Source organism: Epargyreus clarus, unplaced genomic scaffold (assembly GCF_041222505.1).
Source record: "Epargyreus clarus isolate Ecla_fem2 unplaced genomic scaffold, WU_Ecla_fem_2.2 ptg000025l, whole genome shotgun sequence".
Taxonomy (NCBI): domain Eukaryota; kingdom Metazoa; phylum Arthropoda; class Insecta; order Lepidoptera; family Hesperiidae; genus Epargyreus; species Epargyreus clarus.
Window position 1 is genome coordinate 2,748,816 of NW_027332232.1, and position 113,166 is coordinate 2,861,981.

Consider the following 113,166-nt stretch of genomic DNA (forward strand, 5'->3'; position numbering starts at 1 on the left):
AACCACAAAGGGTTCAACCACCTTTTATTCTTTTCATATCTCGTGGCGCCCTCTACGTTATGACGTCATAAGATTTGTATGTTTGTACCAATTGCAAAAAAATGGACTCCATTCTTTTAATAAATATGTATTTTACAAACTGAAGCAAGTTCCATTTCCATCATTTTAATATTTTAAAAGGAAAAATGAACTAAAGTTAGTTACTCCCTCTATCAACTTTTTAGTTCAAAATTATATTTTGAAAAGTAACTAAGTTTAGTCATTTTTTTTATTTCTAGCTATTCAAATCTTATACAGACCCCAAATAAAAACCCAACCGAGTGGACATAGAGAAAAAAATATATTAACTTTTAAAATTAGACAAAAATTCACAAAGTACCCACAAAAATCGATCCCTACACGCACACATACATACATACACACGTACAGACAAATTTTAATTAATATATATTACAATTAAACAATTCCAACGACTTAACTAAAGAGAACCAGTCCATAAACTAAACTATTTTGGAAACTATAATCTACGGTGTAATTTGGTTTTGATGTTTTTTGAAAAATATAATAAAATTATAACATATTTCAGTAGAAATAAGATTCATATACATATTGGTGTGTGATACTGTGATCAAATCTCGGATAGGATTAGAATCCTATCTGAGGTCGGCCACAGCGTTTCTAACCTTGAGGACTAAGCTGGAACGCCTCGGTTAAGTATGTCAACCTTCGACAAAGGGAATTCTCCCTTCGCCAAATACATACATATATATAAAGTGAATTATGCTGTCTTTGTGTACAAAATATCGAATATACGGTCGTACCGTACGACCAACTTGCGACAAGCTTCACAGTCACAATACCACAGAGTTAGTAAGAGAATAGACTCCAACTATGGAACAGACAATTTTAAACTACTATTGTGGTATTCACACATAATACACCCTCTCACGAATGATTCAAATTAAAATGTGTCAAAAGAAAGTAAAATTTTGAACACCAATATTCAATGACCAGTAAAGAGTAATTCTTTTTTTATTATATATTTTTTATAAAGGAGTAGCAGACAAGCATGCAGTCCACCTGATGGTAAGTGACTACTGCCATATGGACATCTGTGATCAACCCCAGATAGGATTAGGTTCCTACCCGAGGTCGGCCACAGATGCGCCGCTACCGCTGAAGACTAAGCTGGAACGCCTCGGAAAAATATCCCTTACAACCTTCAAATATTAAATTTAAAAAGTAAAAAAGAGTTATGACTAAAATCTATCCTGCTAAGGACCTAGGAGTCTATTCAAATACTACATCGGCGTAAAAACACAGTCAATTACACAACTTCTTCATCTTCTAGCGTGTGCTTCCATCTTCTTAATTCTTCTTCTCCTCTTGCTTCTCCTGCTTCTCCTCTTGCGACTGCTCGGTGGACTGCTGCGTTTGTTGTCCCTCTCTCTCGGCCGCCATCTGTGAAGGAGGGGAAATATTTGAGTTTTCAAACGACTGATTATTATTATACAGTGGAAAAACCCAAATATAGTAACAGAACAGTAATATATTTATAGCTTTATACAGAGCTAGTTGAAACTTTGTGGCTCGACTCCAGTCCGCCACATCTATTTCTGTTATAACAGCAGTGTTAAGCGCTGCTGTGTTCTGGTTTGAAGGGAGTGGTAAGGTAGACATGTGGGAGAATGCTTAATTTTATATATAAATATTCAGTTTTTAAAAACCCATGATATTAATTTCCAACTACCACTCCGTATTTAATAATTGGCTAACCTGAACCATGGTATAAAAAAATGGGCATGCAACTGTTAACAGATCAGATGTTGTCCAATAGTAAGCACGGTACGGTGGTGCTCTGAACTGTTTGGTATTTTGCTTAGGTGTTATTCTTACTATGGTGGTATATTTTTATAAATATTGGTTAAATTAGTTGAATCGAAGTACCATTGTAGCCTACCTTTGTACCTACATAAATATTAATATCGTAAAATAATGCTCCAACGTAACGGTATCCGTTGCAAAAATCGTTAGCATACACCTCTTATGGTATATTTAAAAATGTAGGAGATTTAAATCGTCCCCAAGCACATAAGCGCTAGGGGCTGATAACGTACCTCCGTTCATATCGCACAAAACTTGACCACTGCACTACGATAATGCATTGGCTCAAAGATGTGCACAACAAACTACACTGTCCCTTGCTGGGCAAGGGACTCTCCATACCACGGGATAGTTAGAACATTTGCGTATTCAATTACAGTTTTAGTGTAAGACATAGGGATAAATTAGTCTTGTGTTGTCACCATCATCATCATCAACCCATTACTGTCCCACTGCTGGGCACGGGTCTCCTCTCAGAATGAGAAAGATTAGACCATAGTCCACCGCGCTGGACAAGTGAGTATAGAGACTTCGCATACCTTTAAGATTTTTTTTAATATAAATCTCTCAGGTATGCAGTATACTCTTAGTATGAGTTTTTACAAAAATGACAGCTTTTGTATTTTGTTTACGTATTTGCCCATACATTTCCACTCAGCGCCCCCAAGTGGACTGTATCAGATCTTATTGTAAATGTACGGAAAATACGTAAACAAATACAAAAGCTGTAATTTTTGTAAAAACGTAAAAACTCATATTAAGGGTGCAGGTATCCTCACTATACATACATACGACCCAACACATCACTCTCCGCGGTTAATAAACAACATGAGGATTTTTTTATAATATAGGAATAGCAGACGAGCAAGCAGTCCACCTGATGGTAAGTGGCTACTGCCACCCATGGACATCTGTAATCAACCCCAGATAAAATTAGATATTCCTACCTGATGTCGGCCACAGATGCGCTACCCCTGATGTCTAAGCTGGAACGCCTCGGAAAAGTATGTCTCCCTTACCACACCCTTCAAATCGGAACACAACAGCGCCTAACGCTGCTGTTATGAGGTAGAAATAGGTGTGGCGGTGGTGCCGCCGGAGTCGAACCACAAATGGTTCTACCACCATCTACCAGGATATTCAAGTCAAACTCACCTTCTTGTACGCCTGCTCGAACAGCTTCAAGCTCGCCTGTTGCAGTTGTCCGGTGGCGGTGCGGATCGCCTCGGGGTCCGCGGTCTCCTTCTGTGCGAGCAACTCGCGGAGTTTCGCCATCTCTTCACGGAGTTTGTCACACTGAGGAATATAATATTATATGTTGTTATGTACTTTTTTATTAGAAACAGTGATACTAATAATTTTAACTAGACATCGGATTATATATATGCACCATCAAAATGCCGTAATATGCACTAAAAATGGCGAAATATGGCCAAGATATGCGTAAGTGGTAGGTATATAAACGTAACTGGTAGGATAATACTGACATATGATCTATATGCGTTTGTATAAGCATTTACCAGGTACACTAGGCAATCACCACAAATTCATGTATATTTTAGAAATTCAATAATAAAACTGTAGCGCGGTATCTAGGAAAGCCTCGGACAAGTGTGTCGGGACTAGCTGGTGCCGCGCGGCTTCTCTCGCGTCGCTGCAAAGGCGGACCACACATGGGTATGGACACCGATCGACGACGCATACTATTTACTATAAGTATATCTTCACACTGCACACCTTCTCACCCATCCCAAAATTCTCCTGATTAAAATGAACCCTACGTGAGGTCAATTATAGATTCATTGCTACCCTTGAGGGCTGTCGCTGATCTCTGTCGTGCAGCACGCCCTCCGCCCGCTCACTTCACTCTACGCTTTTAGACAATACTCTACACCAATCTACTCACACCTCTCTTAAAACACTATATAATATACTTTTGACTCGCCTCTTCCATACTGTTCTACTTTCCTCCTTCCATTTTTCACTCTACATCATACTACTTCCTTCCCACCTACATTTCTAGTTTCTGACGTCATCAATTTAAACACTCCTTCCCCAACTACCACATCAAACACACACATCCCTCCCATCGAGCAGGCACGACCCGCCCGCATCCGTCGTCAGCAGCGGACTGGTGGCTCACGCGTCGCGTCCCCGCCTATATACCCCCGCTCCCCATGCTATTTGATCCGCACGCGACCACCATCCGTGGCGGACTGAAACTCCCGCTCACGTCCGCTGTCGGCAGCGGACTAGCGTCCACCCGCCGCGTCCCCTCTTATATACACTTCCCCTCTACCTCGTCCTGCGGCACCTGCGCGCGGTACTCGTCCATCTTCGTCTCGGTGTCGTGCAACACGCCCTCCACACGCTCCCGGCGGGAATTGTCCGCGGCGGCGAATTGTTCGGCCGCCTTCACCATGTTCTCGAACATACGTCACTTCCCCCCACAAATGTAGCTCTATCCCTCCCCTCGCTTACTTCCTTCTACGCTTTCGTATAATATTCTAGTACATCAATCTGCTTACACTTCCCCAAAAACACTATGTATCATACATTAATTTCCTCTTTCTTACTACTATAGCTTCCTCCTTTCATATTTCACTCCACATCATACTAGTTCCCCCACCTGTATTTCCGGCTTCTGACGTCATCAATGTAACACACATCCCCTAACTACCATATCACACACACACCGCGCAGGTGCGACCACCGTCTGCGGCGGACTCAAACTGCCGCCGCGTCCGCTGTCCGCAGCAGACTGACACTCCCGCCACGCTCCCTCCTATATACCCCCCCTGCCTCTCTCGCCCCTCCCCTTACCTCGTCCTGCGGCAGCTGCGCACGGTACTCGTCCATCTTCGTCTCGGTGTCGTGCAACACGCCCTCCGCCTGGTTTGCGGCCTCTACACGCTCGCGGCGGGACTTGTCCGCGGCGGCGAACTGCTCGGCCGCCTTCACCATGTTCTCGATCTCGTCCTTGGACAGACCGCCCGAGGATTGGATCACGACTGCAAGGAGAAAATGATTGATTAATAAACATGTACGGTGCAAGCGTTCATTGGCTGTAGTTAGCATTTCCCAGGCCACATCGTCATTCATTTAATTTTTATATTTTCAAATCAGTAAAAAACAATTAATCAACAAGGGCGCTGCGTACCATTTAAATCAAGTAATTTTAGCTCTTCATTCTTTACAATTAAATATAGTTTTTGGACAATATAATCATTCTCTGAACGTGGTAGGATAATACTGACATACGATTTATTTGCGTTTGTATAAGCATTTACTAGACAAACTAGGTCAATTACCACAGAATGTCGTATATTTTAGAAATATAATAAAACTGTAGCGCGGTATCTAGGAAAGCCTCGGACAAGTGTGTCTGGACTAGCTGGTGCCGCGCGGCTTCTCTCGCGTCGCTGCAAAGGCGGACACACATGGGCGTGGACACCGATCGACGACGCATATTAATTATTTAACTAGTGTGTAAAATAAAGTATGGTAACCAACACATCTATGTTTCCAATATAAAAAGACTCCAAGAAATCACCAATAAGGTCCTACATGAGGTTGGCCATACAAGTAATTCTTAGCCCCCATATAATCATTCTTAATATATAATCATTCTTACTTAATTCGGTATGGTATTTAGCGCTAATAGTGTATATAGCAAGATATCATACAAAACAATTCAATTATCATCACATAAATGGATGCCAGATATAAATATCTTGCGAATCGAATAGCGTGGAATGAAGCTGATCTTTGAAAATGTGTCGATGATAACAAAAACCTTCTTTTTACTTCATAAAACATGACGTCCCAAATAATACAAAATAGGTAGAAAAAAACGACCCCCTCCCACTAAAAGTTCTAAAGGACCGGATCCTAAAACGTGACGTCATACCTGATAACATACGCAGAAGAAAAACACCCTTCCCACTCCTCCCAAAATCGTTCCACAGGCCGTATCCCAATCAGAATCGGGGTGCATTTGGACCACGGATCAACTTCTCTCATACATCATACTATAAACACTCACTCTGCTGCTCCTTGCCGGTGCCCTTGTCCCTGGCGGACACGTGCACGATGCCGTCAGCGTCGATAATACGCAGGTAGTACAAAGTAGGTACTAGCGAGTCGCGGGTTGTAGGTAGTCGTGAGGTGTAGTTAGTGAAAACTAGGTAGGCAAGGTTGTAAGTAGTACAAAGTAGGTACTAAGTAGTCGCGAGTCGTAGGTAGTACAATGTAGTTACTAGGAAGTCGCGGGTCGTACTACACACAAAAAAAGAGTAGCGTGGATTCGAGCGGACCATTGAAAAAGGGTCGACAAAAACAAAAAACGATTTCGCTCAAACGTGACGTCACACACACACACAAACACGTGATGTGACACGTGACACAAAATGGCCGAAAAAATGTCCCCCCTTTCTAAAACATTCCACGAAAACAAGAGACATTTTTCTCGCTCCCTAAAACGTGACGTCACACACACACACGTGACGTCACACTCCCTCTAAATCATTCCATGGTCCGTATCCCAAGCGAAGTCCGTCACTCACTCTGCTGCTCCTTGCCGGTGCCCTTGTCCCGGGCGGACACGTGCACGATGCCGTTCGCGTCGATGTCGAAGGTGACCTCTATCTGCGGCACGCCGCGCGGCGCCGGCGGGATGCCCACCAGCGAGAACTGCCCGAGCAGCTTGTTGTCCGTCGCCATCTCGCGCTCGCCCTGGTGCACCTTGATCTCCACTTGGGTCTGGCCGTCGGCCGCTGGAAACGTAATTAGGAATGGGATAGTAAAATCACTGAATAAATATTAGTAATAAAACAGAAAATATTTCAAGTTTAATAAGCATTTAATAAGCATTTAATAAGATTAATTAATTAATGTTCAAACAAACGTACTGAAATGGTGAACTGCTTTACATTATGTATTCCTTACATCAATTGCATATATGTCGTCCGTGTAGTGTGGGCTTTCGGAACCCTAGGTGTTCCCGAATTTTTTTTTTATAATATAGGAGGTAGCAGACGAACATGCAGTTCACTTGATGGTCAATTGCTACTGCCGCCCATAGTCAACTGTTATCGGTTGATAACAGTAAATTCCTACCAGACTTTACCAACTTTACCAGAATTTACCAACTAAGAGTAAATTCCTACCAGAGGCCCCCACAGATCGTATCGTACTGGATGTACCGTATTTCAAATTGATATAATGTAAACAGCAGGGAACTCCTTATTCGAAAGTGGTAGGATAATACTGATATGATTTATATGAGTTTGTATAAGCATTTACCAGGTACACTAGGGCAATCACCACAAATTTATGTATATTTAAGAAATTCAATAAAAACTGTAGCGCGGTATCTAGGAAAGCCTCGGACAAGTGTGTCGGGACTAGCTGGTGCCGCGCGGCTTCTCTCGCGTCGCTGCAAAGGCGGACACACATGGGTGTGGACACCGATCGACGACGCATACTATTTATTTTTAGGATAATTAGTAAGTACAATAATATTTCATAATAAGTGGTTATTGCTGCCCATGGACAACTGTTTTCAACCCTAGATAAGATTAGAGTCCTACCTGAAGTCGGCCACAGATGAGTTGCTAACTTTAAAGATTAAGTTAGAACGCTGGAAATAAAACCAGAACACAGCAGCGCTTAACGCCGCTTTTTTTACCAAAATAAGTGTTGCGGTGGTGTATTTGGGTATAACATGCTACTCAGGGTCTCGACGCAGCGTGACGTCACCGGCCAGCACCCAGACCCAGACACTCACCTGTGGAGAACACCTGGCTCTTCTTCGTCGGTATGGTGGTGTTCCTGGTGATCAGCTTCGTGAACACTCCGCCCAGGGTCTCGATGCCCAGGGAGAGGGGAGTCACGTCCAGCAGGAGGATGTCAGTGACGTCACCAGCTAGCACCCAGACTCAGACACTCACCCGTGGAGAACACCTGGCTCTTCTTCGTCGGTATGGTGGTGTTCCTGGTGATCAGCTTCGTGAACACTCCGCCCAGGGTCTCGATGCCCAGGGAGAGGGGAGTCACGTCCAGCAGGAGGATGTCAGTGACGTCACCAGCTAGCACCCAGACTCAGACACTCACCCGTGGAGAACACCTGGCTCTTCTTCGTCGGTATGGTGGTGTTCCTGGTGATCAGCTTCGTGAACACTCCGCCCAGGGTCTCGATACCCAGGGAGAGGGGAGTCACGTCCAGGAGGAGGATGTCGGTGACGTCACCGGCCAGTACACCGCCCTGGACGGCGGCTCCCACGGCAACAGCCTCATCGGGGTTCACCGCTCGAGAGGGCGCTCGACCGAATATCTCTTGTACCGTCGATTGGACCTGAGGATAAGTTGTTCTTTAATAATATGAATAGTGAATAAAAGAAAAAAGCAGTGATAGCCTAGTGTAGATCGAGGGGTCCGGGGTTCAAATCCCATGCAAACAACTCTGATTTTTTCAAAGTTATGTGCGTATTAGAAAATTAATTTTCGCTTGCTTAAACGGTGAAGAAAACATCATGAGGAAACCTACATACCTGAGAAATCTAAAAAATAAGGTTTTAAAGGTATGTGAAGTCTTTCAATTCGTACTTAGCCAGCTCGGTGGACTATTCCTAACACTCCTGTCACTCTGAAAAGAGTCCCATGCACAGGAGTGGAATGAAATAGTGTGATTCGTCTGTAATTGTTATCTATATAAGAATTAATTCTCAGGAATAACAAGCAATTTATTAACAACCCTTAAAAGGGTTCCAATCTATTTTGGGATACATTATAATTTATAAGTGTAATTGAACGACCCGCGTGACGGAGCGGTCACCATGCCGGTCTGACGCGCAGAGGATCCCGGGTTCCATCCCCGGCCAGACAGATTTCTAAATGATGAATTTAGATTTCTGTTTCCGGGTCTGGGTGTTTGTGTATTTGTCTCCGTGTGTGTCCATAGCAGCCACGATACAGGGCATCCTAGTGTGGGGCTGTGAGTGTAGAAAGCGGTAAAAAAAAAACTGAATTCGCCATCATGACATATTCATCTAAAAAGCCCAAAATTATTCTTGTTTCATATCACACATACCCAGCAGTGGGACAATAGTGGGCAGTGTCCGTGGGAGGATATGTCCGTGGGGGAATATGTCCCCGTGTTGCTCTCGCACCGGTCTGAAAGACTGCCTAGCCAGCCATTTGTGGCTGACATCGGCTTGTGCTAACAGTGCTTATTGAGTTCTTGGGTATGTTCTAGAATAGACCATTAATAAAATGGAGCTAAGCTATGACAGGTGATAGGCCTAATATAGATTGAGAGGGAAGGCACAACACACACTACTGTTTTTAACCTATAACATTTTTAAAAAATTTCACTGATAATGTGAATACGAGGTTAAGTTATTATTTCTTGTATTAAAAAACATTAGAAATTAATTATCACTTGCTAAACGGTGAAGGAAAACATCGTGAGGAAACCTGCGTACCTGAGAGATTTATAAAAAAAACATCTCAAAGGTATGTGAAGTCTACCAATACGTACTTGTCCAGCGCGGTGGATTGTGGCCAAATCCTTCTCATTCTGAGAGGAGACCCGTGCCCAGCAGTGGGACAGTAATAGGTTGTTGATGATGACGATTAAAAAACATAAAAAAATAAATGAATTTTGATTTTATTGAGCTATTATCATAGTCAAATTGTATTTTTTCTGATATTGATTATTCGCAAAACATTCGCAAAAATTTAAGCGAATATCCCCAAATGCGAATTTTCGTTACGTCCATAGATAAGTATATATATCTCACCGCCTTGTAATTGAAGGAAGCCATTAAATGGCTGTCATGGTGTTATTTACGCGGAAGAATGCCGACATGTGCAGTGAAGTGGTGCAAAAACACGAAACCGAAAAAAAGTGCGGAGAAATATCGTTTCATTCGTGTGTGGACAGTGACAATTTCAATTGTCAAAACTGGTTAGATTTTCTTGTTAGGAGTGAGTAATCTTTACTAATCTATGGTCACATCACTAATATTCATATATGGAACATACCTTGGGCATCCTAGTCATCCCGCCAACCAACAGGACCTCTCCGACATCGGTTCGGGACACCTCGGCGTCCTGTAGGGCACGCTGGCACGGTGCTACGGTACGCTTGATCAGATCGCCCACTAACGACTCCAGCTTCGAACGGGACATCTGGGGATTGGAGAAAACAATGTTAAAGTTTGAAATAATAATCAGACTTACATATATACGACTAGTTGAATTACTACAAAATACAGTAGTGTGGTAACTTGCACACAAACAAGACAGAATGAGAGACGATTTGTACTTTTACACCTTTAGTTAATCAAATTCTATGCAAATAAGGAGTTATGATTATAATTTGCCAAAAACTTTCTAAGGCGCTCGTAAAACTCCTCCTGATGGAAAATCGCTCATACTGATGACGACAACGGGATAAAGTTATTAAAATCGTATACTGTCATCGGTTCTTCAATAATAATAGTTGAATCTATTTGAAAAGTCTTTGGACTACAGCTTAAACCCGCGTTTCCCAACCTGTGGTCCGCGGACCCCTGGGGGTCCGCGAGTATATGTATAGGGGTCCGCGCTGTCATCTCCGGACCATACATAAATTGCTCATTAAATGCAAAACAGTCGCTAAACGAAAATCAGCAAAAAAAAATATACATAAATCAGTCTTTCAAAGTATGTTGTGGCGGGGATTGTTATTTTTTTTCCTCTTCATTTTTATTAAGGGGGTTCGTGAAAAATGTGCTTGATTTCCTAAGGGTCCGTGGACTGAAAAAGGTTGGGAAACGCTGGCTTAAACCATTCTCATTTTGTACAACATCGTGCCCAACATAAAAAGGGTGGCCACCCATTCTATAACGAAAATAGTGTCACAATACCCTTTGCCCTGTCCTCCAAATCTTAAGGGAGACTGGTGCATTTGTAAGTTTTTCATTAAGTATTTTGATATCAATATAAACATTAGTATGTCATCACTGAAAAGGGTGAAAAAAAATTAACAAAAAATACAACCGACTTCTATGTCACTACAAAGTAAAAAAAAATTGTTGGTTTAGTACATATTTCTGAATTCGGTGCTCATATTGGACACGCTGTTTACATCGTTATCCAACGAGATATATTGTGTAATTTTTTTGATGTGAAACATAGCCGCACGTAAAACCGATTTCTGTCGTGGCGACGCATGCCGTGGCGACGCGTCGCCACGCTATACGATGGTATATACAGTCTATATGCAGTAGTGTGTACGGTATGGCGACGCGTCGCCATGCGCAATCGATTTGAAATAAATTCGTAAATTTTTGTATTTAATGAAAATAAATGTTTATTCAATAAATAGTCATCGTTATCTGGAAAAAAATCGTAATATTTTATTTTATCATTATGAAAAAATTAGTTCCTATCACAATATGTTCTTTTCTGCATATTACTTTTACAAAATAATGTCGATGTTTCACATCTGCCAGGCGTCCCGTGACGGCTCACATGTTTTTTTGTTATTTCTTTTATATCGAAAATACTGTCACAATACACTTTGCCCCGTCCTCCAATGCATTTAGGAAAACAGGGGGTTTATATTGTTACACTGTAAGCACTATTAAATAATTCAGGTGATAACGCACATCACCCAAACATGGTATTAGTGCCCTTAGAAAATATAGAACCCATTGTTCGTAGTGGCACCAGTGTCACACTTGTTTTTGCCTTATAAACTGAAAAATAATTAAAGAAACACTGGTGTAATACTGAGTTATGGTTGAAAGGGTAAAGCACATTAATGTCTCTGCCTAATAACAGGTTTAAACGCTGCTGTGTTCTGGTTTGAAGAGTGTGGTAGCGGACACTTTTTCGAGGCGTTCCAACTTAATCCTTAGAGGAAAGCAAGTAGGAAAGCATCACCTCAGGCAGGACTCTGACCTTTATCTGATATGATCAGATGTATACCCATGAAGACCCATGTGCTACTCATGAAGACCCATGAGCTACCCATGAAGACCCATGTGCTACCCATGAAGACCCATGTGCTACTCATGAAGACCCATGTGCTACCCATGAAGACTAAGTTGGAATACATCACATAATTATGTATTTCTTACGATATCCTTCAAACCAGAACACAGCAGCGCTTAAAATAGCTCTTATGCCAGATATCGATGTGACAGTGGTGCCTCTGTATAATTTCCTTCGCTCATATTTACAATTTGCTGTTGCGACGCGGCTCTCTTCTATATTCGGAGCGGACTAGAAGTTTGGCGCGGTGTCTACATACCTTCAAGTTCATGTGCTTAGGGCCAGACGCGTCCATAGTCAGGTAGGGCAGATTGATGTCAGTCTGAAGGGAGCCGGAGAGTTCAATCTTCGCCTTCTCCGCAGCCTCCTTGAGCCGCTGCATCGCCATCGCGTCCTTTCGGATGTCGATACCTTGCTGTTGAGATGAACAATTAAGTGATGATTTCGGTTTCATTAAGTGTCCAGGCACACCTCAGATTTTTCAAATTATTATTTGTTTGAATGGACAAAAATGGTAGGGAAATTCACATACCCAAGAGATATAAAAAAAATCTCAAAGATTTTGGTTCGAAGTCCGAATCCCAGGCTCGTACCTCTTATTTTTTAAGTTATGTGCGTATTAGAAATAAATTGTCACTTGCTGTAACGGTGAAGGAAAACAGTGAGGAGACCTGAAGAATACCTAAGGAATTTTAAATAAGTTTCCTGAGGTATGTGAAGTCTACCAATACGCACTTGTCCAGCGTGGTGGACATAGGGTATTCCTTCTCATTCTGAGAGGAGACTCGTGCCCAGCAGTGGCACAGTAATGAGTTGATGAGGATAAATACTAAACTATGTATATAATAAAAGTGTAGCGCGGTATCTAGGAAAGCCTCGGACAAGTGTGTCGGGACTAGCTGGTGCCGCGCGGCTTCTCTCGCGTCGCTGCAAAGGCGGACACACACGAGTGTGGACACCGATCGACGACGCATAAGGGTGAAAACACACGAGTTTTTTTTATAATATACGAGTAGTAGACGAGCATACAGTTTACGTGAGTATAAGTGGCTACTGCCGTAGGGACATCTGTAATCAACCCCAGATAAGAGTAGCCCTACCTGAGGTCTGTCACAGAAGCGCCGCTACCTCTGAGGACTAAGCTGGAACGCCTCGTAAAAGTATGTCTCCCTTACCACACCCTTCAAACCATAACACAGCAGCGCCTAACACTGCTGTTATAATAGAAATAGGTGTGGCAGTGGTGCAGCAGGAGTCGAACCGCAAAGGGTTCTACCACCTTCAAGGTGTGTTAAGACGGACATACTTATACGAGGCGTTCCAGCTTAGTCCTCAGAAGTAGCGGCGCAACCATAACCGACCTGTGGAAGGAATATCTAATCCTATCAGGGATTGATTACAGATGCCCATATTCAGCAGTAGCCACTTACCATCAGATGGACTGCATGCTCGTCTGCTACTCCTATATTATAAAAAAAAAGATATTCTTACAGCCTAATCACCCCCCCCCCTCCTCCCCCTACTTACGTCACGTTTAAACTCGTCGACCAGAAAGTTGACGATGACGTTGTCGAAGTCCTCCCCGCCTAGGAGGGTGTCGCCGTTCGTTGATTTCACCTCGAAAACTCCCTTCTGTATCTCCAGCACCGAGATATCGAAAGTACCGCCGCCCAGATCGTAGACCGCGATGCTGGAAGGGTGAATAATGGTAAATAAATGACATCGAGAAGTACGCACGTTAATAAAACATTTTTTTTTTATAATATAGGAGTAGCAGACGAGCATGCAGTCCACCTGATGGTAAGTGGCTGCTGTCGCCCCTGGAGTCGAATAAATAGGGGTCCCGCCATGTCTCAAATGCTACACCTTCGATCACAGGGTTTCATCTACCTCCCTGACTATTATGTACCCCTTTTATGTGGTAATGGATGCATATTTATTCTAGGTGTTACAGCTTAGTCCTCAGGGGTAGCGGTGGATCTGTGGGTGAACGCAGCTAGGAATTTAATCTTATCGAGGATTGATTACAGATGTATATGGGCGGCAGTAGCCACTTACTATCAGGTGGAATGCATGTGAATCTGTCTCGGATAAATATGTCTCCTTTACCACACTTCAAACCACGACACAGCAGCGCTTAACACTGCTGTTACAACAGAAATAGTTGAGTCGGTGGTGTCGCCGGAGTCGAACCACAGCCCTCTTTGGTACCCGTGGTACTGTGGTAGAACCCCTTCAACCATCTTTAAATCAAGCAAGAATTAAAGTTAGCTACATTATAAACTCACATTTTATCCTCGGCCTTGTCCATGCCGTACGCGAGGGCGGCAGCGGTGGGTTCGTTGATCACACGCAACACGTTCAAACCGGCGATTTGACCTGAACAAGATAGTTAGATTAACTTTTGTACTGGGAAACTTGTCAAAACATTATTTTCTTGTATGTATGTATGTATGTATGTTACAAGTGGTATATTGTCACACGTGTTACAAGTCCCATATTGTGCGATTGTCACAATTATACATTTATTTATGCTTACAAAGAAGCTTCTTCTTCTAATTGTAGACTGGTTATCATTATTAAATAAACATATTTTTTTTTACTTTTATTTTCATTTGTATTATAGTATTTTGATGTTGAAGGTGGTAGAACTCTTTGTGGTTCTACTGCTAAGGCAGTACCGTCACACCGTCACATATCTGTCTAATAATAGCAGTGTTAAGCGCTGCTGTGTTCTTGTTTGGAGGGTGTGGTAAGGGAGACATATTTTTCCCAAGCGTTCCATCCAGCTTAAGTCCTCAGGGGTAGTGATGCTACCCTAATGTGTATATATAATTATATTGTGTAACTATAGCTGACCCAGCAAACATGTTGCCATATAAATGTGTTGCCATATAAATAAAAAAATGTTAATGGTGAACAACTCTTATCACTTAGGGGGATGAAAAATAGATAGTAACCGATTCTCAGACCTACTGAATATGCATATAAAATTGGATGAAAATCGTTAAAGCCGTTTCGGAGAAGTACGGTAACTAACATTGTGACACGAGAATTTTATATATAAGATATAATCAAATGTGGCGCGGTACATAGTCGCCGGCGACAATGGTGTCGCGGCGGGTCGTCGCCGCGCGGTCGCTGTCGCGTCGTCCCAAGCGACCACCGCGTGTGCTCAGCGCGTACGCCGATCAACGACGCCATAGTCGGGCCATTACGAACGTGCGATCCGAGTTATAAAATAAAAGATGACGTCAAAGCAATGTGACAATGCCGCGCAACTCGATATCGATAAAGATGCCAAATATATAAATGCAAAAATATAAATATGGATGTTATTAAAGTACGCGGGTTTGATGACTAATGTAATAATGCAAAAATATAAATATGGATGTTATTAAAAGAAGTTTTAAAATACATCCTAAAAATATTTTGCATTATTTCCTTAAACTTTCCTTGATTACCTGCTATTGACTATCGACAACTCTTTGTTGTTACGCACAACACTAGAAGTGCGAGCTAGTGTTCCGATATGCCCATAAGTGTGAACGAGAGATCTGATAAAAATGATTTATGACTCACTTCGCACGTTCGTAATGGCCCGACTATAAACACAGGGTACCGGATTCGATTCCGGACAAAAATATTTTTTTGAGGTAATGATGCGACATGTTGTGTCGTATCATTTTTTTATGTGAAGACTGTGATTTAGATATAAGAATTTGAATATGGGTACATTGCAGAAGGTTCTGGATTCAATGCCCGGTCGGACATGTTTAAGTTATACATACTTATTTTGGAGCGTTTGGAAAACATGATATTTTTTTATACAAATTAACCGTTGGTAAGTAAACGTAAAATATTTTTTTACAAAACTTCCACGTTCCAATAGTTAACTAATCAATTTTATAGTTTTTTATTCGTATACATTGACGACCCGCGTGGCGAAGCAGTCACAATACCGGTCTGACGTTCCCGGGTTCGATTCCCGGTTTGACAGACATCTAAATGCTGAATTTAGATTTCTGGGTCTGGGTGTTTGCGTATTTGTCTCTGTGTGTGTCCATAGCACCAACGACACAGGCAATCCTAGTCTAGGGGAATGAGTATATATCTTATATGTTAGTTTTCTGAAAAATTATTCATAGTTTTTGTCAAACGCACCACAACAAGTATAGCAGCAAATACAGTTACTCAATATCACTTTACATAATAACTTGAAACAGTAAACATACCAGCATCCTTAGTGGCCTGTCGTTGTGAGTCGTTGAAGTAAGCGGGCACTGTGATCACTGCATTCTTGACTGATGTGTTCAGATAGGCCTCGGCAGTTTCCTTCATCTTTATAAGGACGAAGGCACCGATCTGGCTCGGTGAGTAGACCTTGCCGTCGCTGCCTGTGGACGAGTTGTTGGCGTGGTCGTTTAGTTTCGTTGTTAAGTTATTACTATTCTACAACTGGGAGGGATGAGAGGGAATTTACGGGGCTCCTCTCAGAATTAGAGGAGTTTAAGGCTATAGTCCACTACGCTGGCTATGTATGAACTGGTAAACTGTTTTTTTTTTATAATATAGCAGTAGAAGACGAGCTTACAGTCCACATGATGGTAAGTACCTACCGCCCATGAACACCTGCAATCAACCCCGGATAGGATTAGATATTCCTACCTGAGGTGGGCCACAGGTGCGCCGCCTCCCTGAGAACTAAGTTGGTATATCTAGTCCTATCTGAGGTTGATTACAGATGCCCTTTGGCAGCAGTAGCCACTTACTATCAGGTGGAATGCATGGTCATTTTCTATGCTATATTATAAAAGTAGAAAGGTTCCATACATAGGGAGAGTTAATTTCTACTATTTGATTTGTCGGTTGATCATACAAGATATAGTAATACAATAAGTACCATGTCTGTAATCACCAATCTTTGTTCTAGCACCGCCGCAAAGGTGATTCCACACATAGGTATGGTCACCGCTCAAGGGTGCTTCATAAATATATGATCAAACGTTTATATATTATCAAACTTTTATATATATACAGTGGAAACTCGATTAACCGGACTAATAGTTGTCGTAAGGTATTCGGATAATCGAATGTATAAAGAAAAGCGGATTTTGTGTACATACATAATGTTATGTTTATTAAAAGCAACAAATATCAACGAAAATCAACGTTTATTAAGAAATTACAATGAGTAACAGTTTCCTAGAGTAGGTACATACATGGTGTATATACTCTAGGAAATATCATTTAATAAAATATTTAGGTACATATTTACATTGTACAATACGTATAATTTGTTTAATATAAGGTAACATGGATTTGATAATCATGAAATAGATAAAATACTAAGTTTAGTTTGATTTAAAATATTTGGTAATTGTCATTCGACGTAAAGTTTTCTCAACGTGCATATACAAGCTCCGAACTGAGACTTACAGATCACGGCCGCTGTCCGGGCTGCATCACCTAGCTCGGCGGAGATCTCCATTTCCCAAAAGGTATTCATCAAGATTTAATAACTATACAACACAAAAAATTTCGACTGACCACTAAACATCGGGAAAACTTTTCCACTACATTTCCTTTAGCACCTAAAACTTAGCTAAACATTACTCAAACCCACCTTGAACCCAAGCGTCACCGTTCGACGCCTTCACCACCTTGTATGAGAGATTCTTCATGTCCTTCTGCACCTCTGGATCTTCAAACCTTCGTCCAATCAGCCGTTTGGTCGCATAGAACGTGTTCCCACTATTCGTGACCGCTTGTCGCTTAGCGGGCATACCGACTAGACGCTCGCCGTCCTTCGAGAAGGCCACGTGGGAGGGTGTGGTGCGGGATCCCTCGCTGTTTTCAACCACCTGGGGGAGGAAGTGGCTCTGTTAGTTTGTGTCATAGTTACAGGTAGGTGATACCACTGAAGTTATATTGCAAAGTATGTCTTAAAAATCTAGTGTTTTGGTGTAAGACTATCAATAAAAATTATGTTATCACTGGAAAAGCTAATTCTTAGCCTTTCTAGCCTTTTAACATTTTTAGAAGCCCATGGGAGGGGAGCTAATGCAGTGTGACATTGTGTAAGGGATGAGAAGCGAGATTTTAATTGCCAACAAAATAATATAATTTTGAAATTTATGTTATAATTTATGGATGGTCACTTCATATCAAGTTTCTCTTGCTGTATATAAAAGTCCAACTAATTTTAAATATTGGATTTGGATAAAAAATGTTAATACAATATAATAATTCAATAATAAAAACTGTAGCGCGGTAGCGCGGCGACAAGTGTGTCGGGACTAGCTGGTGCCGCGCGGCTTCTCTCGTGTCGCTGCAAAGGCGGACACACATGTGTTTGGACACCGATCGACGACGCAACATTTTATATACACATCCCTACACCATTTTATAAAGTTAAAGATGGAAATTATGAAGGTGAACTATTTGTGGTTAGACTCCGAAGCCGCCACCATTACAGCGGTGTGAAGCACTGCTGTCTTTTTCTTTGAAGGGAGACATAGTTATCAGAGGTGTTCCACTTCAGTCCTCAGGTGTAGCGAAACATCAGTGGCCAACCTCAGGTTACCATACCTTATCTGGGCTTCATTACAGATGCCTATAAGCAGCAGTAGCCACTTACCATCAGGTCAGTAAATTCAAGAAGGCTTGTTTTACTTTCTTCTTGAAGTTTAAAGCATTTAGTATCAAAATATCAATAATGTAATATTAATTTTTACTACTAAATCAGTACCTTAGGTGTCTTCCCTTCCATGACTGCAACACATGAGTTGGTGGTACCCAAATCAATACCAATGACAGCTCCTCTGACTCCCTCTGACCTGAAAGAACCAGATGATTGTAGTACATCTCTATCTATGCATTTCATAGGTATCACATACTGCCGTAATATAGGAGTATCAGACGAGTATCATGCGGCCACCTGATGGTAAGTGACTACTACCGCCTATGGATATCTGTAATCAACTCCAGATAGGATTAGATATTCCTTCTTGCGGTAAAAGCCACAGATGCGCCGCTACCCCTGACGACTAAGCCCGAATGCCTTGTAAAAGTATGTCTTCCTTATCACACCCTACAAATCAGAACACAGTAGCGCTTAATACTGCTGTTGTTAGGCAGAAATAGGTGTGGCGGTCGTGCCGAGAGTTCTACCACCTTCATACAATTGAAGCTGGTTGAACCCTCTGTGGTTCGACTTTGGTTGCACCACTGCCAAACCGATTTCTGCCTAATAACAACAGTTTTTTTTAGCGCTGCTGTATTCTGGTTGGAAGGATGTAGTAGGAAAGCCATACTTATCAGAAGCATTCGAAGTTCATCCTTAAGGGAAGCAACATATCTGTGGGCGACCTCAGATAGTTATCTTATCTGGATCACAGAATCCATAGGCACCAGTAGCCACTTATCATCGGTGGACTGTATGCTCGGTCAATACTTCTAAATGTCATTATAGTCTACCACTAGTGGTCATGTGTCATGTAAGGCAGTGATAGCCTAGTGGTTAAGAAATTCGGCCTCTCTATCGAGGGGTCCGGTTCAAATCCCAGGCACCTCTGATTTTTCAAAGTTATGTGCATATTAGAAATTAATTATCACTCGCTAAACAGTGAAGGAAAACATCGTGAGGGAACGTGCATACCTATACCTGGGAGATTTATATAAAAAAAAAAGATATCTCTAAGGTATGTGAAGCCTACCAATACGCACTTGGCCAGAGCGGTGGACTATGACCTGATCCTTCCCACTCTGAAAGGAGACCCGTGCCCAGCAGTGGGACAGTAATGGGTTGATGAAGATGACTAGTGGTCATTGCCACCCATGGACATTTGTAACCATTGTTAAATAGAAATAGATACTTTTCTAATGAATTGCAGATGTCACCCCTAATTTTGAACACTATTTTATCTGCACTGATCATTAAAATTTGTTACATGTATTATTAAGGTAATATGTCAAGAGATTATAGCACCAGTAAAGATATTAATTAAATTCTTTATAATGATTAAGTATGATGCAATAGTTATTTTTTGTTAGAAGCAAAAATGGTATTTTAAGGTTAGTTCTAATCGAAATATTAACTGTAATGTTAATATTGTGTAATTATTAGGTAATCATTCTTTTAAATGTTTTACAAATTTGCATACTGCCTCGAATGTAAAGATTAACTTTATTTTGTTAAAATTTGTTTAGTAAAAGGTTTTAAATTCATTTTAATGGTTAAATATAAAATGTATAGATACTTCTCAGTTTTGTAATAGTTATGAAATAGAACAAATTATGGTCATTTGAACCGTTTACTAATGATAATATTTAAGAATATGAATAAATTAATGTAATTGTTCTTTTTATGCAGTAACTCAAAGGTCGAGACAAAGTTAGGTTATAGAAAGATAACATAAAAATGTTTAAATTTTGCTTACTTTTGTCTGTATTGCATGGCATGGCGTTGGTAGATAGGTACCGTGGGGGCTGCGGTCTGAAATAAAACAAATTTGAACGTAGATTTAAAAAAAACTATCCCACACGTGCGTAAGAACGCAGCCGGTGGTATTTTAAATCTATTGCGTTTTATTCGATACAAATTTTAATCGAAAACACGTAAAATATCCTTCTTAAAACATTTCAGCAAAATGACACTCGATTTTCTTTCGTTTTGAAAATTAAATGCGACTTACATTTTTCAGGATGGTGGAAAAATTTCTCTGTGTGTGGAATTCGGTAGTAATTCCGGAGCACTCTAGGGCTTTGCGCCCGATCACCCGCGTGGCCGTCAACATTTTTAAACGTCTTTTAATCCACAAATAAGTTTATTTCCCGTTTTATTTCACTTCGGACAGGACATGTGGATGACGCAACTTCGCGAAAGAACGATTTTTCACTTTTTTCTACCACCCCTCAAATTGCCACACTGAAAATGGCGCGCTTGGCAAGCGTGAACAGATTTTGTAGAATGAAGGAATAGAATGTTCTCGTTTTTAAGAGTAAATTGTAGTATGTTCTTATTGGGACAGATTATACATCTCTGTCACATGATTGGTGTTTTAAATAAAGTACCATTATTTTAACCAATCACATTCCAGTATTTTACTGAGGGTTCAAGAGTTCAGCAATGAGATCAAATAGTTTGTTATGTAACAATGTATGTGCATATACATTGTGTTTAAGATATTTTTGCGATTTAATAACAAAGTATTAAAATTATAATTAAAAACTATTTAAAAGAAATTAAAATAATATACACAAATTTAAATTAAAATTTATCTGTATTTATTTAATGGAAGTAGCGCCATCTGTTGAGAATATAAATGTAATTTTATTCCATTGCCATTCGTAAAGTTTTGCGTTATTTCTCCTTGACCCTTGTCGTGTCGTTAATATCCTTGTTGTTTGACAATTAAATAGGTTTTTACATATTTTCCGACACTTAGTTATTATTGTTTTCTATAGTTCGTTCATAGGCACATAGATTGAATTTGATTCTATCTATGCCAGTCCAGGTTGGTTGCAGCAAAGAGTATAGAAACCTATATCTAAGTTATTTTTAAAATTTAGATTGTCCTTAAGGTCTCCAACCGTTGTAAGATGTTTTTAATGACATCTTTAGTTATTTTTAATATTTTTATTCATCTTCAGTCATTAACGTATCAACATCAATAACTAAACGAAGATACAGCTAAAATAACATGACAAAGATTGGTCTTTGCTGTTGCTTCTAGTCCACACATAGATGGCGTTAGTAGTCTTATAATCGTATTAAGCTTTACTAAAACTTGAAACTGACTGCAAGGTACATATAATACTACTATGTTAGTAACTATCTAAACAATGTCTGATAATAATGCGGAAATAGCATAAATAATTTGTTCTCTATATGTATATAATGATAATTAGCCAGGTAAACGGTAGTAGAGCCGCAACAGTCTAAATAAAAAGCCTTGAAGCCTGTATTTGTTTTCTTGAAACCTTTTAGATGTTACATACAGTTTATTTATTAAACTTTTAATTTTTATTTCGGTTACATAAAGGATAGTGTCTATAATGCAGTTAGTTTGCTATTCGTTTTTCTGATAAGCTAAGTATGTATTATTCGTAGAAATGTAAATTGCTTCCGTGTAAAAAATCTACATTTTACTAATCTATTAGTAAAGATTACTCACTCTTAACAAGAAAATGTAACCAGTTTTGACAATTGAGATTGTCACTCTCATCTATTTTCTGTTTGAAAAATATTTAAAAATGTAGTTTTGAGATCATTTACGATGGTAACGATATTTCTCCGCACTTTTTCTTCGGTTACATTTTATTCCACCACTTAACTGCACATATCGGCATTGTTCCGCATAAATTACACCATGGCAGCCCTTAAATGGCTCAAACATTGTCAGCCGTTTAAGCCATTTAATGGCTTCCTTCAATTACAACGCGATGAGATATCTATACTTATCTATGATTTTAAGATACATATTCTTTTTTCTATTTTCTGTCTAATAATAGGTATTATTTATATTTTTAAGTAACCTAAATCTGCAAAATATAATTTATACCCAATCAGTGGGAAAAAATTAGCTCCTTTATAATTAAAAGGTAAATAATATCCTGTAATATATATATATATATATAAATACAAATAAATCAAATATTTAACAGTAATTTTATTTACATTAACATTACAATAATTATTTCTAATAATACTTATTGCTTCATTTTGTACCTTAAAATATTGACTAGTAAGATATATTTTATCTACGTGTACATTTTACTTATTAACTAATGTTTTTACAGTGCATATAATTAATAATCTACAACAACATGGACGGATTAATTAATTATTATCACAATTTATCTACATTCTGTCACCAAAGGATACAAAATTAGGATTTTGTATCCTTTGTACAAAATTAGGATTTTGTATCCTTTGTATTTCGGCTAGGGCCGAAAGATATAACTCAAATAAAATTAATGTTAGTCCGTTGAATTCTTACAAATTTTGTCCTGCGTTGAAAAGTTAGAGGACTTCATTTTATTTTTTGCATGTCAAAGGTTTTGTGTGACGTTAAATCTAAGTTTGCGAGCAACTCTTGTCCCGCGGCCGCCATTTTGTAAAAGGGGTGTAATTCGTTTTCACGCTTTATTATGCAAACTATTCGTCGCACAGAACATTTTAAGAACAATTATGGTCTTAAATTAAATTAATTATTTACAACTTTAGTCCTATAACTTTTTTTGTAAAACCAACATAAACAAAGTTAATAACAAAAATAATAGATGAAATTTGGTAACACACTTTTTTATAAGATTTTTTCTAGTGATTTTACAGAAATAACATCATCATTATCATTAAACAAATAATCATTATGGTCAACAGCAATTATAAATTTCGTTTTCCTAGAACGTTTTCTTATCTAGATGCACGGCTATGTTTCCACCAAATTCAGGGTTGTAATTCACTTTGAAATGTCAATTGACGTATCGCGAAGTATTTCATTTCCAACTTAACCGAACCTAAACTATATTTAAAAGTGGTAGAACCCTCTGTGGTTCGCCTCTGGCGGCTCCACCGCCACGATTATTTTTCTCTTATAACAGCAGTGTTAAGCGCTGTGTTCTGGTTTGAAGGCTATGGTAGGGAGACATACTTTTCCGAGACATTCTAGCTTATTCCTCCGGGATAGTAGCGCATCTATGGCCGACCTCAGATGGGGCTGTATACAGATGTCCATGGACGGCAGCAGCTTACCATCAGGTTGACTGCTCATCTGCTAATTCTGTTACATCTTGGAAACCTAATCAGCGGTAGTGGACGAGGGTACGGGTGGTTCATCTCTAGACGCCAGCAGAGCTCGTAGCGTCAACGCCTCCTGACGTAACGCTGTGATGTGTGCGCGGAGTGATGCGTTCTCCTGTTCTAGGATGCAGGCTCGCCAGGCTATCTGAAATGATGGAAAATCTTTGAGGGTTCGATGGTAATATAGTCAGTTAAGATGTGGGTATTGAAGGTGGTAGAAGCCTTTGTGGTTCGACTCCGGCGGCATCACCGCCACACCTATTTCTGCCTCACAACAGCAGTGTTAAGCACTGCTGTGTTCAGGTTTGAAGGGTGTGGTAAGTGAGACATACTTTTCCGAGGCGTACCAACTTAGTCCTCAGGGGTAGCAGCGCATCTGTGGCTGACTTCAGGTAGGAATATCCAATCCTATCTGGGGTTGATTACAGATGTCCATGGACGGCAGTAGCCACTTACCATCAGGTGAAATGCACTCCCATATTATAAAAAAATATATATTGAAAAGCTATGTTAAAGTCCGCGCCAAACTTCTAGTCGCTCTAAAGTTGTTGCGCGCAGGTGTAGTCAGAGAGCCAATGCGGTCGAACACAACTACAAGCATATACTCCGTAGCAATGTGCGGGCACACTAACTGTGTGGTGTCCCCGCGGGCGAGTGCGGCGGGGGGTGCGGGGGGTGCGCTGTCTTCGTCCCGCTAATATCTACAAATTGCTGTTGCGACGCGACTCGCTTCTATATTCAGAGCGACTAGAAGTTTGGCGCGGACTCTTCTAGAAAATTACTAGAAAACAACAGACTGCTTAAACATGTGCTTTTTACATGCTTTTTATTAGCTTCACCTGTATGTTTGTTTGTATGTTTGTAACCGACTTCTTTGGGCGCGATTTTGACCCACTTTAAACGGCCAGATTTCGTTCAAACTTTGTAGATTTATTTCACAATTATACTATTTACTGTTCCTTAATTGATTCCTAGATTCATTTAGATTTTCTACTTTTTAGTTAATTTTATCATAAAAGCGTGTTTTTTAGTTTTTTGAACTATATTTATTTCACGCCTCTTTGACGAATCTTTCAATACCTCGTATGTAAAGTTGTATGTTGAAAGAATGTGAGTTGTGACACACACACATATACTCAAAAACAGTAATTCCAAAGGTAGTAGAGCCCTTTGTGGTTAAACACCAGCCCCACGCCTATTTCTGCCTAATAGCAGTGTTAAGCGCTGTTGTGTTCTGGTTTGAAGGATGTTGTAAAATACTTATCCGAGGCATTCCAGTTTAGTCCTCAGAGATCCTCCTCAGAGATTGAAGGTGGTAGAACCCTTTGTGGTTCGACTCCGGCGGCACCACCGCCACACCTATTTCTACCTAATAACAGCAGTGTTAAGCGCTGCTGTGTTCCGGTTTGAAGGGTGTGGTAAGGGAGACAGACTTTTCCGAGGCGTTCCAGCTTAGTCCTCAGGGGTAGCGGCGCATCTGTGGCCGACCTCAGGTAGGAATATCTAATCCTATCTGGGGTTGATTACAGATGTCCATGGGCGGCAGTAGCCACTTACCATCAGGTGGACTGCATGCTCGTCTGCTACTCTTATATTATAAAAAAAAAGATCGGCGCGTCGGTAGCCGACATCAGGTAGGAATCTAATCTTATCCTGGGGTGATTACAGCCCATACGGCAGTAGACACTTACTCTCATGTGGGCTGCATGGTCGTCTGCAACTCCTATACATAGATTAGTATAGATTGCTCACTCCTAAGAAGAATATGGAACCAGTTTTGACAATTGTCACTGTCATCTATTTTCGTGTTTGAAAAATATTAAAAAAATGTAGTTTTTAGAGCATTTACGAATAAAACGATATTTCTCCACACTTTTCTTCCATTTCGTGTTTTTGCACCACTTAACCTTTAACATCAGCCATTTTACTTGGCTTCCTTCAATTACAAGGCGGTGAGATATCTATATTTATCTATGCTCTATGCCTATATTATAAATCATCCATCTTACCTGATCCTCTCGTATACGTCTCGCGTCCCTGGACTTCTTAGCAGCTTGGTTATTCCGTCGTCTCCTCTCGAAGTACTTCTCATCCTTCAGCTCAGCTGGTATCGGTCGCTTTTCCCCACGTCGACGGGCCTCGTCACAGATAAGGGATGGAGGGGTGGTAGGTGGCGGAACTGTTGAGAATAATAGCAAACAAGTAGTCCACCTGATGGTAAGTTCATTGCCGTATGGGCAACTATAATCAGCCCCACAAAAAACCCTTTCTGGGTTGACTCTGGACGCACCAGCGCCACGGCTATTTCTGCTTAATAACAGCAGTGTAGCGCTGTTGTGTTCTGATGCCACAGATGTGTTTCTACCCGTAAGGAATGAGTTGGAGCGCTTTAGGTAAGTAAGATAAGGGATATACCTTACAACATCCTTCAAACCAGTAAACAGCAGCGTGACACTGCTGTTATAAGACCGAAACAAGAGTGTACGGGAGTGGCGGTGATGACGCCGGAGTCGAGAGAGTTCTGCCCTACAAAACCTGGATACTCACTTGGTGGCCGTATGGGTAGGTGCTGGCAATACGCTGGTATGCATTGAGGAGGTGGTAGAGCTGCTAATAGTGGTACTACACCACGAACATCTGAAAATAATAAAAACTAGAGAATTATTATCTAAATACTAAAACCCACTTGCTAACAATAGGTATAGGTATACTCCCACATTTCATTATTTTTATTATATTTAGCGGCTACCGTATGTGTACAACATTCTGTAAAAGTTTCAAGTGTCTAGATTAGGGAATGCAATCCCGATCGCGCGGGATCCCGATCTCGCGAGATCCCGTGTAATTTTTCGGGATCAATCCCGAAGCATAATATGACGAGATCTCGTTCGAGATTGACAGGATTAGGCGGCAATGGTCAGCAATGTTACATACGTGTTACGTTACATGTTACGTGCGCACTTTGTTTTTAAGAAGTTATTTTCAAAATCACCCATCACAATAACTACTTTTTAATCTTTAACTATTCTATACTTTGTTTTGATTATTTTAGTAAAACTGTTAATTATTTCGTCACTTTAGTTAAATTAAAGGTTAAAGGCTTTTGTTTCCAACAATATTTTGTTTTATTTAACCTCACTATAACCAACAAGCAGTTTTCATCGTTTACAGTGATGTGATTTTTTTAACTAGACGAGATCCCGAAAATCTCGGGATCCCGCGGGATTGATATTTCTAATCCGACTTTACGATCTCGAGTCGAGATTGCATTCACTAGTCTAGATAGACAAGAGTCAATAGTGCCTAGTTATGGCTCAAGAGATAGAGCCCTGTGACACACGGACAGACAGCAGAGGCTTAGTAAAGGGTTCCGTTTTTACCGGAACGGAAACCTAAAAAGGCATCCTAGATATTCTACACCAATTGACATAAGCCTTATAGTTTCAACGTTGTTTTTTTTTTTATTAAAACAATATTTTTAATAAACTAGTTCTTTACGCTACGCTCTTTAAGCATGCATTTCTCTAAACAAAGAATGAAGTGTTGTATTTAAAACTAATTGTATCGAACGTTTATCGTTAACATTACGTGGCAGTGGCACAGGTGGTGGATCCCACGGTGTGAACGTAATGGCGGGTGAGAGGTTAATATCGAGTTATGTTTGGTCATAGGTGAAATTGGTTTTTCGGATCAAAGCTACACGTCATGTTTGCTTTGTGTAATGTGTAATAAAAAAGAAAATAAAATGACAGTTGACGTTTTTATGCTATGGTATTTTTTTTTATTTGAAAAAATAGTGTTGTTTTGCGGTTTAAAGAAACACGTATTTTTTGCCTGGTGTTAACAAAAAAAGAAAAAAGATGTAAATAATTGACAGTTGACGTTTATAAGCTATGGTAGATTTTTATATCTGGAAAAATGTGTATAATATGATTTTACTTTTTGGATTAAAGACACACATATTTTTTGCCTTGTAACAAAAAAAGAAAAAAAATATAAATAAATGACAGTTGACGTTTATAAGCTAGGGTAGATTTTTATATCTGGAAAATTGTGTATAATATGATTTTTTTTTGGTTTAAAGACACATATTTTTGCCTAGTGTTAACGAAAAAAAGAAAGAGAATATAAATAAATGACAGTTGACGTTTATAAGCTATGGTAGATGGTAGATTTTTTTTATCTCGAAAAAATAGTGTTCTTTTTGCGGGTTAAAGAGACATAATTTTTGCGTTGTGATAAAAAAAAAGAAAATTGAATGACCTTTGTATTAAACCTTTGTATTTATTTATTGTAAAAAGATAGAAAATAATTAGGTGGTATATTCTTTTGTGGTTCGACTTCAGGAGCCGACAGCCAAACCTATTTCTGCCCGATAACGGCAGAGTTACCGTCGACCTGACAATAAGTGGCTAGTGCCACCTATCTGTAATCAACCTCAGATAAGTTTATATGCGTATCTGAGGTCGGTCACAGATGCCTTGTTACCCCAAAGGATTAAGTTTCAACGTCTCATAGTCTGTCTTCCCTACCACACCCCTCAAATCAGAACATGGCAGCGTTTAACATTGCTGTTATAACAGCAAATTTATATAGTTTAAATATGTCTTTCAAATAATTTTACCACCTAGTTAAAACACGTATTTGTTTCCCAATTTCAAATCAAATCAAATCATTTAATTATTCATAATAGGTTCTTTACAGAGCTCTTTTTAAATATCAATACCAACACTACCACCGCTTCACAAGGTATTTCATTAATGGTTTCGTTAATTAATATCTAAATCAATACATAATCTTCATTATAGTCCGCGTAAAACTGCTAGTCCGCTCTGAATATAGAAATGAATCGCGTCGCCATAGCAAATTGTATGATTACACCTGCTCGCAACAGAGCGGACTAGCAGTTTGGCGCGGGCTGTACCTACATATCTTAGTAATAAAACTTCACAAAACTTAGTTTTAATAAACATTTGATACATCTTTTCTTAAGTACTCAAGCTGCTGATTTAAAATACGACTCTCGCTACATCATACTCATGTACACTAATACCCTGGATCTCTTTTATATAATACTAGCTGACCCGGCAAACTTTGTACCGCCCCAAGAAAATATTTATCAAATATATTTCACATAAAATTTAGCCTATGTTACTCGTGGATAATGTAGCTTACGAATGGTGAAAGAATTTTAAAAATCGGTCCAGTAGTTTTTGAGCCTATTCATTACAATCAAACAAACAAACAAAGTTATCCTCTTTATAATATTAGTATAGAGTACTTTCTTGCAATAAGTAAATGGTTGCCTGGAAGAGATCGCTTTTTAGTGATAAGGCCGCCAGTTATACCTTTGATTATTGTTAAAGATTTTGTATTTGTTACTATTAATTTGGTGTACAATAAAAAGTTTTGTATTGTATTGTATTGTATTGTATTGATAATAATATTCACCATCAAGTACCTACACTCTACGCTAATTTCCTTCCGACAAACAAATCTGATGGTACAATCACTTATAAAAATAAATATATAATCACCCTTCGAAAGGGGAGAGTGCACCTGCTTACCCTGATGGCACAAATAATTACCCTCTAATAAGGGTTGTGACGTGTAATTTTGTTAGCCCTGTTTGTAATGCTAAAATGTTTGTAACCGAAAATAAATATAGATTTTTGGTATAATATTGACATAGTAAACGAATGGTGGTAAGCTACTGCTGAATGGACATCTGTAATTTATCTATCTAATATATAAAATTCTCGTGTCACAGTTTTCGTTGCCATACTCCTCCGAAACGGCTTGACCGATTTTGATGAATTTTTTTGTGCTTATCCGGTATCTATGAGAATCGGCCAACATCTAATTTTCATCCCCCTAAGTGATAAGGGCTGTTCACCCTTAACATTTTTTTATTAATATGGCAACACAACGTTTGCCGGGTCAGCTAGTAAATATATATAACTCTAAGGTGACTGACTGACGTATCTATCAACGCACAGCCCAAACCACTGGACGGATCGGGCTGAAATTTGGCATGCAGGTAGATGTTATATGCGCTAAGAAAGGATTTTGATCAATTCTACCCCCAAGGGGTTAAAATAGGGGATGAAAGAATTACTTCGATACGCGACCGAAGCCGCGGGCAAAAGCTCGTCCCAGATAAGATTAGATTCTTGAGGTTGCTAATAGATGCGTTGTTATAGTCCGCGCCAAACTTCTAGTCCGCTCTGAAGTTGCGCAGAATTACAAGCATATATTCCGTAGCAACGTAAGGGCATACTAACGCAGCTATGTACCCGTGGCCGTGGGCAGCGGAAGGTGCCGGGAGGTGTCCCGTGCTGTCTTCGTCCCGCTAATATCTACAATTTGCTATTCGAAGTAACTCCTTTCTATATTCAGAGCGGACTAGCAGTTTGGCGTTATGCCCCTGAGGTTAGTGGATAAGTATGTGTCTGTACCATACCTTGTAAATCAGAACACAGCAGCGCTTAACTGCTGTTATTAGGTAGAAATAGGTGCGGCAGTGGTGCCGGATGAGTCGAACCACAGAGGGTTCTACCACCTTTACTAAATATGTCTCCTTTACCACTCCTTTCAAATCAGAACATAGCAGCGCTTAACACTGCTGTTATAACAGAAATCTCCCTTCAAATCAGAACACAATATCGCGTAACACTGCTGTTATTGGACAGAAATTGGGCAGAAATACGAGTAGGTGTGGCGGTGGTGCCACCCGTGACGAACCACAGAGGCTTCTACTTTCTTTACTAAATATATCTCCTTTACCACTCCTTTCAAATATGAACACAATATCACTTAACACTGCTGTTATTGGACAAAAGTAGTGCAGCGGTGGTGCGGTAGTTGTACCACAAAAGGGTCGAGCACCTTCAGGTATTTCGGCGATTTGTTGCCGAGTATCCCATAAAATGATAAATAGGGATTGAAAAGTATAGAATCTACTTCTTCATCACCAACCCATCACTGTCCCACTGCTGGGCACGGGTCTCCTCTCAGAATGAGAAGGATTAGGCCATAGTCCACCGCGCTGGCCAAGTGCGTATTGGTAGACTTTACATACCTTTGAGATTTTTTCTTATATAAATCTCTCAGGTATGCAGGTTTCCTCACGATGTTTTCCTTTACCGTTTAGCAAGTGATAATTAATTTCTAATACGCACATAACTTTGAAAAATCAGAGGTGCGTGATTTGAACCTCGGACCCCTCGATCGAGAGGCCGAGTTTCTTAACCAATGCTACTATCTACTGCGAATCAACTTCATAATGTTACACAAGGTGCTAAATTATGGTTGTAAAGTATAGTTCTAAGCTACGAAGTAATCATGAAGTTGGTATGAATAAATAACACGCCATAATGACGGATAATCGTCGGTACCATCCTAGCGGTGTTGTAATTAAGTGCAATCACCTCCCCCACCCCTGTACGAGGGTTGATCGTGTTTTATAACTAGCTTGTTTCATGAGGATTTGATCGTAAGTGTCTATAAATGTGTACAAATAAAAACAAAAACCTTTTTTATAATATAAGAGTCGCAGACGAGTATGCAGTCCACATGATGATAAGTGGCTACTGTCGTCCATGGACATCTGTAATCAGCTCGAAATAGGATTAAATATTCCTATCTGAGGTCGGCCACAGATGCGCCGCTACTCCTGAGGACTAAGCTGGAACGCCACGGAAATCTGTCTCCCTTACCACACTTCAAACCAGAACACAGCAGCGCTTAACACTGCTGTTATGACAGAAATAGGTGTGGCGGTGGTGCCGCCGAGTCGAATCACAAAAGGTTCTCCCTTCAAGCTTTTATAAAAGTCTTCAAGGAAGATTTTTATGGAAAACCGATACAAATAATTAAATAATATTGTCCTCACCTGGTGGTACCAGAAAGTGGTTGTAATTCCTTAATAACCTCAACGCAGCTAATGCACTGCTGCTGTGTTGAGTACACGACACGTCCAGGTCGTAGAGAGGGAGACTCTGGTCCATGCTGCCCACTTTGCCCACTGCTGGGTCTAGGTAGGGCACCAGCTCGAGTTGTACCTGTAAGGATGTAAATGTTGTACAGGGTCTTCTAAATATATATAACTCAAAGGTGACTGACTGACATAGTGATCTATCAACGGCCAGCCCACACCACTGGACGGATCGGGTTGAAATTTGGCATGTAAGTAGATGTTATGACGTAGGCTTCCGCTAAGAAAGGATTTCAGATTATGTTATGACGTAGGCTTCCGCTAAGAAAGGATTTCAGATTTTACAAATGCTTATTCTTTTTTTTTCTTGATTGATGAAAACAATGTAACGTCGGTGGCTTGGATTTAAACCCGGACCTCCTGTGTGAGACTGGTCGAAATTAAAATTTGTCTATCACTTGCATTTCTTAATTTTTAGGGTATCCTAAGGGTCAAAACAGGATCCTATTAAGAAGCCTCTGCTATCTGTTTGTCTGTGACAGGGCTCTAACTCTGTTACATCTTTTACAATTACACACATCTTAAATTATTACTGAGCGTGTATTACGATGGCCGCTATGATAACAAATACTAAGTAAACTTAAAAAAGTTGAAAAACAGGGACCCACTGTACAAAAATAATTATTTTTGGTTTATTTGCGCTTACCTCGGGCAAAGCTTAGCTTAGCTATTCAACGAGGTAATGTCGCCAGCGTTTTGGGGACTCTACCAAAGGACAGCAATTTGGATGAAGCTTATTACATATATTTAATTTATTTTTTATAACTATTTTAAAACCTGTTTTATTAATATTTTTTTTGTATTTCTATTAGATTAATATTGTAAATAATTTACTATGTAATTGACAATAAATAACAATAAGCAGTGATAGCCTAGTGGTTAAGAAACTCGGCCTCTCGATCGAGAGGTCCGAGGTCCAAATCCCAGGCACGCACGTCTGATTTTTCAGTGATGTGCGTATTAGAAATTAATTATCACTTGCTAAACGGTGAAGTAAAACATCGTGAGGAAACCTGCATACCTGAGAGATTTATAAAAAAAAATCTCAAATGTATGTGAAGTCTACCAATACGCACTTGGCCAGCGCGGTGGACTATGGCCTAATCCTTCTCATTCTGAGAGGAGACCCGTGCCCAGCAGTGGGACAGTAATGGGTAGACGACGACGAGGATATGGAGATGTAAAGTAAAATCATCTTATTTGATATCTTCGTCTATGAGAAGAGAAGTGTTTGTGGAGGAATAAGAACAATAAAAAATAATAGTATTGTACTAATATTGTCAAGTACGAGTCGAACTCGCATACTGATGGTTCCGTACCACCAATTAGTCATTTTATTTACATAGCAGACCTAGTACTAGTACTATTGGTACCTTTTATTTTATTATTTTTTTTTGTTCACAAGGGGGAATCCTTCAAAAAGTACCCGATGCCGTGGGAGCGACACAGGGTTATGTGAGACTCTTACCGCACTAAAACCCCCCCGGTGGTCGTCCTCGGCGCTGCGTAGAGGACTCCGGGATCTCCAAAGGAACGCAACCGGAGTCCTCTTAGCGCGTTGCCCCGTCGGGCTCCGCCCAGGTGAGCTTAACGCTCGCCGCACCGTCTGGTGCGTACGACGGTATGCGACCACACATACTGCCGTCCTTCCCGGGGTCGCTGGGCGGGCGGTTCGAGCTCCCACTCTTGCCACCCACGACCCCAGAAGCCCCCTTTTTGTCGCCTCTTACGACAGGCAGGGGATACCGTAGCCCTATTCTTGTCCCGGAACTACAGGGACAAGTACCATTGGTACCTACGTACCAAGCCGACTGTGACGAAATTTTGTACAAACGTTGTCAGGGGTCCAAAGAAGGACATATCATACCTTTATCCTGAATAAGTACTGTTCCCGAGGAAAAGCGAGCCCCGATTTCGAGCAGAGCCGCGGGTAAAGCTAGTAGTGGTAGCTAAGTGGCAACGTGGCCAAGCGCGCGTCACCACGCTCTAAGTATCACTGAATAACTAACGGGAAATCTTCGATAATCAGCTGAAACGTCCCCTGATTGGTTGATTTGTTGGTGTTATGTAATTTCCAGGCCGCTGATTGGTCGATGGTGCCACGCCTACGCTTTTCACATTGCCCGGCCTTATGACACTCCGTGTAATCGAGGTTTGAATAATTAAAGCCTTTTAAGCAGCTTTAGTCTGTCCGATACTAATATAAACTACTCGTAAGTTTCATATTATTTTGCTCTGTTATTTTTTTAGACTGCGTAGGGGTTATTCGTGCGTATGTTTGTTTGTATGTATGCAAGCAGTGATAGCCTAGTGGTTAAGAAACGCGACCTCTTGATCGAGGGGTTCGATGTTCAAATCCTCGACACACACCTCTGATTTTTCAAAGTATGTGCGTATTAAAAATTAATTGTCACTTGCTTAAACGGTGAAGGAAAACAACGTCGTGAGGAAATCTGCATACTTGAGAGACTTATATAAAATCTCAAAGGTATGTGAAGTCTACCAATACGCACTTGGCCAGCGCGGTGGACTATGGCCTAATCCCTCATTCTGAGAGGAGATCCGTGCCCAGTGCCCAGTGGGACAGTAATGTGTTGATGATGATGAAAGCATGTATGTATAAGTATGTATGATTTTTCTGATGGGCAAAATACAATTACGTACCATAGGGTCAAGATGTTTAGGACCCCGTATGTCAGACTTGGCCTAGTAGCGACCTGTACCCTTACCATGAGTTTTCAAAACATCCCACAATTTTACGTTACGTTTCCTCAATCCATTATTCTGTTCCGTTTGCTTCAGTAGACTGAGTAAACGTAACAAGAAGTAAGTGCTCATGTCTTTTTGTCTGCCTCACATGTTCGCAAAAAAGAGAGATAAAACATAAAGCGCCACTTTGTCAATTTAGACATTTAATGTTACGTTACTGACACTATAGTTCTGTTACAATCCGGCAGGGGCGCTGATTGGAAATTGTATGAGCAATATGTAAACAAATACCAAAACAGTTATATTTGTCAAAACGTAAAAACTCATGGTAAGGTTACTGTACAGATAAAAAAACCGCTCTTGTCTACCTTCGTTGCTTCCCGTGGGATCACTTCAAGTATTTCTTCACGGGGAAAGACTTAGCTATTTTTTTTTTATTATATAAGTGTAGCAGACGAGCATGCAGTCCACCTGATGCTAAGTGGCTACTGCCGCCCATGGACATCTGTAATCAACCCCAGATGGGATTAGATATTCCTACCTGAGGTCGATCACAGATGCGCCGCTACCCCTGAGGTCTAAGCTGGAACGCCTCGGAAAAGTCTGTCTCCCTTACCACAAACCCTTCAAACCGGAACACAGCAGCGCCTAACTCTGCTGTTATTAGGTAGAAATAGGTGTGGCGGTGGTGCCGCCGGAGTCGAACCACAAAGGGTTCTACCACCTTTAAATTATTTATCAGCTATTTCCACCTACTACTTGGCTACCAATCGTTCGAGCTCTTTCTCTTTCTTGGATGTATGTAGGTATGTATGTATGTCTCATTCTTTAGTCGGCCCAGCCCAAATGGCTTGACGGATTTTAACATATGAAGTGTCGTTGGATTCGTTTAAGTAAATTGTGGGAATGACATAGGATATATTTTTAAAGATTTTGTTTGGTTTGTTTTTTGGAATACTTAATATATACAAGTAGCAAAGGAGTGTGCAGTCAAGCTTATTGTAAATGGTCACTGTCGTATGGACATCTGTAATCTATCCTAGATAAGAGTATTTTCTAAGGTAAGCTACAGATACGTTGCAATCCCTGAAGTAAGTTGTAATGCTATAAGTATGTCTCCCTTACCGCACCCTTCAAACCAGAACACAGCAGGGCTGAACACTGCCGTTATTAGGCACAATTGGGGCGGTGTTGCCACCGCCCCCCTATTTCTGCCTTAACAGCAGTTTTAAGCGTTGCTGTGTTTTGGTTTGGAGGGTGTGGTAACATACTTTTATCGAGGCCTTCCAGCTTAGTCCTTAGGGGTAGTGGCGCATCTGTGGTCGACTTTTCTCTTTTTATACTGATGTCCATGGGAGGCAGTAGCCACTTACTATCAGGTGGATGGCATGCTCTTCTGCTACTCCCATATGAAAAAAATACCATTATCCTCACGACTAACACGGAATGCCTCACGTCCTAACGTCGTGTAAGCTAAGGAAGCCTACAAGATGGCGTCGTGTTATAATTGCCGCTTACCATACCGGCGTGTTACGATCAGAACAGGGAAAGTAGTGGAGAGGCCATTATTGTAATATATTTGAAATATCTATTGTTAAGAGATTCCAAAAATACAGTATATTCTTCCATAACCACAACATTTACAATTAAACATCTTTATCCACTAATTTATCACACTTCCATTCAAAACATTGCAAAAGCCAGATGGCATTTTATAACTCAAAGCAAGACTGAATATTCCAAAAATAAAAATAGAAATGTATTCAAATGTGAATAACCAGCAAATAAATAAAATGGAAGTGTTTGAATGTTGTCATCGTCAATTCATTGCTGCCCCACTGCTGGGCACGGCTGTCACTTAGATTGAGGGCTAAGTGCGAATTGGTTTATTTTTAATCATTTAACATCAGAATTTATTTTTAACTCTCAGGTATGCAGGCCTGCAGGAGCGATCACAGGGTTCCGGGTACGATCTTGGGGAAGATAAGCATCTGAATTATGAATTTCGATATCTGTTCTGAGTGTAGAAAGCGTCCTTTTGAAGTGAAAACTTCTTCAACGGCGTTGTGCACTGTTTGTGATGGATAAAAAATGTTAAACTCGCGTCAGATCACGTGGCCTGAGCGAAAATTCGTAAGACAACAAAGCTGCAAAAGTCAAGATGTCATCCGGTGTCAGCATAGAAAAAATATGTCAATGGGTGTTAGTTTCATTTTTTATTTACTATATTTTATTATTCAGGTTAGGTTTCGAAAGTTTTCACTTTTGCCGGCATTCCCGGAGTGCAACCCGTGATTTTTTTTTAATTGAGTGACACATGCTATATTTTTTAAGTAGATTTATTGTATTTTTTTTAATAATTCTCCATTTAAAGTAATAATTTAGTTTAAGTCTATTCTCTGTAGTTCTATGTCCGAACTTTTCTATTCCAAATGTCTGTCTAATGATTGGTGTGGTGCTGTATAACTCGTTTGCTTGAGAATGACTCCACTTTTACAATATTTTATTAAAGTATGAGAACTATATTGATATATTGATATATTTGAGTTTGCGGCGCTTGCAACTGAGACGTTGGGTCCGTGGTCGGCTGACATGAAACTTTTCATGAATGAGTTGTCCCATCGGCTTATCCTCGCTTCGGGTGACCAGAGGGCTGGCAGCTATTTTGCCCAAAAAATTAGCCTCGCCATACAGCGAGGAAACGCTGCCAGCGTTCTGGGCACTATGCCACAAGTTGGAGTTTTGGACATCTTTATCTTATAAGTTTAATTTATTGTTTAATATTAGTTAATTTTTAATTTAATTAGTATCATATTTTTTTTAATATTATTATATAGATTATTTAGTATAGTAAATATTGTTAGTAGAATGAGAACTATTAGGATTTTTAGACATTCCACCTGATGGTAAGTGGCTACTGCCGCCCATAGACATCTGTAAACAACCCGACATAACATTCTATCTGACGTAGGTTTCTGAACGCCTCGGAAAAGTACGTCTCTCATACCACACCCTTCACACCAAAACACATCAGCGCTTAACACTGATGTTATAACAGAAATAGGTGTGGCGGTGGTGCCGTCGGAGTCGAACCACAAAGGGTTCTACCACCTTCAAAAGAAGTTTTACTTCGAAAAAATCTGACAGCTTTCAAATGAAATAAATAGGGATCGTTTTGAAGGGATCATTTAATACCAAAGGGTTGTGTGGGAACATGCGCGTGGCCGTCAACATTTAACCCTTCGAGCTTTACATAAACGGTCATGGTGACCTACCACCGGTGATCATTATTGTTTTATATGTATTACTATGGCAATATCGTATTTGCTATCGATTACAAACTAATTAGTTAGCTAATCTACCTAGATAACTTTAAGTTACGTACTGAAATAGTTATTTAACTAAAGAACTAATAACTAACTACTTAGTTAGTTAGTTACTTATATAACTGGCTAAAAAGCTACGTAATAGACTAACAAACGAGCATGCAGTCCACCTGATTGTAAATGGTTACTACCGATCATGAAAATCTGTAATCAACCAAAGATAATATTAGATATTCCTGCCTTAGGTCGGCCACTGATCCGCCCGGCCAGCGACCCCGGGAATGACGGCGGTATGTGTGGTCGCATACCGTCGTATACACTAGACGGTGTGGAGAGCGTAAAGCTCACCTGGGCGGAGCCCGACGGGGCACCGCGCTAAGAGGACTCCGGTTGCGTTCCGTTGGAGACCCCGGAGTCCTCTACGCAGCGCCGAGGACCGCACCGGGGGGGCTTTAGTGCGGTAAGAGCCTTACATAACCCTGTGTCGCTCCCACGGCACCGGGTACCTTTTGAAGGTTTCCCTCTCGTTAACAAAAAAAAGGTCGGCAAATGATGCGCCGCTACCCCTGACGACTAAGCTAGAACACCTCGGCAAAGTATGTCTCCCTTACCACACCCTTCGAACCAGAACATAGGCAGAACACAGGGCAGAACACTACTGTTAATAGGCAAACATAGTAGTGCCGCCGGAGTCAAGCCACAAAGGTTGCTATCACCTTCAATAATGAATGAACAAAAGATTTAACAATCTAACTGGCTAACTTTATACTTAAGCTAAAAATATTGATTTTACGACTGACCATTTTTAAAAAGTCATATCAAAAAACCATAAATAAAAAAATACAAAAAAATATTCTCTGTCACCTGTCTTACTTGACTGTTTAACAAAATAACATTTTCGATTTGTGTTTAAACTAATTCAAGATGAAGATATTTAATAGAATACTTTTGTGTAATGTCCGGAGAAATATGATTCGTTAGTATTACTTTTATAAGATGAGTCCTAGTCCTTTTTGAAGGTGGTAAAACCCTTTGTGATTCGACTACGGCGGCACCACCGCCACACCTATTTCTGACTCATAACAGCAGTGTTAGGCGCTGCTGTGTTCCGGTTTGAAGGGTGTGGTAAGGGAGACAGACTTTTGCGAGGCGTTCCAGCTTAGTCCTCAGGGGTAGCGGCGCATCTGTGGTTGACCTTAGCTAGGGATATCTTATCCTATCTGGGGGTGATTACATATGTCCATGGGCGACAGTACTTACACTTACTGTGTATTGCATCTGTGTATTGCATCAGCATGCTGCATGATCATCTAACTTCATTAATACTTCCTTCTTTCAAAGACGCATCTATTTTCCCTTAATCCTCAGACAAATCATTCCCATTGAAGACACTTCGTTCTACCATCCGTTTTAGTTCCTATCAACCAAAAAACCCTGATACGTCTACATACCCAGAGAACTCCTCAGAAATCGAGAGCCAGAAGGAACAAAATCCAAAAGAAGGTACTCAAGATATACCAAAAGATAAAACAGATTGGCCATCAGATAAACCTTTAGAATCTAAAGAGGAAGGAACCAAATATAAATGTACAGCAAATGCAGGAGCAGATGGGTCTAATAATAAATATAAAGCGGTTATCATGCAAAAAGGTGCATGGCACGAGATGAAGATGAGGAATGTGTTGCAAAGGATGAGAGCAGATCCACAATTTGGAGCATGTGTCAATATCAAAGTACCCACAGTTAATGTAAGTTTTAAATGTAGTTATTATATCATCATCATCAACCCATTACTGTCCCGCTGGGCACGGGTTTCCTCTGAATAAGAAGGATTAGGCCGTAGTCCACCGCGCTGGACAAGTGCGTATTGGTAGACTTCACATGCCTTTGAGATTTTGTTTTATTTTTTTATAAATCTCTTAGGTATGCAGGTTTCCTCACGATGTTTTCCTTCACCGTTTAGGCAAGTGATAATTAATTTCTATTACACACGTAATTTTTAAAAATCAGAGGTGCGTGCGTGCCTGGGATTTGAACCTCAGACCCCTCGATCGAGAGGCTGAGTTTCTTAACCACTAGGCTATCACTATTTTTATATAGTTATTATTTATTATCAGTTATATTTGAGGAATATTATTTATTATTTATTAACCCCTGTTACTAAGACCCTATTACTAAGACTCCGCTCTCTGTCCGTCTGTCCGTCTGTCACAGGGCTCTATCTCCTGAACCGTGATAGATAGACACTTCAAATTTTTACAGAGTATGCAGAAGGGTAGCCGCTATAACAACAAATACTAAAAATAAAAAAGTTGAAAATAAATGGGGGTCGCCATACAAGAAACTGCTATTTTTCGACGTTTTTCGTTTTATCTATTGAACGCTAATAAGTAGACAGTTCAAGTTCTCACAATGCGCTTACTTCAATGGCTGCTAATAAACTAATAATCATAAACGCTTTCTACACTCACAGCCCCACACTAGGATTCCCTGTGTCGTGGGTGCATGTACACACACAGAGACAACACAAACACCCAGACCCAGAAACAGAACATTTAGATATCTGTCTGGCCGGGGATAAAACCCGGGACCCTTTGCGCGTCAGACCGGTATGGTGACCGCTCCGCCACGCGGGTCGTCTATAATAACAAATATTAAAAATATGAAAATGTTGAAAGTACGGAATCCTCCGTATAATATTTCGATTTGCAATTGGCCAATTTTTTAACGGTGCTTGCTTTAACGGTAAGGAAAACATCGTCAGGAAAGCTGCAAATCTGGTACATCATTGAAAAACATCTCAAAAGTATGTGAAGTCTACCAAAACACACTTGGCCAGCGCGGTGGACTATGGCCTAATCCTTCTCATTCTGAGAGGAGACCCGTGCCCAGCAGTGGGACAGTAATGAGTTGATGATGATTAAACACACTTGAGACCTTATTTTTCGTACTCTCAGGCGTGCAGGTTTTCTCACGTTATTTTCTTCAGTATTTAAGCAAGTGATAATTAATTTGTAATACGCACATTGCTTTGAAAAATCGAATGATGAATTTGCACATCTGTTCTGGGTCTGGGTGTTATTTTTCATCTTTCTGAATGTCCATAACACCCACGATATAGGAAATCCTAGTGTGTCCCTGTGAATGTAGAAAGCATTATTCTTAACTATTATAGTTTTCAACGTCGAGCGTAACACTAAAAGCTGAGGAGAAGAAGGAACCACCTAAAGAGGGCACTGGTCAGCCTCCCAAATCTGCCTCCGCTGGAGCTCAAGGGAAGATTATTGCAGGTTTTTCTTTCATTTTTTTAAATATAGGAGAAGCAGACGAGCATGCAGTCCACCTGATGGTAAGGCTACTTCCGCCCATGGACATCTGTAATCACCCTTGGATAAGATTAGTTAAAAATAGGTGTGACGGTGGTGTTTCTGGAGTCGAACTACAGAGGGTTCTACCACCTGCAAGTGATTAAAATATGGTTCAGCGCCATCTGTTATGAACAATAGATTTATGCTGATGATAATTTTATTGTATTAAAATAATGCGTTAATAATATCGAGTTACGCCATCTATTATCAACACAGTAAAATAATGCGTGTCTATGGTACAATACCATTTGTTATCACTATAGTGAAACAATGCAAGTGTTAATAATATGGTACAACGCCATTTATTTTATCAGCATGATGAAACAACGCAAGTGGTCATAATGTGGTACAACGCCATCTATTATGACCATGATGAAACAACGCAAGTGATCATAATGTGGTACCACGCCATCTGTTATCACTATAGTGAAATAATGCAAGTGTTCATAATGTGGTTCAACGCCATCTGTTATCACCATTGTGAAACTGTGCAAGTGTTTAAAACATGATAAAGTGACATCTATTATCAACCTAGTAAAATAGTATGATTTAAATATTAAATTTAAAATAGCTAATTATTATTTTACAGTAATTGGTGCAGTGGTTGATGTTCAGTTTGACAAGGGTTTGCCGCCAATTCTGAACGCCCTAGAAGTGCCTGGTCGAAGTAAGTTTATTTTGCTTTTAACTTATGTGTGTAATTAATTATATATTTATATTATTTATACCTGTATTTATATATATTAATACATATTCGTGCTGTTATAAGTTCTTTAGTTAAAAAATTGTAAATCCGTAATTGGCTGTAAGAAATACTATATAAGAAATGTATTTATATGATTTTATGAGCTGTGGATTTTGTAATAAATAAATAAACTTTAAAAATATAGTCCTCCTTGTTTATAAAACCTGACATTTCAAATCTACACTAATATTATAAAGAGGAAAACTTCGTATGTTTGTTTGGTTGTAATGAATAGGCTCAAAAACTACTGAACCGATTTTAAAAATTCTTTTACCATTTGAAAGCATAGATAAGTAAAGATTACTCACTCCTAACAAGAAAATGTACCCAGTTTTGAGAATTGAAATAGTTTCGTAAAAAAGTTTTGCCACGTCTCCGTGCTAAAATGTCCCTAAAATATTTAAAATAATTATTTATTTATTACGTAAATTAGGTAATTATTACGTAAATTAGTTATTTATTCGTAAATTTTCTCTAAAAATGTTTTTATTTGTCAAGGATTCAAAACAAGAACTTACTAAAATAAGGCGAAGTATCTTTACTAATCTATGTTTGAAAGCTACATTATCCACGAGTAACATAGGCTATATTTTATATGAAATATATTTTGAGGCGGTACTTAGTTTGCCGGGTCAGCTAGTAATTTATATAGTACGTGCTACGTAAATGTTTCGCTACTTGATAATAGATGGCAGCACTTAACCATTATTCTGCATATAGATTTTTATTTAAATTGTAATAAAAAATGAAAACAGCATCATTAAATTTTTAAAAATCTTTTTCCTTAGCCTGTATCCTCTAATACTCATTATCAATCAAATCAATCTATCCGTTCATGCTTACCAAAGATCGAAATTTAATAATTACTTCATCAATTTTGTATCTTTGGTAAGAAAAACTTTGGATAGAATATTAATAAGGAAAATTAGTCTACTGTAGTCCTCTTCAGGGCCCGGGTTATGTCTTCCGTAACTACTAAATTACCGGAAAAAAACTCAAAGGTATGTGAAGTCTACCAATAAGCACTTGGCCTATGGCCTAATCCTTCTCATTCTGAGAGGAGACCCGTGTCCAGCAGTGCGACAGTAAAGGGTTGACGACGACTTCTAAAGTCAAACATTTTTGATGTGAAACATCTATAGCCACACGTAAAACCGATTTCTGGCGTGGCGACGCATTCCGTGGCGACGGTATATATATACGATGGTATATATATACAGTCTATATGCAGTAGTGTGTACGGTGTGGCGACGCGTCGCCATGCGCAAACTATTACCGAAGTCACTGATTAAACGAATTAAGTAGTCACGATTTGAAATAAATTCGTAAATTTTTGTATTTAATGAAAATAAATGTTTATTCAATAAATAGTCATCGTTATCGGGAAAAAAATCGTAATATTTTATTTTATCATTATGACATATTTAGTTCCTATCACAATATGTTCTTTTCTGCATATTACTTTAACAAAATAATGTCGATGTTTCACATCTGCCAGGCGTCCCGTGACGGCTCACATTTTTTTATAATATAGGAGTAGCAGACGAGCATGTAGTCCACGGGATGTTAAGTGGTTACTGTCGCTTATTGATATCAGTAATCAACCCCAGATAGGATTAGACATTTCTACCTGAGGTCGGCCACAAGCGCCGTTACCTCAAAGGACTAAGCTGGAACGCCTCGGAAAAGTATGTCTCCCTTACCACACTTCAAACCAGAACACAGCAGCGCTTAACACTGCTGTTATAAGAAACAGGTGTGGTGGTGGTGCCACGGTTGAACCACAAAGAGTTCTATAGTCCGCGTAAAACTGCTAGTCCGCTCTGAATATATAAATGAATCGCGTCGCTATAGCAAATTGTGTGACTACACCTGCTCGCAACAACTTCAGAGCGGACTAGCAGTTTGGCGCGGACTGTACCACCTAACACCGCGTTTCCCAACCTGTGGTCCGCGGACCCCTGGGGGTTCGCGAGTATATGTATGGGGGTCCGCGGTGTCATCTTTGGACCATACATAAATCGCTCATTAAATGCAAAAGGGCCGCTTTACTGCCTTTTCCAACCACATACCTATGTGAAAAGGCATTCTCTGCTCTTGTTTATATTACAGAAACAGATTACAAGTAGAATCTGATTTGAGATTACAGCTTAGTAGCAACATCAAGCCGAATATCCCTTATTTAGTTGCAAAAAAGCAACACCAACCTATACGTTTTTTGATGTTAAACATCTATAGCCGCACGTAAAACCGATTTCTGGCATGGCGACACATGCGTCGCCACGCTATACGATGGTATATATATACAGTCTACATGCAGTATTGTGTACGGTGTGGTGACGCGTCGCCATGCGCAAAAATCGTAATATTTTATTTTATCATTATGACATATTTAGTTCCTATCACAATATGTTCTTTTCTGCATATTACTTTTACAAAATAATGTCGATGTTTCACATTTGACAGGCGTCCCGTGACGGCTCACATTGTTTTTTTTTTGTCATATTTTTCATAATAAACAGTTATACATAATAAACAACTAAAATAAATACCTCATCCGTTTTTTTTTTGCTGCTTATTTTATTAAGGTGGTCCGTGAAAACTGTGCTTGATTTCCAAAGGGTCCGTGGACTGAAAAAGAATGTGAGCCGTCACGGGACGCCTGGCAGATGTGAAACATCGACTTTATTTTGTAAAAGTAATATGCAGAAAAGAACACATTGTGATAGGAACTAAATATGTCATAATGATAAAATAAAATATTACGATTTTTTTTCCAGATAACGATGAGTATTTATTGAATAAACATTTATTTTCATTAAATACAAAAATTTACGAATTTATTTCAAATCGTGACTACTTAATTCGTTTAATCAGTGACTTCGGTTATTGCGCATGGCGCACGCGTCGCCACACCGTACACACTACTGCATATAGACTGTATATATATACCATCGTATAGCGTGCGTGCGGCATGCGTCGCCACGCCAGAAATTGGTTTTACGTGCGGCTATAGATGTTTCACATCAAAAGGCTGGGAAACGTTGACCTAACACATTTGTTTCCATCAACCAGAACCGCGGCTAATTCTCGAAGTGGCACAGCATCTCGGGGATAATACCTGCAGGACGATCGCCATGGACGGTACTGAAGGCTTGGTCCGCGGGCAGGTGATAGTGGATACCGGTGCTCCCATCACCATACCGGTTGGTGAGCCGACCCTCGGCAGGATCATCAATGTGATTGGAGAGCCGATTGGTAAGTTAGCTGGTATGATATCGACGGTTCAGAGCCAATCTCTAACTATAATTCTGTGTCTAACTGCTGCAGTCGAGGGTGAAACTTTCACGTATTTTTGGGAATTCCTAATAATTGGCAAAGGTGTGAAGTCTGTTTCATTTTTTTTTGTTTTAATAGTACGAGTATAATTGTGAAAAAAACGTGGGGTGCTCCATTTATCTGTTTTCGAAGAGCGCCCCACACTTTTTTTACAATTATACTATTTACTGTTCCTTAATAGATTGAAAATTATTTTCTAGTTGTTACTTGATTTTATCATGAAAGCGTATTTTTTAGTTATTTTTGAAATATTTATTTATTAATTTCTTCATATCTTTAACACATATAAGATATGTGTTAACAATAAAAGTTACTTAAATATATTTATATAGTCCCCATAATATGTCAAAGGAAACTCTGCTGAGAGTAAGGGGAAGCTTAATTTAATATTAAATGTATTATATTGCCAGACGAACGCGGTCCAATCGAAACGGACAAGTTCGCGCCCATCCACGCGGACGCTCCACCCTTCGTCGAGATGTCCGTGGAGCAGGAGATCCTGGCGACCGGCATCAAGGTCGTGGACCTGCTGGCGCCGTATGTGAAGGGTAAGTATACAATCATATCTGTAATCTTGAAGGTGGTAGAACCCTTTGTGGTTCGACTCTGGCGGCACAACCGCCACACCTATTTCTACCTAATGACAGCAGTGTTAGGCGCTGCTGTGTTCCGGTTTGAAGGGTGTGGTAAGGATGACAGACGTTTCCGAGGCGTTCCAGCTTAGTCCTCAGGGGTAGCGGCGCATCTGTGGTCGACCTCAGGTAGGAATATCTAATCCTATCTGAGGTTGATTACAGATGTCCATGGGCGGCAGTAGCCACTTACCATCAGGTGGACTGTATGCTTGTCTGCTACTCCTATATTATAAAAAAAATATATATGAGGTAGTGAGCAGTGGCCTCTTACATTACTCTAGTGTGCTCATAATTAAAATTAAAACTCATAATTAAAAAAACCGTACAAATTATTTTTTCCAACTTGTTTGTTATTCTCCGTATATTACATACATTTTGACGTTTCACTGGAATGATATTAGAATGTATTTTTAATATTTTAATAGAACAACGTCATCGTTTTGATTTCAGGCGGTAAAATCGGTCTGTTTGGCGGCGCTGGCGTCGGCAAGACGGTGTTGATTATGGAGTTGATCAACAATGTCGCGAAAGCACATGGTGGATTTTCGGTAAAAAAAATTGGCTTTAAAAGTTGGATGGACGTTGGAGCAGTAGCAGTTACTGTTGAGAATGTAGTCCATCTGATGGTAAGTGGCTACTGTCGCCAAATAAGATTAGAATCCTACCATAGGTCAGCAACAGATGCGTCGCTACCTCTGAGGACTGCTTGAATCCCTTTGCAAATACTTTAAGGTTCATAGTTTGTAAGGGAGATGTTTTCAAACCAGAACACATAACAGAAATAGGTGTGACGGTGGTGCGCCGGAGTCGAACCACAGAGGGTTCTACCACCAATTTACAATGGTGCGTCATAAGCTATGTAACGTAATGTATTATCGTTCTTAGGTTTTCGCCGGAGTTGGTGAGCGTACGAGAGAAGGGAATGATCTCTACAATGAAATGAAAGTGGGCGGTGTCATAAAGGAAGACTATAAGACCTCTAAGGTAAGAAATGAAATGAGATTAGAGAGGATGTTACGAGATGAGATGGCTCGGGACGGGACGGGCCGGGATGGGACGGAACGGAACGGGGCGAGACAAGATGAAACAAGACGAGACGGGATAGGATGATTTATTGATCAATTACGTTTTTCAGTGTAACCTTGCTAAGGTTACACTGAAAAACATGATTATGTGATAAGGCAATGGTAAATTTCATGCGTGCCAGCTCATTCCTATAATACAGTGGTTTATCTGACCTTAGATAAAACTTCAGTGCTATTTTGAGGCTACATAAGCGAGTGATTTACCCGAGGGTAAGGTTTAAGGTTTTAGAAACTTTATTTCCCATTAAGAATTATACAATTCACTTACATGAGAAACTTAAATATTACATATTAGTTTACGCGTACATGAGCGTGTTTAGGTAGGTACAATTACATTACAATTACATAAGAAGTGGGTAGTAAGAAAAACGTATACGACTCGTCGAGTCAAGAGATAAGGAAGTGTATCGACATAAAGCTACTAGATACGGCTCGAGCGTACCTAAATGGTAAGTTAGTTTATTTATGGTATATTTATGTAAGGTTTTTTTTTTTTTTTTTTTTTGTTTGTTTTTTGGTTTTATTTATTTATTATTTATTTATTTTTAGTATTATTATTATATATATATATATATATATATATTTTTTTTATTTAAAGTGTGTGTGTGTGTGTGTGTGTGTGGGTGGGTGATTGATTTACTGAGTAATTTTGTATGTAATACTATAACCTATTATATATAATATATTGATTGATTATTTGATGTACATGTTCATGTAAGTAGTAGACATATTAATTTATTGTTGTTGTATATTTTTAATAATATGTGTTTTTTTTTTTTTTTTCTTTTTTTTTTTTTTTTTTTCTTATTTCAATTTTATTATTATTTTGTATTTGCTTTTATACAAAGTTTTATCACTTGTTATGAGTAATCAAGTAATGTTTTAATAACTTTTTAAAGGTTTTAATGGATTGCGAGTTTTTGATGTCTTTCGGGAGCTTGTTATATAATTGAGCTCCTTCATACATAAGGTTCTTTTTGCCGTAATTTTTTGTTCTAGGTGTTTGTAGTACTAAATTATTAGCATTTCTTAGTAGTTTTTTCTGTACTTGTGCTTTTCTTGTAAATATGATTTGTGTATGTATGTGTTTTGTAAGAATTTTGCGTATTAGTACGCAGGTGCTATATATATATGTTTGGGTAATGTTTAGTAATTTGGTTTTGTTGTAGAGTGTATCGGTGGGAGTTAAGTAATCATAGTGGAAGAGAACTTTTACCAGCTTATTTTGAGCTCTTTGTATTAGATGTAAGTTTGTTTTAGCTGCTAAGCCCCATACTTCAATCAGATAGTCAATGTGGGGTTTAACGAGACAGTTGTAAATATAGTACCTAATTTTCGGAGGGAAACATCGAGCGTTACCTCGTATTATACCAGTGAGGGAGGCTAATTTATTTTTAACATGTTCAATGTGTGGCTTCCACGTCAGATTACTGTCAAGGATAAGGCCTAGATATTTTTCATGGTCTGTCCTTTTTATTTTGACATTATTTATCGTAAGAGGTTCATAGTTAGCTATTTTCTTATTTTTAGCCTTAAATATTATGTAGTTAGTTTTAGCAGTATTGATAGTTAATAAGTTGTATTTGAACCATTTGTGAAGTAAATCTAAGTCGTTTTGTGCATCCGTTACAATTGTCTGTATTGAGTGACCAAAATAAAATAAACTAGTGTCATCTGCGTATAGTGTTATATCTCCCTTCAAGCCAATGTCATGGATATTATTAATATAAATCAAAAACAGCATAGGTCCGAGTATCGAGCCTTGCGGAACACCGTATGTAATAGGTTTAGATTGGCTCTGATAATCACCAATTTTTACTATTTGATTTCGGCCTGACAGATATGATTTAATTATATTATATGCTTTTCCAGTTATACCTATGTTTTCTAGATTTTTAAGGAGTATTGCGTGGCTTACTGTATCGAAAGCTTTTTTCAGATCTATAAATACCCCTAAACCTATGTGCTTTTGATCTATATTAGTTTTTAGTTTAGTTGTGAGATCTATTGTTGCTGATAAGGTGTTTGATTTTTTTCTGAAGCCATACTGGTTATTTGATAAGATATTATTTGAATTTAGATATACTTCGAGCCGGTTATATATAATCTTTTCAAAAACTTTTGATAATACTGAAAGTACAGATATTGGCCGATAATTGCCCGGGTTTGCCTTACTACCTGACTTAAAGATCGGTGTGACCTTAGCCAGCTTTAAACTTTCGGGAAAGGTACCCAATTCTAAACATTTGTTAATACAGTTTGTTAGATCTACAATAATCAAATTTTTAACGCACTTGATGACTTTAGTACTAATTCTATCCATACCAGATGCCGTATTGCAATTTAAAGTATCTATAATTTTACTAATTTCAATTGTATTCGTTGGTGTTAGCTGAGATAGTCCTGAAGAAATAGATTTGGTAGCAGCAAAAATATTATATTCGTAGCGATTCGAAGTTATTGCGTTGGCTAAGGTCTCCCCGATAGTTGAGAAGAACTCGTTAAAGTATTCACATATTTCCTGTTCACCACTAATCACACCCATATTAGTCTGCAGATTAGCTGGAGCACTAACTGTCTTAACTTTATTATAACATAGGGTATTTATAAGAGACCACATTTTAGCAGGTTTGCTTAGACATTTTTTAAATGATTTGTAGTAGTATTCATTTTTACTTCTCTGTATTAGTTGCGCTACATATTGTCTTTCTTGTAAAAAATCTTCTTCTAGCTTCTTGTCGTTAGGGTTTTTCTTGTACTCAGTCCACAACATATTTCTTTTGTCTATTTTAGTTAAAATTTCTTTATTAATCCAGTCTTGATTCACTGGGTTGCACTTTTTTATTTTTGTTACTTTGCTCTTTTTAATGCTTGTTATTAGATTTTCTTCAAATATAGAATATTCATAGTTTTTATTATTAGTGCTGCAGCTTTCCAAAGTTTTGTAAAGTTTTCCATAGTGTATAGCCTCATATTTGATTGATTTCAGAGGTTGCGGGTTGTAGTGTTTGATTTCGAGGTATATTTGTTTATGATCAGACATGCTTGATTCAACTATAGCAAGGTGGAAATGATTTTGTTTTATGTTTGAGCATATATGGTCTAAAATGGTCTTAGTTTGGTTGGTTTCTCGAGTACAGTGGTTTTCATCTATTTTATTAAGTATATCAAAGCCATTTTCTTTAACCACATATTTGTAGTTTAGAACAGGTTTGCCGCAGCTGAGTAGGTCGTAATTGAAGTCACCAAACACTATTGCCCTTTTTCTTTTTTCTAGTTGAGTTGAATAATAGTCCAAGAAGTTCTTATGGTTCGTACGTCCAGGTTTGTATATTAGGCCAATGTCTAAACAAAACTTGTCAATGTGGACCCAGAGGTAGTGGTTTTCATCTAAAGAGTGTTCTTCTATTATGTTGTGTTTGAGGCTATTGTGGACAAAAATTGAGACACCACCCCCCTTAGTATACTGTCTATAATTATAATAGTGAGTATAATCGATGAGTTGTGTCCTTTTGGCTTCATCTTCGGAATTTATCCATGTTTCAGTGAGGACTATTAGATGGAGAATGGTATTTCCGAAAGATTGAATAATGCATCTAAGTTCGTCTAACTTTCCATGTTTCTTTATGCTGCGAGCGTTGGCGTATAGGCATTTTAATGATTTTTTGCTTATTGATATATCAGAACATCTATTCACGACTTGGTAGGAGATCGTGTCACCATTTTCATTATTATTATTATAGTTGTTGGTCATATTTAGCGAGTGTTTAAGTTTTTTGGCTGTGCGGAAATAATTTTGGGGACACCTTTTACATATTTTATAATAAGATTTGTCTCACCTCTTTCTGAACGAGCTTCGAGTTCCTCTTTAAGGTGTTTCATATAGGCTTGTTGTTTAGGCGTCTGGTCTGAAAAAACTTTGTTGTCAAGATTTTTTAGTTTCGATTGGTTTCGCAGTAAATACATAGCTGTCTCTTGATTTTCAAAACAAACTTTGACTGGTCGTTTTTGTTAGGGTGGTATTTACCTACACGAAAAACTTTTACAGGTTCAGGACAATCTGGGTTTATATTCCTCAAGATTTTCCACGAAGAATTTTTGTCTTCCGTTTGCCTCTCTATTTGGTCTGTTGACGTTGGTTCGGCTATTCCAGATATTAATAAATTTTTCGATCTTAGATTTCGTTCGTTGACTTCGGAAATTATGTTTTCATATGTTTCCATTTTAGTTCCAGTTTCTATGCTTGATGTGTTATTATCATAATCTCGGATACTGGATTCTAGTAGTTCAATTCGATTTTGCAAAGTACTGTTCGATTTCTGTATGCTTAAAATGTCGGTCTTCAGTTTATTTTGTTCCTCCGTTAAGTATTCAGTGGTTGATTTTATGTCCCTCAATTGTTCTTTAATCACTGTCATGTCTTCATTAATTTTTGTAAAGTTATCATTTTGTACAGTATTTGTGGATGTTAAGTACGTCATCATTTCTGTCATTTGACTTTGAATTGCCGTCATTTGTGTTCGCATTTCTGTGAAATCTTTCCTAAGATCATAAATTTCTTCAGATTCATTCAAAAATTTTCTTTTATTTCTAATAGTGATTTGTGATGTATCACTTGAATCGGATGGATTGCTTTTCTTTGCTAAATTTGGAAAAGAATCACTTCGCGAAACATTCGGGCCACTTCTAGTCGGAGACCTTTGTACGCTCATATTAATCTGCGTTGTACTTACTAATATAGAACTTAGTAAAGTGCAGCGAGCAGCGGCGTGGGAGCGAGTTGAAAAATAAAGAGCCCGTCTCGTTTCCTCCAGGAGCCCCCCGCGTCGTTCTTGCAGAAGTGATGAGTCGTTTCTCACTTGGATTGTGCAGATAAATCACTGACGTACGACTGTCGTATTTATGGCGATAGTTATTTGTCAACACTTTATAATTATTTGTAATTATTTAGCAACACGTCCGCTCTGTACGCTCTCTCTCAGCAACTCCTGTAGAACCAATACCAATAGAGGGTACCTGTAACAAACTCCATGTAGAATAGGGTTTTTGCCTGAAGGTAATCAAAGATGCTCAGCTACTCGTGACAACTAACATGGTCATTTCATGGTTACGGTAAAATAGGTGGTCACAGGTCACACCTCCGGTTGAACCATACTGATTCATCAAAACTCCCCTTAGTTCCACGGACTTGAAACTGGTATGTCCTGCCACACCAATGGACATATCAGGACATGTGAAGCATCACACTAAAACAAGTGGTGGTAATAATTCCCCAGTCAAATCATACTAGTTCATCAAAAACTCCTTAGTTATTCCACTTTACCTGATCCTGTCACCAGGTGGCGCTTGTGTACGGTCAGATGAATGAGCCCCCGGGGGCCAGAGCCAGGGTTGCTCTCACTGGACTCACTCTCGCTGAACACTTCCGGGACAAGGAAGGCCAGGACGTGCTGCTTTTCGTGGACAACATCTTCCGCTTCACCCAAGCTGGGTCGGAGGTGATATACCCAGATATTATTAATGTCTGCTTAATTGATTTAAAATTCTGTTGCAAGATATCTTCAGGTGAAACCCTCTGTGAACGCTCTGTGGTTCTCACCTATTTTTGCCTATTTTCAGCAGTGTTAAGTGCTGCTGTGGTCTGGTTTGAAAATTATAGTATGGGTGACATAATTTTCTGAGGCATTACAACTTAGTGTGACGGACCTCAGATAAGTATCTCATCTGACCTGAGATTGATTATAGATGTCCATGGGTGACAGTAGCCACTTACCTTTAGGTGAACTACATGCTCGTCTGCTACTCCTATATTATAAAAAAAATCCTAAGACAGTTCCTCTGGATACAGGTATCAGCTTTGCTGGGGCGTATACCGTCAGCGGTGGGCTACCAACCGACCCTGGCCACCGACATGGGAACCATGCAGGAGCGGATCACCACCACCAAGACTGGATCCATCACTAGCGTGCAGGTATGTGGTAGAACCCTTCATAGTTTGATACAAAACTCATAGTGGTTCGACTCTGATAATTAATATATTAGTGTATAACATAGGAGTAGCAAACGAGCATGCTGTCCACCTGATTATAAGTGGCTACCGCCGCCCATGGACATCTGTTATCAACCACTGATAGGATTAGGTTCTTGCCAGAGGTCGGTCAAAGATGCGCTACCCCTGAGGACAAAGTTTGAACGCCTCGGAAAAGTATGTCTCCCTTATCACACCCTTCAAAAGCAGCGACTAACACTGCTGTTATTAGACAGAAATAAAATGACCTGATGGTGTATACCAAACGTATACTATGAAATAAAGGGTTGTCACTTCTCTAATATAACATATATTTTTTGTTTATAATATAGGAGTAGCAGACAAGCTTACAGTCCACCTGATGGTAAATGGCTACTGCCGCCCATGAACGTCTGTAACCATTCCAATAGTGTCCTACCTGAGGTCGGCTACAGATGCGCCGCTACCCCTAAGGATTATGCTGGAACACCTCGGATAAGTATGTCCCCCCTACCACCCTTCAAACTAGAACACAGTAACGCTTAATACACTATGCATGAACGAATATGCACCCAAGAGTAGTTTTAAAAGCTGTGGGTCAATAAACTTTTGGTAAAGGGAGACCTTCGCTGGGCTAAGTGATCAGGCTCTCAGTTCGAACTTTGTTTGGCAAAGGAAGATTTCCCTGAGTGCTGGGTGATGCAGTCCGGACAGCGGGCGTGCTCTGACAGTCTCAGTTCGGAGCTTGTATATATGCAAGATGTTGAGAAAACTTCGATAGGATGATTCAGAATACGTGTAGCGCTATCTCTTGACGACTAGCGGAAAGTTGCCACACTTTTTTATAAAGAAAATGTTTAGAAAACTTTCATAGCGCGATTCAGGAACACTAATATCAGCATCTATTGATGAGTAGCGAAAAGAGTTTGAAGGTGGTAGAACCCTTTGTGATTCAACTCCGGCGGCATCGGCGGCATCGCCACACCTATTTCTACTTAATAACAGCAATGTTAGGCGCGGCTGTGTTCCGTTTTGAAGGGAGTGGTAAGGGAAACATACTTATCCGAGGTGTTCCAGCTTAGTCCTCAGGGGTAGCGGCGCATCTGTGGCCGACCTCAAGTAGGAATATCTAATCCTATCTGGGGTTGATTACAGATGTCCATGGGCGGCAGTAGCCACTTACCATCAGGTGGATTGCATGCTCGTCTGCTACTCCTATATTATAAAAAAAACGAGTAGTGGAAAGTTGTCACAAATTGTTTCAGGCAGTGTATGTACCAGCGGACGACTTGACAGATCCAGCTCCTGCCACAACCTTCGCTCATTTAGACGCCACCACGGTGCTGTCGAGAGCCATCGCGGAGCTCGGCGTCTACCCCGCCGTGGACCCCCTGGACTCCACCTCCAGGGTCATGGACCCGAATATCATTGGGCCAGAGCACTACGGCGTGGCGAGAGGTGTACAGAAGATCTTGCAGGTTTCTAGCTTTTAGTAGTAGTTAGCAGTGATAGCCTAGTGGTTATGAAACTCTGCTTCTTGATCGAGGGGTCCGAGGTTCAAATCCCAGATACACCTCTGATTTTTCAAAGTTATGTACGTTTTAGAAATATTTATCACATGCTTGAAGGGTGAAGGAAAACATCGTGAGGAAACCTGCATCTCTGAGATATCTTGAAAAAAGGAGTTTTCAAAGGTATGTGATGTCCACCAATACACACTTGGACAGCGCGGTGGACTATGGCCTAATCCTTCTCATTCTGAGAGGAGACCCGTGCCCAGCAGTGGGACAGTAATGGGTTGATGATGATGATGATGAATAGTAACTAACTTAGTACTATAGTAATTAGTTAGTCTAATTGTTGGGCGGAATGAGATGGGACTTATTAGGAGAAAGGTTAAGCGTGATTTAATTGTGGATAACTGAATTTATCGTGATTCGACTCCGGCGGCATCACCGCCACACCTATTTCTGTTATTTATGTATTTATTTAACTTAATTAAATCACCAACGCAGAAAACACAATAACAATTCACAAAGATAACAAGTAGAGAATAAAAGGTCGTGTCCCCACAATTATAGGTGAGCACGGCATATGTAATAAATAGACGCCTTAAAAGATTATACAATACTATAGTCTGATTCATAATTAGGTGTCCAAAATGTAAACAAAGAAATGTCACTGTCAAAATTAACAAGAAACACAAACTTTAACAAACTCAACAAAAAACGAAAATTTAACAAATATACACAATTTAACAAAAACATTATGTAAACGAGAAAGCATTAGAGTTTGATCACAATCACGAAAATGAATAATATCAGTTACGAAACTTAAAAATGACAGCACAAGAAATGTCTTGGATTCCGATTGTGTTACCATTATCACATTTTAATTTTCTACCATAATTTTGTTTTTTATTATTATGACTGTATGGAACGAAATTGAGGTGATATAAATATTAGAAAATGTGAATTAATCTTAATTTATTTAGTTTATTATTTTATTATTGTTGTATTACTTAAATATCGACAAAAATAAAAACTACCATTTCTAACGTATTTTCTTGATAGGTCAACACCTTTGTTTACATTTTGGACACCTAATTATGAATCATAGTATAGATCAATTTACAAATAATTAGAATAATTCCATTTAAGTTTAAATTTACTGTTGTAACAGTAGTGTTAAGTGCTGCTATGTTCTGGTTTGAAGGGTGTGGTAAGGAAGACACATTTCTGAGGCGTTCCAGCTTAGTGCTTAGAGATAGCGGCGCATCTGTGCGACCTCATGTAGGAATCTAATCTTATCTGGGGTTGTACAGAATTACAGATGTCCATGGGCGCAGTAGCCTTACCATTAGGTGGACTGCATGCTCGTCTGCTACTCCTATTATTATTAATTATAATGGAAATAATGACACATGTTTAGAACTACTTTTTAATGATGATAATGATGATGGAAATAATGACACATGTTTCTCAGGACTACTTTTTAATAATGATATTTATGGTGGAGATAATGACACATGTTCAGGACTGCTTTTTAATGATGATGATGATGATGGAAATAGTGATGGATATGTTTCAGGACTACAAGTCCCTGCAGGACATCATCGCCATTTTGGGAATGGACGAGCTGTCTGAAGATGACAAGTTGACAGTTGCAAGGGCGAGGAAAATACAACGGTTTCTCTCACAGCCCTTCCAGGTGTGCATGTTTTATATCTATTATGTTACTAGGCTCTAGGCTCATGGTGACGACCCGCGTGGCGGAGCGGTCACCATGCCGGTCTGACGCGCAGAGGGTCCCGTGTTCGATCCCCGGCCACACAGATTTCTAAATGATGAATTTAGATTTCTGTTTCTGGGTCTGGGTGTTTGTGTATTTGTCTCCGTGTGTGTCCATGGCAACCACGATACAGGGATCCTAGTGTTGGGCTGTGAGTGTAGAAAGCGTTTTAGTTTTTTTTAGTTTAGCGGACTAAATTGGAAAGGGCGTTCCACCCTAGGCCCCCGCTCCTCGGGGGACCCCAAGCACAATTGCTAAAAAAAGGTCGTCAGAACCAAACAATCTGTGAAATGTGAATAAAGCGAAAAAAGATCTCACTGGAATCATACGTATTTGTCAGCGATCAAGTCTATGAGACATTTCTAATTTTGTAAAATCAAATGAACTTCTTAGACCGGAGGTCTACGTTCACCCTTTGGCCCCCTTTTTTTTATTTCACGAGGGGGAAACCTTAAAAAGGTACCCGTGGCAGCGACACAGGGTTATGTGGGACTCTTACCGCACTAAAACCCCCCCGGTGGCCGTCCTCGGCGCTGCGTAGAGGACTCCGGGATCTCCAAAGGAACGTGTAGTGAAGGAGCAGGCTCGTGCATTATTGAGAGACGTGTTACTTGTATGATGTCGTTATTGTAACTGTTTAATATGGAACTTAACCTTTATAAGTATGAGTCTTACGCACACTACAAACGCGACCCGAGTCCTCTCAGCGCACTGCCCCGTCAGGCTCCGCCCAGGTGAGTTTCTATCACCACACCGTCTGGTGTATACGACGGTATGCGACCACACATACCGTCGTCCTTCCCGGGGTCGCTTGCTGGACGGTTCGAGCTCCCACTCTTACCGCAACCCCGGAAGCCCCTTTCAGTCGCCTCTTACGACAGGCAGGGGATTACGTAGCCCTATTCTGGTCCCGGAACTACAGGGACAACCCTTTTGCCCCTGGCCTCTATTCAACTTGCCGTCCCGAGCTATTTTAACGTTTCCCCTCGGGCCCTCGACGACTTTAGTCCGCTATTGAAAATTAGACCAGCTTCTTACACTGTTGGCCTCAAGCAACATTTCCGATCTTCAGTCTTCGATATCCACTCAGTGACGTAATCTCTCTTATTTGAAAACAACGCCATCTGTTGGTAGAATTTATTTTTGTTATATTACTAGCTGACCCGGCAAACTTTGTACCGCCTCAAGATCTATTCATCAAATATATTTCATATAAAATATAGCCTATGTTACTCGTGGATAATGGCTTTCGAATGGTGAAAGAATTTTTAAAATCGGTCCAGTAGTATTTGAGCCTATTCATTACTAACAAACAAACAAAGTTTTCCTCTTAATAATATTAGTGTAGATGACGTTTCCTCCTAGTTATATTTGGTAAGCAACGCCATCTATTGGTGGACACTAACATTTTAGTTTTATAGACTTGTTAGCGCATTATGCTGTAAATAATGTTTATTTTTCGGTCACCAGGTGGCGGAAGTGTTCACGGGGCATGTCGGTAAACTGGTGAAGCTGGAGGAGACTATTAAAGGGTTCAAAAGGGTAAATAAACTATTATATTGTTGCTACTAGTTAGGAGTAACAGACGAACATGCAGTCCACCTGATGGTAAGTGGCTACTGCCGCTCATGGACATCTGTAATCAACCCCAGATAGGATTAGATATTCCTACTTGAGGTCGGCCACAGATGCGCCGCTTCCCCTGAGGACTAAGCTGGAACGCTTCGGAAAAGTATGTCTCCCTTACCACACCCTTCAAACCAGAACACAGCACCGCCTATCACTGCTGTTATTAGGCAGAATTAGGTGTGGCGGTGGTGCCGCCGGAGTCGAACCACAAAGGGTTCTACCACCTTCAAAATGTTTATGTTTGTAGATCTTGGCGGGGGAGTTAGACCACATCCCCGAAGCAGCCTTCTACATGGTAGGAACTATAGAGGACGTGATAGCCAAGTCCCAAGAACTGGCCAAGAGCGTCTAGAAGATCCCATCTTTTATAATTGTTGAACAAATTAAGGTTTTAGAAATATTACTCAATAAAATTTTAATTTGTGAATGTGTTTTTATTTATATATCAGATTTTACCGGCGTCATTCGCGGTCAGAGGTTTTTATCCATCCCTCGGGAACGGAATAGCCCGCGTAAAACTGCTAGTCAGCTCAGAATATAAAGACGGTACAAATATATAGATCCTTATACCGTGATATAGATATGAATTGCGACGTTATAGCTAATGCCATAGATTAGTAAAGATACTTCGCCGCCTTGAAATTGAATGAAGCCACAAATGGCTTATTATCGTAAGTTCTTTTTTTGAATTCTTGACAAATAAAAACATTTTTAGAGAAAATGTTACGAATAAATAACTAATACTGCGTAATTTACATGAATTTACGTAATAAATAAATAATTATCTCAAATATTTTAGGGATATTTTAGTACGGAGACGTGGCAAAACTTTTTTACGCAAGTATTTCAATTCTCAAAACTGGGTACATTTTCTAGTTAGGAGTGAGTAATCTTTACTAATCTATGGCTAATGCATCATAATCGTAGAACAAAGTCAAAACTTTACAGGGCAGCCATTTCAAGTTATTCACAAACGTCATTTACTATAAGCGCTTTTAAAATCCGTCGTTATACCGACTGATGAATTTGAAAACTAAAATACATAGATTTTTGTTCTGTAATGCAGTAATAATATTTAGACGATATGTTATCCAAATATGATAAAAAGTGAATTTCGCATTTCTGTCAAATCCGTCTTTGTTCTACGATTATGACAATTGACATTTTGCGTGTTGTGTTCATTTTGCGTTTGTACATTTTGCATTTTGCACATTTTGCGATTTGTACTTTTTGAGAGCGGTGCTCATTTCGCGTTTTGTTCATTATGGTCCGAAGCGGAATTGTATAACTACACCTGCTCGGTGCTAGGTAGACAACGTTTAGATAGATTTTTGGAGTTTACTCCTTAAGAAACGATTTGAGTTATAAGGCCCGGTACGGAAATTTTATGAGGAGTAAAATCAAGTGTAACACTAAAAGTTGAGGCGTAACGTAGAAAGAGACAAACATATATATCTGTAGGATTGAACGTGTAAAAGAATGAGATGGAATACATTACACAGCGTATCTCATTCTCGGGGTCTCCTCTTTGCGCGATACTTCGTAGTCTCACTGTATAGTTCACTACCTCCAGTCTGAGAGTTGAATGTGTGCGTATGTTTGTACGTGTGTGTTGCGCGCCTGCGTATATGTTTGTTTCTCTTATCATTTTAGCAGATGCGTTCATTTACCCTTTTTTCTATTCGATATATATCATAATTATCGTTCGTAAGGAGTAAACTCCAATCGTGCGTCGTAGCTGACACACACACACTTTTTTTTTTTGCATGTATAAAATACCAAATGAGTAATAAGGTACTTTATATTAATTACAATCTAGCCTACTATAAGACTAATGAGTAATTTTACGCTAACTTAAACTGCTAAATAATCATATAATGAAGGCGGCGTCTTCTGACACTGCACTTCTTTGTCTTATCACATAAAGGAGTAGACACATTGTTCTTATGTTCTATAATGTTCACTTATCACTATTTCACTAACACTACACTGTGTCATGTCACTAACTCAAATGGTTTAATCCTTTTGAGTCTTCTCACTAGGTCCGTCCGTTTAGATAGAATGAGGATAAATAATGGTTACTGTGACTTATATTTACGAGGGGGATATCTTCAAAAGGTATCCGGTGCCGTGGGAGCGACACGGGGTTATGTGGGATTCTTACCGCACTAAAACCCCCCCGGTGGCCGTCCTTTGCCTGCATTCAAAAATCATACTAGTAGTTAATCATAAAACACTCTAGAATCCCTCCCTTCTCCATTCCATGCAACATTCACGCAGAGACGCGCACTGAATTACGTATTTTTCCCTTAATACTAATACCATATTAAATTATATCATATACGAATTTATTTTCTCTATACCAAGCACATTATAGGTAACTCTTCAATTAATTCATATAGACGGATCTGACTTAAACTCGTCTTTGACGAATAGTCATCATGACTGCCCTGCATCAGGAGGCACGGCAGTGTCTCCGCCAAGTCGAGCCAAAGAAAAAAAAAAAAACGGCACGGCCGTAGCATTCTTTTCTTGAAGCAATTCGGCCCATTTTTGACCCCCTGTAACTTCGTTGCATATGAAGCTAGAAACCTGAATTTTCAGGAGCCAAGCAAGCATTGTATAGACACGGTATATTTCAAATTTCATTCAATTTGAACCAGTAGTTTAAGAATTACAAGTAGTCAAAGTTCGTAATTTTGTCACTCACTCATTCACTGACTGACCGATCATCAAAATGTTAAGGCACTTCTAGCAGACATAGAAGGTTAAAATTGAGAATACAATTAGTGTTTAGTATATAACTCATGGAAAAACTAAAATATTTTGTAATTTCTGTCCAGTTATCTAGATACACCAACTACATTAAATAACTTTGTATCCTATATAAGTTATATAGAATTACAAAGTTACATTTGCAGTTAATGAATCTGTGTTTCTGTCCGCGAAATGTACGAGTAGTAGGGGAGCCCATGATGTTAAATGGGTAGAAACTCGAGCGTCGATAGGACCTATACGATTGGGTAGATTACACGTTAGAGTGAAGAAAAGGTTGTGTGATATTTTTCGATTCACCGTGGGGATAGTTTCTAGATGATTCGAAAGATGTAAAAATCAGAGACATACTCAAGGCGCGACAGGTTAGTGATAGAGTATATATCTCTGATGCCGGAAATATGTTTATCTGCTGGTTTGGGACAGTCATACGACAGGTAAAAATGGAAAAAAATTGATTAGATTTTCAAAGGGGATATGAAGCTACCTCAGATGAGTTGCCCATTCGAAAGACTGACGATTCGATTCGAAAGACTGTCAGTGACTCTTCGAAGATTATTATACAGGAAATTCTAGCTGATGTTTTACTTATCATAACCCTTCATCTGACGATTTAGTGGAGGGGTTTTTTATACTGACGATTTGAAAAAAAAATAGAATGAGAATGTATGAAGAATAATGTATTTTCCATAAAATTAGTTTTTTTCTTTAGTTTGTTATACACCATTACATTCCAGGGGTCCAAGCTAATAAATGGCGCTATCAGATAGTGCATATTTTCTAGCATTATTTCCTTTATATAAAAAAAAATACCGCACTCGAGTATGTCCAGGTATAGATTTTTTTGCAACCTTATTACTCCCTAACGCCGCCCTCAATCATCAGATTATAAATTTATTGTTTTCAGCATGTAATTAAGCTACTACAGATAATACGATTTTTTATTAATAGTCTGATGGACTTCCCTGGTTGAACCCCCCAAATGGATAGTTTAAGATACTCTATCGGATGTAAGGTATCTCCCACATCTTAATCTGCCGCATTCGAGTCACTCTCGAAATCCCGTCTTGGGCTCCCCTACTATTATAGGCGACGTCAATTGTTTTTATTCTCGAGACAAAAGACGTTTTCAATTCCAACTTCAATTTAAATTCAATTCAAATAATGGGTGAAGTGCGAATCGAACTCGTACACTGAGGGTTCCGTACCACAAAAACATTTATTTTATTTTTATTTTTACTAATTGATATTATAGCAGCCATATAATGCATTGCGAACATTTCAACTGTAACATCTATTACGGTTCAATAGATAAAATGAAAAACGCCAAAAAATAGCAGGTCTTTATATGTTTGTCCCTGTAGTTCCTGGACTAAAAAAGGGCTACGATATCCCCTGCCTGTCGTAAGAGGCGACTAAAAGGGGGCTTCCGGAGTTGGGAGTGGCAAGAGGAGCTCGAACCGTCCAATAAGTGTCCCCGGGAAGGACGGCGGTATGTGTAGTCGCATACCGTCGTGAACACCGGATAGTTTAGGAGGAGCGAAAACTGTTCTCCCAGGGCAGAGCTCGATCGGGGCATCGCGCTTAGAGGACTTCGGTTGCGTTCAGTCGGAGATCCCGGATTTCTCCAACAAACGTTGAGGACGGCCACCAAATGATTTTAGTGCGGCTGAAGTCCCACATAACCCGGCTTCACTGCCACGTCGTCGAGTACCTTTTGAAGATTTCCTCCTCTTCATAAAGAAAAAGAAGGTCCTTGTATGGCAACTCTCCTTTATTTGAACCGACACAACTCAATTATTTCCATCGGTTGAGGAGTTACAAATTTTGTCTCCGAGCCACATTATCAGACCCTTAAATAGTCAATGATGAACTGGCTTCGCAATTTCATTTGAACCTACACCAAATATCTTCAAACACAACTTAATTATTCCCATCGGTTGAGGTGTTACATATTTTGTCTCCGAGCCACATTATCAGACCCTTAAATAGTCAATGATGAACTGGCTTCGCAATTTCATTAGAACCTACACCAAATATCTTCAAACACAACTCAAATATTCCCATCGGTTGAGGAGTTACATATTTTGTCTCCGAGCCACATTATCAGACCCTTAAATAGTCAATGATGAACTGACTTTGTAATTTCATTAGAACCTACACCAAATATCTTCAAACAGCACTCAATTATACCCATCGGTTGAGGAGTTATATATTTTGTCTCCACAACCCACTCTGATCCTCATCATATTTAAATGGGACCAACTTGTAGCAATTGTCCACACACGAAATTAAAGGCATTAAAATAGGTTCATAAACGGCGAAGTTATGGCTGTTATATTTACATGGGTAGGAGTTCCCCTCATTTTCTCCAGAACCCATCGATGGATCCTAACCATATTTAAATGGGACCAATTTCCAGCTCGTCTCTACACAATAAAAAAATAATTATTAAAATCGGTCCACTAACGGCGGAGTAATTCGTGTACATACATAGAAAATACAAAAAAAAGATACCGGCCGAATTGATAACCACCTCCTTTTGAAGTCGGTTAAAAACAGCTAGTTCGCCGCCCCCAACCAGTAATCGGCCTCTGTACCCTCTACCCACACTTTTTATGAGTGAAAAGAGCGAAATTGCAGAAAATGTATTTTATATATTTTTCTTTTCTTACTATCAAAATGCGAAATGAATGAAATGAATGGTAATTTTGTGATATAAATTCGAATATAGTAAATAATTTAGCGAACAATTTGACCGATTTCAATCTTATGTATCAACTATTATGTGTTGAACATGTAGTAACTTTAAAAAAATCAATTAGAATTAAAAAAAAACATTGAACAATTATAGAGGGATAGTCAGATAGTCTTAAGTAAAAAAATATTTTTTTCTCTGAATGCGGTGTTTTTATAACTCTACAATGTTATCACCATATTCTCAAATCCAGTAACAGTACCCAGGTTACCCGGGTTACCCGAACAAATCGAGGCGAAAAACGAAAACAATGTAACATTACCCTGCTCATACATGATTGAGTTTTGATTAGCTCAAAAATATACCTAAATAATATTTTATGTGGAATTTCAACGAAGTTTTTGAATTAAAAAAAATGTAAGACATGACAATTGTAGAAGCAGTGGCGGCAAAAACTATACAGCCTAGACCTTAATTTTTTTTAAATCCGCCACTGCATCAAGGACCGATGACAATGCAATAATTTGATAACAGTTTCCCATTATCCTTATTAGATTAAATAATTCGCCAATTTATGAATTTGTCACAGACTAAAAAATGATAAATAAATAAAAATTAAAAAAATCTAAATAAAACACGCTTTTATTGCGTAATCGAACTAAAAACTAGAAAATCATTTTTAATAACAATGGGGTGCATTTTACTGCGGTTCATAACTATTCTCTTCATTCATTCATTCATGGGCGATACCATCGTAGCGACGTTCCTGAAAAGATAAATTTACGTTACTCTATTTTTTATATTTAAGCCTAACGATAAAGCAGACGTGCTACCTGTTGGAAAGTAGTCGACGTCGCCTATGGACATTTGCAACACCAGAAGAGTCTTGCATTGCCGGCTTGATAGGAGAGATTTTTTGCACCTTTTTTGAAGAGTCCCATGTCATGCTCTCTATAATGTGACCCAATCGACACAGGTCGATACATTCGTGAGAATATTTTCTTTTTTTATAATATAGAAGTAGCAGACGAGTCCACCTGATAACCACCCATGGACATCTATAATCAACCCCAGATAGGATTAGATATTCCTACCGGAGGTCGGCCACAGGTGCCCCGCTAACCCTGAGGACTAAGCTAGGACGCCTCGGAAAAGTATGCCTTCCTTACCCGTTAAACCAGAACACAGCAGCGTTTAACACTACTGTTAATAGGCAAAAATAGGTGTGGCGGTGGTGCCGCCGGAGTCGAACCACAAAGGTTTCTACCATCTTCTTTCAACGTTATAATACTGTTGTAAGGCAGAAATAGATGTCGTGGTGGTGCCTCCGTTTAACGACAGGGTTCATCAATCATCAAGAATCTTACCAAATTATTGTTCGTTATAACTCCATTTGTAGTCCCCAAGAAATCTCTGCTCAAGACACCAGGTTCGTGCAAAAAATTATTCTCTGGACAACACACGACTAGTGTACGACCTTTGTAAGAACATGTCTGAAAAAGTTTTTGAGATTATTCGTATTTAAGCAGAATCTGTTATTATTTAAAAATGTAATAAATTATAGTTAAGAAAACTTAAAACTACACTTGTATAGTTAATCAAAGTAAAATGTAATCTCGTATTAACTTTGAAATGCGCTTTATCTCAATAATTAACGCCATCTAGCAATGCCGTTTCTCATCAAGAACCGATGACAATACATGGTTTTAATATTTTTTTCCCATTGACCTTATAAGGAATATCACGATCATCAGGACCCTTACCATGAGTTTTTACGTTTTGACAAATACGACTGTTTTGGTATTTGTTTACGTATTTGCCCATAAAATTTCCAATTAGCGCCCCTAGCGGATTGTATCAGAACTATAGTGACAGTAACGTAACATTAAATGTCTAAATTGACAAAATGGCGCTTTATGTTTTGTCTCTCTTTTTTGCGAACATGTGAGGCAGACAAAAATACTTGAGCACTTACTTATTGTTACGTTTACTCAGTCTGCTGAAGCAAACAGAACAGAATAATGGATTAAGTAAACGTAACGTAAAATTGTGGGATGTTTTGAAAACTCATGGTAAGGGTACAGGTACAAAAATGTTAAATTTGAATTTGAAATATTACCGGAACATGCTTCCGGTCCACCTGTAATCTTTTCACTGCGTAGTCGCAAGCTTGTAGAATTTTGCAAGTACCCATTAGTCCCCTTTCATCGTCGTAGTCACAAATGTCTCCTGTAAGTGAAAATAAAAAAGTATATACAAACTTACACATAAAACTCTCGTGTCACAATATTAGTTACCGTACTCCTCCGAAACGGCTTTATCGATTTTCACCAAATTTTATATGCATATTCAGTAGGTCTGAGAATCGGCTTCTATCTATTTTTCATACCCCTAAGTGATAAGGCTTGTTCAACCTTAACGTTTTTTTTATTTATATGACAACACAACGTTTGCCGGGTCAGCTAGTATTAAATAAAAATTTTTAGTAGTACTCATTATCATCAACCCATTACTTTTCCACTGCTGGGCACGGGTCTCTCAGAATGAGGATTAGGCCATAGTCCACCGCGCTGGACCAGTGCGAATTGGTAGACTTCATATACCTTTGTTAACGTTTTTTTTTAAATATCTAAGGTATGCAGGTTTCCTTCACCGTTTAAGCAAGTGATAATACGCACATATTTGAAAAATCAGAGATGCGCGCCTGGAATTTTAATCTCTGACCCTTCGATGGGGAGTCAGTCAGTCAACAGGGTCATACCCTCCGGGTCTCTTGGGTACCCTCTTTGCCCAGGCAGATTCTCAGGTGGTAAATAACCCCCGGATTTTTTATATTTATTCATAATAATATAATATTATTTAAAACACAATATAATAAAGAAAAAATATAAAAAATATATCATCCCACTGTTGAGTGGGTGATTCGGTACTTATGCGTCGTTACCGAGCGGACGGTCGGCCTCCTGATGGTCGGAGGTCGCCAGTCCAGGGAGTTCCCGCGGGAGCAAATTAGATCGAGAGGCCGAGTTTCTTAACCGCTAGGCTGTCACTGCTTTTAGTTTTAATAAGACTTGACGATATTTTTTTTTTTTTATAATATAGGAGTAGCAGACGAGCATGCAGTCCACCTGATGGTAAGTGGCTACTGCCGCCCATGGACATCTGTAATCAACCCCAGATAGGATTAGATATTCCTACCTGAGGTCGGCCACAGATGCGCCGCTACCCCTGAGGACTAAGCTGGAACGCCTCGGCAAAGTCTGTCTCCCTTACCACACCCTTCAAACCGGAACACAGCAGCGCCTAACACTGCTGTTATTAGGTAGAAATAGGTGTGTTATGGGGCATTTCACGCCAAGCGGACAGGAAAAAAAAAGTGAGGCTCTGAATTTTGTTCATATTGGGGTCAGTTATACTCTTAGTGGATAGGAATGTGAATATACAACAATATTTTTATATAATAATTATTTGTCGAGTTATGAGCTTCTAAAGAATGGTGAAAATTGAAAACATGATTTTTTAAAAGTATTTTTTCGTACATTAAAAATCTAATTAAAGTATTTAATTAAGCAGTTTTTATAGAAACTTAATTAAACTTTTTAATAGAAAAATATATTTTGAAAAACAAATAAAAATACACGTCCAAAACCGGAAGAGAAATTTTCAAAATATTTTTTCAAAAACTTCAACCATTTTTTTTTACTTTTTTATCCTAAAATATAGCCAAAAGTATATTTAAACTACACTAGAAGTTTTATCGTGGGATCTCCAGTAGTTAGGGAGATAGGTAGACACATAGGTAGGTACATGCATGTCGCACTGAGTGTGAGGTAACGTATTGGTTTATTGTCAGCAGAATATTGAAATAATACTCTTAATAGTACAATAGATCTTATTTTATAATGTTAACTACTTTACAATGAGAATCTATACTAGAAATAGTTATTTTTACAAGCTGGCCTTCGGTTATTGGAACAAAAGCATGCCACTTTTTGGTTCTTGAAATGCTTATTGCGGAATCAAATCCCATTCGCAAAAAATCCTTTCACGTTAAAGGAACAGTAGTATATCGCTGTTTGTTTTAAATATGACTGTCCATTCGTACTAACGGAATGGAGAAATCTACTTGGAGGTATCTGTAGACTAGCACGAGTAGACGATCGTTTGAGGTTTCCTCCAAGGTCATCACAGGTCCCTTATCATGGGCTGTTACATGAAAATGTTCCCCTGCATTCGTATTAAAATCGTCTTTGTGATGCATCTGATTCCCAAAGTTAAACCTTCATTGAAATCACGAGCAAGAATACTTCTGTTGTTTATTATATAATTGGAATTGAAATAAAGCACTGCAGAACCGATGATGAATCACAACATTTTAAAAATAGTGTGGGGTGCTTTTCGACCCTGATAAATGGAGCACCCCACGCCTTTTCCACAATTATACTATTTACTGTTCCTTAATTGATTCTTAGATTGAAAATTATTTTCAACTTTTTAGTTGATTTTATCATAAAAGCGTGTTTTTGTAGTTTTTTTTGAACTATAATTATTTATTATTTGTTAGTATTTGTTGTTATAGCGACCACCATTATGCATCGTTTGTAAAAAAAAATCTAGTGTCTATCTATTATGATTTAAGAGATAAAGCCCAATGACACACGAACAGTCCGCAGAGGGTTTCGTTTTAACCTTTGAGCACGGAATCCTAAAAATCATTCTACAAGAGGGCATTATAGATATGTTTCAGAACATTTGAGTTATAGGGAAATAACATTATTATTTTCTAAACTAAAAATCACGCTATAAAAGTTACGCCTATTGAAACTAAAAAGCAATAATTATTTGCAATCTAAACTTGCGATGAACGTTGCTGAAGGTGCTTGAAAAATGTCGCCTCGAAAATCGTTAACCCTGAGGATGTTGATACGCACAATGGTACAAAATTATTAAAATCGTGTATTGTCATCGGTTTTTGATAATTCTTCAAAATTTTGATTTAAACTGAACGTTCAAAGTGGATAGAAATCGGGCTCAAAGATTCCGTTACTGTTACGTACATACATACATACAAACGTACAACCCAAGCTAATAAAAGCGTGTTAAAAAGGTATGACGGTGGCGCCGGATTTGACTGCATTTAATACTAGCCCTAACACTTACCTTCCTCAAACTCCGCGTTGACACACCAAAAAATACATATTAATAACACAATTTTCTTTATAAAAGACATCTTAAAAACAAAACAAGTGGTATTTATTGTTTATAAGACAAGTTACACTTATCCTGGTCGCCCACAAACTGGACGATGTAACTTCTGAGCTCAGACGAGTAGTCGGTTGCAGCTCATCTCTATAAATACCACCTAATGATAACATTATCATGACATCAGCGGACTAAGGTCATCGGAGGCCCGTGGTGGAAAGTGTTTTTTTTTTGTGTGTTTGTTTATATAATATAGGAGTAGCAGACGAGCATGCAGTCCACCTGATGGTAAGTGGCTACAGCCGCCCATGGATATCTGTAATTAACCCCACATACGATTAGATATTCTAAACATCACAAATGACACAGACATCACAAATGTAACAGATCATAAAACTATTTTGTTCGCTGATGATACTACAGTCATAATCAAATGCAAAAATAATAATACCTATGAAGAAGAAATAAATTTAACAATTGATAAATTATCCAAATGGCTTAAAAATAATAATATAAAAATAAACATTAATAAAACCAAAATTATTCAATTCCAAACGTATAAAAAAAGACATATTAATTTAAATATAGTTTATGACAATACTCCAATAGAAGAAGTAGAGAAAATCAAATTTCTAGGAATAATACTCGACAAAAATTGTAACTGGAGAGGGCACATTGAATATGTCTGTGATAAATTAAATAGGTTTGTGTTTGCAATAAAAAGAATACGGCTTATGGTATCGACGGAAGCAGCACTCAGTGCATACCATGGATATGTGTCTTCAGTTTTATTATCCGGCCTGTTATTGTGGGGGAACTCGGTAGACATAATTAAAGCATTTCGCATTCAGAAAAAATACTGCCCCTAGCATGCATGTACATTAGGGAGGTCTGTCTGTTTGTTAGGCAGCACCCACATTATTTTGAAATCCAATCTCAATATGTAAGAAGGAATGCAGACAAAAATAAATTAAGATTATTTATGCCAAAATCACGACTAGAAATATATAGAAAAAATGCTTACCTTATGGCTATAAAAATATATAACAAATTATCAGACAAATACAAAGATCTGACCTTAAACATTTTTAAGAGGAAAATTACCGAATGGCTTATGCAACACTGTTTTTATGACATAAATGAATATTTTCAATGTACAGAATAAAAATGACATGTAATAATTTAATACGACTTAACTTTTTTTAATTTTATTTTTTATGTTTTATAAATTTTTTTTTTCAGTTTGACATGATTGCACACCATTGTAATGGTAGAATGTACGAACTTCTATTGCTGTAACTATCTTTGTGTACTACATTCTTGCAATAAATAAATTTCATAAATTCATAAATTTCATTTCATAAATTTCACAAACTGAGGTCAGCCACAGATGCGCCGCTACCCCTGAGGACTAAGCTGGAACGCCTCGGAAAAGTATCTCCCTTACCACACCCTTCAAAACGGAACACAGCAGCGCCTAACACTGCTGTTATTAGGTAGAAATAAACCCTATTTTACAAACTTTTAATTAGTTTCACCTGTCCCAGGGTTTGTAATGAGATCTTGCAAATTTCAACCACTAAAAAGCTAAATTTCAACCACTTCCCGATGTCCGAGTCAGCTGCAATTTGTCATATATCAGGAGGCACGGCAGTGCCTCCGCCAAGTCGAGCCAAAAAAAGCGGCACGGCCGTAGCATTCTTTTCTCGAAGCAATTCGGCCCATTTTTGACCCCCTGTAACTTCGTTGCATATGAAGCTAGAAGCTTGAATTTTCAGAAGCCAAGCAAGCATTGTATAGACACGGTGTATTTCAAATTTCATTCAATTTGAACCAGAAGTTTAAGAATTACAAGTATTCAAAGTTCGTAATTTTATCACTCACTCACTGACTGACTGACCGATCATCAAAACTTTAAGGCACTTCTAGCAGACATAGAAGGTTAAAATTGAGAATACAATTAGCGTTTAGTATATAACTCATGGAAAAACTAAAATATTTTGCAATTTCTGTCCGGTTATCTAGATACACCAACTACATTAAATAACTTTGTATCCTATATAAGTTATATAGAATTACAAAGTTACATTTGCAGTTAATGAATCTGTGTTTCTGTCTGCGAAATGTACGAGTAGTAGGGGAGCCCATGATGTTAAATGGGTAGAAACTTGAGCGTCGATAGGACCTATACGATTGGGTAGATTACACGTTAGAGTGAAGAAAAGGTTGTGTGATATTTTTCGATCACCGTGGGAATAGTTTCTAGATGATTCGAAAGATGTAAAAAGCAGAGTCAGACATACTCAAGGCGCGGCAGGTTAGTGATAGAGTATATATCTCTGATGCCGGAAATATGTTTATCTGCTGGTTTGCATTGGGGGACAGCCATACGAGAGGTAAAAATGGAAAAAAAAGTAACCAGCGCATTAGATTTTCAAAGGGGATATGAAGTTACCCCAGATGAGTCGCCCATTCGAAAGACTGACGATTCGATTCGAAAGACTGTCAATGACTCTTCGAAAATGCAAAAAAAAAATCGTTATCTTGACAAACTCGAGGGCGTAAGATTATTATACAGGAAATTCCAGCTGATGTTTTCCTTATCATAACCCTTTATCTGACAATTTAGTGGACGGGTTTTTTATACTGACGAATTAAAAAAAATAGAATGAGAATGTATGAAGAATAATGTATTTTCCATAAAATTAGCCTTTTCCTTTAGTTTGTTATACACCATTACTTTCCAGGGGTCCAAGCTAATAAATGGCGCTATCAGATAGTGTATATACATATTTTCCTTTTAAATGAGTGTTTTGTCACTACATCGACGTGATGATTATAATGTTACCCGTTTTCTAGTATTATTTCCTTTATATTCAAAAAAATATCGCACTCGAGTATGTCCAGGTACAGATTTTTTTTGCAACCTTATTACTCTCTAACGCCGCCCTCAAATCGTCAGATTATAAATTTATTGTTTTCAGCATGTAATTAAGCTACTATAGATAAGATATAATACGATCTTTTTTAATAATCTGACGGACTTCCCTGGTTGAACCCCACAAATGGTTGGTTTAAGATACTCTATAGTATGTAAGATATCTCCCATATTTTAATCTGCCACGGCGGACGCGGCGGCTTGCTGGACGGTTCGAGCTCCCACTCTTACCACCCGCAACCCCGGAAGCCCCCTTTTAGTCGCCTCTTACGACAGGCAGGGGATACCGTAGCCCTATTCTAGTCCTGGGACTACAGGGACGGTGACTCTTATATACTCTCTATTGTAATAATACTAAATTAGGTATAATAATCTATTACCTACATAATATTATTTTAGTTAGTTTCAAGGATAAGGCCGCGAAACAGGAAAATAACAGTGTAAATACATCTTTTTCCTCGAATTCGACATAAATTACCTACTTAAAAGTTTGATATATAGGGTTGCTAAATGTTATTATTAAAATTAATATTTGTTATATATAAAAAATCTTTTCACGCTTGCATTTAAAAACAATTTAAACATATTTTAACAGCATATTTTAATTGAGTAAATAAATAAAGCAACCGGGCATAATAAGTGGTTACTGCCGCCCATGGACATCTGTAATCTATCCTATATAAGATTAGAGTCCTATCTAAGGTCGGCCCTATGTGTTGCTAAACCTGTGGACTGGGTTGGAACGCCTCGGTTAAGTATGTCTTCCATACCACACCGTGCAAACCAGAGAGAGAGATGGTAGAATCCTTTGTAGTTCGATTCCAGCGGCACCACCGGCACATCTATTTTTGCCTAACAGCAGTGCATACTTTTCCGAGGCGTTCCAGCTTAGTCCTCAGGTAGCGGCGCATCTATGGCCGACGTCAGGTAGGAATATCTAATCCTATGGGGTTGATTACAGATGTCCATGCGCAGTAATAGCTTACCATCAGGTGGACTGCATGCTCGTCTGCTACTCCTATATTATAAAAAATTAATGCAAAAAAGTCATCATCAACGTATTACTTTCCCACTGCTGGGTACGGGTCTCCTCTAAGAATGTGACGGATTAGGCCATAGTCCACCGCGCTGGCCAAGTGCGTATTGGTAGACTTCACATACCTATTGAGATTTTTTTTTATAAATCTCTCAGGTATGCAGGTTTCCTCACAATGTTTTCCTTCACCGTTTTGGCAAGTGATAATTAATTTCTAATACGCACATAATTTTGAAAAATCAGAGGTGCCTGGGATTCGAACCTCGGACCCCTCGATCGAGACGCCGAGTTTCTTAACCACTAGGCTATCACACGCATGTATTCAAGTGACAACCCTTAACTTCATAGTATAATTCTGATAACAGTATTTTCGCCCAGTTTCTGAGGTCAGAAAGGTCGGAGACGCAAAGCAATTGATAGTGTGGTTGTTATAACACAATGAGGTAAGATTATTATTTATAAAACTTTATAGATTGACAAATTATAAAAAAAAGAAGTGTGTGTGTGTCAGGTACGACGCACGATTAGAGTTTACTCGTTACGAACGATAATTATGATATATATCGAATAGAAAAAAAGGGTAAATGAACGCATCTGCTAAAATGATAAGAGAAACAAACATATATCTGTAATTATTCGGATTATTTATATTACTTCAATAATGCGTATTACATAAAGTATGTTACAAAATAATATAAAATAAAATTTAATAGTACATAAAAAACGTATCAATGCATAGAAGTACAAGAAAACTTTAAAATCAAAACATTAAAACTTGATGGTTAGATTGCTGTTTATGTACGTTGTATATAGATGTATACAATAGATGCTACTATATGCATTTATTATACAGCATGCATACCCTGTACTCGGCAGCAGTATACAAGTTGTGGCAGAACTTCGTAATACGCAGGCGCGCAACACACACGTACAAACATACGCACACATTCAACTCTCAGACTGGAGGTAGTGAACTATACAGTGAGACTACGAAGTATCGCGCAAAGAGGAGACCCCGAGAATGAGATACGCTGTGTAATGTATTCCATCTCATTCTTTTACACGTTCAATCCTACAGATATATATGTTTGTCTCTTTCTACATAACGCCTCAACTTTTCGTGTTACACTTGATTTTACTCCTCATAAAATTTCCGTACCGGGCCTTATAACTCAAATCGTTTCTTAAGGAGTAAACTCCAATAATGCGAAACAAATATAAAAATATTACCCGACCCGGCAAACGTTTAGTTGCCATATAAATGAAAAAATGTTAAGGGTGAATAACCCGTATCACTTAGGGGTATGAAAAATAGATAGTAGCCGATTCTTATACCTACTGAATACCTACTACGTAGTGGGTAGACAGTTCAAATATCACAAAGCATGTACTTCAATGGCTGGGATAATAACAAATACTAAAAATAAATCCTTACTAATATTATAAATCCGAAAGTAACTCTGTCTGTCTGTCTATCTGGTTGTCTCTTCTTCATGCCTAAACCACTAAACCGATTTTCATGAAATTTTGTACAAAGATAGTTTGAGACCCGAGAAATGACATAGGATAGTTTTATCGTGGAAATCCCACGGGAACTAAGGATGGCGATCTAAGACCGATTAATCGGAGAATCGATCTTTTGGACCCAAAACATCGTTTATTTTAATCGATATTAGTAAGGATTTAATCGTAAACTATGTATTTGATCATGTGATGATCTTTAGTAAAGTTGAAGGTACGAATTTACAGTTTTATGTATGTTAGTATGTTATATTATTCTCTTTTAAACGCGGGCGAAGCCGCGGGCAATAACAAGTAAAATATAATTACAATTTTGGTCGTACGGAACCCTCCGTGTGCGATTTTGACACGCACTTGGCCAACTATTTCGACTCCCTGCATTTCTGCAGGTATCTCTTTGAACTTTGGTATATTTGTTTTCTATACTAATATTATAAAGAGGAAAACTTTGTTTGTTTGTACTGAATAGGCTCAAAAACTACTAGACCGATTTTAAAAATTGTTTCACCATTCGAAAGCTGCATTATCCACGTGTAACATAGGCTATATTTTATATGAAATATATTTGATGTCAGCTAGTATTTTATACGCTTTATAACGTTACTTATGTCGATAAAAAACATTAAAATAAGGCAATTTATGTAATCAAATTATACAATAAAATACCCGAACACATTTTGAATCTCACAGAAAAATTGTTCGAACATGTCGTTAAACTAACGCTATGTAAAAAAGCGTACTATAAACTAAGCGATTATTTGACTGACAAAATGGTGTGGTCTGTCGTAGCTCCAGCTCCACATGTACCAATAGGTTAAGTATGACATTATAAAAAACTTTTTTTTAAAAGACGTGTGTTATGGAGTTTCTTTAGCCGCTTCTTCTCCACAACGAAACACCTTGTGAAGTGGTGCTCTGTAAAATTCCTATTTTGAATAAAAAGTTTTAATTTGATATGAAGTATTTTAGTTTTTTCAACTATATTTATTTAGTTGAAAAAACTAAAATACACGCTTTTATGATAAATCAACTAAAAAGTAGAAAAGTATTTTATTTCATTCTTTCATACATGCAGGTTAAGATAAGGATGTATGTTGATCTCTTTCTACTGAAAAACGGAGTTACTCACTGACAAACATACAAGTGAAGCTAATATAAAGCGTGTCAATACATAGGAGGGGCCGAATTATACATGTAAAAAAATATTTCCAGGTTTTCCCTTCTTGTGTTTTTGGTGTGGACTGGCTATGAAGTTGACTGCAAACCATCGCCAAACGGGCCAACATTTGGTCAAACATTGAATATAGGTACCAGTAATAAGACAAATATTGGTAAGTAGCTATTTATTGCATATAAATGAAATGAAAATTATTTTTATTACATATTTTTTATAATATAGGAGTAGCAGACGAGCATGCAGTCCACCTGATAGTAAGTGGCTACTGTCGCCCATGAGCATCCACCCCAGATGGGATTAGATATTCCTGCCTGAGGTCGGCCACAGATGCGCTGCTACCCCTGAGGACTAAGCTGGAACGCCTCAGAAAAGTATGTCTCCCTTACCACACTCCAAACCAGAATACAGCAGCACTTAACAGTGCTGTCATAACGAGAAATAGGTGTAGCGGTGGTGCCGTCGGAATCGAACAACAAAGGGTCCTGCCACCTTAAAAATACCACATTATGAATACGTACACGTGTCCGCGAGGTATAAGCTGAGCAGAGCGGCGCCCGCGTTTTAAAAAATAACGTGACATACATATAACTTTACTACGGATTATTTTAAGATGAAAGGACCATTTCTGGTTCGAATCTTAAAGCACCAACGTCATTCCTATTTCTGACTGATAATAGCTGTGTTAAGCACTACTGTGCTCTAGTTTGAAGGTAAGAAGACAAACTAAGACTAAGACAGGACTAGGTGGTCATGCGTCTGCGACCTTTATATTATCAAAAAATCTGTGTTGTATTGTATTGTATTGCATTGCATTGTATTGCATAGCATTGCATAGAATTGCATTGTATTGCATTGAATTGAATTGCATTCCATTGCACTGCACTGCATTGCATTGCACCTCACTGAATTGCATTACATTGCATTGCATTGCATAGCATTGCATTGCATAGCATTGCATTGCATTGCATTGCATTGCATTGCATAGCATAGCATTGCATAGCATAGCATTGCATAGCATAGCATTGCATAGCATAGCATTGCATAGCATTGCATTGCATTGCATAGCATAGCATTGCATAGCATTCCATTGCACTGCACTGCACTGCATGCAGTGCAGTGCACTGTATTGCATTGCATTGCATAGCATTGCACTGAACTGCACTGCATTGCACTGTATTGTATTGTATTTTGTAGGAAAATCTGCTTGCATCACCAACGATGGTAAGACAGGAAGCTGTGTAGAGACTTCAATCTGTAGACCAAAATTTGTTTACCGGTGAGTAGATTATCTTGAATGAAGATACATAATTTATTTTTTTCTTTATTTAACCTAACGACAAGGCAGACGGGCTACCTGATGGAAAGCAGTCACCGTCGCCTATGGACATTTGCAACACCAGAGGAGTCGTCAATGCATCGCCGGATTTGAAGGAGAGCTCTTTTTACACCCCACTGGAAGACCCCATGTCACAGTCCTGAGAGAATAGCTCAGGAGATAGTTCATTCCACATTTTGCACGTACGCGGCAAAAATGACCGTGCAAACCGAACCGTGGAGGACCGCCACGGGTCCAGTTGATGTGGATGGAACCTCATCCTTCTTGTTATTTATTTAAGTTAGAACTCTTCTTTTATAAACACGTGGTGAAAATTTGAACTGTCTACATATTAAAGTTCAATAGATAAAGCGAAAAACGTCGAAATATAGCGCTGTTTTGTATGGCGGCCCCGATGTAATTTTAAGATCTTTTATTTTTAGTATTCGTAGTAATAGTGTTTTTTTTTTAATTTTTTTATAATACCAAGTAGGTATTTATAATACTAATATTTTTTTTTTATAATGGTACACATACTCTATAAAAGTCACTTGTATTACGGTTCAGGAAGAGTTTTGTCACAGACGGACAGACGGGACGCTTAGCAATAGTTCCGTTTTTACTCTTTGGCTACGGAACCCTAAAAAATTTGGCATTATAATTATTACAGGTCATCTTCTGATTGTAACGAAAATGAGTGTTGTGTTGCTGGCGAGCTTAATAATAAATTTGAAAATGTAAGTATAGATTTAGATAGATAGAAGGTGGTAAAACCCTTTCTACACTTTCGACACTCACAGCCCCACACTAGGATTCCCTGTGTCGTGGGTGCCATGGACACACACAGAGACTAATACACAAACACCCAGACCCAGAAACAGAAATCTAAATTCATCATTTAGATATCTGTCTGGCCGGGGATCGAACCCGGGACCCTATGCACGTCAGACCCGTAAGGTGACCGCTCCGCCACGCGGGTGGACTTGTGGATCGACTCCGGCGACACCACCGCCACACCTATTTCTACCTAACAACAGCAGTGTTAGGCGCTGCTGTGTTCCGGTTTGAAGGGTGTGGTAAGGCAGACATAATTTTCCGAGACGTTCCAGCTTATTCCTCAGGGGTAGCGACGCATCTGTGGCCGACCTCAGGTAGGAATATCTAATCCTATCTGGGGTTGATTACAGATGTCCATGGGCGGCAGTAGCCACTTACCATCAGGTGGACTACATGCTCCTCTGCTACTCCTTTATTATAAAAAAAACGGTAATGACAATGGCGCCATCTGTACCGTACCGACTCAGAAACATTCGTGGGCTCATGCACAACTTTTGCTAAAGATCATCACATGGTCAAATGCATAGTTTACGATTCTATAAAGGACATACAGACAATCCTTCATTTATATATACAGAAGACAAGATTTCATACATAATACACAATTTTAAGGTAACAAGTATTGATACGGTGGATGCAGGAGACTCTGGGTTAACTGTAGAACCCTCGCCCAGGAGTCACAGTAATGATACGGAAACGGAATTTGGGGAATTTCCATTTGCAATCGCGTTACACAAGTGAGTAAACTTTTATCTACTTTACACTGTTATACATACATAAGAATATTATCATCATCATCAACCATTACTGTCCCACTGGGCATGGGTCTCCTCTCAGAATGAGAAAGATCAGACCATAGTCCACCGCGCTGGCCAAGTGCGTATTGGTAGACTTCACATACCTTTGAGATTTTTTTATAGATCTCTCAGGTATGCAGGTTTCCTCACGATGTTTTCCGTCACGTTTTAGCAAGTGATAATTAATTTCTAATACGCACATAATTTCGAAAAATCAAGAGGTACGTGCCTGGGATTTGAACCACATACCCCTCGATCGAGAGGCCGAGTTTTTTAATCACTGACACTGACATAACAATATATAAGAATCTAAGCTTTCGTCTGTTTTTATTTATTTATTGCACAATACACACATATGTAAAAGCAATGATAGCCCCATGATTTTTTTATCGAGGGGTCCAACGTTCAAATCCCAGGCACAAACTGCATTTTTCAAAGTTACGCACGTATTATAAATTAATTATCACTTGCTTAAACAAAGGAAAACATCGTGAGAAAACCAGCATACCTGAGGAATCTTGAAAAAATGTTTTCAAAGGTATGTGATGTCTGTCTGTCTGTATTGGTATACGCACGTGTCCAGCGCGGTGGACTATGGCCTAATCCTTCTCATTCTGAGAGGAGACCCGTGCCCAGTGGGACAGTAATGGGTTGATGATGAGAAAGTTACATCCGCGACACTATAATTACGATTATTTCTATGATGTGCCATCAAATAAATAATTGTTTGTTTTTCAGCACACCGGAAGGTGAAACTGTGTCCAAGGAGTCGTTTATTGGTGTCGGGACGTTGATCCATATTTCAGTAGTTCTTACTGCGGCGCACAAAGTCGAAAACTTAGAAAAGGTATTTGCTTTACTTTTACTTTAAGACCATGATATAAAATTTTTTTCTTGTTAGGAGTGAGTAAAGATTACTCACTCCTAACAAGAAAATGTACCCAGTTGAGAAGTGAAATAGTTGCGTAAAAAGTTTTTCCACGTCTCCGTGCTAATGTCCCTAATATATTTGAAATAATTATTTATTTATGTAAATTACGCAGTATTAGTTATTTATTCGTAAATTTTCTCTACAAATGTTTTTATTTGTCAATAATTCAAAAAAAGAACTTACTAATAAGCAGTTTGTGGCTTCATTGAATTTCAAGGCGGCGAAGTATCTTTACTAATCTATGTATAAATAAGTTACATGCCCACAAAACACAAAATAATTAAAGTTTAAAAACTAAAAGCCACGCAAGATCATACAAGGAAAGGTTAATCCTGACAATCCTGATGAGACAAAATTAGAATTGGACACAATTAAAATCATGTATTGTCATCAGTATCCTTACCACGAGTTTTCAAAACATCCCACAATTTTACGTTACGTTTACTCAATCCATTATTCTGTTCCGTTTGCTTCAGTAGACTGAGTAAACGTAACAATAAGTAAGTGCTCAAGTCTTTTTGTCTGCCTCACATGTTCGCAAAAAAGTGCTGCAAAACATAAAGCGCCAAAACATAATTTTGTCAATTTAGACATTTAATGTTACGTTACTGACTCTATAGTTCTGTTACAATCCGGCAGGGGCGCTGATTGGAAATTGTATGAGCAATACGTAAACAAATACCAAAACAGTTATATTTGTCAAAACGTAAAAACTCATGGTAAGGTTACAGTTTTTGAAAATTGTCCAAAATTTACTGTCTGACTGTCCACCATGATTACATAACTGACAAGAAAGAGACAACATAGTCCTTCCGCAAGTAAAGTGATAAAGAGGCAAAATTTACTTCAATATTTACTTATGAATGAAACTTGAAACTCAACGTCAAACTCTAGTCTTTTTTACCACTTTGTTTTAAAAACTCTGTCCCTTATAGAATATACTAGCTGACCCCGCAAACGTTGTGTTGCCATATAAATAAAAAAATGTTAAGGGTGAGAAACCCTTATCACTTAGGGGTATGAAAAATAGATAGTAGCCGATTCTCAGACCTACTGAATATGCATATACAATTTGGTGAAAATCGGCAAAGCCGTTACGGAGGAGTACGGTAACTAACATTGTGACACGAGAATTTTATATACATATAAGATATAATATTTGTCTGTGTAGTAATAAATATAAATAATATTATAAAGAGGAAAACTCTGTTTGTAATAAATAGGCTCAAAAACTACTAGACCGATTTTAAAAATTCTTTCACCATTCGAAAGCTACATTATCCACGAGTAACATAGGCTATATTTTATATGAAATATATTTGATAAATAGACTTTGAGGCGGTACAAAGTTTGCCGGGTCAGCTACAACAACAACAACAACAACATGTTCTTTATTTGTACACCAAATATAAGCAACATATAAAACAATACATGAGACAGTATACAAATAGGCGGCCTTATCGCTTAGATGCGATTTCTTCCAGTAGCATTACCATGAGGTGGCATAGAAACGCCACTATAGAAATGGTAAATAGAAAACTATTGTCATTTTGCTAGTGAATAACATAACTACTATCGTTACGGTATTTCTTGACAACGTCTGTCAAATTAATGACTCATGGGACCGAATTTGTATGGCAATAGATCATAATGACATTCGCTAGCGATTTGATTTCGATAGGTTTTTTACGTATCGAGTTACGTCACTACGGATTTTAGTTCTACGAGTAACCACCAGAGGCGCTGTACAATTTTTCATACATTTATTTTACGCAGTCGCTAGCGAGTAATACTTTTGTAAACTCATGGTAGTCCTACAGACAACCAGACTGCTAGTGTAGTAATATGTAAGTAAACGGAAAAATGTCCATAATATGTGCTGTCAATGCGCTCGAGTTTCGCTCATTTATACCACGCTTTTATTAGCTTGACCTGTATGTATGTATGTAACGGAATCTTTCAACTCGATTTTTACCCACTTTGAACTGTCCGATTAATTTAAAATTTTGAACACTTATCAGGGACCGATAACAATACACGATTTTAATAATTTTATCCCAATCTCCTCTTCAGGATCGCCAGGAATCAAGATTAACAAGTTTCCTTGTGCGATTTTAGCGTGGTTTTCAGTTTTTAAGCTATAATTATATACTTATTTTAAAAAATGTTGTCAGATACAATGTCGGGCGGGCGAATGGTTGATAACTGAAGAGGACGAAACGTTTTATCATTTTGACAGAAAAGTGAAAAAAATTGTACTTCATAATGACTATGAGTACGGTAAGACTTATTTTTCATAATATAGGAGTAGCAGACGAGCATGCAGTCCACCTGATGGTAAGTGGCTACTGCCGACCATGGGCATATGTAATCAACCCCAGATAGGATTAGATATTGCTACCTGAGGTCGGCCACAGATCCGCCGCTACCCCGGAGGACTAAGCTGGAACGCCTCGGAAAAGTCTGTCTCCCTTACCACACCCTTCAAACCGGAACTCAGCAGCGCCTAACACTGCTGTTATTAGGTAAAAATAGGAGTGGCGGTGGTGCTACCACCTTCGCCATTTTCCTAATGCCATGGTTCGGTTTGCACGGTCATTTTTGCCGCGTACATGTTAAGTGTGGAATGAACTTCCTCAATGACTTTCCTTTTACTGTTCCAATAAATCTTTACAATACAGTAACACTTAACACTGCTGTTTTGAGGCAGAAATAGGTGTGGCGGTGGTGCCGCCGGAGCCGAACCACAAAGGGATCTACTACCTTCATGACAACTTATGTTTACAGAGAGATACCGTTTCGACGCTGCTCTTCTCTTTTTGGAAAAACCGTTTTTTGAAACCAAATACGTGAAAGTTGTCTGCCTAGGCGAACATCTACCACCCTCTGACACCCCATGCTTTTCAATGGGTTGGGGAAATTCGTTCACTGATCCTAATAGTTCAGCATTAAAAAAGGTAAGTTTTGGAAGAAAACTTCTTTAGCGATGGGTAAAAAATGTTAGACTCGCGTCAGGTCACGTGGCCTGATCGAAAATTCGTAAGACGGAAAGCAAACTGCAAAAGTCAAGTCATCCGGTGTTAGCATAGAAAAAATATGTCAATGGGTGTACCTAAGTTTCATTTTTTATTTATTACTAGCTGACCTGGCAAACGTTGTGTTGCCATATAAATTAAAACATGTTAAGGGTGAACAACCCTTGTCACTTAAAGGTATGAAAAATAGAAAGGGTGTAAATCGGCTACTATCTATGTAAATAGATAGTAGCCGATTCTCAGACGTACTAAACATGAAAATTTGGTGAAAATCGGTAAAGCCGTTTCGGAGGAGTACGGTAACTAATATTGTGACGCGAGAATTTTATATATACGATATTTTATTATTTAAGGTTAGGTTTCGAAAGTTTTCACTTCTGCCGACACTCCGGGATTGCAACCCGTTGATTTTTTGTTATGTAACGAGTATGCACCTAATTAGCTTACCGCTGTTCATGGACATCTGTAATTAGCGCAAGATAAGATTAGTTTTCTACTTAGATCGGCCACAGATGCGCTACCCTTGAGGACTAAGCTGGAACGCCTCGGAAAAGTACGTCTCCCTTACCACACTTCAAACCAGAACACAGCAGCGCTTAACACTGCTGTCAATAACCACAGAGGATTATCACCTCAAATTATAGTCTGATTCATAATTAGGTGTCAAAAATGCAAACAAAGAAATGTCATTGTCAAAATACGATTACAGGTATTGTAAACCTTAACGAATTAACAAGAAACAAAAACTTTAACAAACTCAACAAAAAGCAAAATCTTTAACAACTACACACAATTTAACAAACGCGCTATGAAAACGAGAAAACATTCGAGGTCGATCACGATCACGAAAATAAATAACATCAGTTACGAAACTTAAACTTGGGATCCCGATTGTGTTACCATTATCATATTTTAATTGTCTACCCTAAACCTCGTTTTTATTATAATTACTGTATAGAACGTAATTGAGTTAATATTGCACGACTCATGATGCGAAGCATCAGAGAGTGCTTTACGATCGCAAAATTTTTTTCGCTTCATTTTGGCGGCTAATTTTATTATTATAGCCTTGATAGTTCACGGAATCAAGATATTTTGCATACTATTGTCGAGATAATTTAATGGAGATTAATTTCATACTTTTTAAAAATTGATTTACTGCAATAGAATTGGAAAAAAACACCAAAATAGGTCAAAAAATTTTCCTGTCCGTCATGTGTGAAACCTGAAAACACTGTAACTTGTGAAAAAATCCATCATTTGAGTTAATTTTTGTTTTTTTAAATTCTAATCGACGATTGTAGGTCACTGAATGCGAATGATTAATTAATTCAGTGTCGTTTAATTGCAATTAATAAAAAACTAAAACTACAAGACTGTATATCTATAGATATTATGTACATTTATTCCACCAGGGGCGCTTGTGCAGTACCTTCTTCCTACTACAGCTGTTTTTTCGGCAATTAATTTTGAACGAGTTAAGTTTTTTTTTTTTATATTTCATAATTAAATGAGCATTATGAGACGTGCACTTTTGGATTTTCCAAACTTTTTATTTATTTACTCAAAACTTATATCTAACATTACAGGCCAACCTAATGCGTTAGTGTAGTGAAATTAATTAAAATATTGATAACTAGTTTTTGCCCGCGGCTTCGCCCGCGTTTAAAAGAAAATAACATAACATACTAACATACATACAAATCAAAATTCGTACCTTCAACTTTGGTGATCATCACTTGATCAAATGCATAGTTTACGATTAAATCCTTACTAATATCGAATAAAATAATCGATGTTTTGGGTCTAAAAGATCGATTCTCCGATTAATCGATTTTAGATCGCCATCCCTAGTTCCCGTGGGATTTTCGGGATAAAAACTATCCTATGTCCTTTCTCGGGTCTCAGACTATCTTTGTACAAAATTTCATTAAAGACGGTTCAGTGGTTTGGGCGTGAAGAAAAGACAACCAGACAGACAGACAGACAGACAGAGTTACTTTCGGATTTATAATATTAGTAAGGATTATGTTAAATATTAATTGTTAATAAATACAAATTACATCCAAAATTCAAAGGAGTCAAAATTCGTTAAACATCAAATATAATAAATTAAATTTTAGAGTGTAAGAAGAATAATAATGTAAAATTCCAATAAAATGTCAAACTAAAATATCAGTACTAGAAAAATAAATCAAATGAATGTCAATAATATAAATATTGGGAAATGTGAATTGATCTTATTTTATTTAGATTATTATTTTATTATCGTTGTGTTACTTTAATATCGTCAAAAATAAGTAACTACCATTTGAAACGTGTTTTCTTGATAGGTCAACACCTTTGTTTACATTTTGGACAACTGATTATGAATCGGACTATAGACAATACAACTATAGAGGTTTGGAGTTTGTGGCAAACGCCAAGCGTGGTCACGGCATTTTTTTTTTTTTTTTTTAATAATAATAATAAATTTTTATTTCATAAAGCATTACAAAGGTATATTTGGATGTTCTCGAGGTAATCTTTATATAATAGTAATTTATTTTACAAAAGTAAGTATATCTTATATATAAATTATATTCTAATTAGAGATGCGCCGAATATTCGTTTGGTATTCGATATTTGGCGTATTCGGCACCTTTTCTGCTATACGTACTCGGCCGAATTATTCGGTTTTGGTGCCGAACATGTTCGGTTCGAGTATTTCTATATTCTTGTATACATGGCATGGTACAGAACTAAACATAAAACTTCTTATGTAAGATTTATGTTAAATTTAAGTCAAAATCAAATCCTTTAAACTTCAAATCAACATTTATTTTGAAACTTTAAGTCAACACACTTATTATTTAAAATATAGTAAGTATAGTCAACATTTATTTTAAACCTTAAATCAGTGTTTATTTTTAAAACACATACCAACATTTTAAAGCTTGAATGAACACACATAATTGGCAAATTGACAATAATGAAATGGTAAACCGAATAATTCGGCCGAATATCCGGTTCGTCAAAGGCTAAACCGAATATTATTCGGTATTCGGTTATTCGGCGAAACCACTATTCGGCGCATATCTAGTTCCAATGTTCTTTTTAGGTTCAAATGACGACTTTGAATTTAGCAAGATGTCAGAGACAATTACGTAACACACATCTCACGACCGAGTTCGGGCTACACCATAGCTTGATGTGTGCTGGATTAGACAGCGTGGATCCTTGTATTGGAGACGGTGGTGCCCCCCTTGTGTGTTCTTTAGAGGTAAGCTTTTAGGGTTCCGTACCCAAAGGGTAAAAACGGAACCATATTACTAAGACTCCGCCATCTGTTCGTCTGTCCGTTTGTCACGGGGCTCTATCTCCAGAACCGTAATAGATAGATACTTGATTTTTTTACAGAGTATGTAATGTGGCCGTGGAGTAATAAATGTGGCCGCTATAACAGCAAATACTAAAAATAAAAAAAATAAAACCAGTTGAAAATAAATGGGGTCAACATAGAAGAAACCGCTATTTCTTGACCCTTAACCTTTTTGTCTATTGAAATGAAAAAAATGAAAATGTTGATGGTACGGAACCCTCAAAGTGCGAGTTTGACTTGCACTTGGCCAATTTTTATAAGCGACTTTAAGTTATTTTAAACAGTATTGTTTGTATTTAGAGTGTTAAAATAATTACTGACAGTTTTTTTAGTGACTTGACAAAAAAATCACTTTTTAATTTGGAAAATACTTAGCGTCCTTTACTCCGTTGCATCAGAGCCTCTTCTTAACCTGGATTTGCCTAAAATAATATTTTTTTTCAGCGCAACGGAAACAAACCCGTGGTGTACGGTATGGCGGTCTACAATGTTTTCTGTGGGCGGCGAGGCCTACCCTGGGTATTCGCGAAGGTACCAGCCCTGGTGCCCTGGCTCCGTACCGAGCTGCAGAAGGAAGGAGTCAACGCGACATATTGCTAGCATACGACGCGTCTAAATGATTAATTGTTACGATGTTTTGCGTCTAAACGAATAACTATTACGACGTTATGTGTCTAAACAAAAAAATGTTACTGTTTGTTAATGATAAGGATGTGACGTTTCGTGTCTAAATATATAAATATTGCGATGTTTAGTGTCTTAATAAGAGTATATATTGCTTCTTTGGCGCATGTTTTTTTATTATACAAAATAAATGGTATTTTTTTGACGCATGAATCGCTGCATGAATTGCTAGCGAGTTTATAATGCGTCTAAATAAATTTCTAAATAAATGTATCGATGATTTGTGTCTAAATAAAAATAAATAGTAGTTTATAAAAAACTAAAAAAATACACTTTTTATAGAAAATCCAACTAAAAAATAGAAAATATTTTTTTTTAAATTTGAATTAAGAATAGTGTAAATAAGGTAAAAATATTATTTATTTAAAAAAAGCGTGGGGTGCTTTTTAAGATATTATCAAAATGATAATCCTTCTACTCAATATCTATCAATAAAATATTTATAACTATTGACACCATGCACCCCACGCTTTTTTTACAATAAATAATATTTTTATCTTATTTACACTATTCTTAATTCATATTTAAAAAAAAATATTTTCTATTTTTTAGTTGGATTTTCTATAAAAAGTGTATTTTTTAAATTTTTTTAAACTATTATTTATTTTTCATTTTTTGGTCGATTTTTTTATAAAAGCGTATTTTTTAGTTTTTTTTAACTATTATTTATTTTTCATTTTTTAGTGATTATTTTAGCGATTATTTTAACGATTATTACGTAGCGTATTATCAAGTTTATCTTTCGAATCAGCATCAGCACCTTTGCTTAGCTGTGCAAAAATGAATATTGGGTCATTGTTTAACACAGCTATATGAAGTGGTGTTTTACATTGGTGTTTATTTTTATTGTTAACGTGAAAATCCCAGAGGAGTTGTTGAATGACATCCGAATTGCCAATGCTAACTGCTTTCTTTCATAATTTATACCATATCCCAGGTCCTCTATCTTGGATAAAAGTAATCACGGAAAAAGGATGATAGAGCATCTTTTAAAAACAGGCGCTGATGGCAATACTCAAGAGAAAAACGGTCAACTGCTTTACATCTAGCCATTTCAAAAGGACGTCGTCCAATCATCGATTTAATATTACAGCATGATGATGTTAATATCAAAAATAATTCTAGAATTTCTTCTCTTTGTGTTGCTGCTGCCTGCAGAGATTTTAAAACTGTTAGTAGTTTAATTAATTTTACAGCTCGAGTTAATAATATAAGTTGTGACCATGACGATGAGCTGAAATCATATATGCCTTTACATTTGGCAGCAAGAAATGGGAACAATGAAATAGTGGAAATCTTGTTAAAGGAAGGTGCAGATGTTGAAGTGCTGAATGAATAAGGATGATGAGACACCGCTTCATGATGCTATTAACAACGGACGCGTCGAAGTTGAGGTCAGGTCAGGTCAGGTCAGGTCAAGTCAGGTCAGGTCAGGTCAGGTCAGGTCAAGGTCAGGTCAGGTCAGGTCAGGTCAGGTCAGGTCAAGGTCAGGTCAGGTCAGGTCAGGTCAGGTCAGGTTAGGTTAGGTTAGGTGATCGGCGCGCCTGGTAGATTCCTTTATTGGTCTTAACGCAGACCTTCCGGGTCTCAGGAAAACAAAAATCGCTGATCCTGATTATCCTAGTAAGGATAACGGGTCAGAATGTTTAAAATATTGAATTGTCATCGGTCCTTAATAAGTATGCCAAATTTCAAGTTAATCCGACGTTTTGAAGGGGGTTAAAATCATGTTCAAAGATTCCGTTACATACTAACATACCAACATACATACGTCTGAAGCTAATAAAAGCGTATTAATATGTAACATTTTGTCTATACACCATTTTGTCTATATACCGGAACACAGCAGCGCCTAACACTGCTGTTATTAGGTAGAAATAGGTGTGGCGGTGGTGCCGCCGGATTCGAACCACAAAGGATTCTACCAACTTCAGAAAAAACTAAAAACCACGCTATAATCGCATAAGTAAAATCGTTAATCCTCACGATCCTGATGAGGAGAACGGGACAAAATTAAAATCATGTATTGTCATCGGTTCTTGATAAGGGTTAAAAAATTTAAATAAATCGGACCGTTAAAAGTGGGTAAAAATCTAGTTCAAAGATACATACATACAGGTCAAGCTAATAAAAGCGTGGTAAAAAGTGGGTACATTTATTCAACAAAACAATATTTGGTGGCGCTGTCCTAAAACACATAAGTTCTGCTCAGTCCCTCGTCGCTCATCTTCTGATTAACCCACTCTACCATGAAGGGGACCTTCGCGTAGACCCCGGGGACATCCTTCACCCCACAACCCACGCCATACGCCACCATGCCGTATACCGCGTACCTCGTCATTTCTCCCTTCACCTGGGAAATTGACGGTAGAAATTATTTAGAGGAATATAGAGACAAATGAAGAAATAAGAGGAAAGACGAGCATGCAGTCCATCTGATGGTGACTCCTGCCGCCTATGGACATCTGTAACCCCGGATAAGATTAGATTCCTATCTGAGGTTGCCCACAGCGCTGCTACTGGAATGCGTCGTATAAGTATGTCTCCCTTCAAGCCAAAACACAGCAGCGCATAACGCTGCTGTTATTAGGTAAAGGTTGTTGTAGTGGTGCCGCTGTCGAACCACAGAGAGTTCTACCATCGTTCCCTTAAGTATAATATGAGTTAACAAAGGTGGTAGAATCCGTGGTTAGACCAACTGCACTACCGCCACATATATTTCTGTTATAACAGAAGTGTTAAGCGCTGCTATGTTCTCCTTTGAAGTGTGTAAGAGAGACATTTATCCGAGGCATTCCATCTTAGTCCACAGGAGTAGCATCTGTGACCGACCTCAGGTCTATCTAATCTGATCGAATCTCATCTTCGGGTTGATTACAGATGTCCAAGGTTAGCATCGACCTCTTAACATCAGGCTTACAAAAGAAACAAAAGAAAGTAACTTAAAAAAAAGAAGAAAAAAGAAGTACCTTCAAAGGGCAGACCAGGGACGCTCCACCGTCCCCAACACAGGTGTCCACGCCAGTTTCCCCACCAGCACACATCAGGGTGTGGTGAAGAAGGTAGTTCGAACCCAGGCGAGTGTTACGTAGCTGCCGTTGACAAACAGCTGGATCCACCAAGGGCAACTGGATCTGGAAGGGTTTATAACATTTTTTTATAATATAGGAGTAGCAGACGAGCATGCAGTCCACCTCAGTCTGATGGTAAGTGGCTACACCTGTAATCAACCCCAGATAGGATTAGATATTTATCTTTCTCATTCTGCGAGGGCAGTCGCGCCCAGCAGTGGGACAGAAACGACAATGACAATGTTCTGGTTTGAAGGATGTGGTATGGGAGACATACTCTGCCGTGGCGTTTCAACTCACTGCTCAAGGGTATAACCCTTCTCCGCATCTGTGGCCGACCTCAGTTACAACTGAACTCCTTAGATTGAAATCTTATCTGGGGTTGATTACAGATGACTGTGGTAGCTGCTTTCTATTAGCATACTTATTGCATACTTTGCTACTTGTATTACAAAAAGTGTTTGAAGTGTACCTTCTTCAACAACACAGCATTATTGGTATTGTTGAAGGATCTTCCCCAGCCCATGCTGTAGCAGAGGGTCCCAGGGCTCGGCAAGTCCCGGCCGAGACAGGCTACGCCGATGTGGTAAGCGTCCTTCAGCAGGAAAGGGGACTCCAGGATGAGAAGCGCTGCGTCGAAGTGCGCGCGTACTGCAAGGTTAGGTTAGGTTAAGTTAGAATTATTTCGACAAATCCTAACAAAACACGAGAAAGACATATGTGAAATTGTGAACCCATATAAACAATAATAGAGAAAGAGATGTCTAGAAAAGTCATGTCGTGTTAATTAATTCTTGACTAAGCGGCCATAAGCTCCCCGGCGTTTTAATATTTTAGCAATTAATGGGCTTGACAAGATTGGCTTACTCTATTGGAAAATGTACCGCTAAAAGCGAAACAAGCAATAAAAGTATAAACTTCACAAGAAAATGTGTTTTTTTTTTTTCACCACAACGATTAAGCAATATTTGGGCAAAATATATTATTGTTGCTATTAATACATATATTTAATAGTTAGGTAAAGTAATCAAATTAATATATATCAGTTTTACTATTACGGCACACATACGTTAAGCAATTTTGGACATGAATTAAATCTGACATTGTGTATCTTTGACATTCTATATCTACGGGTTAGGTTACGTTGAGTTAGAATCTTTATAGAAATTAAACAGAGTTTTCATTCACCCATCTTAAGATTACATAATATGTGTAAATTTGTTTATGTATATATTTAGTTATTTATATGTATATAATATATGTTTGTATATATTTTTCGTATATATATATTCATTTCCCTTTTTTTTGCATCGGTTTTTTTCATTGTTTTTAACGTAACACCCACCACAACATTTCTCCATCAACAATGGTTCACTGGTGGAGAATGCCACTAGGCATTAAGTTCGCCCTTTGTAACCACTAGGTTTACAATAAAGTTTAAATAAATAAATAAAAAAATATTTTGAACTAAGATCTAAGGATCCCACGACAGACCGAAAGGTGGTTGAACTCTTTATGGTTCGACTCCGCCGGCACCACCGCCTCAACTTCTGTTATAACAGCAGTGTTAAGTGTTGTGTTCTGGTTTGAAGAGTGTGGTGAGGAAGACATTCTTTCCTGAAGCATTTCAGCTCAGTCCTCAGGGTGGCGGTGCATCTGTGGTCGATCTCAGGTAGGACTCTAACCTTATCTGAGGTTGATTACAGAGGTCCATACGGCGGTAGCAATTTACTATCAGACTACAGCTTAGCTATTTAATTTTCCAATAAATTTATATGTTTATTGTAATCTGTAACCAAAATGACTTACATTGAAAGAAATCTTCGTGCAAAATTATTTTCTGTACATTCCTCTCCTGATGCGGCAGTATCTCCATCTCTGTCTGGGTGTCCCACTCTCCTGCTCGGCATTTTAGCTAGAATATAGTTTTATTAATTCATTAAAAAGAAAGATAAAAGAAAAATAAATAGATTAACTCGATATAGCCTAGTTTCAAACTTGGCCTCTCGATCGAGGAGATCGAGGTTCAAATTCCAGGGAACTCTGATTTTTCGATGATTAGAAATGAATTATCATTTGCTTTAATACTGAACGAGAAAATTGTGAGGAAATTTGCATACCTGAGATCTTAAAAAAATCTCAAAGGTATTTGAAGTCTTTCGGGACCAGAATAGGGCTACGGTATCCCCTGCCTGTCGTAAGAGGCGACTAAAAGGGGGCTTTCGGGGTTGCGGACGGCAAGAGTGGGAGCTCGAACCGCCCGTCAGCGACCCCGGGAAGGACGGCTGTATGTGTGGTCGCATACCGTCGTACGCACCAGACGGTGTAGCGAGCGCCAAGCTCAACTGGGCGGAGCCCGACGGGGCAACGCGCTAAGAGAGCTCCGGTTGCGTTCCTTTGAAGATCCCGGAGCCCTCTACGCAGCGTCGAGGACGGCCACCGGGGGGGTTTTAGTGCGGTAAGAATCCCACATAACCCTACGTCGCTCCCACGACACTGGGTACCTTTTGAAGGTTTCCCCCTCGTAAACAAAAAAAAAAATAAAATAAAAAGGTATTTGAAGTCTACCAATACGCACTTGGCCAGCGCGGTGGACTATGGCCTAATCCTTCTCATTCTGAGAGGAGACCCGTGGCCAGCGGGACAATATTGAGTTGACCCGCATGGGGGAGACACTGTACCGATCTGACGCGCAAAGGGTTCCGGGTTCGATCGCTGGCCAGACAGACATCTGAATGATGGATTTGGAAATCAGTTCTGGGTCTGGGTGTTTATGTCGTCTTTAAGTGTCCATGGCACCCACGACACAGAGAATCGTAGTGTAAGGCTGAAGTGTAGAAAGCGTCTTTGTTTTCAAATAATTATAGTTTAAAAACTGTAAACCACGCTAAAATCGCACAAGGAAAAACATCAATCCTGATTCGTGACGATCCTGATGAGGAGAATGGGATAAAATTATTAAAATCGTGTATTGTCATCGGTTCTTCATAATTGTTAAACATTTAAGATTATTCGTACCGTTCAAAGTGGGTAAAAATCGAATTCAAATATTCCGTTACATACATATATACATACAGTGATACAACCCAAGCTAATAAAAGCGTGGTAAAAATACCTCAGCTGGGTCCTTTGTATCCACTTTATGGGCAACAGTCAGCACCACTGATGGGTGAATAAGGGTTCCTCCACCAATGTAGTCGTCCTCACTCCAAGCTTGGTTTGGAGACTGTCTGCAAAATACCATCAAACATTTTAACTAGAGATTGCATGAACTTTGAAGCTGGTAAATCCAGGGTTGGCAGTGAAAGCCTAGTGGTTAAGAAATCCGGCCTCTCGATCGAGGGGTCCGAGGTTCAAATCCCAGGCACGCACCTCTGATTTTTCAAAGTTGTGTGCGTATTAGAAATTAATTATCACTTGCTAAACAGTGAAGGAAAACATCGTGAGGAAACCTGCATACCTGAGAGATAAAAAAATCTCAAAGGTATGTAAAGTCTACCAATACGCACTTGGCCAGCGCGGTGGACTATGGCCTAATCCTTCTCATTCTGAGATGAGACCCGTGCCCAGCGATGGGACAGTAATGGGTTGATGACGATGAATCCAGGGTTGGCACACCGCAACACCATCACACCTATTTCTAACAGCAGTGTTAAGCGCTGTGTTCTGGTTTGAAGTGCAGTAAAGAAGACGGTATAGTTTTGTTTTATGCAATTGAATTAGTAAACGAGCATGCAGTCCATCTGATAGTAACCGTATCATCTTCAGCCATTACTGTCCCACTGGGCACGGGTCTCCTCTCAGAATGAGAAGGATTAGGCCATAGTCCACCGCGCTGGCCAAGTGCGAATTAAGCTACCGTATGTTGTGTTAATCCACCCCAAACTGAAGATCTACATATCGACTACAGAGGCCTTGCTACTTTTGAGGTCTAAGTTACAACGCCTTACGTAAATGTCTCTTACCAAACCCTTTAATCCAGATCATAGCAAGTAACACTGCTGTTATAACAGAAATAGGTGGCGGTGGTGCTTCCAGAGTCGAACTAGGAAGGGCTCTACCATCTTCAAATATTTATTAAATTGGTACCGTCAATGGTTTTTGTAATATAGGAGTAGCGACGAGCATGCAGCCCACCTGATGATAAGTAGATACTGCCGCCCATGGATGATTAATAAGCCCCAGATAAGAGTAGATTCCAAAGGCCGGCCACAGATGCGCCGCTACCCCTGAGGACTAGCTAGACTGCCTCGGAAAATAATGTCTCCCTTACCACACACTTCAAACCAGAATACAGCACCTAAATCACCTAGGTATGCAGGTTTCCTCACGATGTTTTCCTTCACCATTTAGCAAGCGATAATTAATTTCTAATACGCACATAACTTTGAAAAATCAGAGGTGCGTGCCTGGGATTTGAACCTCGGACCCCTCGATCGAGAGGCCGAGTTTCTTAGCCACTATCCATCCATACCATCATACATATTTGTAGCGGATTGTTGCGAAGTAGTTTTAATCTTAACTTAATAGCATGGATTTCCGCAAAGTAACGTCTGATACAATTAACTATCAGAATAGAGCAGTTAACACTGATGTTATTACAGAAATAGGTGGCGGTGGTGCCGCCGGAGAACAGAGGGTTCTACCTTGTACGAAGTTCCACTTACTTCAGCAATGCTACCATCCACGGAAAGTCTGCGAAATCAGAAAATCCACTGTTAGGCTCTGATGACCGAAGACTGTACCCACCTGGGTTGCTCCAACCACACTCAGTCGGCAACTGAAAAGAATGCCAGTGGAAATTAGGTCAAATTAGAGTACTCTTTTGTAACGCTTTTTAGGGTTCCGTACTCAAAGGGTAAAAACTGTACCCTGTTACTAAGACTTCGCTGTCTGTCCATCTGTGTGTCTGTCACAGGGCTCTCTCTGGAACCGTAATAAAAACACACTTGTTTTTTTTTACAGAGGATGCATAACAGTGGCCGCTATTACAACAAATACTAAAAATAAAAAGTCGAATACATTTACTGTTATTATAATAAATACAAATGAGAAAAATAAAACATATTTTATAAAAATAAGTAAAATATAATGATGGTCGCTATAACACTTTGTGTGAAATAAATAAATAAATAAACAACAAATACTAAAAATTGCTTTTCGAAACTGATAGATGGAGCACTCCACACTTTTTTCACAATTATACTATTTACTGTTCCTTAATTGTTCCTAGATTGAAATACGTATAAATATTGACCTTCCCATCGCTATATATATATATATATATATATATATATATATATATATATATATATATGAAGTAGCCGTGATGGTAAACAAAGAAATAAACAGCTATGAGAGATTAGTCACAAATAGGCACAACAATAAGTTAGGAGCAATAGGCTGTAGGACCAAATTGTACAGCAAAAATATATTCTGTATTATTTATTTATTATTTATTTATTTATTTTATTGATCTAATTAGAACGGCCGAGGCCACTTACACTAACTAGACAGATCTAACATACAGACAACTCACAGAACTCCAAGCATACAGACATGATCAGCTTCCAGTCATCAGCAAGCATATCACAGTTCGGATAATGATCCATGAGCGCGTTTAATGTCGCAAGTGTGCGCGGAACAGGTGATTTAGCGCGCGACACAGTGCTGGAAGGCGGAACCACAAATAACTTGTGCTTTCGGCTTCGTTGATAATTGTCTGGGACAAATATTCGGCAAAGCTGATTGTGAAGTTCCTGCGCCTCAACAGCATTATGTAAAATCTTGCACATAATTTATTATAATTGTATGGCACCTACAATCTACAACAAATTACCAGACAGCATAAAATCAGTACCGAGTTATAAATTTAATAATACCCTAAAAGCCTATCTCATAGAAAAGGCCTATTACTCCATAAGAGATTTTTTAGAAGAAAAATATACATAGATAAAATTGTAACAATAGATGTATGTGTACTGATATAATAATTGTGTTTGTTATAGTAATATCAAGTGAATTATTTAATTGAGATTGTAATGATTGACATTGTAATGACTGAATTTGTTTTTGAATATGAATTTATTGAAATATTTATTAAATGACATGTATAAATTATGTAATTGACCTTTACTTAAATTAAATTTAAATGTAATATGAACATATATTGACATAAAATTATGTTTGACATTTATGTGTGAATAGATAGGTAATAATAATTTTGTCATACCTAACTATATATATATTTGCACGCCTTAAAGGCAAAATAAGAGGATTGTATACTTTGTCTAAACACCTTTTGTACCTTATTTAGCAAATAAAGATTATGATTATGATCACGGCCCAAATCTAGTCTGAGAGGAAACCCGTGCCCAGCAGTGGGACAGTCAGTTGACGAAATAATGTTTTTCAAAAATACTTACAGTTCTGGTCTTCTTCGCCTTCTCCAAGACTTGGTTCAACGGACAACACTGAAGAAGGAAGTGGCAGGATTTTTCTCTGAAATTAGAAAAATCCAATATTAAATATATTTTAACACCGAAGTCTCCACTGCTTACATCATCATCACCAACCCATTACTGCTCCACTGCTGGGCACGGGTCTCCTCTCATAATGAGAAGGATTAGGCCATAGTCCACTCCGCTGGCCAAGTGCGTATTGGTAGACTTCACATTCGTTTGAGATTTTTTTATAAATCTCTCAGGTATGCAGGTTTCCTCACGATGTTTTCCTTCACCGTTTAGCAAGTGATAATTAGTTTCTAATACGCACATAACTTTGAAAAATCAGAGGTGCGTGCCTGGGCTTTGAACCTCGGACCCCTCGATCGAGAGGCCGAGTTTCTTAACCACCAGGCTATCACTACTTCACTAGGCTATCACTGCTTACATATATGTGCGTAATGTGTGTTAAGTGCTGAATGTGGTAGAACCCTCTGTGTTTCGACGGCGGCACCACCGCCACACCTATTTCTGTTATAACAGCAGTGTTAAGCTCTACTGTGTTCTAGTTTGAAGGTGGTAAGGGAGACGTACTTTCCCGAGTTTCTCCAGCTAAGTCCTCAGGGGTAGCCTCACCAGTAGCTGACCTTAAGTAGGAAGCTCATCTTATTTGGGGTTATACTGATGTCCATGGGCGGCAGTAGTTTACCATCAGGTGGACTGCTAGTCTGCTACTCCTATATTATAAAAAAGTCAATATTCGTAATGATTATGATTTTGTTGATAATGGTAATAGAAATGATGTTGCTGATAATTATATATAAGCTTTTGCTCGCGGCTTCGCTCGCGTCACGAAGTAATATTTTCATCCCCTATTTTATCCCCTTGGGGGTAGAATAGATCAAAATCCTTTCTTAGCGGATGCCTACGTCATAACATCTACCTGCATGCCAAATTTCAGCCCGATCCGTCCAGTGGTTTGGGCTGTGCGTTGATAGATCACTATGTCAGTCAGTCACTTTTGAGTTATATATATTAAGATAATATAAGATATTTGGTTGATAAATCAATTAAACCATCATATGATGAGCCGTGATTACCTATAAGTAAAGAGAGTCGTGGGGTCCTTCTCTTCTGGTTCCTTCACGCAGTACACAGGTTTCACACACCTACCATCTTTTCCATCGGTTGTGGTACAAGACAGAGTGGATGTTTCTGAAACCAAAAATATATTCCAAATATATGTTAAAACTAGCTGACCCGGCAAACTTTGTGATTAATATGTAGTTCACATTTAGACTGTATTAAATACTAATTAAAATAAATTAAACTATATACAAATAATTAAATTACCTAAACATAACCATTTTAAATTAAAATATAAATAATAACAAAATTAGACTTATAAAATAAAAATGTCGTCCAAAACCCTTTCTTGTGGCATAGTGCCCAGAACACTGGCAGCGTTTCCTCGCTGTATAGCGAGGCTAAGTTTTTGTGCGAAATAGCTGCCAGCCCTCTGATCACCCGAAGCGAGGATAAGTCTGTGGGACATATCTTTTACAATTTTTTTCATATCAGCCGACCACGGACCCAACGTCTCAGTTGCAAGCGCCGCAAATAGTAGTTTGTATTTTATGGGGTACTACAGGAATAATATAATATCAAGAAGAAAACATACAGAAGTATTTATTTTAAAGACAATTAAATGACAAGTAAAAATCTTCTAAAAATGTACATACATGCCACTTTGTACCGCCTCAAAATCTATTTATCAAATATATTTCATATAAAATATAGCCTATGTTACTAGTGAATAATGTCGCTTTCGAATGGTGAAAGATTTTTTAAAATCGGTCCAGTAGTTTTTGAGCCTATTCATTACAACCAAACGAGTATTCCTCTTTATAATATTAGTGTAGATAATTATGGTTTAAAAACTAAAAACCACGCTAAAATTGCACAAAGAAAATCGTTAATCCTGATTCCTGACGATCCTGATGAGGAGAACGGGATAAAATTATTAAAATCGTGTATTGTCATCGGTTCTTGATAATTGTTGAAAATTTTAAAATAATCGGACAGTTCAAAGTGGGTAATAATTGGCCAAGTAAAAGCTAAACCCGCACCTGGAGGGTTCCCTACAATCAAATTTTTATTTTTTTAATTTCTAATATTTACTATTAGATACAGCTGCTATTAAAGTACACACATTGTGAAAATTTTAACTGTCTACCTATAACGGTGTAGCAGTGATAGCCTAGTGGTTAAGAAACTCGGCCTCTCGATCGAGGGGTCCGAGGTTCAAATCCCAGGCTCTCTCTGATTTTTCAAAATTTTGTGCGTATTAGAAATTAATTATCACTTGCTTAAACGGTGAAGGAAAACATCGTGAGGAAACCTGCACACCTGAGAAATTTATTAAAAAAATCTCAAAGGTATGTGAAATCTATCAATACGCACTTGGCCAGTACGGTGGACTATGGCCTAATCCTTCTCACTTTGAGAGGAGACCCGTGCCCAGCAGTGGGACAATAATGGGTTGAGGATGAACCTATAATGGTTCAAAAGTTACTTGAAAAAATATCGAATAGCAGATTGTTGTATGAGGACCACTTTTTGTATTCAACTTTTTTATTTTTAGTATTTGCTGTTGCAAAAAGTTCAAGTGGTTATCTATTACAGTTCCAGAGATAGAGCCCTGTGACAGACGGACAGACAGCGAAGTCTTAGTAATAGGGTTCCGTTTTTACCCTTTGGGTACGGAACCCTAACAAGATTTAGGGTAGAAAATTAAAATGTGATAATGGTAACGAAAAATCGAGTTCAAAGATTCCATTACACACATACAGGTCAAGCTAATAAAAGCGTGATAATAAATAAACAATCTTACTTGTCGGTGTTAAAACAAGTCGGTTATCATTGTTAGCTGGTTGTTTAACGTTAGGATCTGTTTTCCGACCCGTTATGACCCAGCTTGTGACGTCATCGATGTCGTTTTTTTGTGCACTGCTCAACAGGATTGGTACTAGGAGGAAGAACAGCCTGAAAATGAAACAGTTTTTTTTTTATAATATAGGAGTAGCAGACGACCATGCAGTCCACTTGATGGTAAGTGGTTACGCCTATAGACATCTGTAATCAAACCCAAAGGTTTAGGTATTCCTACTTGAGGTCGGCCACAGATGCGCCGCTAACCCTGAGGACTAAGCTGGAACGCCTCGGATAAGTATATCTCCCTTACCACAACCTTCAAACCAATAGTAGTACACGGATTATAACAAATTCAAGCGTCTTCCTAGTACGGTTTAACAGTTAGATCGAAAAATGCCGAAAAATACCGGTTCGTTGTATGGAGACCCCCTTTAATATCCTGCTTTATATATTTTTACTATTTGTTGTTATAGCGGCCACCGTCAGACATCCTCTATAAAAAAAATATGTGTCTATCTATTACGGTTCCAGAGATATAGCCCTGTGACAGACGGACAGACGTACAGACGGCGATGTCTTAGTAATACGGTTCAGTTTTTACCCATTGGGTACGGAACCCTAAAAGTTGTGACGGTGGTGCCTCTGGCGAATCACGCAAAGTGAAGGGTATATATACTTCTTCGTCAAATGTAAATTTCGATCTGTGAGTCGATGTTAGTAGGTCACGGAGTTAGTAGGTCAATAAGTCAAAATACAGCTAATTTTCGCCGCCCATTTACATCACCCGTTACTGATATGCAATCTATCCAAATCAAAAGATCGAAAGGTGTTTAGTAAGAGGAAATTGCCAGTCGATCTTTAGTAGGTAAAACATTGGATAGATCGGGTATAAAGGGTATAAAAATGCAAATATAAAATCTAATGTAAGTAATTTATTTTTGACAAATAGCCTACTGATGAACTATATTAGTTTTTCAATCTTCAAACTAATTATTTATTAATAAAAATTAAATCAGTTTAAAAATAAATTATAACATCAATCTTTACGATAACCTATCGATACAGTTTTTGATTTTAACGCCATCTAGTACGCTTGATGTAAACTGGTACTCAGATGACAATGACATTTCGAGATCTGGATTACTCACATTTATTTACAACTTAAGAATCTTAAAATGCACTTAGCAATTGTCTGTAATTGATCTGTGATTTACGATTCAATCATTTGATTTAAGAGTTTAGGTTTTTAAAAACAAAATACATATTATTTATTTATAACAACAATTTGTTATATGTAGGAATACGAAATATCAAAATCACGGTAATCACGGTAATAATAGCTAATAAAAGTAATACTAAACAAACGTTTAAGATACCTTTATGTTGAATAATCAATTATAACTCCATTATTGTTTTATACTTAGTTGTAGCGTGTACTCACCACATAATTATCTTTACTTCACTATACTTATTCACTATAAAACTTATATTCAAGGTGAAGACGATGCGACCGCTCTTGTCTGCGGCGGCTTGTAACTGGCTAATATAAAAATAACTGGAATAATTCGCCAAGTACGAGTCGAACTCGAACGGAGGCTTCCGTACTACCAAATCATTATTTTTCACTTATTTTTATTCATTATTATTTATTTATTTATTTATTTATTTATTTATATATTTATTGTAACACAAACACACGGTTAAGGTACAACAGGGCAAACTTAATGCCTGATGGCATTCTCTACCAGTCAACCCTTGGTGAGTGGAGAGAATTTGCGGCAGGTGTCAAAATACATAAATATTGTAATACTTACTACATATATAAATACATATCCAAATATATACATACACACATATATCTAAAAAATAATAATAAAATATTATTATTATTATTTTCAACATTTATTATGAAACAACGCCTATAGTCCATTGAAATGCTACATGAGTTTTGCAGTTTTTAGAGGACGCAATTTTATTTTTGGGACATGTGTCCTTTTTACACGCTTTATATTAGCTTCACTTGTATGTTTGTCAGTGAGTAACTCCGTTTTTTAGTAGAAAGAGATCAACATACATCCTTATCTTACCCTGCATGTATGAAAGAATGAAATAGAATAGTTTTCTACGTTTTAGTTGATTTTATCATAAAATCGTGTTTTTTAGTTTTTTGAACTATATTTATTACAACCTCAAGTTTGTGGGGTCGCCACCCTTGTAACACGGTCGCCATCTTGAAAAACAATTTTCGCGATATCTCGGAAACTATGCGTCTTACAAAAAATTTGTTAAGTCATAATTTGTAGCAATTTGTTTTGCCTACAAATATGTTTATATAACTTTTCCCCCTACATTAAAAATTAAAGAAGTTATAAGCAAAACAGTGAAAAATTTTCCCTATATTTTTTTAGTTTCATTTATTGAAAATGCTCTTGAGGCTATCGGCCATCGGCATACATCTTCTGTAAAAATATTCAAGTGTCTATCTATTACGGTTTTAGAGATAGAGCCCTGTGATAGACGGACAGACGGACAGTCGGACAGTGGGACAGTCGGACAGACGGACAGACGGACAGACGGACATATTGACAGTCGGACAGACGAACAGACACTGAAGTCTTAGCAATAGGGTTCGGTTTTTATCCTTTGTATACGGAACCCTAAAAATAAAGAAATAATAAGTGTAGTTTTATTCATACGGCGATCATAATGTGTGTCTTTGATATCAAGGTACAATAACTTTAGAGAATTTTATGCGCATTATCGTTTTATTAATAACTTTAACTACCTTTTATCTGTGACTTCGCTCGCGGTCAAAGGTTGATGATAACTCTTTTTTTATAAAATAGGAGTAGCAGACAAGCATGCAATCCACTTGATGGTAAGTGGCTACTTCGGTATGGACATGTATAACAACCCCAGGTAGGGTTAGATATTCCTACCTGAGATCGGCCAAAGATGCACCGCTACCCCTGAGGACTAAGCTGGAACGCCTCGGAAAAGTATCACACCCTTCAAACCGGACCACAGCAGCACCTAACACTGCTGTTATAAGGCAGAAATAGGTGTGGCGGTGGAGCCGCCGGAGTCGAACCACAAAGGGTTCTACTACCTTGTGTTTATCGCTGGTTGCTAATTACATAATATTCTCACACACATCGACTTAGGGCTAGTGCGCACTGACTTACTTTTAAAGTTTTTGCAAACTCCAAGCATGCGAAATGCCTTATATCTGACTTATCTTTTTAGCAATGTTACATAAATATACTTTAGCCTATTTTTCCTTATTAGAATTACATAACATTTATCTATTCTACAATTCACAGTTGAAGGGTAAAGTCAGCTACTAATTGCAATGGAATTTTCAATTAATAATTTTGAAATGAAAATGAGGTAAGACAATTTTCATTTTTACAAAAAAATAAAGATTTTGAATATGTATTTATTAAAATATTTTTATTTAAAGAAATGACAATGAGGTGACAAAGAATTTTTATTTTAAGTATTTGCTGCTAATATATTTTGTTTGTAACAATATATTTCGTTGGAAAACGTTGTAAACAGCAACTTCAGAAATATGTACTAAATCAACATTTATTTCAATTATTTTTTACTTTGTAATGACATAGAAGTCGGTTGTATTTGTTTTTATATTTATTGTTATTTTTTTTATTAATTTGTTGTTATTTTTTTTACACCCTTTTTAGTAATGACATACATAAAATACTTCATGAAAAAAACTTAAAAAACGCACTACTTAGTCGCCATAAAAAAGTATATACCACCTTGATCAAAAAGTTCAATACCAGTACTCAATACCAGTTTATTTTTGAAAATCGATATTGTCCCCTTCAAAGTAGTCCCCAAAATATAACGCACTTATGCTAATGCTTAACCCAGTCCTCCAAACATTTTTAAACTCGATTTTAGGTATCACCATTAGGACCATCTTTGATTTTTCCATTATCTCGTCTCGGCTGCTGAAACGCGTTCCTCTCAGTGGTTTTTTGAAAAATGCAAATATGCACTTCAGAAAGAAGTCACAGGGAGCGAAATCAGGTGAATTCGGTGGTCGTTGGATAGTACTCTTGTTGTTTTTGGCCGAAAACTCTCGGATAATGATGGCATTGTAAAATTCAAGTGTTTCGCCTTGGCTTTACACGACGGAAACCCAAATCGTTCACTAACATGCTTTTAACGGATCCGAAAGCAATGCTCAAGCTCTCTGCTATCACTCTGATGGTTAATTTGCGGTAGTTGGCTAACATTTCCTTCACTTTGTCAATGTTTTTTTCGGTTTTCGATGTCGATGTCCTGCCGTTGCGCTCATCATCGGCAACGGACTCCTTTTCTGAACCATTATACCACTCGAAAACGGCCGTTTTCTTTAAAGCTTCGTTGCCGAACATTTTCCCAACATCTTAAAGATCTGCGTACCGTTGAAATTGTTAACACAAAATTTAATGAAAACTGGTTGTCGCTCATTCGAGTACATTATAAAAATTCTCAAAAATCGTAAACATGCTCAGATTCACGTGTACTCTACTTGACGTAACTTTCACAATTAATGACGACAAACTTTTGTGGGATATTCAGTAATAGTTGAGCAACAAATACCAAAATAAAATTGACCACCGAGTGCTATGAGCGCCACACAGCGATCATTCCGGGAACTTTTTGGTCAAAGTAATATACGGTCGAATTGAGAAACCTCCTCCTTATTTGAAGTCGGTTAAAAACATTTTTTTTAAACCTACTACATATTTCTACTATAACTGGTAGGTATACTATTACTATAACTACACTTTGTTACTAATTTACTGTTCATTTAACAATTTAATTAGTATCCGGAAGTTCATATTAGAATTATAAAAATTACGATAAAAATATGATATGTTATTTTTAACCGAAGTTTTCCTTCTGAATACTTATTATATATTTCCTTTTATACAATCATTATATACGAGTACGTATCTAATTAATATTTCCTGTTATAAATGATTAAAAATATGGAATATTTATTGTTAAATATCGTATACATTATTATTATAAATAACTAGTGCCTGCAAGTTCGGTCTGATTCCGAATAAAAAGTCATTTTTAGGGTCCCGTACTCAAAGGGTAAAAACGGAACTCTATTACTAAGCTTCCGCTGTCTGTCCGTCTGTCACAGAGCTCTATCTCTTCAACCGTAATAGATAGACACTTGAAATTTGTATTACATCAGCATTGTTAAGTGCTGCTGTGTTCTGGTTTGAAGGGTGTGGTAAGGAAGACATACTTTTCCGAGGCGTTCCAGCTTAGTCCTCAGGGGTAGCGACGCATCTGTGGCCGACCTGCGGTACGAATATATAATCCTACCCGGGGTTGATTACAGATGTCCATGGGCGGCAGTAGCCACTTACCATCAGGTGGACTGCATGCTCGTCTGCTACTCTTATATTATAAAAAAAAGTAACCATAACATAAATAATTAAAATGCTTTCTACACACACAGCCCCACACTAGAATTCCCTGTGTCGTGGGTGCCATGGACACACACATAGACAAATACATAAACACCCTTTTTTTTTTTTTTTTTTTTTTTTTTTTTTTCTCGAGGGGGAAACCTTCAAAAGGTACCCGACGACGTGGGAGTGACGCCGGGTTATGTGGGATTTTTACCGCACTAAAACCCCCCCGGTGGCCGTCCTCAACGCTTGTTGGAGAACTCCGGGATCTCCAACGGAACACAACCGGAGCCCTCCAAGCGCGATGCCCAACGGGCTCTACCCTGGGGGAGCAGTTTTCGCTCCTCCCACACCATGTATGTTTGTTTACGACGGTATGCGACCACACATACCGCCGTCCTTCCCGGGGTCACTTGCTGGACGGTTCGAGCTCCCACTCTTGCCGTCCGCAACCCCGGAAGCCCCCTTTTAGTCGCCTCCTACGACAGGCAGGGGATACCGTAGCCCTATTCTAGTCCCGGAACTACAGGGACAAATACATAAACACCCAGACCCAGAAACAGAAATCTAAATTCGCCATTTAGATATCTGTCTGACCGGGGATCGAACCCGGGACCCTCATCGCGTCAGACCGGTATGGTGACCGCTCCGCCGTGCGGGTCGTCAAACATAACATAGTATATAGTTTTCCTTAATTATAAAAGTAGAACAGGAGGATGCAGTATACCTGGAAAGTGGTCACTGCCGCCCATAAGGATTAGTAACCCACTCCACATAGATAAGGGGTTTTACCTGAAGCCAATCAAAGACGTGTAACCTCCTGAGTTATATATATTGCGTCGGGATGCAGCAGCCAGGATACAGAAAGACCGAATTACTTATATATATATATATATATGTATATAATCAAAACAGAATGTTACATGTTTTGGATTAAATCTAACCTAAATTACAACTAACTATCCTAAGTGACTTGCTGGGGCAATGTTAGCGGCCAGAGTGAATTCCCACGTTCGGGACTGTACGATGGAAACGGAGCGGTGGTGCGGCGTCAGCGTTCCCACGGCACGGCGGCGGTGCAGGATCGGATGTCTTCTTTATAATTTTGTATAAGGCGAATGCCTAACTATGGTGATTAAGGCCAATATATAACACCTGAGTTGTTACGCGAATTGTTTGTTTGTCTGATTGATTTTTTGTTTAAGTTGGGATAACAATGTAAACAAACCGATCCTATTTAAATTCCATTTCTTCGATAAATTGTTTCTTAAATTATCATATTACATTTATGGTTGTGAAATACCTAATTAACTGTAGAACATGTAAATTAGTTCAACTCAACCTCTCTGCAGCACGTGTCGTATACTTACGTGGAAAACCATTGATTTTTTTACAAGAGGAGAGAAAGAACAGTGTTGTAAGTGGGACGAGAATGAATGAGAAGAATAGAACAATGAGGAACGTGTTCCTTTTCATTCTGAGTTGATGATGCCGAGTATTTCTTCAAAATTTTGAATTAAACTGAACGTTCAAAGTGGATCGAAATCGGGTTCAAAGATTCTGTTACATACATACAACCCAAGCAAATAAAAGCGTGTTAAAAATACCGATTATCTTTATATATAAAATTCTCGTGTCACAATGTTAGTTACCGCACTCCTCCGAAACGGCTTTACCGATTTTCACCAAATTTTATATGCATATTCAGTAGGTCTCAGGTTCGGCTACTATCCATTTTTCATACCCCTAAGTGATAAGGGTTGTTCACCCTTAACATTTTTTATTTATATGGCATTTTAGCTGACCCGGCAGACACAATGTTTGCCGGTTCAGCTAATACAGTCACGCGGTATGCGTGGCGAAGTGGTCACTATACCGCGCTGTTGCGCAAAGGGTTCCGGGATCGATCCTCGGTCAGACATCTAAATGATGAATTTAGATTTCTGTTCTGGGTCTGGGTGTTTGTGTATTTGTCTCTGTGTGTGTCCATAGCACCAACGTTACAGGGAATCCTAGTGTGGGGTTGTGAGTGTAGAAATCGAATTTTACCATATTAGACATTATCAAACGATCTTGAATAGTTAATTTGATAGAATCATCATCAACCCATTACTGTCCTACTGGGCACAGGTCTCCTCTCATAATGAGAAGGATTAGGCCGTAGTCCACCGCGCTGGCCAAGTGCGTATTGGTAGACTTCACATACCTTTGAGATTTTTTTAAATTTTTATTTTTAAAAATCTTTCAGGTATTCAGGTTTCATAGGTATGGGATTTGAACCTCGGACCTCTCGAACGAGAGGCCGAGTTGCTTGACCACTAGGCTATCACTATCAATGGATTACACGTAACCCGTACCCGTAAACTGTAAAAGGGATTTTGTAAAACCCTACATACATTAGTAACTGTTTTTTCCCTTTTACCAGCCCTGTATAAATGGTACTTTTCCTGTATAACCTCGGAGAATATTAGAACATTTGATAAACTGCATTCACAGTGAGTGGTCGTACAAAATATTGTTATACTTAAATATATCTTTAATAATAACTTTAATATCTTTAATAATTGAAACCTGTGAAAATGAGGTAAGATGCATTTAATTTTTTTACCGGAAAAAGTAATACTAAGAAATTTCAAATATATAATAAAGTGTTTAAATACTCTAAAAAAAATATATTTCAGCAACATTTATTATATAGTTAACATAGAATATTTTTTATGAAGCAAAATGATTTTTTCACAATAATTCATACTAAGAAAAATCTTATATATAAAATTCTCGTGTCACAATGTTAGTTACCGCACTCCTACGAAACGGTTTTACCGATTTTCACCAAATTTTATATGCATATTCAGTAGGTCTGAGAAGCGGCTACTATCTATTTTTCATACCCCTAAGTGATAAGGGTTGATCACCTTTAACATTTTTATTTATATGGCAAAACAACGTTTGCTGGGTCAGCTAGTATTTAATATAATATTAACTTTTTTTTTACGGTAACGAAAATCTATATCTAAATCTTCTTTTCTTATCATATTTTTTCTCTTATTATTTTTACTACTTATAACATCATTGTGACCATAAAATTGGGGTGAAAAAATACGAACTCCAAAGGAAAATTTTGAGAAAGCAATTTTTTTGTGTTTGGATGTATTTTATGACGCAAACAAAAATTCAGATACAGAAACGCATTCGGGCAAAAAAATATATCTTACGACAGGCAAAGGATACCGTAGCCTTATTCTGATCCTGAAACTACAGGGACAGAGGAAGTGTACCCAAGATACCATCAGCATTACCTCGCTAAATTGACAAACTAATTTGTTGGCCGAGGTAAAAAACCAAAAGAAAATTATTAATATTTTTATTACCCGACTGGGGAGAGAATAGGGAATATACAACCTATATCTGACTAATGAATTTAAATATCTGTACCCTTAGTATGAGTTTTTACGTTTTTACAAAAATGACTGTTTTTGTATTTGTTTAAGTATTTGGCCGTATATTTCCAATCAGCGCCCCTGGCGGACTGTATCAGAACTGATTGGAAATGTATGGGAAATACGTATATATTATATATATGTATTTATTATCTAACATATTTAGTATCTATTACGGTTGAGTTAGAGCTCTGTGACAGATGGACAGACAGCGGAGTCTTAGTAATAGGGTTCCGTTTATACCTTTTGAGTACAAATTTGCGTAAAGATGCAATTTATTTTCTCATATATTATTATAAACGAGCTTTTGCCCGCGGCTTCGCTCGCTTTACGAAGTAATATTTTCATCCCGTATTTTATCTCCTTGGGAGTAGAAGTGATTAAAATCCTTTCTTAGTGGATGCCTACGTCATAACATCTACCTGCATGCCAAATTTCAGCCCGATCCGTCCAGTGGTTTGGGATGTGCGGTGATAGATCACTATGTCAGTCAGTTACCTTTGTACACTTTTATGTTCCCTTTGTCATCGCTTAGCTTATGTCATTAGTATTTGATCATTGTTGTTTTGAAGGAAAGAACATTTTGACTCCGGCACCACCGTCACACCTATTTCTGTTATAACAGTGTTAAGCGTTGATGTATTCTGGTTTAAAGGTGTAGTAAGGGAGACACTAACTTATTTCTCGAAGTAGAAACACATCTGTGGTCGACGTTAGTTAGAACTCTAATCTTATCTGGGGTTGATTACAGATATCCATCGGCGGCAGCCACTTAACTTTGAAGGTGGTAGAACCCTTTATGGTTCGACTCCGGCGGCACCACCGCCACACCTATTTCTACCTAATAACAGCAGTGTTGAGCGCTGCTGTGTTCCAGTTTGAAGGGTGTGGTAAGGGAGATATACTTTTCCGAGGCGTTCCACCTTAGTCCTCAGGGGTAGAGGCGCATCTGTGGCCGACCTCAGGTAGGAATATCTAATCCTATCTGGGGTTCATTACAGATGTCCATTGGTGGCAGTAGCCACTTACCATCAGGTGGACCGCATGCTGGTCTGCTACTCCTATATTATAAAAAAAAATAACTGGACTGTATGCTTGTTTGCTGCCTTTATATTATAAAAATAACACATTTGATTTGAATTACTTTTGGAGGTACATAATTGTGGTCGTCTTCAACCCATTACTATTCTACTGCTGTACGGTCTCCTCACAGAATGAGAAGGATTAGGCCATAGTCCGCCGCGCTGACCAAGTGTATATTGGTAGACTTCACCATGCCATTAAAATCCTTTTTTTTAAGATTTCTCAAATTTCCTGCAAGTGATAATTAATTTGTAATACGCACGTAACTGAAAAATCAGATGTATGTATTTGGGATTTGAAGCTCGGACCCCTCAATCATGAGGCCGAGTACCTTAACGACGAGGCTATGACTACTTTAAATAATAGTTCATAAAAAAATACAAGTTTTGTTTCTGAGGGTGCAAAAGTCAGAGGACGCCATTTTATTTTTTGGATGCCAAGGGGGGATTGGTGTAAACCTAAATCCCAGTTTGAAGGTGGTAGAACCTCTAGCGGCTTAAGGGGTGGAAGGGGCGGTCCGCCCCGGGCCTCCGTTCCTGGGGGGCCTCCAAACACAGTTGCTAAAAAAAGCTCGTCAGAACCAGGAAACAGGAAATGTGTATCATAATAATATGTGTCAGCCATAAAAAAGGTGACCGAATCACAGGTGAACTTATTACACTGGGGCCTCCATTCCGCCCCGGGCCTCCGACCACCTTAGTCCGCCACTGGTAGTAAGGGCTACTTATTTATCCTAGTTGTTCCTACTTAGTCCTCAGGGGTAGCAAAGCATCTGTAGCCAACCTCAGATTGGAATATAATCACAGATAGGAACAGGAATATATAGCGACAGTAGTAATTTACCATCAGAATGCAGTCTGCGTTCTCGTCTGCTACTTTAATATTATAAAAAAACTACTGGCAGGCTAAAAGATCGCCTGTGATTCGGTGCCCTAAATTTTTCGCATACTGGGAGGCCTCCATTCAACTTTCTGCCCCGGGCCTCCACTTTAGTCCGCCACTGGGTAGAACCTTCGCACTTGTCCAGCTAACCTAACCTAACCTAACCTAATCCTTCTCATTCTGAGTCAAAACCCGTGCCCAGTGGGACAATAATGGGTTGATGATAATTATTATTTATAGTTACTTTTAGGTAAAGTGACAGGAATAATAATGTTTTAGTTGTGTTTCCCTGTTTCGACATTTCCTGTCGACATTTTCCTGTAAATTTCGATTGATTACTAAGAAATACCTACATTACTGTCACAAACAATTCGTCAATTGCAACCACAAGCGATAAAATTATTAATATGATTCGTAATTAGTCTTAGGGATTTACGTCTATAACTAAAACTAACTAAAAGGCAGTGATAGCCTAGTGGTTAAGAAACTCGGCCTCTGGATCGATGGGTCCGAGGTTCAAATCCCAGGCACGCACCTCTTATTTTTCGAAATTATGTGCGTATAAGAAATTAATTATCACTTGCTAAAACGGTGAAGGAAAACATCGTGAGGAAACCTGCATACCTGAGAGATAAAATCTCAAAGGTATATGAAGTCTACCAATACGCATTTGGCCAGCACGGTAGACTATGGCCTAATCCTTCTCATTCTGAGAGGAGACCCGTGCCCAGTGGGGCTGTAATGGGTTGATGATGATGATGATGATGATGATGATTATACTAACTTTTCCCAAGCAGTTTCGCTCCTAATCAGAGTTATCTATCCCTCGGGAAAAGTACTTGTTCTCGGGATAAAAAGTTCAGTAGCGTATCTTAGATGGGCTCTGTATGAGGAATTTCGAAGGTGGTAGAACCCTTTGTGGTTCCACTACGGCTGCATCACCGCCACACCTATTTCTGACTCATAACAGCAGTGTTAAGCGCTGCTGTTTTCTGATTTGAATGTTCTTTTATAATATAGAAGCAGCAAACGAGCGTCATTGGGTACAAGTAGGTGTGACGTTGGTGCCACCGGAGTCTAACCACCTTCAAAAGAAAAACATTGTTACTATGTATTAAGTGTTATGTAGATAACGTAATTACATCTGCTAATTTATTTTATTTTTACTTCCAGAATACTGTTACTTCTACCGTTTCTACTGTGCAATGGTCAGGAAATTGCTACAAATTCCTCAAGTCCAGATTTAAACGTGACTAATTTGTCAAACGCGGATAAGAGCAACGACCAAAATGTGACAGATTCCTCAAAGCCAGCGGGCCCGCTCTTAAGCTTGACTGATTTGTTAAAACCGATCAAAAGCAACGGCCAAACTTTGACAGATCCCTCAAAGCCAGCGAGTGAGCCCTTAAACGTGACTAATTTGTCAAATCCGACCAACAACAACGACCAAAGTGTTACTGATCCCTCAAAGCCAGCGAGTGAACCCTTAAACGTGACTAATTTGTCAAACTCAACAGGCAATGAAGTCTTAAACGTAACTAATTTGTCAAATCCGACCAACAACAACGCCCAAGGAGTTGCAGATCCCTCAAAGCCAGCGAGTGAACCCTTAAACGTGACTAATTTGTCAAATCCGACCAACAAAAACGACCAAAGTGTTACAGATACCTCAAAGCCAGCGAATGATCCCTTAAACGTGACTAATTTGACAAACACAACGGGCAATGAAGTCTTAAACGAGACTAATTTGACAAACTCAACAGGGAATAAGGTCTTAAATGTGACTAATGACTTGAGCTCACCTATCAACAAAACTGTTACTAAGGACCCTGTTCCAGTACCCAAACGTAAGTAATCGATATATTTTCTAAAAGTTCACCAACGTAGTATACACTTATATAAATTACATTAAAAAAGTTTTTTCTTTTATAATATAGGAGTAGCAGACGAGCATGCAGTCCACCTGATGGTAAGTAGCTACTGCCGCCCATGGACATCTGTAATCCACCCCAGATAGGATTAGAAATTCTTAATTGAGGTCGGGCACAGATGCGACGCTACCCCTGAGGACCAAGCTGATACACCTCGGAAAAGTATGTCTCCCTTACCACACCCTTCAAAACGGAACACAGCAGCGCCTAACACTGCTGTTATTAGGTAGAAATAGGTGTGGCGGTGGTGCCGCCGGAGTCGAACCATAAAGGGTTCTACCAGGTGGTAGAATATTCGGTAGGTGGTAGAATTCATTATTATAATAAAAACGATAATTTACTATGAAAATCAATGTACATTTTTAATATTTTTTTTACCAATTTTAAACAATTGTAACTATTGATTATTAATTAAATATCTTTTTTTCTATGCAGTCGAAACCAACCCATCTGATGTCATACCGAATACAGAAGATAAAAGAAATAAAACGTCAAATACGGTACCCGGTATTGACGTGGTTACGTCCACACCTGTAACTCCATTGCCGTCGGAAACGTCAGGATATACTTCGAATGCGACTACGTCAAGATCTGTATTATTTATTTATAGTTGCATATTTATCCATTCGATTTTGGTCCAGCTCTTAAAATAAAAATGTGTGTAGAATTCGTCTACGGAAACGTCTACGTCAGGATCTGTATTATTTATTAATAGTGTCACATTTATCCACTCAATTTTGATACAGCTCTTAAAATAAAAATGTGTCTAGAATACGTCTACGGAAACGTCTACGTCAGGATCTGTATTATTTATTTATAGTATCACATTTATCCATTTGATTTTGGCACAGCTCTTAAAATAAAAATGAAAACATAAACGTTTTTCCTGTCTCCGCCCCGGCTTTTTCATAACATACGAAACCGCAGATTTATGCGATAACCTAATATAAAGAGAAACTACTACTCGACCAAGCTCACTAGACAAATGTCAAACGCCACGTCACTGTGCGTACCGCTGGCAAAAAATCATAACTTGTTGTGAAATGTTGACTTATGAAATGTAAATTTTGTTAAAATGTGAACTTATTACTATTTTTGATGTGAAACATCTATAGCCGCACGTAAAACCGATTTCTGGCGTGGCCAGAAATCGGTCGGCCAGTTGCGCCATGCGCAAAAATCGTAATATTTTATTTTATCATTATGACATATTTAGTTCCTATCACAATATGTTCTTTTCTGCATATTACTTTTACAAAATAATGTCGATGTTTCACATCTGCCAGGCGTCCCGTGACGGCTCACATTGTTTTTTTATTTATTTAATAAGTTTTTGTACACAAATCTTCTAACAATACAGCCATGATAGATAGATAAAGTACAATTTATTTAAGAAATATTTTTGTATACTGTATTTTAAGGTTTTAATTATTAAATAACATTACTTAAATATAACTTATTGTATTCTTTATTAACCCAAACAAAATAATTGGCCAAGTGCGGGTCAAATTGGCACACAGAAGGTTCCTTACCACCCATTTTTCATTTTATTATTAACTAGCTGACACAGCAAGCTTTGTATCGCCTCAAAATCTATTTATCAAATATATTTCATCTAAAATATAGCCTATGTTACTCGTGGATAATGTAGCTTTAGAATGGTGAAGGAATTTTTTAAAATCGGTCCAGTAGTTTTTGATCCTGTTCATTACAAACAAACAAACAAACAAACAAAGTTTTCCTCTTTATAATATTAGTGTAGAT

The 113,166-nt window shown here is 38.4% G+C and overlaps 6 protein-coding genes and 1 long non-coding RNA gene across 7 annotated transcripts; 3 read left to right on the forward strand and 4 right to left on the reverse strand.

Annotated features, from left to right (window-relative positions):
• Positions 1-1,266: 1,266 nt before the first annotated feature.
• Hsc70-5 (Heat shock protein 70 cognate 5) lies at positions 1,267-20,903 on the reverse strand. The gene is made up of 14 exons (XM_073087009.1): positions 20,625-20,903; positions 20,370-20,425; positions 18,680-18,767; positions 17,555-17,792; positions 16,164-16,325; positions 14,217-14,307; positions 13,456-13,618; positions 12,188-12,343; positions 9,931-10,077; positions 7,999-8,239; positions 6,450-6,659; positions 4,708-4,895; positions 3,040-3,180; positions 1,267-1,461 (listed from the first exon to the last, which is right to left on the reverse strand). Exons 1-14 carry the CDS (start codon positions 20,724-20,726, stop codon positions 1,369-1,371), a joined length of 2,076 nt encoding a protein of 691 aa, XP_072943110.1. The 5' UTR covers positions 20,727-20,903; the 3' UTR covers positions 1,267-1,368.
• Positions 20,904-23,701: 2,798 nt separating this feature from the next.
• On the reverse strand, positions 23,702-31,864 carry LOC140752718 (uncharacterized). Its single transcript, XM_073087051.1, has 5 exons — positions 31,859-31,864; positions 31,629-31,797; positions 26,282-26,371; positions 25,744-25,913; positions 23,702-23,879 (listed from the first exon to the last, which is right to left on the reverse strand). Exons 1-5 carry the CDS (start codon positions 31,862-31,864, stop codon positions 23,733-23,735), a joined length of 582 nt encoding a protein of 193 aa, XP_072943152.1. The 3' UTR covers positions 23,702-23,732.
• Positions 31,865-39,353: 7,489 nt separating this feature from the next.
• On the forward strand, positions 39,354-58,291 carry LOC140752674 (ATP synthase subunit beta, mitochondrial). The gene is made up of 13 exons (XM_073087002.1): positions 39,354-39,513; positions 40,941-41,055; positions 41,723-41,800; positions 44,954-45,136; positions 45,628-45,765; positions 46,303-46,400; positions 46,738-46,836; positions 52,277-52,435; positions 52,786-52,908; positions 54,210-54,422; positions 56,035-56,154; positions 57,706-57,777; positions 58,112-58,291. Exons 1-13 carry the CDS (start codon positions 39,406-39,408, stop codon positions 58,214-58,216), a joined length of 1,611 nt encoding a protein of 536 aa, XP_072943103.1. The 5' UTR covers positions 39,354-39,405; the 3' UTR covers positions 58,217-58,291.
• A 5,681-nt stretch (positions 58,292-63,972) lies between these two features.
• On the reverse strand, positions 63,973-68,704 carry LOC140752679 (uncharacterized). The gene is made up of 4 exons (XM_073087008.1): positions 68,498-68,704; positions 65,457-65,566; positions 64,705-64,830; positions 63,973-64,103 (listed from the first exon to the last, which is right to left on the reverse strand). Exons 1-4 carry the CDS (start codon positions 68,565-68,567, stop codon positions 64,071-64,073), a joined length of 339 nt encoding a protein of 112 aa, XP_072943109.1. The 5' UTR covers positions 68,568-68,704; the 3' UTR covers positions 63,973-64,070.
• Positions 68,705-72,888: 4,184 nt separating this feature from the next.
• Positions 72,889-86,297, forward strand: LOC140752677 (phenoloxidase-activating factor 2-like). Its single transcript, XM_073087006.1, has 10 exons — positions 72,889-72,956; positions 75,247-75,365; positions 76,406-76,487; positions 77,197-77,263; positions 77,976-78,100; positions 78,899-79,007; positions 81,266-81,371; positions 81,879-82,048; positions 85,227-85,388; positions 85,932-86,297. The coding sequence occupies exons 1-10, from the start codon at positions 72,952-72,954 to the stop codon at positions 86,085-86,087; spliced, it is 1,101 nt and encodes a 366-aa protein (XP_072943107.1). The 5' UTR covers positions 72,889-72,951; the 3' UTR covers positions 86,088-86,297.
• Positions 86,298-88,310: 2,013 nt separating this feature from the next.
• Positions 88,311-100,204, reverse strand: LOC140752675 (phenoloxidase-activating factor 2-like). The gene is made up of 10 exons (XM_073087003.1): positions 100,061-100,204; positions 98,579-98,730; positions 96,786-96,900; positions 95,668-95,743; positions 93,910-94,022; positions 92,358-92,472; positions 91,052-91,157; positions 89,715-89,893; positions 89,141-89,305; positions 88,311-88,524 (listed from the first exon to the last, which is right to left on the reverse strand). The coding sequence occupies exons 1-10, from the start codon at positions 100,063-100,065 to the stop codon at positions 88,360-88,362; spliced, it is 1,191 nt and encodes a 396-aa protein (XP_072943104.1). The 5' UTR covers positions 100,066-100,204; the 3' UTR covers positions 88,311-88,359.
• Positions 100,205-106,585: 6,381 nt separating this feature from the next.
• On the forward strand, positions 106,586-112,522 carry LOC140752681 (uncharacterized). The gene is made up of 3 exons (XR_012103449.1): positions 106,586-106,650; positions 110,645-111,318; positions 111,838-112,522. It is a non-coding gene; the product is annotated as an uncharacterized LOC140752681 (long non-coding RNA).
• Positions 112,523-113,166: the final 644 nt, after the last annotated feature.

Bases quoted from the DNA above. Each gene is read 5' to 3' on its own strand.
- LOC140752718 (XM_073087051.1), bottom strand. The intron at 25,914-26,281 runs GTGAGTATCCAG...TATTCTCAACAG, and splicing joins CCTACCCATACGGCCACCAA to TTCCGCCACCTACCACCCCT. The intron at 23,880-25,743 runs GTAAGATGGATG...CCATCATTTCAG, and splicing joins GACGTATACGAGAGGATCAG to ATAGCCTGGCGAGCCTGCAT.
- Hsc70-5 (XM_073087009.1), bottom strand. From the start codon at position 20,726: ATGTTGACGGCCACGCGGGTGATCGGGCGCAAAGCCCTAGAGTGCTCC. The intron at 12,344-13,455 runs GTAAGTAGGGGG...TCATCTCAACAG, and splicing joins TCGACGAGTTTAAACGTGAC to CAAGGTATCGACATCCGAAA. The intron at 1,462-3,039 runs GTGAGTTTGACT...CCTCCTTCACAG, and splicing joins TCGAGCAGGCGTACAAGAAG to ATGGCGGCCGAGAGAGAGGG.
- LOC140752675 (XM_073087003.1), bottom strand. The intron at 95,744-96,785 runs GTAATCACGGCT...TTCTAATTTCAG, and splicing joins ACGACTCTCTTTACTTATAG to AGAAAAATCCTGCCACTTCC. The intron at 91,158-92,357 runs GTATTTTTACCA...ACTATATTCTAG, and splicing joins ATACAAAGGACCCAGCTGAG to CTAAAATGCCGAGCAGGAGA.
- LOC140752677 (XM_073087006.1), top strand. The intron at 75,366-76,405 runs GTAAGTAGCTAT...TGTATTTTGTAG, and splicing joins CAGTAATAAGACAAATATTG to GAAAATCTGCTTGCATCACC. The intron at 85,389-85,931 runs GTAAGCTTTTAG...ATTTTTTTTCAG, and splicing joins CCCTTGTGTGTTCTTTAGAG to CGCAACGGAAACAAACCCGT.
- LOC140752679 (XM_073087008.1), bottom strand. From the start codon at position 68,567: ATGTCTTTTATAAAGAAAATTGTGTTATTAATATGTATTTTTTGGTGT. The intron at 65,567-68,497 runs GTAAGTGTTAGG...TTTCACTTACAG, and splicing joins CAACGCGGAGTTTGAGGAAG to GAGACATTTGTGACTACGAC. The intron at 64,104-64,704 runs GTAAGATTCTTG...TTATCTTTTCAG, and splicing joins TTATAACGAACAATAATTTG to GAACGTCGCTACGATGGTAT.
- LOC140752674 (XM_073087002.1), top strand. From the start codon at position 39,406: ATGCAAAAAGGTGCATGGCACGAGATGAAGATGAGGAATGTGTTGCAA. The intron at 41,801-44,953 runs GTAAGTTTATTT...TCCATCAACCAG, and splicing joins CCTAGAAGTGCCTGGTCGAA to AACCGCGGCTAATTCTCGAA. The intron at 52,436-52,785 runs GTGATATACCCA...CTCTGGATACAG, and splicing joins TCACCCAAGCTGGGTCGGAG to GTATCAGCTTTGCTGGGGCG.